At 35.5% G+C, this 144179-nt stretch overlaps 2 protein-coding genes across 2 annotated transcripts; both read left to right on the forward strand.

Annotated features, from left to right (window-relative positions):
* The first annotated feature begins 15912 nt into the window (after window positions 1-15912).
* On the forward strand, window positions 15913-19169 carry LOC141679276 (uncharacterized). The gene is made up of 3 exons (XM_074485779.1): window positions 15913-16042; window positions 18162-18390; window positions 18767-19169. Exons 1-3 carry the CDS (start codon window positions 15913-15915, stop codon window positions 19167-19169), a joined length of 762 nt encoding a protein of 253 aa, XP_074341880.1.
* Window positions 19170-22806: 3637 nt separating this feature from the next.
* LOC141679277 (uncharacterized) lies at window positions 22807-110039 on the forward strand. The gene is made up of 5 exons (XM_074485780.1): window positions 22807-23025; window positions 57045-57188; window positions 108104-108577; window positions 108719-109649; window positions 109705-110039. Exons 1-5 carry the CDS (start codon window positions 22807-22809, stop codon window positions 110037-110039), a joined length of 2103 nt encoding a protein of 700 aa, XP_074341881.1.
* The last annotated feature ends 34140 nt before the right edge of the window (window positions 110040-144179 follow it).

A 144179-nucleotide genomic window follows, 5' to 3' on the forward strand; every position in this document is an offset into this window, starting at 1 on the left:
GCTTAAACCGTTATGTTGTCAAATTCTATAGACATATAGGGTCTAAATATAATTGGTGCCTATTCAGCTTCTATCTCTATTGTGGATGTCTGGTAGAATGGTACTCGCATAAAAGTTGGCGTTTATCAGTTTCGTGTTATCTAATTAGTGTCATCACCATCACATGCTAAGGTTAAGAACAATAAGGCTATTGAATGAAGTAGTAATGAAGTTAGAATCCCATGTTTGTCATATATATTAATTCAACCTCATTTCTCTTAGTTAATGTTATTTAGTATAATCTCTTAGTTTAATAAAAACCCAATTTGTTATTTGTCTTAGCATTGAACGATAACCATATATTGTTGCATAGGGGCATAAATTGAACTTAACCGAAACCAGTCTCTGTGGGAACGAATCTGATTTATATCTTATACTACTTGCGAACGTGTATACTTGCGTGAATTTTAGCGCGTATTTTCGCCCTAACAAATACGTGTAACCAGGCGCTGAGACCAAGACCGCAGTACAAATTGTACTGATTTGGATAATTATCCCGAAAACCGGTACCGTTTGGATTCGTTTGTATAAATAAACGTACTATTTTATATCCGGAATGATCCAACGGGATACTAATTTTCCGTAAGTATAAATAGCCTTTACCATATTTTATTTCGTACCGAAAATCATTTACAAACGGTAATTATATAATTTTACAAAGAAAATATTTATATTCATATAAACCTTTCAAGAATCAAACTGCAAAATCTAGGTGTTATTGATAACCGTTTGGAAAGCTCTGGTAATCAAAATGAAGGGTTTGAGGAGTACTATCAGATTATCCAAGTTTCAAAACTGCAGAATCAAAGGTTGATTTTATATATTTTTATTTAATTTCAAATTATTTTGATTAAAATTATGAATTTTTGTTCGGATGATTGTTTGAATGATTTGATACTTGCATGTTGTAGAGCTTGTCTTCCTAATGATTTTGATATGTCATATGACTGATTTGGAGTTCAATAACATGTTCAAAATTGAGTTTGATTTTCGGAATTAGAAATTAGGGTTTATAATTCGTTTGAATGTTCTTGATTGAATTTGGGGGTTTCTTATTTAGGGATTATCAGATGTTGAGATATAGTGGGTTTTGTTCCCCTTGAAATTAGCAATCGATTCATGTATAGTATGTTATCAGACGATTCCTGGTTTAAACGAAGTTGTCTTTTGAAAGTTCACCGATATTCTTCATTTCCCGGCCAATCCTGTAATGGGTTATGTATTTTGATTGTATGTACATGTTCCTGGTGATCTGTACTTCGATTCTAGAGAGTTTGATGGCCTGAGGTGGCCGGAATCGTGTTCTCCGGCCACACTCCGACGGGTCGACGGCGGGGGTTTGCAAAATTGCAAACAGGCCCCTGGACTTTTGGGGACGAAATAGTTTAGTCCCCCAGGTTTCCAGAGTTTGCACATTTTGGATTCCCGTTTTAAAAATGTTTAAAAATCATATTTTCTATTTATTTTAATTATAAAAATTCATTTTTAATTAATAAAATTGAAAAAATTATTATTTTAATTACAAAAAATTTATTTTTAATTCAAAAATAAATCTGAATTAATTAGTTAATTAATTTTAGTTAATAATTAATTAGTTAATTGGTCAATTCATTCGAAAATTAATTGATTAATTGATTAAATTAATTATTGATTTAAAAAAATCCGAAAAATAGTTTCGAGCTATAAAATATTATTTTAAATTGTTCTCAAGGCTCGATAATTATTATAAAATTATTTTGAAGCCAGATTTGGCCAACCGAACCCTGTTTATTGCTTTAAAATTTATACAACGACCCGTTTTATGTAATAGTGGATTAAATAAACACTGATGTACACATAGAATATTTTGAGTATAAGTGGGAGATTGTTAGTGTATACTGAAAATATTTATTTGAAGTATGTACATTTATTTCTGGGCAGTTTATTTGAGAATCATTTGAATATTTACATGTTGTCTAATATTATATATTGTGAACAATCTAGTATCAAATGGGATATAGAATATTAGATTGTTAAATACGGGTATATAATATAATAAGGTTCACATCACAGGTGGTGTTGGACAATCCACTGGTATGGCTATAGTATTATTTAGATTAGTTTATATTGACTAATAAATAATACTAGTATACTTTGTGTATATTGAACAGGATCAAATTTAGAATTATTCCCTTAATACTGATTAAGAAAGAGAACTAAGATTCTATGTTATTATTAATGCTTATGTTCTTAATCCGGAAATAGTAATTGACACGTGTATATTATTTACATGCTTTGATTTATATATGAAATAATTCTTTTGAATTATATCATTATATTTTGGGTGATGGAATTATATACATGGTGGATATTATTTATTGAAGGAATCCATGTCCTGATAATATTCGGGTTAATGATGTCCCCTTGAAAGCTCAAAAAGATTTAATTATGTGAAACCCTACAGGTGGAATTTATTCTGGCATAATTAAATAAAGGTTGAGTGGATGATCAAGGATAAAAGATATTAATTAAATAAATTATCAGTAATTTATTTAATTAATGGACATATGATATTTTAAACATGGGGAATTTAATAAGCAAATAATATTGGAACCGAATTAATTAAATTAAGGTATTAGGAAATGTAGTGCAAATATTAATTCTTTAGTGGATTGAATTAATATTTAATTACATTGGGCTAGGCTCAAGATGTAATTAGAAGGCCCAACCTAATTATCCATGGTCCCTATTGTAGCCTATATATATTCTTATTCTCTTCTTGCTTGGGATAATGTGAAAACATATTGTAGCCACCAAGGAGCAAGAAGAGAGGATAACTTGAGAAGACGGAGGCCACACTTCGCTCAAGGGAATTTGGGAATACAATAGAAGAGCGTGGAATCAACCATTAACAAGGTAATCCTCTTTTCGTAATCTTTATCATAAAACATAGTAACACCCTAAGTCCGTGGTTCCCAACAATTGGTATCAGAGCCTGGTAATGGGTTCTACGTTTTATGATATAATGTCCATGTTATAATTATATATGCGTGTATATAGTGTTTTGCTTGTATTGTTTTTGATGCAGGTTGTTAATCCACTATTATGGCCATGTATATTTTAATTATGTGTTTGGATCCCACGTGGTTTAATCGTGGTTAATTTTTGTTTTGGTTTCCATGTGGTTTAATCGTGGTTGTAATGTACACGAGGGTTGATCGTGTTAGAATAGATTTTACAAAATTAGTTTTGTATTAGATCTATTTTTTTTGTAATTGTTCCGGGTATTTTGTAATAGTTATGTGCGATCAAAAATCAATTCCGGTTGTTTTTTGTTCCGCTGTGCGATTACAAGGGGCTGCTATTGATGTTTAGATCAAATAAAATCAAAACAAAACTCACAGAAAAGCAACAGGCGCGGCGGCAGCTGGGGCTGCTGGGGCTGCTGGGGGCGTCGGGGCGCGCTTGGGGCAGATTTTTTTTTGAGAGCTGAATTTTTTTTCAAGGGCCATAATAGTGGAAAATTTATTTTAATTTTTTCCATTAAATTTTAATTATTGGTTTAATTTATTGATTATGTGTGTCATTAATTATGTGTGTAATTCTTTAAAATTGCATGTTTAACTTAATTAGGACGACATGGACATAAATTTTATTTATTGTTTTAATTAAATGTTATATGTTGCTAAAATTATGTGTGTATTTTGAATGCATGATTAGACATAATTATAACAACATAGGGCCCCATTTAATTTTAAAATTCCTCAATTTTAATAAATAAAAAAAAATTCCAAGTGGGAGAGGGAATTAATATGAAATTAAATCCCATGGTCTCCATTATTGGTTGTAGGTAATTTAACATAAAGACGAATATAAATTATATATACGTCACCCATCGTGGCATGTAATTTATGGTGTCTAGAATGTTATAGAAATTACTAGAATTAACTTCTTAAATTAATAAATTTTGAAAGGAATAAATACGGATTTTCTTTATTTCTGATTTGGGGCAATTTTGTCAAAAACGGGTTCATCGAACTTATAAGGCTGTGGATTTTAAGCGAGACCGATGTGACTCCTCCACTACCTGGAAATCAAACCATTGATGAATATTGAATTGAAGTATTCTATTGAAGGCAAAATTACGAATATTGGAAGGTATACACGCCACCCATCGTGGCGTACCAAGTTCCATAGATTTCAAATAATTTAAGATTTGATGATGGTATACACTTAGCTATGAAAAATAATATAGTCCACCCCAACGTGGCATATTGTTTAGTAATAGGACCGAAGTAACATTTAAACAAAATTAGGTGGTATACATGTCACACATCGTGGCGTACCAGAAGCTTATGGTGTTTAGATGTTAGTGCATTAAATTTTAATAATTGTTAGAGGAATCAATAGATCTTAATAATTAATGCACCCTTATTTATGTGATGTTTTTATGCATGATTCTCAGGATAAAATAGGCTTTAATCCACTATTCACCATACTTAAGGATAACAAACTTACCGGACCTAACTATATTGAATGGAAACGAAATTTGGACATTGTGTTGATTGCTGAGGAGTCAAGTTTTGCACTTATGAACCCAAGCCTGAACAGCCTGCTGTTGATGCTCCTGAAGATGAGAAAGAGTATTATAAACGGTGGATTAAGGCTGATGAGATGTCGCGATGTTACATTCTGGCAGCAATGTCGGGTGTTTTGCAGCATCAGCATCAGTCTATGGCCACTGCTTCGGATATGCTCTTTAATCTCAAGGAACTTTTTGGAGATCAGAATAGGGCTGCTAGGCAAGTAGCCATGAAGGCTTTAATGAACACTCAGATGGCTGAAGGCACACCTATAAGGGATCATGTTCTCAAGATGATGTCGCATCTGAATGAGATAGAGATCCTTGGTGCTGAACTTGACGGGGAAACCCAGATTAACATTATCCTTATGAGCTTGTCCAAGAGTTTTGAGCAGTTCCGCTTGAATTACAACAAGAACAAGAGGCAGTATAGTCTCGCGGAACTGCTGACAGAACTTCAGGCAGCTGAAGGATTATTTCGGCAGAGTGTTCAAGTGAATGTGGCTGAGAAAGGTTCTTCCTCTAAGCCGAAAGGTATTAAGAAGAAGAAAAAGGCTCAGACACAGAAAGCTGTGAAGGCAGTGGGAGTTCAGGGTGGTGTGAAAAAGCCTAAGGGAAAGTGCTTCAGATGCAAACAGTCAGGTCACTGGAAACAGGATTGTCCTCTTCCTAAGAAGACAAACAATAATGGTATGTCTCTTTCTCTAGTTACAGAAACATTTATAGCGGCTATATCTACGAGCACTTGGTGTGTAAATACAGGAGCCACTGATCATGTTTGTAATTCTATGCAGGGGTTCCAACTATCCAGAATGCTTAGAGATGGTGAGATATACGTGTTCATGGGAGATGCTACGAAAGTAGCAGTAGTTGCAGTAGGAGTTATTCATTTATCTTTTGGTTCTGATAGGATTTTGGTTTTGAAAAATTGTCTTTATGTACCTTCTTTTAGAAGGAATTTAATTTCGGTTTCTAAACTTGCTTTGGATGGTTATAATGTTTGTTTGGATCGTAATGTTTCTATTATGATGAATAAACGAATTATATGTTCTGGTACATTGCAAGACAATTTGTATATAATTAATCCTAGTCAACCTGCACTGCAACTGCAATTTAGGGAATTGAACAACACATCTTCTAACTCTACTAAAAGAAAGGAACCTTCTAGTTTGAACCAAACATATCTTTGGCACTTGAGATTAGGTCATATTAACTTGAGGAGGATTCAAAGACTGGTAGTAGACGGGCCTTTAAGCTCATTGGCAGTGGGGCCATTTCCAGTTTGTGAATCCTGCTTGGAAGGTAAAATGACTAATAGGCCTTTCAAAGCAAAGGGGAATAGAGCCAAACATGTATTAGAATTGGTTCACTCTGATTTATGTGGACCCATGAATATCCAAGCAAGAGGTGGTTATGAATATTTCGTCACTTTCATTGATGATTATTCTAGATATGGGTACGTTTATTTGTTGCGCCGTAAGTCTGAGTGCTTTGATAAGTTCAAAGAGTACAAAGCTAAAACGGAGAAGTGACTTAATAAAAGTATTAAGTCACTACGATCAGATCGTGGTGGCGAATACTTGCTTGGAGAATTTAGGGAATATTTATCAGAAAATGGGATAGAATCCCAGTTAACTGCACCAGGCATACCCCAGCAGAACGGTGTAGCAGACAGAAGGAACCGGACTCTTTTAGAGAGTGTTAGATCGATGATGAGTTATTCGGATTTACCCAAGTCGTTTTGGGGACATGCCTTAGAGACAGCAGCTTATCTTCTGAACTTAGTACCTTCTAAGTTGGTTCCTAAAACCCCCTTAGAATTGTGGACCGGGGATAAACCGAGTCTAAGACATATTCGAATATGGGGTTGTCCGGCACATGTGCTGAACAAGAACGCGACTAAGTTCTAATCTCATACAGAAGTAAAGTTGTTTGTAGGCTACCCCATGGGAACGAAAGGATATTTATTTTATAGTCCAAAGAATCGGGATGTCATTGTTAGCACCAATGCAAGATTCTTGGAGGAGGACTATATAATGAATCACAAACCCATGAGTAGTGTCGTTTTAGAGGAACTAGTGGGAGGGACAAATAATACCCATGAAGCTGTAGTACAAGTAGAACAACCACAACATAATGTACAACCTGTCACTAATACCGCACCAGTGCCTCATCATAGTGGGAGGGTTGTTCAACAGCCTGATAGATTCATGTTTTTGGGAGAGTCTTCAGACTTGGTCCCTGGTGAACATGATGATGATCCCCGTACATACGAAGAGGCAGTACAAGACAAAGATGCAGATCTTTGGCAAAAGGCGATGGAATCTGAGATAGAATCAATGTATTCTAATCAGGTCTGGGAGCTCGTGGAACCACCCAAAGGTATAAAACCTATTGGATGTAAGTGGATCTACAAGAAAAAGAGGGGATTAGATAAAAAGGTGAAAGCCTGGAAAGCAAGACTTGTTGCGAAAGGGTATACTCAGAAAGAAGGTATCGATTATGAGGAAACCTTTTCACCGGTAGTCATGCTTAAGTCAATCCATATTCTTTTATCTATAGCAGCTCATCTCGATTATGAGATTTGGCAAATGGATGTCAAGACAGCTTTTCTTAATGGAAGTCTTGAAGAAACCATCTATATGCAGCAACCAAAAGGATTCATTAAGGAAGGCCAAGAGCATCTGGTATGTAAGCTTAAGAGGTTTATTTATGGACTCAAACAAGCTTCTAGAGACTGGAATATTCGTTTTGATCAGGCACTCCAGTCATATGGATTTGATCAAAGTCCAAGTGAATCGTGCGTGTATAAGAGAAGTGAAGGTAATGCAGTGGTTTTTCTAGTACTATATGTAGATGATATTTTACTCATTGGAAACAATGTTGAGATGTTGTCATCAGTAAAGGCATGGTTGTTCAAACAATTTGACATGAAGGACTTAGGTGAAGCGGCATACATTCTTGGGATCAAAGTTATAAGGGATCGCAAGAAAAGGATGTTGGCTTTATCTCAAGAGCCCTACATTGATGAAGTATTAGCTCGTTTTAACATGCAGAACTCCAAGAAAGGTTTTTTACCTTTTAAGCATGGAGTTGCTCTATTTAAGAAGCAGTGTCCTTCGACACCTAAGGATATAGAGAGCATGAAAGCAGTTCCTTATGCTTCAGCATGTGGAAGCATAATGTATGCTATGTTATGTACGAGGCCTGACATCTGCTTTGCTATAGGCATGGTTAGTAGATATCAGTCGAACCCAGTTCAGGAACATTGGAGTGCAGTAAAAACTATACTCAAGTACCTAAGAAGGACTAAGGAGTATATGTTAATTTACAAGGCCTCAGATCTATTTTCTTTGGGATATACCGATTCAGATTTCCAATCAGATAGGGATAAGAGGAAATCAACCTCGGGATATGTTTTTACTTTGGGAGGTGGAGCCGTTATATGGAGGAGTGTAAAGCAGAAATGCATTGCAGACTCCACCATGGAGGCCGAGTACGTGGCGGCCTTTGAGGCTGCCAAGGAGGCTGTATGGTTCAGGAACTTCCTTTTGGACTTAGATGTGGTACCTAATTTGCCTAGGAGCTTGATGGTGTATTGTGATAACACTGGTGTTGTGGCAAATTCAAAGGAACCGCGAGACCACAAAGCAGCTAAACATATTGAACGTAAGTATCATCTCATACGAGGAATCGTAAAGCGAGTGGATTTAGTTCTGGCTCACATATCATCAGAAGACAACCGAGCAGATCCTTTCACAAAGAGCTTGCCAACCAAGGTTTCTGACAAGCATGTGGAAGCGATAGGAGTCAGATGGATGGACATATAGATTTTTATGTAATAGTGGATTAAATAAACACTGATGTACACATAGAATATTTTGAGTATAAGTGGGAGATTGTTAGTGTATACTGAAAATATTTATTTGAAGTATGTACATTTATTTCTGGCCAGTTTATTTGAGAATCATTTGAATGTTTACATGTTGTCTAATATTATATATTGTGAACAATCTAGTATCAAATGGGATACAGAATATTAGATTGTTAAATACGGTTATATAATATAATAAGGTTCACAACACAGGTGGTGTTGGACAATCCACTGGTATGACTGTAGTATTATTTAGATTAGTTTATATTGACTAATAAATAATACTAGTATAGTTTGTGTATATTGAACAGGATCAAATTTAGAATTGTTCCCTTAATACTGATTAAGAAGGAGAACTAAGATTCTATGTTATTATTAATGTTTAGGTTCTTAATCCGGAAATAGTAATTGACACGTGTATATTATTTACATGCTTTGATTTATATATGAAATAATTCTTTTGAATTATATCATTATATTTTGGGTGATGGAATTATATACATGGTGGATATTATTTATTGAAGGAATCCATGTCCTGATAATATTCAGGTTAATGATGTCCCCTTGAAAGCTCAAAAAGATTTAATTATATGAAACCCTGCATGTGGAATTTATTCTGGCATAATTAAATAAAGGTTGAGTGGATGATCAAGGATAAAAGATATTAATTAAATAAATTATCAGTAATTTATTTAATTAATGGACATATAATATTTTAAACATGGGGAATTTAATAAGCAAATAATATTGGAACCGAATTAATTAAATTACGGTATTAGGAAAGGTAGTGCAAATATTAATTCTTTAGTGGATTGAATTAATATTTAATTATATTGGGCTAGGCTCAAGATGTAATTAGAAGGTCCAACCTAATTATCCATAGTCCCTATTGTAGCCTATATATATTCTTATTCTCTTCTTGCTTGGGATAATGTGAAAACATATTGTAGCCACCAAGGAGCAAGAAGAGAGAATAACTTGAGAAGACGGAGGCCACTCTTCGCTCAAGGGAATTTGGGAATACAATAGAAGAGCGTGGAATCAACCATTAACAAGGTAATCCTCTTTTCGTAATCTTTATCGTAAAACATAGTAACACCCTAAGTCCGTGGTTCCCAACACGATGTTGTTTATGTTCTTTTCCAGTTAAGAAGGAACCTGTTGGTAGCGAGGATCCCCAATCCAGTGCGAGAGCTAGGGGTCTAGGTTGATCGAGTTAAGCTAGCTGACAGCTTTTGGGATAGTTTAAGTTTGAAAAATTTGTAATGATGTTTAATATTCAGTTGTAAGTTTGAATAGTTGGGATTTGGGCGTTTGTAATATGAGTGTGCATGTGTGTGGCTTGTGTGCATACTTTAACCTGTTGCGATCTGTGGTAGTTGGTAAGTAGGGTCACTGCGTATTATTATATCTTTATCATTGTTATAAGCAGGTTATAAATAAGGTGTGTGTGTGTGGACCCCAAACTTCTGACCCGGGTTTGGAGGGCGCCACAGTCTGTATGCGAAGAAAGATTGGGCAAGATAGTGTTACCCATGCACTACAAGAAAAATGTTAATAGATATCGGTTTTTGGACGATGTCTATGCTTTTTAGCAACCGATGTTGATGTCGGTGATGTCTATTCTAAATATCGGCCATAACCCGATGTCTTTATTGGCTTAGACATCGTTTTAGGAAAAAAACTGATGTCCATGCATTGTTTTTTACAAAAACTGATAGAAATAAATAATTTAATAAATAAATTACACCTATTACAACGGATTAAATATATAATGAGTTATGTTTTTTCCACACAAACATCAAATATTTTTATTTGGGTGATGTAAAATCAGATATTAAAAATCAATTTTTTTATTGAAAGGTGATGTCTATATGCCAATATAGACATCAGTTTTATCCCAAACAAAGTGATGTCTATGTTCAATATAGACTTGAACATGTCAGTCTTTGACATTAGTTATTTATCTAAAAACGATGTACATTAAATATTTTGACATCAATTTTTCTTCTTTAAAAGTGATGTCTATATTTTCACATAGATATCAGTTTTTCTCACAAAAACTGATTTGCATTTTATTGGTTGACACCAATTTTTACACAATAAAAGTGATGTATATTTTATTATTACACTACTTGCACAATACACAAATCAAATTATTTTTAGACCAAAATAGCAACCAAAAATGAATTCAATATTAACAAAAAATATTCTAATATTATTATTCTCACATTAGTGAGTAAAACAAATATGACTTGCATATTTCTATTCTATTAAAACCAAGTTATTAATACATTGATTTGTAAAAATATTTCGAGTTTGAATTATAGCTTCTAAATGTTGCTAGAGGCAGGACATGACCCGACTTTCTTCTCTAATTGCACGAATCTACCTCGCGATCACCAACTGTACAAACATATGAAACATTCAGTTTATCATATCAAATGGCAAAAAAATTGTAAATTTTGAACACTAGTTGAAGATTTCAAAGTGGAAAAGGTAGAACGTACTTCCTCGGGAAGTTTTGAGCGGTCTAAGGTCGACAAATACACTTCATCAGCTAAATCATATGCCCTCTAACATTCTGCTTCCTCTACACTCTACAGAACTTAAATAGTTCAAACACAGATTTTAGACAACATTAAAATATTCTACAATGTGAAGTCATAGATATAGATAAACCTACAAAGTTCTGCAAGAAAAAAGTATTAAAATGTCAGGCACTTTCTATCAAGCACCGGTAGCTCACTTTAAAAGCACAGGCATTATCATAAGGCAAAATTAATTAGTTGCTCTAGTGTTGGCGCATGTCAAAATATTGAAAATATTTAAATTAGGGCCGCACCGAGTTTCTAGTAATCACTATTGTAACACTTTTGACTTTGAAGTTCAATTAATATGTAGAGTTTCATGCACTTGAATGAGTTGTATTGCAGGTTCAAACTATTTTTAATTTGTGTGCATATGTTTGTCCAAATGGTAAGCTTTTGCAAGAGTAACTATGGTACCCCGACAATTCTGCTAATCTACAAGCAGACTGTTACATGCACGAATCCACACCACACCTACAAGCTATATAGATTTTCTGTACTTGAGAGTTGTTGAGAATGTGGTCATTGGATTGGATGCTAAAACTATTGGGTACGACCGTGATACGATCATCAATGAAACAATTATTAACTATTTCTACTACTTTATATTTAAATTATTATTATGTTAACTGTTTGTCTGTAAGTGATCATGTATACAAACCAAACTCTAAATTTTATATATTTAATTATATTTATATATTTGATTATATTTTATTTCCTCTTAATTTTTAATAATGATGACATTGCTCATATATAAAATTTTCACCAATCAAAACTAATTTTATAATTTTTATAATTAGCATATGCACATTTTGAACCTCAGGTGCACCCGATGTATCCCTGTGAAAAATAACTAGCCAAGTTATATTGCCTGATATGTTAATTACCACAAGTCTCTACTGTTTTGTTAGATTTTAAAGTGTCCCAAGAATTAAGAAACTTACAAATCATTAGAATTAAGTTAAACCTCAGCATCAGTCAGGCAATTAGCTAGCCATCCCTCAGATAATTGATTCAGGCCCTCATAGCCTGACGATGATGTATCTTCTGATGATAATAACAATTGTAAAATTAGATTCCAAAACATTATTTAAATGATAAATAATACAAAATCTCAAGAGACATACCTCCAGAAACCCATTGTGATATATTCGAGAAAGCCTCATCAAGCGTATCTTCCCCGACCTATACGTAGAATGTAACAATAACATTTAGCACTAAGCATGTACCAAAAACATAATGAATTGAACACTAACCAATGTAAATGTATTACAGTTTAGCTCACAGCCAAAGACGTCACAATTTCACTAAGAACTAATATAATCAATCATAAACAGATCAAATTAGCTCTATAAGGCATCATACATCTAGTAAACTCATTCAGTTAATTTATATAATAAATTATGGATATAACTATGATAACAACAAATCACATAGTCGCAACATAAAAAACAGAAAGAGCAGAACAAGAAAATGAAATGCAAAACTTATATAGTTCTTTTCAATTCAGAATGTAAAATAAAAAAGTGTTTAACAAAATGAGGTTTAGTGGCTAGGAAAAAACAGATATACTGAAATATAACTTGTAGTCTGCAGTTCATGGCTTCCTGAGGTTCATAGCAGACACACATTTGACACACCGTCTAAAGACAAATGTTAATGATGCATATGTTCGTCTTCAATGACATGCAAATAAACAGCATGATGACTAATTATGTTCTTGAAAAGAGACGCCTCATATTAGTTGTATCAAAAAACATGTCACATAAAAATTAGGCGGATATAGTTAAATTACCTTCACATTCAAGTGGCCTGTATATGATTGAAGAGGACAATCAAGGACCGGGGATATGCTCATTGATAAATCCAAAAACTTCAACGTGTTATCCGTGGACGCATATATTGACTTTGGTTTTGATGGTACCAACACTTGCTCCCTGTAATAACAACACATGTAAGAAATACAACTTATTATACATCCAAATTATTCCATTGAATAGGTAATTAGATTGCTTCAGTACATTTAGTTTTAAAGATGACATTCACCAAGAGAAAAAGTACAATTTCCTGATTGATATTCCAGAGCTTCACTGAACCATCATCACTCCCGCTGGCCAACATTGTTGAGTCTGCTAGCGAAAAGTCGACAGACCACACACACTTCTCATTCTCTTTCATTTCCAAGAACACTTGACTTCTTATAACATCCCATATCTGATAAATAAGCAAATAAATTATATCTTAAACAAAAGCAATTTAACTATATAAGCTTATAAGCATATAAGATTTAAGGACTACCTGCACTACACCTTCAAAGTTACTTAAAGCAATCTGGCTTTTGATATAGCCATCCAACATATACTGCTTAACTTTGAAAACCGTTAACATAATATGGCATTAAGCTCTAGGTTGAACAAATTATCGCTATTACCTAAAGAACAGAACAGAAAGCCTGTTGACTGTTGAATAAAGGCCAGGCAAGAGAAGCAGAATTCATGTTTACCTCTACATACCTAAAAACATATTTTACTATAGTCCTTCATGTTTCTGTAAGTATATATACTTCAAGTTGAAAATATTGGTTCTCTGTAGTGAGTTGGATTAATTACTACGTCCTTTATCAATGTCAAAAAATGTGAACTATATAGTTTGATCAATCATGATAAATAAAAGTACAAAAACGTAGTTGGTTCATTAAAAGGCCTCGCAAGATCTAATTTATACTTAACTAGTAGCTCTGAATAAGTTACCTGATAAAGAATTTCGAAACACAGCAAAAGTTTGCTACTTCCAAATTAATCGTAGACTACAATTTCCCCTCTCACTATCAGACCATATGTTCACAAAGTAATATTTGAAGAAGTGTCTTGCATAACGTTGTTTCGAATCTTTTAAATAAATTGGAGGCTCAAACTAGACAATTTAACCATGAATTTAACAATTCTTCTGGAAAATTGAACAAAAATCACCATCTTAAACAAGTAATTCAATTAGGGCTATATATCAGAGACCTCATCCAATAACCAAAAAATAATAACACACTAAAACACTGACATAATCAAACCTCAATGAATTAAATGAAAGTTAGCAACACGATACTAAACCATTAAAAGACCTTCTATGACAATTCAACATAGTCTGAAGCTTCAACAGTTAAATTAGCTTCCAATTTACAAGATATGCCCAAATTTTAAACTCATTATACCTAATTAGGATTCAAATTTACTAGTAAAGTTAACACAATATCAAACAAACAAAGAACAACATAGCATAGCGAAAATGAGAGAGCGAAAGAGAGAGAGAGATGGAGGAGGGGGGAGGGAGAGTAAATACCAGCTTTGCAAGAGGTGGGATGATCTTTCTAGAGATCATTGAGCTCCTTCAAGATCCTTTTAGAGGACATCGATATGTATCTCCTACAACACAAAACCCTAGATCAACTAATTCGCAACATCCAAAATAATCGGTTGAACAAATCCTCCAAATCAAACAAATCCCCGACTAAAAGTAAGAAAAAAGAAATTGAAAAAATTAGGGTTTTGAGTTTGAAAATCCCCAATTTAAAACTTAATCAAACTAATATTTCGAGTTAATAGATGAAGTTTTATAGCTTACCCACCTACCACTTCAAGGTTTACAGCTTCGAACAAATCGAATTAATAAGTCGAACAAATCAAATACAAATCAGACAGGGGAGTGAGAAAATGTTGAGAGAAGAGTGAGAAGAGTTTTATTCCGGTTTTTTTATGTGTAAGCGAATTTGAGAGTGAAGAGATTAGGGTTCCTGGGGAGAGGGAGAGAGAGAGAGAGAGAGAGAGAGAGAGAGAGAGAGAGAGAGAGAGAGAGAGAGAGAAAATTTAGTCTAGAGAGAGTGGAAAGAAAGTGAGATTAGTTTTTAGTTTATTATTTTTGTTTGACTTGGTTGAAAGAGGGGGGAGCAAATAATGGACCGTGGAGGGAGAATATTTTGTTGTAAGTGGGAAAAATTTTGACTAAGGGGGAAATATTGGAGCCACACGAATTTAATTTTTTTTAAGTGAACTTTAGACATCGGTTTTAACAAAATTGATGTCTTAAAAACAAAAAGACATCATATTTACGCAGGATGATGTTAATAAAACTTTTAACATCGGTGGCATGACTGATCGATGTCTAATGTGTGATGTCTATTAATATGTTTCTTGTAGTGACGATTTATCATGATATCTCAGAGGAGATGCTTCTTTCAATTGCTGACAAGAAGAAGGAAAAGAATGCATGGCAAGCTATAAGAATACTTTGTCAAGGAGCTGACAAAGTACGAAAGACAAAAGTGCAAACTCTTAAGATGGAGTATGAATCACTCGTAATGAGGGACAATTAGCAGATCGATGGGTTCTGCATGAAGCTTATTGGGCTAGTTACCAACATAAGAGCATTGAGAGACCGTGTGGACGAGTCTTATGTTGTAAAAAAAATTCTGCGTGTAGTACCTAACAATTCTTACAAATCGTATCCATGATGGAACAGTTTAGCAATATGGAGACACTAACTGTGGAGGAAGTGGTAGGCTCACTCAAGGCCCATGAGGAGCGAATGAAGGGGCCATCTGAGAGCATTGATGGTCAATTACCGATGACAGAGGAAGAATGGGCTAAATGGGAGAAAAATGAAGGCATGCTCTTGCTAACAAGGGAAGAATGACTGAAACGAACATAAAGAAATGGAGGTGATTCATCATCTAACTGGAAGGGACGTGGTGATCATGCAAAACCAAAGTGAGATGCTTGAATTGTCAAAGCTATGGTCACTATGCAGCCGAATGTATGAGACCAAAACGAATGAAAGATGTGAGATAGGAGGCCAATATGGAATATATAGAAGATGAGAAACCAGCCTTGTTGATGGCAAATCATGTCGAAGAAAACAAAAGAATGATGCTATTAAATGAGAAGGCTATAGCACCAAAGTTGAACAAAGAACTTGGGAGAAACTGTGGTAACTCGAACGTATGGTACTAGGGCAATGGAGAAAGTAATCATATGACGGGGGATAGATCGAATTTTAAGAAATTAAATGAACAGATTACGGGACAAGTTCTGTTTGGGGATGGCTCTACAGTAAATATCGAGGGAAAGGGCTCAATTATTCTCAAATGCAAGAATGGAGAAGACAAGCAGCTAAATGAGGTATATTATATTCCTACACTTTGCAGTAATATAATTAGCATTGGCCAATTATCTGAGGAGGGTGATCGAGTCATAGTAAAAGGAAATTTTCTGTGGATATATGATAATCAAGAAAGGATACTTATTAAATTACTTGTTGAAACTGGAAAATCCATGTATTTGATGTCCAAATTAAGTGATGTGTCATGGTTATGCCATACCCGTATGGGACATGAAAATTTTCAATCAGATGCATAAAGAAAGAATGGTGAACAGATTACCAAAAGTACCACATCCTGATAGTGTATGTGATAGATCTCTAATGTCAAACCAAACGAGAAAACCGTTCCCGGCTAAAGCTACATATAGTGCAAAGAAGGTACTACAGCTCGTACATGGAGATCTCTGTGGTCCCATTCAACCTGCAACAGCAGCTATAAATAAATATTTTTTGTGTTGGTGGATGATTATATCAGGGCCATGTGGGTATACATGCTCAGAAACAAACATGAGGCACTTGATGCATTCAGGAAATTTCGATCTCAGGTGGAATATGGTTGTGACAAGAAAATCAAGGTTCTAAGAACAGATAGGGGGGGTGAATTCTCATCCAAAGAGTTTGTAGTATATTGTGAAGAGGCCGGAATAACATGGCATTACACAACCCCTACACGCCTCAACAAAACGGTGTTTTTGAGAGGAGGAACATGACTGTAGTAGAGATGGCCAGAAGTCTGTTGAAGGAAACAAACATGTCAGCTGAATTTTGAGGGGAGGCTGTATGACTGCCAACGAGAGCACTCTCAGGACTGGCGCCTTATGAAGCATAGACTAAGGTCAAGCCTAATATCGGACATATTAGAGTCTTTGGCTGCATAGCTCATATGAAAATTCCAAGCATACATGTCAAGAAATTGGACGATAGAAGCAAGAAGGTGGTGAATCTTGGTAAGGAACCAGGAAAAAAAGCCTTCATACTTTACTATCCTGTCAACAAAAGAATACATGTGAGTCGTGACGTCGTTTTTGAAAAAACTAAATCGCGACCCTGGGAGAAATAAGATGAAACAAATAAGCTTGAATCAATCTCTTTCTCAGTAGTAGACATAAATGAGCCTGAATGTGACATGCCAAACTCAGAAGTGACAAATAGTTAAGAGAGTACTGAAGGAGGGTCAAAAAGTGAAGATACAGGCACAATATCACCATTGTTACGAAGACCTGGTTCATCTCAGAGTTCTCTACCATCATAGACACTATCTCAGAGTTCATTGCAATCTCAGACATCGTCTCAAAGTTTAGAGAATCATGATGACTATAACCCAATGAGAAAATACAGATCATTGGCTGATGTATATAATTAGACTCAGGAGGTTGAACTTGAGGATGAATTATATTTGATGGGAACTGTGGAACCAAACACATATAAGCAGGCTTCAAATGATAAGGAATGGAGATCAGCAATACAATAGGAGATGAATTATATTGAAGAAAATGGTACATGAGAGTTGACTGAGTTGCCAAGAGATCAAAAGGTAATTGGACTCAAGTGGATTTATAAGTTAAAAAAGGATGCTGAAGGAAATATAGTAAAGCATAAGGCACGTCTAGTAGCTAAGGGATACTCATGGGAGCAGGGCATAGATTTTAAAGAAAATTTCGCTCCAGTGGCACGCATAGAGACCGTGGGTCTACTGTTGGCATTAGAAGCTCAAAGCAGCTGGGAGGTGCATCATCTAGATGTTAAAATAGCATTTTGAATGGAGAAATTAAGGAGAAGGTATATGTTTCCCAACCGGAGGGATATGTTCAAAAGGGAAAAGAAAACATGGTGTATATATTTTTGAAGGAACTATATGGACTACGTCAAGCTCCTTGTGTATGGTACTCCAAACTAAATCAGTGGCTTGAAAGTATGAGATTTATTCGGTGCCCTTACGAACACGCAGTCTACATGAAGCAAGAAGATGGAGAATTGTTGGTTATGAGTGTCTATATCGACGATCTGTTGGTTACGGGCACAAGTGTAACTCATATTGAAAGGTTCAAAGAACAAATGAGTAGCATTTTTGAAATGAGTAATTTGGGGATTGAAGTAGATTATGGGAAAAGGGTATATCGAGCTCAAATAGTCGAGATATGCAAAGAAGATACTGGAGCGGGCTGGAATGTCACAGTGTAAGGCTACTAAATATCCCATGGATCCTAAGAATCAACTTAATAAGGATGAACATGGAACTCCAGTAGACAACGCACGATATAAATTAATGGTTGGACGTTTGAGATATCTGGTTCATACCAGGACGGATATTGCATATAATGTGGGTGTGGTAAGTCATTTTGTGGAACGTCCAACTGAGATGCATCAAGATGTGATAAAGCGGATACTACGCTACATCAAAGGGACGTTGGAATATGGGCTTATATATACTAAAGATGTTAACAATGAACTAACATGTTTCTCAAACATCGACTTGGGAGGTTATTTGGATGATAGGAAAAGTACATGAGGGGTTGTGTTCTATCTGAACGAGAGTATTATTACATGGGTTAGTCAGAAGCAACGATGTGTGGCACTCTCACCATATGAAGCTGAGTTCATGGCTGCAAATGCTACTGCTTGTCAAGGAATTTGGTTGAGGAATGTATTTGGTCAGATACTCAGGGTTAAAATGAGTCCAGTGGTGTTATATGTTGACAATAAGTCTACAATCGACTTATCCAAAAATCTAATTTTTTATGGGCACAGTAAGCATATGGACATTCGTTATCATTTTATACGAGATTGTGTTGAAAAGGGAGAAATTGTTATTAAGTATGTCACAAGTGATATTCAGCGTGCAGACATTCTTACTAAAGCACTGACCACAGTGAAGTGTGAGCAAATGAGACAACTAATGGGAGTCAAGAATTCAATGTATTTGTTTAAGATTAAGGGGGAGATTGTTGGTTATTAATCTTAAACAAGTTTTATTTATTTGATTATATTTTTTTGTTAAAGCTGATATGTAAATCAGTCATGATTTAGTGAAGAGTTTTTAGGACCCAGTTGAATAAGTGTGGAGTATTTGTAGGATTTTTATTTGCTTCCAGTTTCCTAGTTTGTAGCCATCTATGTTCTGGCAAGCTACTATATATTTGTTTCTGCAGAATTAATAAAGTAAGTCGTTGGTGCCTTAGTTGTTTTGAAAATACAGTTAAATCACAAACACCTATATCTATACATCTATCATATATATATATATATATATATTAGGTTGTTTGTTTGTAGCTTTAAGAAATATTACTATAATTTAAATTAAACTAATTACCTAAAAATTGTATTATTTATAAATTATATAATGTACAAGTTATTCAAGAAAAACTATTATTCTCCTTGTATTTTATAATCAAAACTATTAGTATATAGGATTATCACAAAAATTAATATTCTTGTTCGCCTAGTAATTTTATCCTAATTTTTTTAAACTAATTTAATACTTAGAATTAAAATATTATTTTATAATTTTGATCAAGATAATAATTTATAATTATTTAATACTTACTATTTTCTAACCTTTCTTTCATTTATTCATTTTTTATTATAAAAGAAAGTTATACATTATTTTTACTTTTTCAAACAAAAAATATACATATAAACACTTGCATCTAAAAAATGTGCCCCTGAAAATTTTAGGACCCTGTTCCGTCGAACACTTGGAACACCCGGCTCTGGGCCTACAAAGGTGAAGAAAAACTAAAAATGGTGAGACTTCAAGCTGTAAGAGGTGAGTTTGATTTACTAAAGATGAAAGAAAGTAAAACGGTGGAGGAATTTTATAATCGAACAATTTTAGTTGTTAATCAACTTCGTGTTAATGGAGAAGATATTTCCGATAAAAGAGTCTTGAAAAAAATCTTCTTAGTATGACTCGAATATATAAGCATGTTGTTGCGGCCATAGAAGAATCAAAAGATTTGAATAATTTCTCTCTTGAAGAATTTTTGGGCTCACTACAATCTTACGAACTCAGCATCAAGCAATTTGACTCCTCTTCCTCCGAGCAAGTTTTTCAAGTTCAAGACACTAGTCGTGGTGGTTTTAGAGGAAGATGTGGAAGATGATCATTTTGTGGTCGAGGACAAGGTCGAGGAAAGGTGCAAAGTGAAAGTTTTAACTCACATCGAAGAGCAAGAGGAAGAGTTCGTGGATGTTTCAATGGAAGAGAAAGATGTAATTCTTTCAATTTTCAATGCCATTATTATCATAAAATTGGACATATGAAAAAAATATTGTTATAAAAGAATTAATGATAAAAAAGATTCCAATTTTCTACATGAGTATGTTGAGGAGAAAGATGAAAATATGCTTCTTGTTTAATGTTCAAGAAGAGCCACTTGATGATGTTTGGTATATCGAATAGTGGTTGTAGCAACCACATGACTGGAACTAAAAATTGTTTTGTGAATTTTGATGAAAGTGTCCAATGAGAAGTCAAGACAGGTAACAATAATAGGCACTTCGTCAAAGGGTGTAAAGATGTTCCAATCCAAACAAAGCAAGGTATAAACTATATCTCTAGTGTTTATTATGTTCCAGATCTTAAGCATAATCTTTTAAGTGTTGGGCAACTTTAAGAAAGTGACATCATGTGATTCTTAAAGTTGATTTTTGTGAGATAAGAGACAAAAATGGCCTTCTTGTTATAAGAGTCAAGATGACATCAACTAAAATGTTTCCTTTGAAAATCCAGAATGAGTCTCTTCCATTCTTTTTTAATATTGTGAATGACAAGTCTTGACTTCCACATCTTAGATATAATCACTTGAGTTTTAGCACTTTATCCGTGATTTGTAAAGGTCATATGGTGAGAGGAATCCCAAATATTTATAACCAAGATCAATTTTGTGAAAATTGTGTTTTTGGCAAGCATCATCGAGATCCATTTCCAAAAGACAAGGCATGGCGAGCTAAAAAGCCATTGGAATTAGCACATTCATATTTTTGTTGACCCATGCGCACAAACTCTATTGGAGGTAGCTGTTATTTCTTCACTTTGATTGATGATTATAGTCGCAAGATGTGTATTTATATTATAAAAGAAAAATCTCAAGTATTTGAATTTTTTAAAGAATTTAAAGCATACGTGTAGAAAGAAATTGGTCGTTATTTAAAGACACTACGACCATATCATGCTGGTGAATATATGTCCAAAGAATTTGGAAGGTTTTTGAAGAAGCTTGGAATTCACCATCAACTAACGGTTTTTTCAACCCCTTAACAAAACGGGGTAGCCGAGAGGAAGAACCGAATAATGATAAAGCTTGTTCTTAATCGTGCACCTACTAAAAGTGTACAGGGGAAGACTCCTCAAGGAGCTTGGAGCCATAAGAAGCCATGTGTCTCTCACTCCTGAATTTTTGGAAGCATTTGTTACTCTCATGTGTCCGATGAAAAGAGAGGCAAACTTGATGATAAATCTGAAAAATGCATCTTTATTGGTTATAGTGAAGCTTTCAGGGCATATAAATTATACAATCCTATCACAAGGAAGGTTGTAATTAGCCGTGATGTGATCTTCAATGAGGTAGCTTCATGGGAATGGAAAAAAGAGAAAGAAAGTTTATGTTTTTTTCTTGATAATTATGCATTTGATCCAGTTGAAGAAGAAGGATCCACTCCACCTACTCCACCATCTAATTCTCCGCCAAACTCATCATCATCATCCTCAAGTTCCGAATCATTACCTAAAAAGACAAGAACTATGGTGAATCTCTATGGAGAAACAAGAAGAATTTTGGAAGTTGAGCTTGTTGATTTTACCTTATATGCAAAGGCGGATCCGGTCTCTTTTGAAGATGCTGCTAAAGAAAATAAATGGAGGCATTCCATGGATCAAGAAATTGATGCAATTGAAAGAAATCAAACATAGGAGATAGTTGAAGCTCCTAAAGAAAAGAAACCTATTGGAGTCAAGTGGGTTTACAAGAAAAATGACAAATGCACAAGGTGAATTTGAGAAACATAAGGCACGATTGGTGGTTAAAGGTTACAAATAAAAGTATGGTGTTGATTACAAAGAAGTTTTTGCTCCCGTGCAAGAGTTGAAATAATTCATTTGATACTTTCTTTGGCCGCGCAAAATATGTGGCAAGTTCACCAAATGGATGTCAAATTTTCTTTTTTAAATGGAAAATTGCAAGAAGAGGTGTATATTGATCAACCATCGGGCTATGTGAAGAAGAATGAAACATATAAAGTCTATCAGTTGAAGAAGGCTTTGTGGCTTAAAACAAGCCCCACGTGCATTGTATAGTCGCATAGATGAGTATTTTATAAAGATGGGATTCAAGAGGTGTCCATTTGAGCATACGCTTAACATCAAGGAGAATAAAGATAAAATTCTAATCATGGGCAATTATGTAGATGATTTTATTTTCACGGGAAATAATCATGATGGTATTGAAGAATTCAAGAAGAATATAATGCAAGAATTTTAGATGACCGATTTGGGTTTACTTCACTACTTTCGTGGTATTTAGGTAAAGAAAGATGAAAAAGGAATTTTTATCTCTCAATAAAAGTATAAAAAGGATTTGATGAAGTAATTTTGAATGGAAGAGGCGAAACCATGTAGTACTCCCGTTGAAGTTGGCTTGAAATTAAGTAAGGATGATGATTCTAAATTTGTTGATCCTACATTATATAGAAGTATTGTTGGGAGTTTGATGTACTTGACCGTCACTCGGCCGAATATCACATATGGTGTTAGTTTGATTAGTAGATTAATGGAGAAACAAAAAAAACACATTGGGAGGCCGGAGAACCTTGAGGTATGTCGGGGAACACTTGGAGATGAACTTTATTATCAAAAGGTAAATGACTCTAAGGTGCTTGGATATTATGAGAGTGATTGGGCCGGAAGTGTTGATGATAGTAAAAGTACTTCGGAAAATATTTTCTTTGTTAGTTCTTGTACAATCACAGGGATGTTAAAGAAATAACAAGTTGTGGCTCTCTCAACGGAGGAGGTAGAATACATTTCTTTATCATTAGCTAGTTGTTAAGAATTATGTATCACATAGGTGTTGGAGGACCTCAAGCATGCCGCTAAGGAAACTCCAAATATTTATTGTGATAGTAAGTCAACTATAGCACTCACGAAAAATCCGGTATTTCATGGGAAAAGCAAGCATATAAGAATCAAATATCATTTTATCCGAGACTTGGTGAAGAATGGAAAAGTTGTGATTCAACATTGCAAGTCACAAGACCAAATTGGTGATATCTTTACGAAACCTTTGAGGCCCGACATTTTTAAGGAGTTAAAAAATAAACTCGGCATGAGAAAAAGTATAGCTTAAGGGGAGATGTTAAATAATTATAAGATAAACTTGATTATCATTTTAATAATATATAATGTTCTTGGAAGCACCTAAAATAGATCTTTGAGTTTCAAGTCTTTTGAGTTCATGGTCTTTTGAGTTCATGACCTTTAGCTTTTCATGTATCTCGGGAGTTGCATATTAAATAATATTCCAGTAGGTTCTCTGGAGGCCTATAAATAGGACACTCTTTCAAGTTTTGTAATCATCAAGTTATATATAACCATTTTGAGTGAAATACCAGTGTGAGTTTATATCTCTTTTGTTCGAGTTAGTTGTGTGAATTATTGAAAATAAGTTTATTCTCTTTAATCTCCAACTCTTTTAGACTTAAGTTCTTACATTTTTGTAACTAAGTTGCACAAGTCACATTCCGCGTAACTTGGCCACACACAAGTCACATTAACTGAGAACTACATTCACGAGGTTTTAAGGATTCTTCTTTTACAAAGATGCCCCAAAATTTGAGATGATCGATATAAAGAAGAATGCTTATCATTTATGTGCATTAAGATAATAACATTTATGGATCTTTTCACTTTCTTTACAGTGGTCCTTTAATTTAAAGAGTCTCAACCAAATGGTCCTAAAATATTAAAACATCTGTTCTAGACTTTTGGTGGGTGAAAACTATTATCATTCGCTTGTTTTGTTTCTCTTAAACAAGGACTTACGAATTACAATGACTTATATGATGAGTGCACAACTTAAATCATATATTTGAGTAATTTCATATTATATGCGACTTATAGATTATTACAAATTTAATAGGTTAGTTATTTGAGTGATGAAATTAATTTTTATCAAAAAATACTTATTAAAAAAATAAATTTTTTCGAAAATGTATATTTTATCAACTTCTAACTTAAAATTGACTTATTTTACAAGCATTTTTCAGTTTAAAATTGAAAATGACTTAAATCCGGGAACAGTAAGCCCCGTCAACATGCTTTGTGGTACGCACCTTACTTGTATCGGAGGCAAAAAAATCACTAAATAATTTACTTGATTGAAATAAATCTATAGGAATAATATAACAAGTGTGTGGCTTATTGTGCCAGTCTTCTTCTTTGATGATATTATGCGTTATACACAAGGACGGTACACAAACTGGTGGGGGCTAAAGATAACCAGATGAACAAATGGTAGTTGCATATCACTAGAAAGTTGGGTATGTTATGAAAGTGTCAAATCACACAGGGATGTTAATCCACGCTGAAAGTTTGGCCGAGCCAAATTTTTTTAGCCATTTTTTATTCTAAAAATCAAATTTCTTTTTTGATTTTGGCTCAATCTTGAATGATCAATAATTCTAGATTTTAGCGCCCCTCATTGCAGTTCCAGGTTCAGCATGAAACATCAAGTTCTAATTTGTTTAGATTCTTGAGATTGTGTGATGTTATTGAAATTTTGATGTGTATTCAACTAAATAGTAATATAATTATTTCATTCATAGATTCTTTGAAGAGACATAAAGATATAGTGGACATTGATTAGTACAACCTTATACTGTTCTTTAGTTGTCATCGTGTGGCCTTATAGTGTTCTTCAGTTATCATTATGCTGCAGTATGGTTCAGTTTATTTTGTTCATCATCAATGGCGGATCCATGTCCAGAAGTAAGGGGGTCGTAAATAATATTTTATAACAGCGATCAATTGGTTTACATTAACTTGTTGAATTATTTATGTTAAAATCAACTCTAAAATCGTTTTTTATATATTAACTTTTTTCATTTTTTTTAGTTAAATTAGTCCAATTTTCAAAGTTCGATCTTCATTTATTCGACTTTTTTGTATACAATCATCGGACTAATTCCATTAAATGTAATGTCTAGTTTATCTTTATTGAACATCTAAATCCTTCACTAATAAACAAGTTATGTCCACCTTATTTAAAAGTTCAATACCAAAATGATAACACACAAATAAAAATTTACTATTTATACTATGTAAATCTTTACCGTTTCATAATATTTTTTAACCGTTTCACAACATTTCTTTATCGTTTCACTACATTATCTATAATACCAGTAGTTATTTTTCCTCATTTAGTTATCATATACTATTTTTTCACTTAGAAAACTAGTGCAACAGTAGTTATTTTTGCACTACTTAATATATTTTTGCCCATAGTTAAAAATTTATTTGTGTAAAAATAAAATTTTAAAGAGATCAATTTAAATATATGCATCATATGAGTAAATGTAATATTCCATATATTTTCAAATATTATTATTATTATTCGGAATTGTTTATGTGATTTTATGTGAATTTTGGTGAATTATCTGAAAAGTGGAATTGATGTCTGAATGTTTATATGTGACATTATTTGAATATTTGAATTTTTATATGTCCAGAATAAAATATAGATAATTATGGTATTTTTCTGGTAATTTTTGGAGTGTTATATGATTTTATAATGATTTATGAATTATTAATTATTTTCAGAATAACTATAAAATTATTTTATAAAGCCGGGAATTTTCCAACTTCAACCGTTTTTGCGTTTTTGCAACCCGAAACTCTTCCGAAAACTCCTTCCTAACCTAATCTGGTAATTCCGGACAATTTCCGTGTTTTGACTTTTTCGATCCGGATTACGGTTTGACCCGTGCGCGGCCCGACGCAATATTTTTCGATACAATAATCATTTCGGTAATCAACAAAACCCGTATTCTTAAAAGACGGGATATTTTTACATTATTTTCGTATATGGTGTTTTATAAAAAGCCCGGTTTTGATAATTATCCAATTCTGGTATTGAATTGTATCGTTTTTACAGTTACTTAGCGGCTAAGCAACTAATTTAACGATCCAAAACGATCCAGAACGATCCAATATTCCATAAATATAAATAGCCTATTTATTATTTCGTTTATTCCGTTTATTCATTTGCAACTAGTTAAAATACCGTAAATACAGGGAAAAACCCGAGAAACCGATACGTTCACGAGAATCAAACACACGAAAAAAGGCGTTATCGAACTCCGATTCGGGCGTGCAGCATATCAAAACGAAGCTCTCAAAATCTTCTTTCTGAATCAATCATCAGTTTATGCCAAGAAATCATGGTAATTTTCTTATTTATTTATTTATATTCGAATTATTTGCTAATTAAAATATGAAAATTTGTTCTTGATGTCGTTGATGTGATTTGATGTTATAATCGTGTAGATAATGTTTTTCTGGTCAATTTTGTATATAATATGTCAGATTTTGAGCTCTGCATCATGTAGAAAAGTGGCTTTGATTCTCGGATATGAAAATTAGGGTTTTGAAGCTTTGAATGTTCTTAATTGGATTTAGGCGTTTTTGCTGTGGGGATTATTTGTTTAAATTGATTGCATGGTTAAGTAGATCGTTGTGCAACGAATCGAATGGTACCACTGATTTTAACAGACGATGTCGGGAAGGTGGTGATCGGAAAACGGTTCGAAACGGCGGCGGAATTTTCAGGCAATGATTTCGGCTGTTTCGTTGATGTATTGAAAATTCTGGCTGTGTAAATGAGTTCCTGGCAACGTAGTGAACAATCCCTGTCGATTTGGTGTATTTCTGGGTCGGTTTTGGCTCGCCGGAAAAGCTCGGGATCGCCGTTAATGGCGATCGCCGGCGACCGGTGACGGGGACGAGGACAAAGTGCAAGTAGGTCCCCTGAGTTTTGCAATATTTTCATTCCAGTCCCTGTACTTTCGGAATTGTATAAAAACAGGATTTATGTTTTGTTTATTTTCAAAAATTATATTTTCTTTTTATAAAATTTTCAGAAACTGATTTTAATTATTTTAAAATTCAAAAATTTATTATTTTTTTTTAAAATTTATTTTTAATTACAAAATAAATCTTAATTATTTAATTAATTAATTTTAGTTGATAATTAATTATTTAATTAGTCAATTAATTTAAATATTAATTGATTAATTAATTTAATTAGTTATTAATTAATTTTAATTGATTATTTAATTAAATTTAATTATTTATTTTTGATTTAAAAAATTCCGAAAAATAAATTTGAGCTTTAAAATATTATTTTAAATTATTTTCCAAGCTCGATAATTTTTATAAAATTATTTTCGAGTGTTCGAGCCTTATTATTTATTTTTAAATGATTCGGAGACCCGTTTTATTCCGAAAAATGTTCAAAAATTCATAATAAATCAACCGTTTGTCCGTTTAATACGAAGCGAACGCGTACAGACTCAGAAAAATGTTGCGTTTCCAATAAAAATACTTTTGAGAGCTAATTTCTGTTGTATTGCAATGTCATTTGATTTGTGTATCAGTTTGAGTCGGTATTTGATCGATAAATGTTAATAGTGAATTGATTTTAATTCTGAACGCCTTAGAACATATCTTTTAATGATCTGACTTATGTGTTACATGAAATATGTGATTATGTGTTATATGAATGCCATGACTAGGTGTTGCATGATATGCATGCTATCTGTTTACAGTTTTAAAATGCCATGCTAGTTATAAACGATCGGGTAGATGTCCAGACGTATAGTTACGTCGATTGAGTTTGATTCTGTCAATTAAGATAGTTCTTTTATTTATAGAAGCAAGTAGCAAGGAGTGCAGTCAAGTGTTAGACGGAGATAGGAGCCAGCAGTTATAAGCAGAGTTATAGTAAAAGGTTGTTGAGCATACCAGGCAAGTACCCCTAACTTCACTTATTGTTCAAGTAACGTTTATTTCGAATCATATAATGCAAGTACCCCTAACTTCACTTATTGTTCAAGTGACGGTTATTTTGAATCATATTATGCAAGTATCTCTATCTTCATTTATCATTCCATTGGTATTGACTCTGAACTTTATTCTTTCAATTTCCAAACTATTCTAAGTTCAGAATAGTTAAATGTTTTATATTTCGCTATAAATTACTCTATACAGTAGAACATTGAATTGAGATTAGCGAATAACTAATTGTTCTAGTTATTTCGCCATCGATTGTTGAGATAACTCTGGACCATGAGAAATGGGGAGTTATATGGTTAAGGATGTCCTTTGATTCGGCTCCTTTGATCAAAATGTTTTATGGGTTGGATGAATGCGTAAGTGACCGGGACGGACGGTCCAGCGGAGGGCTATTTCTATGTGTTGTATGAAATATTATGACACCATTTTTGCCACAGGCAGGTATATTGCCTTTTTATTTGAGTACTCGTATTTTGGGGACATGTTTCTATGAATCATGACCTTGTGCTATCACACCGGCTGATCAGCATGTGATAGTATGTCCGTCGGAGTTAGATTCCAATCTAAAAATTATCATTTATTGTTGATAGCTTGTGAAGCTTTATTATTGATCAAATATTACTGCTTTCATCCCTTTTGTTCAGTTATTATCAGAATGTGGTTTATCATTTCAAGTACATTTTATATTGCCTGCTGAGCATTTTTTTCGCTCATACTTGTTTATCAATCTAATCTTTCAGCCAAGCCAGAGCAGGCTTGAGATCCAGGTTTGGTCAGAAGTCGAGTGCTTGTAAATAGTGGTGTGTATTCCAGGTAGACTGTTTTGGGACGCTTGGATAGTCTAGAGGTTTGTAATAAAATTTAAATAATCTGTAAGACCAACTAGACTATGGTTTGTAATAACAGTTGGTTTGTATTAGTGCCTGTTCCATACTATAACCTGTGATCGATCCAGTGCAGGTAAAGGGGTCGTATTTATTATATTATTCCGCTGTGATTATTTTATTACAGTTTAGTGGCAAGTGACCCCAAATCTAGACCCCGGGTTTGGAGGGCATCACAGGTTGGTATCAGAGCTACAGGTTATGGTCACTGAAACAGGCTTAGGATTGTCATAAATGAGTCATAGGAAGATTACATAAGATAGGTGCGTGTAGTTTAGCTTTTATAGGATTAAATTTAGGTTATTGGGTTAGGTTATAGTTAAGTTATTTAAGTTCCCTGTTGTGCGTTTAGCTTTAGGCCTTGTGTTATTGCCCTGCTGTTTTGTTGGTTTAGTTAAGATTTTAAGCAAGGATTTAAAAGGTTTGGATAATTCGGAGTAAATTTTCTTTGTGTTATTATTCTCGAGATAATAAGCAGGATTATGTGATAATTATGTCGCTTGTGTTAATATGGTAGCAAGTTTATAATATTTTGAAAGGAGATAATTTTTGAGAATTTTGATATGCTAAGGAATTGCTACCTATTTGACACAATGCTTGACAGATTATTATATATGTTGCTTGTTCTCTTACCAGAATAATGGCACCAAAGAGAAGGAATAATTCAGGAGAGGATAGTACCGAGAGCCGTACATATCCAGCGATTATCCAGATGTTGGGACTAATGCAGCAGCAGATGTTACATCTTACGCAGCAACAACAACAGCAGCAGCAAGCCGCAGCACCACCTGCAGTGACTTTTAAGCAGTTTCAAGCAGTGAAGCCACCTGAGTTCAAGGGAAGTGCTGATCCTGTGGAAGCCAATGCATGGCTCAAGGAAATGGAAAAGGCTTTTGAATTAGTCGGAGTAGGAGCTAAGCAGAAGACCAAGTTTGCAAGTTACTTTCTGAAGGGTGAGGCGAACTATTGGTGAGAATCAACACGAGCATTGGAAGGAGGTGAGTTTATAACTTGGGAGCGATTCACAGAGCTGTTTCTGGAAAAATATTTCCCGAGGTATATGAAGAACTAAATGGAGATCATATTTTTGAATCTGACCCAGGGTGATCTTACTGTGGCTGAGTACGAGGCTAAGTTTACTGAATTGGCAAGGTTTGTGCCAGACCAGGTTGATACAGATGAAAAGAAAGCAAGAAGGTTTGAGCAGGGATTGAAATTTTGGATTCAGAACAGAGTGGCCATGTTTGAGTTGACTTCATATGTGGCAGTGGTTCAGAAAGCAATGGTGATCGAAAGTAAGAGTGACATGTCTCAGAAAGGAAAAGATGGGAAGAAAAGAAAGATAGAAACCTCAGAAGGAGGTCAGCAGCTAAGTAATTTCCAGAGCCATTTTAACAGAAGGCCAAAATTTCAGGGTAATAGGAATATGGGTTTCAGAAGACCACAATCAGGAAATGGAGGACAAGGCAACCGTTTTCAGAATTCAAATCAGCAGAGGCCCAATCGTCCACCAATACCAGATTGCCAGTTTTGTGGTAGGAAGCACTTTGGCAATTATAATGCTAATATGACGTGTTTCAAGTGCGGCAGGAAATGACACTTTGCTAATGTGTGTCAGAATCAGACTCAAGGTCAGAATATGGGAACTGGATGTTATAAGTGTGGAAAGCCAGGACATATCGCCAGGAATTGCCCAACACAAGGTACGACGAGCAACACCCCAAGGCTTACAGGTGCTCTATCTCAGAATATGCCAAGGATTGAAAGACCTCTAGCAAAGGACCAGCCAAAGGCCAGAACATTCAACATGAATATGAAAGATGTTGTTCAGAGTTCAGACGTGGTTACAGGTACGCTTCCAGTCAACTCCGTAGATGCTAAAGTTTTATTTGATTCTGGAGCTACAAGGTCATTTATTTCTCAAGATTTTGTCGATAAACTGCATTGTGAAGTTAAATTGTTAGAACAAGCATTAATGATAGAGTTAGCTAATAAGGACCAAGTTTTGGTCGACCGAGTATGCCCGAGGTGTGATGTTGAGATAGGAGGACATCATTTCTATGCCAACTTGATACCTTTTAAGTTGGGAGAATTTGATGTTATTTTAGGAATGGATTGGTTATCAGAAAATAACGCCTAGATTGATTGTAAGAATAGGAAAGTAAGACTTCAGACCTTGGGTAGTAAGAAGAAGGTGATATTTCGAGGAAATACGTAAGAGAAGAAGTTCTTAACGATCGCTCAAGTGAAGAGGTTATTACGTCAGAATTGTGAAGCATATTTGGCCCATGTGGTAGACACCAGCAAAGAAGTTCCAGCACTAGAAGTGATTCCAGTTGTTAACAAATTTTCAGATGTCTTTCCAGACGATCTACCAGGATTACCTCCCGATAGAGAAATTGAATTTGCAATTGACCTAGCACCCGGAACAGAACCAGTCTCTAAAGCTCCGTACCGGATGGCATCAGTGGAAATGAAGGAATTGGCAACTCAGCTGCAAGATCTTTTACAGAAAGGAGTGATAAGACCCAGTGTATCCCCATGGGGCGCACCAGTACTGTTTGTCAAGAAAAAGGACGGAAGTATGCGACTGTGTATTGACTATCGAGAATTAAATAAGCTGACCATTAAGAACAAATACCCATTGCCGAGGATCGATGATTTGTTTGACCAATTGCGAGGCGCTGTATGGTTTTCTAAAATAGATTTAAGATCCGGATATCATCAACTGAAGATCAAGCCTGAAGACATTCCGAAGACCGCATTTAGAACCAGATATGGGCATTATGAGTTTCTAGTGATGGCATTTGGATTAACCAATGCACCAGCAGCTTTCATGGATCTGATGAATCGAGTATTTAAGAAGTATTTGGATAAATTCATGATCATGTTTATAGACGATATTCTGATCTATTCCAAAACAGAAGAGTAGCATGCAGAGCATTTGAAGATAGTTTTGGAGATACTACGACAGGAGAAATTGTACGCAAAGTTTTCTAAGTGTGAATTTTGGTTAAAAGAAGTACGATTTCTTGGGCACGCGATTAGCAATAAAGGAGTGGAAGTGGATCCAGCAAAGATTGAAGCCATAATCAACTGGGAGAGGCCAAAAACACCAACGGAAGTAAGAAGTTTCATGGGATTGGCAGGTTACTACAGAAGATTTGTGCAAGATTTTGCAAAGATAGCTACGCCATTGACAAAGCTTACCAGGAAGAACCAGAAATTTGAATGGGATGAGAAATGCGAAGAGAGTTTCCAGGAATTAAAGAATAGATTAGTATCTTCTCCAGTGCTAGTCTTGCCAGATGATCAAGGAAATTTTGTGATTTATAGTGACGCGTCATACAAAGGATTGGGATGTGTTTTGATGCAGCATGACAAAGTGATAGCCTACGCTTCAAGACAGTTGAAACCACATGAAGAGAAGTATCCAACTCATGATCTTGAATTGGCAGCTATAGTGTTTGCATTGAAGATTTGGAGGCATTATCTTTATGGGGAAAAGTGCGAGATCTACACGGACCACAAGAGTTTGAAATATATTTTTACCCAGAAGGAATTAAACATGAGACAACGAAGATGGTTAGAACTAATCAAGGATTACGACTGTACTATTAACTATCATCCAGGTAAAGCAAATGTGGTGGTCGACGCTCTGAGCAGAAAAGAAAGGTTAAATATGATAACTTCATCAGAGGAGTTTATCAAGGAATTTGAGAAGCTGGAAATAGAGGTTAGTATCCCAAGTTTGTCTACAGAGTTATTGTGTGCAATGTCTTTTCAACCAGAATTATTAGAGAAGATTAGAAGATGTCAGGAGGAAGTTATGAGCCATGAATGAAACAGTTTGACAGGAGAAGAAATAGGGAGTCAAAAGGATGATAAAGGAATATTAAGATTTTCTTCCAGAATATGGATACCTAACATAGTCGAGCTAAAAGATGAACTTCTTCGAGACGCTCACAACTCCAGATATTCAATTCATCCCGAAAGTACGAAGATGTATAAAGACTTAAGAGAAATTTTTTGGTGGCCAAGCATGAAGAAGGAAATTACAGAATGGGTAAGTAAATGTTATACTTGCCAGCGAGTTAAAGCAGAACATCAAAGGCCCAGTGGATTGATACAGCCATTGGACATTCCAGAATGGAAGTGGGAGCATATAGCGATGGATTTCGTAGTTGGATTACCGAGGACCAGGGCAAATCATGATGTTATTTGGGTTATTATCGACAGATTGACGAAGTCAGCGCATTTTCTTCCTATCAACGAAAGATTCTCAATGGATAAATTGGTTCGATTATATCTTAAGGAAATTGTGACACGACATGGAGTTCCAGTATCCATAGTTTCAGATAGAGATCCTCGATTTAATTCAAGATTTTGAAGAAGTTTTCAAGATTGTCTCGGAACGAAGCTGAACATGAGTACCGCGTATCATCCGCAGAAGGATGGTCAAAGTGAAAGGACAATTCAGACTATTGAGGATATGCTAAGGGTATGTGCGCTAGATTTTGAAGGAAGTTGGGATGAACATTTACCATTAGTTGAATTTTCCTACAACAACAGTTATCATGCCAGTATTGGAATGCCGCCTTATGAAGCTTTGTACGGGAGAAGATGCAGATCTCCAATATGTTGGAAAGAAATTGGTGAAAGAAAAATTTTGGGTCCAGAATTAATCCAGCAGACAAAGGAAAAGATAGAACTGATTCGGAAAAGATTAACAGCAGCTCAAGACCGTCAACGTACATATGCAGATCCTAACAGAAAAGATATGGAATTTGAAATTGGAGAAGCAGTGTTATTGAAGGTTTCACCTTGGAAGGGTTTATCAAGATTTGGAAAGAAAGGAAAGCTAAGTCCGCGTTATGTTGGCCCTTTTGAGATTTTGAGGCGTGTGGGAAAAGTTGCGTACGAGTTAGCGTTACCACCTCACATGCAGCATATTCATAATATGTTCCACGTGTTAATGTTGAAGCGTTATTTGCCTGATTCGAACCATGTGATAGAATACGAGCCAATCGAGATCCAGCCAGATTTATCTTTTGTAGAGCAACCAGTGCAGATTTTAGATAAGAAAGAAAGAGTACTTAGGAATAAGTCTGTATCCTTAGTGCGAGTCTTGTGGAGGAATCCCAAGGTTGAAGAGTCGACTTGGGAGTTGGAAAGCGAAATGCGATCCAAGTATCCTCATTTATTTTCCTAGGCTGATTCTGAGGACACAATCATGTTAGGGGGGTAGATTGTAATATTCCATATATTTTCAAATATTATTATTATTATTCGGAATTGTTTATGTGATTTTATGTGAATTTTGGTGAATTATCTGAAAAGTGGAATTGATGTCTGAATGTTTATATGTGACATTATTTGAATATTTGAATTTTTATATGTCCAGAATAAAATATAGATAATTGTGGTATTTTTCTGAAAATTTTTGGAGTGTTATATGATTTTATAATGATTTATGAATTATTAATTATTTTCAGTAATTACTATAAAATTATTTTATAAAGCCGGGAATCTTCCAGCTTCAACCGTTTTTGCATTTTTGCAACCCGAAACTCTTCCGAAAACTCATTCCTAACCTAATCTGGTAATTCCGGAAAATTTCCGTGTTTTGACTTTTTCGATCCGGATTACGGTTTGACCCGTGCGCGGCCCGGCGCAATATTTTTCGATACGATAATCATTTCGATAATCAACAAAACCCGTATTCTTAAAAGACGGGATATTTTTACGTTATTTTCGTATATGGTGTTTTATAAAAAGCCCGGTTTTGATAATTATCCAATTCTTGTATTGAATTGTATCGTTTTTACAGTTACTTAGCGGCTAAGCAACTAATTTAACGATCCAAAACGATCCAGAACGATCCAATATTCCATAAATATAAATAGCCTATTTATTATTTCGTTTATTCTGTTTATTCATTTACAACCAGTTAAAATACCGTAAATACAGGGAAAAACCCGAGAAACCGATACGTTCACGAGAATCAAACACACGAACAAAGGCATTATCGAACTCCGATTCGGGCGTGCAGCATATCAAAATGAAGCTCTCGAAATCTTCTTTCTGAATAAATCATCAGTTTATGCCCAGAAATCATGGTAATTTTCTTATTTATTTATTTATATTCGAATTATTTGATAATTAAAATATGAAAATTTGTTCTTGATGTCGTTGATGTGATTTGATGTTATAATCGTGTAGATATGTTTTTCTGGTCAATTTGGTATATAATATGTCAGATTTTGAGCTCTGCATCATGTAGAAAAGTGGCTTTGATTCTCGGATATGAAAATTAGGGTTTTGAAGCTTTGAATGTTCTTAATTGGATTTAGTCGTTTTTGCTGTGGGGGTTATTTATTTAAATTGATTGCATGGTTAAGTAGATCGTTGTGCAACAAATCGAATGGTACCACTGGTTTTAACAGACGATGTCGGGAAGGTGGTGATCGGAAAACGGGTCGAAACGGCGGCGGAATTTTCAGGCAATGATTCCGGCTGTTTCGTTGATGTATTGAAAATTCTGGTTGTGTAAATGAGTTCCTGGCAACGTAGTGAACAATCCCTGTCGATTTGGTGTATTTCTGGGTCAGTTTTGGCTCGCCGGAAAAGCTCGGGATCGCCGTTAATGGCGATCGCCGGCGACCGGTGACGGGGACGAGGACAAAGTGCAAGTAGGTCCCCTGAGTTTTGCAATATTTTCATTCCAGTCCCTGTACTTTCGGAATTGTATAAAAACAGGATTTCTGTTTTGTTTATTTTCAAAAATTATATTTTCTTTTTATAAAATTTTCAGAAACTGATTTTAATTATTTTAAAATTCAAAAATTTATTATTTATTTTTTTAAATTTATTTTTAATTACAAAATAAATCTTAATTATTTAATTAATTAATTTTAGTTGATAATTAATTATTTAATTGGTCAATTAATTTAAATATTAATTGATTAATTAATTTAATTAGTTATTAATTAATTTTAATTGATTATTTAATTATATTTAATTATTTATTTTTGATTTAAAAAATTCCGAAAAATAAATTTGAGCTTTAAAATATTATTTTAAATTATTTTCCAAGCTCGATAATTTTTATAAAATTATTTTCAAGTGTTCGAGCCTTATTATTTAATTATTAAATAATTCGGAGACCCGTTTTATTCCGAAAAATGTTCAAAAATTCATAATAAATCAACCGTTTGTCCGTTTAATACGAAGCGAACGCGTACAGACTCTGAAAAATGTTGCATTTCCAATAAAAATACTTTTGAGAGCTAATTTCTGTTGTATTGAAATGTCATTTGATTTGTGTATCAGTTTGAGTCGGTATTTGATCGATAAATGTTAATATTGAATTGATTTTAATTATGAACGCCTTAGAACGTATCTTTTAATGATCTGACTTATGTGTTACATGAAATATGTGATTATGTGTTATATGAATGCCATGACTAGGTGTTGCATGATATGCATGCTATCTGTTTACAGTTTTAAAATGCCATGCTAGTTATAAACAATCGGGTAGATGTTCAGACGTATAGTTACGTCGATTGAGTTTGGTTCTGTCAATTAAGATAGTTCTTTTGTTTATAGAAGCAAGTAGCAAGGAGTGCAGTCAAGTGTTAGACGGAGATAGTAACCAGCAGTTATAAGCAGAGTTATAGTAAGAGGTTATTGAGCATACCAGGCAAGTACCCCTAACTTCACTTATTGTTCATGTGATGTTTATTTCGAATCATATTATGCAAGTACCCCTAACTTCACTTATTGTTCAAGTGACGGTTATTTTGAATCATATTATGCAAGTATCTCTATCTTCATTTATCATTCCATTGGTATTGACTCTGAACTTTATTCTTTCAATTTCCATACTATTCTAAGTTCAGAATAGTTAAACGTTTTATATTTCGCTATAAATTACTCTATACAGTAGAAAATTGAATTGAGATTAGCTAGGGTTGAGCAAAACCGAACCGAAACCGAAAAACCGAACCGAACCGTGCTAATTCGGTTCGGTCCGGTCCTATTTTTCAGAAAATTCGGTCTATTCGGTCCGGACCGAATAGACCGATATAAAATTCGTTTCGGTCCGGTTCTTGTAAAAAATATTTCGGTCCGGACCGAATAGACCGAATAGTCCAAATCATAAATATCATAATTTTATATTATATCTTTCACATATATCTTAAAAATTTTAATCATAAATTTTAATTTATAATTGTATTTAAACACTCTTAGAACTCTACATATCACCTTACTTTAATTATATTTAAATTTTGTATAATTTTTGGTTTAAAATTTTAATATAATTTTATTTTTTTCAAAAAATTCGGTCCGTTCGGTCCAAAACTGGACCGAACCGAATTATTTCGGTTCGGTCCGGTCCATAATAAAATTTCGGTCCGGTAGGGTCCAAGAAAATATGATAATTCGGTTTTTCGGTCTATTCGGTTCGGTCCGGTTTTGGACCGAACCGACCGAATGCTCAGCCCTAAGATTGGCGAATAACTAATTGTTCTAGTTATTTCACCATCGATTGTTGAGATAACTCTGGACCATGAGAAATGGGGAGTTATATGGTTAAGGATGTCCTTTGATTCGGCTCCTTTGATCAAAATGTTTTATGGGTTGGATGAATGCGTAAGTGACCGGGACGGACGGTCCAGCGGAGGGCTATTTCTATATGTTGTATGAAATATTATGACACCATTTTTGCCACAGGCAGGTATATTGCCTTTTTATTTGAGTACTCGTATTTTGGGGACATGTTTCTATGAATCATGACCTTGTGCTATCACACAGGCTGATCAGCATGTGATAGTACATCCGTCGGAGTTAGATTCCAATCTAAAAATTATCAATTATTGTTGATAGCTTGTGAAGCTTTATTATTGATCAAATATTACTGCTTTCATCCCTTTTGTTCAGTTATTATCAGAATGTGGTTTATCATTTCAAGTACATTTTATATTGCTTGCTGAGAATTTCTTTCGCTCATACTTGTTTATCAATCTAATCTTTCAGCTAAGCCAGAGCAGGCTTGAGATCCAGGTTTGGTCAGAAGTCGAGTGCTTGTAAATAGTGGTGTGTATTCCAGGTAGACTGTTTTGGGACGCTGGGATAGTCTAGACGTTTGTAATAAAATTTGAATAATCTGTAAGACCAATTAGACTATGGTTTGTAATAACAGTTGGTTTGTATTAGTGCCTGTTCCATACTATAACCTGTGATCGATCCAGTGCAGGTAAAGGGGTCGTATTTATTATATTATTCCGCTGTGATTATTTTATTACAGTTTAGTGGCAAGTGACCCCAAATCTAGACCCCGGGTTTGGAGGGCGTCACAGTAAATATAGATTAGGGACAAAATTTAAGGGGATCGGTTGACCCCTCTTGCTCCTATTAAGTCCCGCCTATGTTTGTCATGCATTCTGTACATGAAAAATGTAATAGCTTGTCTTTACTTTGTTAACACACGTATATTCGCAATACAAAAGCATATTCTTCAAGATTTATACTTTTTGTACCACCATCTATATTTTTCTTTTACACCTGCAGTGTTTTTTGCTACCTCAGTAATTATTTATCGGATGATTACGATCACATTGTTACCAAAATTCATGTATGAATGTCCTATCAAACATTATACTCGAGCACTTTCTCTTAGAATTTAATAAAAATATTCAGCTTTAAATTAGAGGATGTTGATACATATTGTTTGTTTTAGTATAAGTCCTCTAAAGTTACTAAGATAGTGATTAAATTTGTTTTCTACAACATAACACTACTAGAAAAAACACCATCGACATCGGTCAAAACCCGATGTCTATGTAAAAAATGTATGATATCTTCACGACTGATGTTAAATGTAATTTTCATAGACAGCAGTTTTTACTCGATGTCTAAGACAGACTTTCACAACGGTTCTGGAAAACTTCTGATGTCAAATATCTGATTAGACATCGGTTATATATATGTACCCGTTATTAAAAACCTATTTTAACATCATTTTTTTTAATATAACAAATTTTAATTTCAAAAATAGATATTGGTTGTTTATTCTAGAATTGATGGTATTTGCCTTTTTACATGTGTTGATATCCATATATTAACATAGAATATTAGACAATGCATTAACCACGTTACTGAAAAAACTTAATTCTCAAAACTCAGCCAATACATATATATTATTACCCAATTGAATTCATGTTAGGTCACACAACACTTTAGAAGGGGGTTGAATACAGTGTAGAATACAATCAAATCGATTTCGAACACAAGTAACAGTAAACGGATATATTCGATATAATAAACTCTATTACAATGGAACTGTTCTCTCTCAGTGATGAACAAATATCACGAGAGCTGCTAGGTTACAATGTATAATCTTCTCGATAATGATAACACATATAGTGTAAACCTATGTCTGTGTTTATATAGTACACAGTTACAAGATAACTTCTAATTGATATGGAATATAATTATGTCTCCTAAAAAATATCAACAATTCTTTCAGTCCTCTAACTCTTTCCATGCATATCTTCTTTTTGTATTAGTCTCGATCTTCTTTCCTGTAAATTAGCTTCCTTCCTTAACTGGTAGTCCTCCAGTACTTAAGTTCTAATATCCATCTTCTGATATTATCTTCTGATAATCTAAGTCCTGATATCCTTAAGTTCTGACTTCCAGTAAGTACTGATTCCAGCAAGTACTGATATTTCCTTTTTGTTAAGATCTGAAAACTAAACATGAAACATATTAGACATGACATCACAAATATATCTAACAATCTCCCCCAACTTGTAAATTGTGCAAAATATACAAGTTAATAGATTTGATGATGTCAAAAACATTTAAGTTCAAATGAAATAAGAGTTTAATAAGACTATTAACTACAACTTACAGTCCTTTTAGCTTTACCAACTGCACTGGATCAATCTGAATCCATAATGATTCTTAACAAAATCTCTTACCAGCTTGTCTTCAGCTTTCGTCAGAATTTCAACTAAATATGCTTTGACCTGCATCAGTTCTTCATCTTTACAATCACCAATCTGATAAATGGCAGTTCTGAGAGCTTGAATTGATGTTCTTTCAAGTTCATCACCAAGTCTGATAACTATAGGATGTAAAGCGTTTTCATTATAACATAAGCATTTTTCTTTCAGAATAACTTCCACCTTAGCAGAATTCTTCAGCATAGGAATTTCTCTTCCATCATCTTCAGTAATCATTGGTATATACTGAGAAGTCTTTGTACCAGAGATTCTGAATAGATCTCTTATAGCCTTCAAAATGTATTCTGACAATCTCCTTATAACATCAGATTTTACTTCCAGAAGATAGTGAATATGTTGAAGTTCTCTGAAAGACTTCTTTAGCACATCAGTATCAACTAGTCTGTAAGTTAATCCATCATAGAGAAATAAAATAAATTTCTCCTTTAGATTTTCCTTATCATGAGCATCTATCACGATTTGAGCAGACAACACCTTGTCAAGGTGCTTTTGTTTGATTTGTTCATATGGTTTATCTGTCAACATGAAAGGATCTCTTAGAGTAACTTCTACTCCTGTTTGTATCTTCTCTTCATCAGAACCTAATCCAGCTTTATCTCTAGGTTGCTTGGATTTTGGTTTAACTGGAGTAGCTTTCTTCCATAACAGGTTCTTCTTATCAGCAATTGTCATTTTTTCCAAATTAACTTGATCAGAATTTGTTGTTTCTTCTTTAGCTTGTTGTTCTTCATTCTGAACAACTTGAGCAGTGTCAGAGGTTGTTTTAGATTCTTCAATTACTGTAATAACCTCAAAATTTTGAACTTCTTGTAACCCTTATGAATAGTGTTTTTGCTGATTTGCTGAATAAGAAAACTTTTCATGCCACACTATCTAGGGTTTCTTTTATGGATATTCTGAGATTTTATTAGTACTCTATATGGTATATAAGTGTATGTAAAGATCGTCGGAATCCAATTCCGAACACTTTGATTTTTCCCGGAAATCCACTAGATACGGAAAGAATTGAGTATAAGGTAACAGGATAAAAAGGATTTAAATTAAAGGATTATAAGAGAGGATCATAAAAGGAATATAATATATTGAGAAAGGTTAAGGAAACCCAAGTAATAAGATCCCGGGTATGATCCCTCAAATGAGAAACGAGAACGAAAGTTAAGCGAACCGTATAACAGATCAGCGGTCATTAGGCAAACAATTAGGGAGTTAATCAAGGAGGTTAGGGATGATGAGGTCATCCAACCAATAAGAAGAGAGCAAGTAAGGGATGATGATATCATAAGCATGACATAAGCATGACATAAGGGGAAGGAGATGTGGTTGATTTAAAACCACACAAAGTTCAAGGTTAGAAAGGTAATTAACCAAAAACAAAACAAAAACAACCAAGCTAATCTAAGCAAATCAAAAACACAAAATCATTTCATTTCTCCCACATTGCTCTCGGCTTTTTCCCATTTCAAAGAGAAGAATTTTCAAAATTCAAGTTCCAAGCTTCCTAAATTGGTAAGATAATCCTCTAGTACTCCTTATGCATAGTTATGGCTATCCTATGAGTTTAAGCCTCCAAATCATTCACAATCTTCTCCAAGAAATCAATGAAGAAGATAATGAATAGTGATTTCAAGATTTTTAACTTCATTTTTCTTGTTTTTCCTTTAAGATCCAAGCATCCCTAAGACATCCCAAGGCTTCTTAAGGCTTTCTAGCTGCTCACATCACTTCAAGGAAGGTATATCATCTCCAAACCCTAGCTTTACTTTGTATATTAGGATGATTTTGGTTGTTATGGTAATAGAGTAGCTTAATGCTTGTTGGTTTAGAGTTTGGGTTGGAATGGTGGTAAATTGAATGTTGAAATCTTATGGTTTGGTTAAAGGACTTAAGTATAGTTTAAATTCAAGTTTAAGAATAAGTATAATTGTTAATATTGAGTTGATTGGGGCTGTTATGATGTATTGTGGATGGATGTTGGTTGTATGGTTGTATTGGTATTGATTGGTGATTGAATTGGAATGGTATAAAATTGGGAAATCGCGTAAACATAGCCGTCGTAATGTCCGATTTACTTTAGACTGCTTTTGTTCATAACATTAGGACCCGAGAACTCCCTGCTAGGTTTTTACCATTTCCATGTTTAGATAGTTCATGTTACGAGCTTCATTTTGATATGTGGTTCGTTTGATTCTGATGTACGATTTAGGAGAAACGACCGTTTTAAGTAACGACGTTTCGCGAACGAACCATTACCCCTCACCTTACTTTGAAACATATGTTGATGACCTAAAAGGGCTAATTGGAGTATGAAACATTTATGTAGAGTGTGTTAGGCAGTTGGTAAGACACTCGCGAAAGAATCGCCTTAAAACTCGTAATGGTTAAATTATTAAAAATGGTGGAGCCGAGGGTACTCGAGTGACTTAAGAGAATCAGTAAGCGCAAAGCGAGCGTTAGAGTCTAATTTGGTTAAAGTATAGATTTACAAGTGACTTTGGTTTAATTCCAACTCACATGTTGTTTATAGGTTACCAGACTCGTCCCGAGCCATTTGTAACCCCCCAGTCGCTCAGGCAAGTTTTCTACCCGTTATACTGTTGTTGTGATGTATATATGTATATGCATTATCTTGTGATAAGTGCATGATTGTTATTAGCAAATTCTTGCGATATATTGGAGCATGTTGATATGATATATGCATGCCTTTTTCGTATTCTTGATTTATATATCTGTTGGTTCAAATGCTTATAGTTGCATAATACCTATGCTAGAGATAAGCAGTAGTTGCGTATACCCTTAGTATAGGGGACCCAAAGGTGAACATTTTTCTAAACCGGGAGTCGATGTTCCCGAGTATAATATATATATATATATATATATATGTATATATTTGTATATATATTGATATAGTTTTCAAAACTATTAATCGAATAAGGTTTATTCGATAACTTTATTTTATTTATTTAATGAATATTATTTTGAATATTCATTCGAGGATTTATGACTCCGTTATTTTATTTAATAAATATTATTTTTGAATATTCATTCGAGGATTTATGACTCCGTTATTTTATTTAATGAATATTATTTTTGAATATTCATTTGAGGACTTATGACTCCGCTTATTTACTAAATATTATTCTTTATTTTATTAAAGAATAATGTTTCGATAATCAAACTTATTTTCGATTATTCAAATAAAGATAGTACTTTCGTATAAGTATATCTTTAGTTATTTAATATTCATTTCAAGTATGAGTTTTAAAACTTCTACTTCAAATTGTTTATATAGAGATTATCCTTTTGGGAATATTATTTAAATAATAATATTAAGATATTTTCTAATATATCGGGGCTGATTTATTTCATTAAATCAGCATTACTCCAAACATTCTTAAAAATATTTTCGAGTCTTCAAAATGATTTTAAAAGTTAGAGCGGATCCCAAAACTCATTTTTATATTTAAGATCTTTCTTTCGAAGGGGATTTAAATACTCGCTCAAAACCTGAGGGATCCGGCTCAGTGGTGTATTTTACATTCGCAACGAGGTTGCTGTTTTGAGAAACATCTTGATTACTTACCCAAGGTTCGGGAATTAAGTCCATCTATTGAGTCGGCATAAGCAACATGGGCTCTATGGGCGTCCATGAAAGTGTAAGTGGCTCAGTGGGAGTCCAATAAATGCGTAAGTGGCTGAGTGGCAGTCCAACATAAGGTCCTATTGCGGCCAGGGTGATGACCAGTGGGGAATTCGTCCATCTACTAGTAGAAAAGGTTACTTATTGGTATCTTTGCCTGATCAGCAAGATATCAGGTTTATGCCAAGGTTTTCTCCTTTCCAAATTTATTGGATATTGCAACTCTGTTTATAATTTACATAACAGAGGTTTTCAAGGAGTGTATGAAATATATATATATAGGTGTATATATATATCGGGACTTAATGAAGTATCTCGTAACTTCATTATTTATAATGATATTTCAAAGATTGAATCTATTCAAATCTTGTCTTGTAGTCTCATCTATGTGATGAATTTTTGAAACTAATTATAACTTGAACGGTGGTAGTTCAAGTAGTATTCGGAAAGGATATAAGTATATTGGAGTATCTTGTAACTTCATCTTTTAAACTTATATCTAGTAAATGATTATCTTATGCATGACAAAGATTTTCAGAAAAACGTTGAGACAAGGTTAGATATATGAGATCACCTTGCAACGATATTTTGATATAGTTATACACTGGAACTCTGTGTGTATTATGCATGGAAGAGGACTTCCAATATTTTGAAAAGTATATATGTATATATACTGAATATTTTGCGACTTCATCACATTAAGATATCAAACTTGGTCCATTTCTTTTGACCAAGACTTTCATGAGTACTATGAGAAGGCTCATATATTGCTAATCATTATACATATTATTTTGGTGGGCTTGCTACTCACCCTTGCTTTCTTCTTTCATCACACAACATCAGATAGACAAGATGAACAGGACCAAGCTTCCAAATTCGCGAGCGGATAGGAAACATTCTGCAGTTTCCTATAGGCGTTGATGTCGCTGTAGCTGAGGTAGGAACTACCAATAGGCTAGGCTTTCAACTTTTGATGTACCAGATTTATGTATATTTATCAATTTTAATAATGGAAAAGAAATGTAAATTTATTCAGAATCCCTTTTAAGGTGTATTGGCATATAATTATGGAATAAAATGACTTGTGATTATTTTTTTTGGATATTCATCTCTGAGACTATACCTTGTGGTGTGTGTGTTTATGGTGGGGTCACAGTACAGAATAGTTGATTATTTATTAAGATTGGGTGTTATTAAGGGAAATGGAACTCGTGATAACCCGGATCCCCGACCCCGGATTTGGGGGTGTTACAGAAATGGTATCAGAGCTAAGCGTTATAAACCTCAGAGATGATGTGACGTTAAGATAATAACTAAGATAATAAGAACTCTTGCCAAGTTCATAGTCGGGCTACCTAACGTAGTACTGACAGTTAAAACCCTTATGGGAACCCTTATAAATATCGTGATAGAAGCATAGTTCGTTATCGTATATGGTAGCGGGACTCCGAACCCTGAGGTTGAGGAGTAACAGCGCGATGATGGTTTATTACTAATTGGAGATCGGATTGTGGATCCGATAGAGCGTCCTAACGCAGGGCCGGATGATGTTGATATTGAGGATGTAGCGGCTGAGGATGTTGTCCTAGAAGGGATTGTTGCTGAGGAGGATCCCGTGAAGGATCCTGACAAGAATGAATAAAGGACCACTGAGGAATTGATGACCATGGTTAGGGCAACTCCCAGAGGTAGGATTGGCCGGTCACTACCAGAGGTTCATTCAAGTTTGTAAAGATAGTAGCCCCTTTAACGCGGCTTACTCGTAAGACTGAGAAGTTCGAATGGACAGAGAAATACGAGAACAACTTTTAAGAACCAAAGCAAAGGTTGGTGACATTCCCTATATTGGCGTTGCCGGATGGAAAATGAGATTTTTTGAAGTGTAGTGACGCTTCGCATAAGGAATTAGGGTGCTTCTTATACAGCACAGCAAGGTAATCGCGTATGCGTCAAGAAAGTTAAGGGAATATAAAATTCGATATCCCCACCCATGAGCTTGGGCTCGTGGGAATAGTTTTGCCCTAAAGATTGGAGGCACTACTTGTATAGAGAGAAGTGCGAGATTTACCTAAGCCATAAGTACTCTAGTACATTTTCCCGAAGAAAGAGCTCAACATACGCCAGAGGAGGCGGTTAGAGCTAATCAAGAATTATGAGTGGGAGATTCTTTATCATTCGGGGAAACCAAAATGGTGGCTAACGCCCTTAGTATAAAAGAGAGATTCAAAATGAAAATGTCTTTGGGAGAGTTAATAAGAGATTTTGAGAAAATGGAAATAGACGTGAAGGTAACCGGAGCCGGTACCGAAAAGCTGTTTGAGATTGCAATACAGACCGAATTATTGGAAAAGATCATATTGTGCCAAGAAAAAGTGATGAATGAAGGCAGAGACCCAACAATTAGATAAAAGATTAATACCGAGAAAAATGATAAGGGAATAATGAGGTATTCCTACAGAATTTGGGTTCCAAATGTTCAAGAGCCTAAAGATGAAATCTTAGATGAAAGCTAGTTTGAGGAATAAGATTTAGAGCAAACCCTGAACGTGATAGTCAGGGAGGTCGCCATCAAGATAGAAGGAGCCCATAACATAATGGCGTGGAAAATGAAGATTTTAACGTATAAGATAACCCCAAGTATGGGAGAAGGATGAAACATTTCATACTGAGGAAACAGAAGTCGAGCAAGACAGGGAGAACCAGGACGGTACTCCTATACGGTAATTTATGGACCTGTCTAGATAGAACTTAGACTATTATCCCCAACCACCACCTTGAGGAAACAATGCGGTAGGAAATTCTTTCATGACCTTTAAATCGCTAAGCTCTCAGAGTTCCAAGGAACAGGTTGACCCAGTCGAGGCAAGAGCCTGGCTAAAGGAAATATAGGAATCATTTGAAATTCTAAATGATTGACGAAGCATAAAAGACTGTTTTTGTCACTTACCCTCCTAAGAGAGAGGCCACCCGCTGGTGAAAGGCCGAGGAAGGCATGGAGCAAGAGATTATAATAAACTGATTTAAGTTCAGTCAATTATTTCAGGAAAGTACTTCCCAAGGTTATGGAGATAGTGGAAAAGCTTTAGAGCTAGAACAAAGGCAGACGAGTATGATGAATTATGAATCTAAGTTGTAAAAGTTATCAAGATTTGTTCTGAGGACACAACTCCAGAATGACGGGATGTTTGAAATCAATGCTTATGTTGTGTTGGTTCATGAAATAATGATAAGAGAAAGGAAAATAAAAAGGAATTGAAGTGGAAAGGAATATAAAGGCAATAGAGTTTGAGGAATGATAAGGGAGTTGGGTATGAGGAAACCCTAAAGACTCGTAGCAATAGAAATAAAAAAAAGTATGTAATCGTCAGGATGAGGGTGATTCACCATGAGTTAAAAATTGATGGTTGAGGGCATAAGAGATACATATATTTTATCCCCTGTAAGTTGGGAGGATTCGAGGGAACCTTGAGATAGTTCGAAGGATAAATAATGAGACGCGGGTAGACTGAGGAGACAAGGAAGTAAGAAATTAGGAAAATTGAATGAAGGAAGTGACCTTCAAGAATATGAAGTGTAAGACCGGTGGCTCGATACCCAGAAAGGGAGACGCCTGGTATGAAAGATATCCAAACATTGAGGTGACTGTTGAGATAAACAACAAAAGTAAATAAGGAATTATTAAGAAGAGGTTCACGTTGAACACGACCAATATCTACCAGAACATCCTTATTATCGTTACCAAATTAGGCAAGAAAAGCGGATAACCGTTGTTATCTTTTGGAGGCCATATTGATTGACCTCGTTTTGAATACAGATGTTAATGTGAAATTAGGCATATACCATCGAGGTGGAAATGATTGAATAAGACACCCTTATCAGGAATATATGACTTGATTTATCCATGAGAGGATGCATGTACCTTTTTAAAGGTGGAATTAAGGATAGAACATCGGTAACTTAAAATGAATCCTAGGGGAATGCATAAAGGTTGGCATTTCACCCTTAATAGGGATAGTATGAGTTTTGACTGTATGAATTGGGAAGGATTAAGGTAACAACAACCTTTAAAGAATCAGTGGAGAAATTTTTCAAAAGTATATAGACAATGATTCTAGTATTAGTATATGGTATTTTGATATGCCCTGTATCTAGGGAATACAGGAGGAACGATTCAAGGATAACTTTAGAGGTTTTACAAGGAGAAAGGTAATATTCAAAATTCTCAAGAATAGAAATGTTGATAAAGGAAATATGACGTAATTATAATGATGCCAAGTGGGGCACGTGTTAAACCACGAGAAAGTATGGATCGAACCAGTAAAGGTCGAAATTGTTTAGGGCAATTAGGACCTAAGATAAAAGATGTTCTAAGTATGATTGAGAGTCAGTCGTGTTAGTGATTAACCTCTAAAGACTGAGGCAATAACTTATGGAAAAATGGTGATATTTTTTTTTACTCATCAGATTTTAAGGAAAACATCTTCACAAAAGCAGTGATTGAAATAAGGTAGAAAATTTATTTGGAGGTGGTTAAAATGACATTGACTGTAAGGAAATTTTACCATCAGGAAAGGCCAAAGAGGTGGCCGACACTTTAAATGTAAGAGGATAATTATAGGCGCTTGTGCGAGAGGAATAAAGTGATGATGGTTGAAGCCGGGAAGGTTGTATTACGGTTCGGAAGATTGACATTCCTTCTGATGACTGTGCAATACTCAACCGTAATAGTAGTTGGGTAAAGGTTTAATTCGTGTAATCGCCATTAGCGGGCTATTTATCTTAGAAGGTCCTATCTTGAGAATAAGCCAGGACCATATTTCAAAAAGGACCAAACAAACCTTTGAGTTAAGTCTTCTATTGAAGGCATATGATTAAGAATGGTATTAACCTGCTATCGTTGCTTTGATTGAAACTCTTCTGCAATTTTATCTACTTCATGTCATGTATGTATGACAGGATCAGGAGTGTTCTTCATAAATCATGAATGGTGATTATGTTACCTCCTTAGAAGGATTTGATACGTCATGTATGGACTCCGTATGGTTAGATATTAAGATTTCATGGAACGTGAATGACGACAGTAGGTCAGTAGTGGACCATAGTAATGCAGCAATGATTCTGCGAGTAATGAGCTGATTACAACCGTGAGAGTTGTATTGGAATGGAGGTTGAGATTAAGTACCACTAATCGGGTCGTGGTAGTGTATAAGTTATCATGGATAGACTAATTAAGTAGAGTATCTACCTATTGAATATTGATTCCCTCTTATGAAAAGAGAGTCATATTACTATATGAGGAAGGTTGCGGTGCAAGCATAGAATTCTAGTAACGATGATGTCTAGAATGAGATCCCAGATTCGATTTTCGATATCGAGGGAATTTCAAAGGTGATTGTGTATAAGCTCGAGGAAGAGCATGGGTCCATAGAATGATGGACGGAATAGCAAAGAATATTTAAGCATGTGAAATACGATGCTATAATACTTGATGTTGATATAAATACATATATGTTTTGTTCTTCTATGACAAACCTCTATAGTTCAGAGGTAGGTTCCAAGCCAGATATTTGGTAGCAGTATATTTTTTTTATATATACAATTCTCTTCAATTCGTTATTTTCTCTCATTTTCATTTCATGTAAGTTGAGAAGAACAACCCTTCCAGAAGGGGAGGTATTGCCGAATGACTATCTATCTGTGTGATAGAAGCCTAGTAGGATACCACATGTTGTTTAATTGCTTGTCAAGTACTAAAGGCTGGCCACCTTCTGTACTAACTACTCGATATAACAAGTGTTCATGATCATAGTGATCTCTCAATAAATTCTTTTACTTCTATATGAAGGACTAAGCTTTCGAAGATAGAAGCAGCTGAAAAAGGAGCAGTAAACTTGTGGTGGTATTCGGAATGGAAACACATTCATGATACTAAGGTTGACGTGGTTATTAAAAGGTTATAGAACGCTAACGAGCAAAAGTATAACCAGTATAATATTAGGAACAGAAGGTAGTAGCGATTACGAACTGGAAAAGAATGGGTATTGAGAAGCAAAAGCTCTAATGCTAAAAGCTATAATGAGAGTCTGTGCAATAGACTTGAAAGAAATTGGAATGATCACTTAACACGGATTGAGTTTTCTTATGACAATAGATCATATGTCATTATCGAGATGTCTCCTTATGAGATCCTTGAGGGAAGACAATATCGATCTCCCTTATGTTAGGATGAAGATTATAGAGCGCAAGATGCTCGGACCAGCAGTGGTCCAAAGGACCAAGGATATAATAGATCTAATCAGAGGGCGGCTGGTAGTAGCCCGAGATGGACATAAGAAGTATGTTGATTCGACACGAAAGGACAAAGAATAGGAAGTAGGGGACCTAGTGTTGTTATAGGTATTCCCTGGGAAATGATGGATGAGGTTTCAAAAGAAAGGAAAGCTAAGCCCTCGAACTGTTGGACCCTTTGAGGTATTAAGACGTATTGGGAAGTTAGCATATGAGCTAGCCCTACCCCCGAACCTGTAGCAAAATCATAACATGTCCCACGTACCAATGTTAAGGAAGTATAATTCGGATGCCAGACAAATAAGGGGCATATGAGCGCATAGACATGCAACCAGACGTAACCTATATGGAGCAACCGGGAAAGGTTATAGATTGAAAAGGAACAAGTGCTTGGGAGAAGGGTTATCAAACTAGTCAGAGTTTGATGGTAGAACCACAATGTGGGAAAATTGACTTGAGAGTTAGAAAGTGTAATGCTAAGAAAGTATCCCTATTCATTTTATCTGATTCCGGGACGGAATCCTTTTAAGGAGGGGAGACTGTAATAACCTCAAAATTTTGAACTTTTTGTAACCCTTATGAATAGTGTTTTTGCTGATTTGTTGAATAAGAAAACTGTTCATGCCACACTATGTAGGGTTTCTTTTATGGATATTCTGAGATTTTATTAGTACTCTATATGGTATATAAGTGTAAGTAAAGATCGTCATAATCCAATTCCGAACACTTTGATTTTTCCCGGAAATCCACTAGATACGGAAAGAATTGAGTATAAGGTAACAGGATAAAAATGATTTAAATTAAAGGATTATAAGAGAGGATCATAAAAGGAATATAATGTATTGAGAAAGATTAAGGAAACCCAAGTAATAAGATCCCGGGTATGATCCCTCAAACGAGAAATGAGAACGAAAGTTAAGCGAACCGTATAACAGATCAGCGGTCATTAGGCAAACAATTACGGAGTTAATCAAGGAGGTTAGGGATGATGAGGTCATCCAACCAATAAGAAGAGGGCAAGTAAGGGATGATGACATCATAAGCATGACATAAGCATGACATAAGGGGAAGGAGATGTGGTTGATTTAAAACCACACAAAGTTCAAGGTTAAGAAGGTAATTAACCAAAAACAAAACAAAAACAACCAAGCTAAGCTAAGCAAATCAAAAACACAAAATCATTTCATTTCTCCCACATTGCTCTCGGCTTTTTCCCATTTCAAAGAGAAGAATTTTCAAAATTCAAGTTCCAAGCTTCCTAAATTGGTAAGATAATTCTCTAGTACTCCTTATGCATAGTTATGGTTATCCTATGAGTTTAAGCCTCCAAATCATTCACAATATTCTCTAAGAAATCAATGAAGAAGATAATGAATAGTGATTTCAAGATTTTTAACTTGATTTTTCTTGTTTTTCCTTTAAGATCCAAGCATCCCTAAGACATCCCAAGGCTTCTTAAGGCTTCCTAGCTACTCACATCACTTCAAGGAAGGTATATCATCTCCAAACCCTAGATTTACTTTGTATATTAGGATGATTTTGTTGGTTATGGTAATAGAGTAGCTTAATGCTTGTTGGTTTAGAGTTTGGGTTGGAATGGTGGTGAATTGAATGTTGAAATCTTATGGTTTGGTTAAAGGACTTAAGTATAGTTTAAATTCAAGTTTAAGAATAAGTATAATTGTTAATATTGAGTTGATTGGGGCTGTTATGATGTATTGTGGATGGATGTTGGTTGTATGGTTGTATTGGGATTGATTGGTGATTGAATTGGAATGGTATAAAATTGGGAAATCGCGTAAACATAGCCGTCGTAATGTCCGATTTACTTTAGACTGCTTTTGTTCATAAAATTAGGACCCGAGAACTCCCTGCTAGGTTTTGACCATTGCCATGTTTAGATAGTTCATGTTACCATCTTCGTTTTGATATGTGGTTCGTTTGATTCTGATGTACGGTTTAGGAGAAACGGCCGTTTTAAGTAACGACGTTTCGCGAATGAACCATTACCCCTCGCCTTACTTTGAAACATATGTTGATGACCTAAAAGGGCTAATTGGAGTATGAAACATTTATTTAGAGTGTTTTAGGCAGTTGGTAAGACAATCGCCTTAAAACTCGTAATGGTTAAATTATTAAAAATGGTGGAGCCGAGGGTACTCGAGTGACTTAAGAGAATCAGTAAGTGCAAAGCGAGCGTTAGAGTCTAATTTGGTTAAAGTATAGATTTACAAGTGACTTTGGTTTAATTCCAACTCACATGTTGTTTATAGGTTACCAGACTCGTCCCGAGCCATTTGTAACCCCCCAGTCGCTCAGGCAAGTTTTTTACCCGTTATACTGTTGTTGTGATGTATATATGTATATGCATTATCTTGTGATAAGTACATGATTGTTATTAGCAAATTCTTGCGATATATTGGAGCATGTTGATATGATATATATGCATGCCTGTTTCGTATTCTTGATTTATATATTTGTTGGTTCAAATGCTTATAGTTGCATAATACATATGCTAGAGATAAGCAGTAATTGCGTATACCCTTAGTATAGGGGACCCAAAGGTGAATATTTTTCTAAACCGGAAGTCGATGTTCCCGAGTATAATATATATATATATATATATATATATATTTATATATATATATTTATATATATATATATATTGATATAGTTTTCAAAACTATTAATCGAATAAGGTTTATTCGATAACTTTATTTTATTTATTTAATGAATATTATTTTGAATATTCATTCGAGGATTTATGACTCCGTTATTTTATTTAATGAATATTATTTTTGAATATTCATTCGAGGATTTATGACTCCGTTATTTTATTTAATGAATATTATTTTTGAATATTCATTTGAGGACTTATGACTCCGCTTATTTACTAAATATTATTCTTTATTTTATTAAAGAATAATGTTTCGATAATATAACTTATTTTCGATTATTCAAATAAAGATAGTACTTTCGTATAAGTATATTTTTGGTTATTTAATATTCATTTCAAGTATGAGTTTTAAAACTTCTACTTCAAATTGTTTATATAGAGATTATCCTTTTGGGAATATTATTTAAATAATAATATTCAGATATTTTCTAATATATCGGAGCTGATTTATTTCATTAAATCAGCATTACTCCAAACATTCTTAAAAATGTTTTCGAGTCTTCAAAATGATTTTAAAAGTTAGAGCGGATCCCAAAACTCATTTTTATATTTAAGATCTTTCTTTCGAAGGGGATTTAAATACTCGCTCAAAACCTGAGGGATCCGGCTCAGTGGTGTATTTTACATTCGCAACGAGGTTGCTGTTTTGAGAAACATCTTGATTACTTACCTAAGGTTCGGGAAGTAAGTCCATCTATTGAGTCGGCATAAGCAACATGGGCTCAGTGGGGGTCCATGAAAGTGTAAGTGGCTCAGTGGGAGTCCATCAAATGCGTAAGTGGCACAGTGGCAGTCCAGCATAAGGTCCTATTGCGGCCAGGGTGATGACCAGTGGGGAATTCGTCCATCTACTAGTAGAAAAGGTTAATTATTGGTATCTTTGCCTGATCAGCAAGATATCAGGTTTATGCCAAGGTTTTCTCCTTTCCAAATTTATTGGATATTGCAACTCTGTTTATAATTTACATAACAGAGGTTTTCAAGGAGTGTATGAAATGTATATATATAGGTGTATATATATATCGGGACTTAATGATGTATCTCGTAACTTCATTATTTATAATGATATTTCAAAGATTGAATCTATTCAAATCTTGTCTTGTAGTCTCATCTATGTGATGAATTTTTGAAACTAATTATAACTTGAACGGTGGTAGTTCAAGTAGTATTCGGAAAAGATATAAGTATATTGGAGTATCTTGTAACTTCATCTTTTAAACTTATATCTAGTAAATGATTATCTTATGCATGACAAAGATTTTCAGAAAAACGTTGAGACAAGGTTAGATATATGAGATCACCTTACACCGATATTTTAATATAGTTATACACTGGAACTCTGTGTGTATTATGCATGGAAGAGGACTTCCAATATTTTGAAAAGTATATATGTATATATACTGAATATTTTGTGACTTCATCGCATTAAGATATCAAACTTGGTCCATTTCTTTTGACTAAGACTTTCATGAGTACTATGAGAAGGCTCATATATTGTTAATCATTATACATATTATTTTGGTGGGCTTGTTGCTCACCCTTGCTTTCTTCTTTCATCACATAACATCAGATAGACAAGATGAACAGGACCAAGCTTCCAAATTCGCGAGCGGATAGGAAACGTTCCGGAGTTTCCTATAGGCGTTGATGTCGCTGTAGCTGAGGTAGGAACTACCAATAGGCTAAGCTTTCAACTGTTGATATACCAGATTTATGTATATTTATCAATTGTAATAATGGCAAAGAAATGTAAATTTATTCAGAAACCCTTTTAAGGTGTATTGGCATATAATTGTGGAATAAAACGACTTGTGATTATTTTTTTTGGATATTCATCTCTAAGACTATAACTTGTGGTGTGTGTGTTTATGGTGGGGTCACAGTACAGAATAGTTGATTATTTATTAGGATTGGGTATTATTAAGGGAAATGGAACTCGTGACAACCCGGATCCCCGACCCCGGATTTGGGGGTGTTACAATTACCTTTCTTTTCTTCAGAATTTGAACGGTTTCATTTTCTATTAAATCATCATCATGCATTGTAGTTTGATAAACTGGAATGGAAGATTTTATCTTTTTTCTCAATTTTTAAAGGTTCACCAACCTTTTCTTTCCCTTTTGACTTAGGATCAACCTCAGTTTGTGATCTAGTCTTGGACTTTGAAATCTCAGATTTTGACTTTTCCCTGATCAAAATGCCTTTTACCTTAGGCATTGGAGGTTTCTTTGCATCAGAAGCTTTAGACTTAAGATTTGTCTTCTTAGCAGCAAATCTAGCTTCTTTCTCCTTGAGAGTTTCAAATCCACTCCTGGATTTTGTTTCAGAAATAATCTTCTTGCTATCTCCTCATCAAGTGTCACTACTAGAAAAAGTAGAATAGACATCACCTCTTAGACATCAGTTGTTTTTTTGACCGATGTAAAAGGTGTTTTCTACATCGGTCTTTGGCAACCGATGTCTTTTGTTGTTATAAACATCAGTTTTTAGCCCAACCGATGTTATATGTCTATTTTAAAAAAATTAATCAACGTGCCTTCCCCGTTTCCCCCCTTAACCAAATTATTCATTCCCTCCAAGTGTTTCCCCCTTGTTTTTTGACTTAGTAAAATTTTCCCCCTTTTTTAACCCACATCTTCCCCCTCTTTTTTATTAAAAAAATAAAAATTAAAATCAAAAACTAAAAACAAAAATAAAAACAAAAAAGTATTCATCATTTCATCACTCTCTCATCTCTCATTTTATCACTCTCTCATCTCTCATTTTATCCCTCTCTCAGCTCTCATTTCATCTTCATGTGTAGATTTCACCTTGCTGCTCTCATCAAGGTTGCTCTCATTTCCCTCATTGCTCTCGTAGATTTGGGGGTTTCATTGCATTAAGTCGAAGTCGGAGTTGAAGTTCAACTCAGAGTTTAAGGTTAGAGTTCAAGTCGGAGATTGAAGCTAAGTTGAAGGTTAAAGCTTGAATTAGGTAAGTTTTAAACCCTAATTTCAGAATTGGGGGTTTCAATTTGAAACCCTAATTTTTTAATTTTTAATTAGTTTAAGCTTAAACTATCTGCATCTGCTTGTTTGAGTTGCTTGTTACATATTCTATAGTATGGAAATTAGTTGTTTGTCATATAGCAAACCCTAATTTGCTTATGCCTGTGTCTTTATTTTATTTTATTTTATTTAAATGATAGGTTTTTTGTTGCTCTTTTCTCTATTTTCTCTAGGAAATGCATGTTATTTTTAGTTAAATAATGTAAACATTATTTTATAGTAAGGGGATGATAGACGAAATTCGCTTTTTGTTCTGTATATGTTGTTACATCATATATTTTATATATAAAATGACAGGAAGATGGTTCTGTGTAGAATTTATAGTATAATGTAAACATCTTTCATCTATTGATAGTATAATGTAAACATTAAAATGCATGCCCTGTCTTGTACTACCAAATCGATACAAGCAGATTACTGAAAAGGATAATGACATTACCTTTTCAGTAATAAAAATCACCGTTGATTTTTGATTTCATACTTGGAATAAAAAAATTTATAAAAAAACACGTCACTAACACATACATATGGTGCTTATAAAGAAAATAATTACCTGGTAAAGAAGAATGGTCACCTGGGAGGATTAAAAAAGCAGAAGTGGTTGGTTTGGGAATGTAATCATTGAGCAAGTACTTAATAAACCCACTAAAAGTTCTGATTCTTGTTTGAGAAATGATAGTTAGCATGTGAATAGAGTTTTCTTGGCCTATGGAAGCTAATTCTTTATGAGCATCGGCGTCGGGTGGTGGTTGATTCTGCTCATTACAAATTATATTAATTTGCTATGTTTATTTTCTAGTGTCGTGCTCAGCTTTGTTCTATGTTTCGTTTCATCATTTTAATCAATCAGTGTCGTGTTCTGCTTTGCCGGTAATTATACATAGTAATACATATATATTACTAATTGTACGTTGCTTTTTTTGAAATATTTGATATGAAAATTAGGTAGGAAATAGGTTATCCTACGAATATGGAGAAAAATTGGATTTCAAAAGAGAGGGATTCATTGGAATATGAAGTCGGGGTTGAAAAGTTTTTGATTTACGCCGAAGAAAATTGTAAAAATCCTAAAAAAATACCTTGCCCCTGTTGTAAATGTGTTAATTTCAAGAAATTTCTAGTCAAAGTAATAAGGGGTCATCTCTATGAGAATGGTTTTAGTCTTGGGTATATTGATTGGATTTGGCACATATCCAAGACTGGTAGGTCGTCTGTTGGTAGCACAGTGCCTCCTCATGAAGAGGAGCAGAATGCAGATGCATTTAAATCAGCCTTTGAAGTTGTATCAGAAGCGGCTGTTGCATCGGAAGCGGCGGCTGCTGGTGCTTCACAAGCTGCTCTGGTTTGTGAAGCAGCATATTATAACGCCCTCCAGACCTGGGGTATAAGTCTGGGGGCTACTAGCTAATCACCAAACATGTACAATCTGATTAATAAATAATAAAGAAATGAATTTAAACCCCTTTAACACTAACCAGGATCTTTTTGGGTTGAAGTATGAAAACAAGAACCACTAACTACTTTTATTACAACCAAAATTCAAAATCTTACAAACTCTCTTTATTAAAAACCATTATCTAATTAGTTTTAAACTAAGTTCATCTCTTATTCAAACACACACACACTAACTATCTACACTCCACCTGTTCGGGCAACTCAAAGCTTTCATCCTGGATTGGGATCAACACCTTGGGTATGAGAGGATCCCGAGGCTTGACTGGCTTCTTTACCACTCGAGTCCTGATGGGTTTCATATTCCTTCTTAACTGAAAACAATAAGGTGAATACCAACAAAGAGGGTGAGCCAAAAATTGTTCAACAAGTCCGTAAAATATAAACAGTGTTAAAGCAATTTAAATAAAACCGTAACCCGGGTATATCTACAAAGATATAACCCCGCGAGGATAGAAAGAAGGCCATTACTAGAGAATACAAACGAACTAAACTGGACACAAGTTCGCATCTATACCCTGCTGATCAGCCAGGATACAGTGCAGATCTATATCTCACTATATAGATCATGTCGGGCACCCAGGCACTACGGCCCATCTCAAGGATTCGGTTATGTCCCGGTCCTTAGGATTAAGTAAACTTAATCCCAAAGTATCATTATCCAGTCCCTGGAATAGAAAATGGAACAATCGGTATGCTTTGACATATTCTAATCACCAGAATATATCAATAATTGTGAGTAACAATTGGAATATGAACAATAAAGTCAAATGAAAAGGATAAGCAAGAATCGAAATGAATTATGAACAAGAGAATCAAAAGAGTGCAAGCGTGATAAGAATCTGAAGAAATATCACTATTCTGAAAATAGAATAGGGGAGAAACTTGCCTTCTGCATGACTCACTGCAATTAAATCACCTTCGTCTATCACCTACTCAACCTGCCATGCAGGCTTAGCTTCTGTTAGCACAAATAGACTGGTTAAGCTAGTTCGTACTCCAATTGCATCTGGAATTGACTTCACATCATTCCTATTATCTACCCATGCGCTTATGATTGACTCGTATATTATATATTAGCAAGTAAGATATCACATAATCATTTTTATAGTTAAAATAATTTTTAGAATCAAAATCGACTCGCTGATCGCTCCACTGATCACCATCTAACTCGTTTCTCATTTTTTCGGAATTTTTCGGACTCTTCTCGGGACGCACTTTGACTGATAATCAAACAAATAACAAAGTAAACTAATTTCTAGAAAAATTTAGGTCTTAATGTCATTTTTAATGAAAAGAATTCATTTTTCTCAGTCAAAGGGCTTTCGTTTCACCCAAACCGGACTAACGGTCTAATTAATATCAATTAAACACTGATAATTCAATTTATTATTCAATATAAATAATTATTATTAATTTTTAAACCCTAAAATAATTTTCAACTAATTATTTAAGAAAAATCAGAGTCAAAATGATTTTTCTATAATATTTGGAATTAAAATGAATATGTTATGATTTATTGAAAATTATATGATTGATAATCGAAGTAATTAATCATTTTTAAATAATTAATAAATTATAATTAACTAATAAATAATTAATAAGTAATTATTCAATAATTTAAAATAATTAATCCCTAATTATTAGGATCAATTACAATTTATTACAAATATTTACAACTTACTATTACCTACTCGATTAGATCGATTATTTACAAATAAATATTCGATACAATTAACTGTAACGTTATTTATCGAATAATCAGTTATTATTCGGATCATAATCCAATTCACTGATCAACTACTCGTATTAATACGACTTACTCACCCTTCTCGTATAATTATTGAAATATTACGGTTATTTTTAAAATTTATACGATTTAAATCAATTATCTGGATTTAATTATTTCTTACGAATAATTATTACGATATTCTTCGAGTAATTAACTATTGCTTGAATAATAATCTATTTATCGTTCAATTACTCGTATGAATACGAGTTACTCGTTTTATTTAACTAATTATCGAATCTTTAAATAATACTATTCGATTAATTTTAATCCTTAATTATTAATTAATTACTTAATTACTAAATAATAAACAAATAAATAGATAAATAATTAGATAAACAATTAAATAAATAATTAATTAAATAACTAAATTTGAATTCCTAAATTAAGAAAATAATTTAGAAATTATTATTAATAATTTTCAGAATTTTAATTATTTTTTTAGAATTTACAAAACTAATTTCCGATTTTATAAAATAGAAATAATTAATAAAAATATCAGAAACAGTTTTTAGGAAATGGAATTGGGTTTTAATGGATTGAAACCGGGTCAACCAACCGGGTTGACACCGGGTCTTCAAGAACGCGAACCGGGTCGGTTCGCTGGTGACGAAATCTGGGGAAACGACCGGAACCGGTCGTCGCCCGTCGTAAAACTCCGATAGCCTCGCCGGCGTGCCATTTCGAAGCTGTGACCCTCGATTTCGGATGGAATCGATCCGTGATGCTCCCAGGAACTCACCTACACCGTCAACCACCCCTCTCCATCCCTCCTTCGATTTCTCCGATCACAACCCGAAGCTTCTCCGGTGGCTTCACCGGAAAACAACATCTCCCCCAAAATACAACCAAACTTATCGATTAATACATGAAATCGAAGCTACAGAGCTCCCTAATCGATCCCAATAGGCCACAACAATCAAAAACATCTAGAAATTAACAAAAACGAATTCAAAATTTACTAAAACACAAGAACTCGGGAACTACTTCCAGGGGTTATACGAACCAAATAAATACATAAAATCATTCCTAAACTCAAGACAAGGCTATACAGACCCTCAAAATAATCAAACAATTCCTGAATTAAAAACGCCTAAATCAAACATAAACCCTAAAAACACGAATTGAAAATCGAAGATATAAAACATGAAATTGATAATATAATCAGATAGTAAACTCAAGAGCTTTCGATTGACTACTTACATGTCTGATTTGGAGGTCGGAATCACAATCAAATCACTGGTTGAACTCAAGAACACCAAACCCTAATTTTTGAGTATTAAAATTTAATTTATAATTATTTTATATATACAATATATATGCCAAAATTTCCCAAAAATTGTGAATAATGCAAAAATACAAAGAAATGGTATAAATAAAAGTCCTATAATTTTATAAAAATAAAAATGTGATTTTTGTGGGGTTTTAACATCCAATAGGGCACGGAAAAGTCATTTTTCGTAAAACGAGAAAATTTATAAAATGTCTAGATGTTCAGAATAATGTGATGATAAAAGCCGTTTGATGAAAAAAAGGCCCATTACTTTATTTGAAATACTGGCTTTAAAATCATGGTTTGGGTCGTAAAACGTTTGAAATGAAACTTATGAATGCAAAATAAAATATCTGAAAAATATCTTAAAAATACCGGAATGACACAGAATACACGTAACACGTAGCAATTAGGTTTTGACAGATAATTACACATAATAACACATAATAACACATTAATACACATAATTTATTATAAATATGATATAATACAGACGTAAATTTCCCAGACGTTACATCCTTCCCCCCTTCATAGGATTCTGTCCTCAGAATCTCATTATGAAAACAAATGAGGATATTTCTCTAACATTTCATTCTCAAGTTCCCAGGTTGATTCTTCAACCATAGAGTTTCTCCACAAAACTCGCACTAAAGATACAGACTTATTTCTCAACACTTTCTCTCACCGATCTAAAATTCTTATCGCCTGTTCTACAAAAGACAAATCAGGTTAGATATCTACCGGTTCATATTCTATTACATGCCTAGAATCAGGATTATATCGCTTAAGCATCGACACGTCAAACACATTGTGAATATGTTGCATATGAGGCGGTAAAGCTAATTTGTACGCAACTTTTCCCACTTTCTTCAAACTTTCAAACGGTCTGACGTATCGTGGTTTCAATTTACCCTTGTTACCAAATCTGGTTAATCCTTTCCATGGCGATATTTTGAGTAATACGTGTTCTCCTTCCTGATAGTCCATATTCTTCCTTGCTTGGTCCGCATATTTGCGTTGCCTATTTTGTGCTGCATCTAATGGCTTTCGAATAAGTTCTATCTTTTCTTTAGTCTGTTGGATTAATTCTGGACCCAAAATCTTGCATTCTCCCACTTCATCCCAATGTACTGGTGATCTGCATTTTCTTTCGTATAATGCTTCGTACGGTGGCATTCCAATGCTTGCGTGATAACTGTTGTTGTAAGAAAATTCAACCAAAGGTAAGTGCTCATCCCAACTGCCTTCGAAATCAATCGCACAAACTCGTAGCATGTCTTCAATCATTTGGATAGTTCTTTTACTTTTCCCATCGGTTTGCGGATGATACGCGGTACTCATGTTTAATTTAGTTCCAAGAAATTCCTGAAATTGTCTCCAAAATCTTGAATTAAAATGGGGATCTCGATCAGACACGATAGATATTGGAACTCCATATCGCATCATAATTTCCTTGAGATACAAGTGCACTAGCTTGTTGAATGAAAATATTTTGTTAATCGGTAGAAAATGTGCCGACTTCGTTAGTCTGTCAATGATTACCCATATCGCATCATGATTAGCCTTAGTCCTTGGTAGTCCTACCACAAAATCCATCGCTAAATGTTCCCATTTCCATTCTCGAATATCTAACGGTTGTAATAATCCGCTCGGACGTTGATGTTCCGCTTTAACTCTCTGGCATGTGTAGCATTTACTTACCCATTCTGCTATTTCCTTCTTCATATTCGGCCACCAAAAGTTTTCCTTCAGATCGCGATACATTTTTGTACTTCCTGGATGAATGGAATACTTCGAACTGTGCGCATCTCGCAATATTTCTTCTTTCAATTCTGCCACGTTAGGGATCCAGATTCTCGATGCAAAGCGTAAAATTCCTTCATTATCCTTTTGAGTTGTGATTTCTTCTCCGGTTAAGTCGTCATCTTAACTCATCACTTTTTCTTGACAGCGGCGAATCTTCTCTAGCAACTCTGGTTGAAAAGTCATAGCGTAGATAGCTTCTGTAGATTCATTGGGAACACGAATTTTGATTTCCAACTTGTCGAATTCCTTGGCTAATTCCTCGCATGAAGTTAACCAATTCAATCTTTCTTTCCTGCTTAGCGCATCAGCTACAACATTTGCTTTTCCTGGATGATAACTGATCATAACATCGTAATCTTTAATCAATTCCAGCCATCAACATTGCCTCATGTTCAGTTCCTTTTGCATAAAGATGTACTTCAGACTTTTATGATCTGTGTAGATTTCGCATTTCTCACCATAGAGATAGTGTCTCCAAAGTTTCAACGCAAATACTATTGCTTCTAATTCCAGGTCATGCGTAGGATATTTCTGTTTATGAGGTTTTAGCTGTCTCGAAGCATATGCAATGACGTTACCGTACTGCATCAATACACATCCTAATCCGCGATACGAAGTATCGCGGAAAATGACGAAATTCCCATACTCGTCTAGTAATACGAGTACCCGTGCGGTTACCAACCGATTCTTCAATTCTTGGAAACTTTCTTCATATTTGTCGTCCCATACGAACTTTTCACTTTTTCGAGTTAACTTGGTCAACGGCGTTGCTATTTTCACAAAATCTTTAACAAATCTTCTATAATATCCTGCCAATCCAAAGAAACTTTGAACTTCTGTCGGTGTCTTTGGTCTTTCCCAATTTAACACAACTTCAATCTTCGCTGGATCGACTTGGATGCCTTCCCTACTGATGATGTGCCCTAAAAATTGTACTTCCTTTAACCAGAATTCACATTTCGAGAATTTCGCGTACAGTTGCTCTTTCCTCAAAATTTCTAAAGCTATCCTTAAGTGTTCAGCATGCTCTTCTTCTGTCTTTGAGTAAATCAAGATGTCATCAATAAATACGATCACAAATTTATCCAAATATTTCTTGAATACCCTGTTCATCAGATCCATGAATGCTGCTGGCACGTTGGTCAAACCGAATGTCATTACTAGAAACTCATAATGTCCATTTCTCGTACGAAACGCAGTCTTGGGAATATCTTCAGATTTAATTTTCAATTGATGATAGCCTGATCACAAATCTATCTTCGAAAACCATGCGGCTCCTTTTAGCTGATCGAAAAAATCGTCGATTCTCGGGGAATGATACTTATTCTTAATAGTGAGCTTATTCAATTCCCGATAGTCAATGCATAGTCGCATACTTCCATCTTTCTTCTTCACGAACAATACCGGTGCACCCCATGGGGATACACTAGGTCGTATGATGCCTCGGTCAAGAAGATCTTGCAGTTGCGTTGATAATTCCTTCATCTCAACTGGAGTCATTCGATATGGAGCTTTCGAAACTGGTTCTGTACCTGGTGCTAGATCAATCGTGAATTCAATTTCTCGATCAGGCGGTAACCCTAGAAGCTCATTTGGAAAGTCGTCCGGAAACTCACATACAACTGGAATGTCTTCTAGTTTAGGATTTCCTTTTTCAGTATCTAACACGTAAGCTATGTAAATCTCACATCCTTGTCGAAGCAATCGTTTGGTCTGTATCACTGTCAGAAATTTCTTCCGCTATTTTTCGCCCTTGAACATTACCGTTGCATTTTCCGCAGTTCGTAATTTGACTTTTTTATTCGCGAAATCAATCTGAGCATTATGACAAACTAACCAATCCATTCCCAAAATGACCTCAAACTCTCCTAACTTAAAAGAAATCAAATCTATAGAAAAATGAGGTCCAAGTATTTCTATATCGCACGCATGACATACTCGATCTACTGGAACTTAGTCGTCATTCGTTAATTTTATAATTAACCTCTCGCCCAACCATTCGATTTCGCAATGTAACTTATCAAGAAATTCTTCAGAAATAAATGAACGGGTAGCTCCAGAATCAATTAATACTTTTGAATCTACGAAATTCACCAAAAGCGTACCTGCAATTACACTCGAACTCTGCACTGCTTCTTTCATTGTCATGTTGAAAGTTCTTGCTTTGGGTTGATTAGGCGGCGGTGGCGGAGGTAATGCCAATACTTTAGAAATACTAGTTGTCATTGCTGGTCCTTTACAATTCCTAGCAATATGCCATTTCTTTCCACATTGGTAGCAAGTAATTTCTGCTGTCTTTCCCGTTGGACATTCGTTAGAATAGTGCCCTTTCTGCTTGCAATTGAAACATGTCACATCTGCTTTGATACATACGCCGGTGTGCTTGCGTCCACAAGTTCTGCAGTAAGACTTTGGAACTCTGACAATTCCCTGATGTTTGGGAGCTTGGAAATGATTACCTATTTTCTGGGTACCTTGTCCTATTCTTTTGAAATTCAAATATGTCCGGGCTTGAAATCCCGGCTTCCTGCTAGAGCGGTCTTGGAAACTTCCCTGTCCTCTATCCCTTTGAGATCTTTCACTTTCTCTTTCGATAATCAAGGCTTTTTGGACTACGGCGGTATACGTTGTTAATTCAAAAACTGCAACTTGTCCACGGATCCAAGATCGTAATCCTTCTTGAAACCTTTGAACTCGTTTCTCTTCAGTATCCACTTGTTCTGGGACGAACCTAGCCAATTCAGTAAATTTGGCTTCATACTCTGTCACAGACATACTTCCTTGCTTCAGTTCCAAAAACTTAATCTGCATTTGATTTCTCACATAGCGAGGAAAATGTTTCTCTAAAAACAATTCTTTAAACCTATCCCATGCAATAACATCTTCACCCTCTAAAGCCTTTTTAGATTCCCACCAATAATTTGCTTCTCCTTTCAACAAATAACTAGCAAAGTCAGTCTTCTGGTCTTCACCTATCTTCACTAGTGCAAACGCTTTCTCTATTTCTTTCAACCAGGTGGTAGCTTTATTAGGATTGGATGACCCATCAAATTCTGGAGGTTTAACCGACTGAAACTGGTTAAAAGTAACAACAGGTAATGCTGGTGGTATCTGGGGCTCAGGACGAGGTGGCTGTTGTAACATTTGTTGTTGAATCTGCTATTGTTGTTGCTGCATCTGTTGCTGCATCATTACCATCTGTTGTTGCATCAGATGGAACATTTGGTTCATGGTCTCATTAGTCTGTCCTTCGAAATTGCTGTTAGAAGTCTCAGTCGTAGTCTTTCTTTTTGGTGCCATCTTCTGATAATAAAACAAGTGATATTTCTTTAACAGTTTAATAAACAATTAACAGTAGGTAAGAAAACAATTTATCCTGTATTACCAACATGATTTAAATAAAGAAAATAGTTGTTGAATATAAAAACAGGAAATGTAAGCAATTAAACAAAATGTTTATCTTTTCTCTTCTTTTTTTTCGACAGAGTTTAAAATAGGAAAAGCTGTAAAATAATAAAGTGAAGGTAAATGCTATAAAACTGTAAAGACTGAAATTTAAATAAAAGAAATTTGAAAAAGTTCATTTTATATATATGACACCAGCCTTATGTGTAAATGCTTGATACAAAAAGTCTCGCTCTGCTGGTTATTACAGCGGCTACAAGTCACACTAACTACTATCAGTTAAACTACTATTATAGGTTAAACTACTAATACACACATACACACTACTCACTATGTTATACTATGCTGCATCTATATACATCTGTACTCTGAAGTCACTGTCTCAAAACCCAGGCGGAATACGCCTCAGCTCATCCCTAAGTGCCTGGACCAAAGTCTGTGCCAAGCGGAATATCCTGTAGAACTCTGCGAAAGAAGGCGGTCCCTCATGGGTCAAATCATCTAGCTCCTAAGTGGCACTCATCAAAACCGACTGCAACCTCTGTCTCATATAGTAATCTGGCTGTAGGGCCGCTAACGGTCCTCTGTCCCTCTGGTCAAACAGATGCATAATCTCTCGGCACTGTGATCTCCAATACTCCACATCATCCCTCATAACTCTGTACTCATGGTATGGTACCATATGCGGCTGGGCAACCTGACCTACTGACTCCTGTGAAGGAACCCTCGGTATACCTGCACCCTGTTGTGGTAATCCTAACTGTAGATCCACATCATGCTCTCCCATCCCCTCGACTGGAATAATCTGAAATACATCCGGCTCTGGGGCATGCACTGGTATAGGAGGTAACACTGGTGGTGGTGGTAACTCCGGCTCAATCCCCGGTATAAACTGATGCTCAACTGGTAAAGAAACCATCGGCTCAAAGAACTCAAATGGATTGAACATCTCTATAGGGTCCTGGGCTATCCCCTATACTAGTGGTACCGGCTCCTGTGGCAATGGTGGTGGAGGTGGTAGAGGAGGAAACATGTACTCAGATACTGGGGGTATAACTGGTGTTGCTGGCCCGGTGACTGTCCTCTCAGAAGACGCAGAATAACCTGAAGATGCCATCTGATAATATACCAAAGAAAAGAAAGGTCATTAAACAGTCCTAAGATTTATACTTTCCTATTCTAATCTGACCTTCATCCTAACACTACTCTTCCTATTTGACTATTCCTATCTTATGTGATCTTCCTATATTATCTTAACCCTAATGTTCTTGTTTTCAGGGACCAACCTACAGCTCTGATGCCAAACCTGTAACGCCCTCCAGACCCGGGGTATAAGTCTGGGGGTTACTAGCTAATCACCAAACCTGTACAATCTGATTAACAAATAATAAAGAAATAAATCTAAACCCCTTTAACACTAACCAGGATCTTTTTAGGTTGAAGTATGAAAACAAGAACCACTAACTACTTTTATTACAACCCAAATTCAAAATCTCACAAACTCTCTTTATTACAAACCATTTTCTAATTAGTTTTAAACTAAGTTCATCTCTTATTCAAACACACACACTAACTATCTACACTCCACCTGTTCGGGCAAGTCAAAGCTTTCTTCCTGGATTAGGATCAACACCTTGGGTATGAGAGGATCCCGAGGTTTGACCCGCTTCTTTACCACTCGAGTCCTAATGGATTTCATATTCATTCTTAACTGAAAACAATAAGGTGAATAACAACAAAGAGGGTGAGCCAAAAATTGCTCAACAAGTCCGCAAAATATAAACAGTGTTAAAGCAATTTAAATAAAACCATAAACCGGGTATATCTGCAAAGATATAACCCCGCGAGGATAGAAAGAAGGCCATTACTGGCGAATACAAACGAACTAAACTGGACACAAGTTCGCATCTATACCCTGCTGATCAGCCAGGATACAGTGGAGATCTATATCTCACTATATAGATCATGTCGGGCACCCAGGCACTACAGCCCATCTCAAGGATTCGGTTATGTCCCGGTCCCTTAGGATTAAGTAAACTTAATCCCAAAGTATCATTATCCAGTCCCTGGAATAGCAAATGGAACAATCGGTATGCTTTGACATATTCTAATCACCATAATATATCAGTAATTGTGAGTAACAATTGGAATATGAACAATAAAGTCAAATGAAAAGGATAATCAAGAATCGAAATGAACTTGGAACAAGAGAATCAAAAGAGTGCAAGCGTGTTAAGAATCTGAAGAAATTTCACTATTCTGAAAATAGAATAGGGGAGAAATTTGCCTTATACGTGACTCACTGCAATTAAATCACCTTCGTCTATCACCTACTCAACCTGCCTTTCTGGCTTAGCTTCTGTTAGCACAAATAGACTGGTTAAGTTAGTTCGTACTTCAATTGCATCTGAAATCGACTTCACATCGTTCCTATTGTCTACCCATGCGCTTATGACTGACTCGTATATTATATATTAGAGTGTAAGACTCGATTATCAAAATTTCAAATGGTCCGACGTATCGTGGTTTCAATTTACCCTTGTTGCCAAATATGGTTAATCCTTTCCATGGCGATATTTTGAGTAATACGTGTTCTCCTTCCTGATAGTCCATATTCTTCATTGCTTGGTCCGCATATTTGTGTTGCCTGTTTTGTGCTGCATCTAATCGCTTTCGAATAAGTTCTATCTTTTCTTTAGTCTGTTGGATTAATTCTGGACCCAAAATATTGCATTCTCCCACTTCATCCCAATGTACTGTGATCTGCATTTTCTTCCGTATAATGCTTCGTACGGTGGCATTCCAATGCTTGCGTGATAACTGTTGTTATAAGAAAATTCAACCAAAGGTAAGTGCTCATCCCAACTGCCTTCGAAATCAATCGCACAAACTCATAGCATGTCTTCAATCGTTTGGATAGTTCTTTCACTTTGCACATCGGTTTGCGGATGATACGCGGTACTCATGTTTAATTTAGTTCCAAGAAATTCCTGAAATTGTCTCCAAAATCTTGAATTAAAACGGGGATCTCGCTCAGACACGATAGATATTGGAACTCCATATCGCATCATAATTTTCTTGAGATACAAGTGCACTAGCTTGTCGAATGATAATATTTTGTTAATCAGTAGAAAATGTGCCGACTTCGTTAGTCTGTCAATGATTAACCATATCGCATCATGATTAGCCTTAGTCCTTGCTAGTCCTACCATGAAATCCATCGCTAAATGTTCCCATTTCCATTCTCGAATATCTAACGGTTGTAATAATCCGCTCGAACGTTGATATTCCGCTTTAACTCTCTGGCATGTGTAGCATTTACTTACCCATTCTGCTATTTCCTACTTCATATTCGGCCACCAAAAGTTTTCCTTCAGATCGCGATACATTTTTGTACTTCCTGGATGAATGGAATACTTCGAACTGTGCGCATCTCCCAATATTTCTTCTTTCAATTCTGCCACGTTAGGGATCCAGATTCTCGATGCAAAGCGTAAAATTCCTTCATTATCCTTTTGAGTTGTGATTTCTTCTCCGGTTAAGTCGTCATCTTAACTCATCACTTTTTCTTGACAGCGGCGAATCTTCTCTAGCAACTCTGGTTGAAAATTCATAGCGTAGATAGCTTCTGTAGATTCATTGGGAACACGAATTTGGATTTCCAACTTATCGAATTCCTTGGCTAATTCCTCGCATGAAGTTAAGCAATTCAATCTTTCTTTCCTGCTTAGCGCATCAGCTACAACATTTGTTTTTCCTGGATGATAACTGATCATAACATCGTAATCTTTAATCAATTCCAGCCATCGATGTTGTCTCATGTTCAGTTCCTTTTGCATAAAGATGTACTTCAGACTTTTATGATCTGTGTAGATTTCGCATTTCTCACCATAGAGATAGTGTCTCCAAAGTTTCAACGCAAATACTATTGCTCCTAATTCCAGGTCATGCGTAGGATATTTCTGTTCATGAGGTTTTAGCTGTCTCGAAGCATATGCAATGACGTTACCGTGCTGCATCAATACACATTTGTCGTCCCATACGAACTTTTCACTTTTTCGAGTTAACTTGGTCAACGGCGTTGCTATTTTCACAAAATCTTTAACAAATCTTCTATAATATCCTGCCAATCCCAAGAAACTTTGAACTTCTGTCGGTGTCTTTGGTCTTTCCCAATTTAACACAACTTCAATCTTCGCTGGATCGACTTGGATGCCTTCCCTACTGATAATGTGCCCTAAAAATTGTACTTCCTTTAACCAGAATTCACATTTCGAGAATTTCGCGTACAGTTGCTCTTTCCTCAAAATTTCTAAAGCTATCCTCAAGTGCTCAGCATGCTCTTCTTCTATCTTTGAGTAAATCAAGATGTCATCAATAAATACGATCACGAATTTATCCAAATATTTCTTGAATACCATGTTCATCAGATCCATAAATGTTGCTGGCACGTTGGTCAAGCCGAATGCCATTACTAGAAACTCGTAATATCCATATCTCGTACGAAACGCAGTCTTGGGAATATCTTCAGATTTAATTTTTAATTGATGATAGCCTGATCGCAAATCTATCTTCGAAAACCATGCGGCTCCTTTTAGCTGATCGAACAAATCATTAATTCTCAATAAAGGATACTTATTCTTAATAGTGAGCTTATTCAATTCCCGATAGTAAATGCATAATCGCATACTTCCATCTTTTTTCTTCACGAACAATACCGGTGCACCCCATTGGGATACACTAAGTCGTATGATGCCTCGGTCTAGAAGATCTTGCAGTTGCATTGATAATTCCTTCATCTCAACTGGAGTCATTCGATATGGAGCTTTCGAAACTGGTTCTGTACCTGGTGCTAGATCAATCGTGAATTCAATTTCTCGATCTGGCGGTAACCCTAGAAGCTCGTCTGGAAAGACGTTCGGAAACTCACATACAACTGAAATGTCTTCTAGTTTAGAACTTCCTTTTTCAGTATCTAACACGTAAGCTATGTAAATCTCACAACTTTGTCGAAGCAATCGTTTGGTCTGCATCACTGTCTGAAATTTCTTTCGCTATTTTTCGCGCTTGAACATTACCGTTGCATTTTCCGCAGTTCGTAATTTGACTTTCTTATTTGCGCAATCGATCTGAGCATTATGACAAAGTAACCAATCCATTCCCAAAATGACCTCAAACTCTCCTAACTTAAAAGGAATCAAATCTATAGAAAAATGATGTCCAACTATTTCTATATCGCACGCAGGACATACTCGATCTACTAGAACTTGGTCGTCATTCGCTAAATTTATAATTAACGTCTCGCCCAACCATTCGATTTCGCAATGTAACTTATCAAGAAATTCTTCAGAAATAAATGAACGGGTAGCTCCAGAATCAATTAATACTTTTGAATCCACGAAATTCACCAAAAGCGTACCTGCAATTACACTCGAACTCTGCACTGCTTCTTTCATTGTCATAATGAAAGTTCTTGCTTTAAGTTGATTAGGCGGCGGTGGCGGAGGTAATGCCAATACTTTAGAAATACTAGCTGTCATTGCTGGTCCTTTACAATTCCTAGCGATATGCCCTTTCTTTCCACATTGGTAGCAAGTAATTTCTGTTGTCTTTCCCGTTGGATATTCGTTAGAATAGTGTCATTCTGCTTGCAATTGAAACATGTCACATCTGCTTTGATACATACGCCAGTGTGCTTGCGTCCACAAGTTTTGCAGTACGACTTTGGAACTCTGACAATTCCCTGCTGTTTGGGAGCTTGGAAATGATTACCTATTTTCTGGGTACCTTGTCCTATTCTTTTGAAATTCAAATTTGTCCGGGCTTGAAATTCTGGCTTCCTGCTAGAGCGGTCTTGGAAACTTCCCTGTACTCTATGTAACACACCCAAATCCGGGGTCGGGGATCCGGGTTGTCACGAGTTCCATTTCCCTTAATAACACACAATCTTTATACACAATCAACTACTCTGTACTGTGACCCCACAATAAACACACACACCACAAGTTATAGTCTCAGAGATGAATATCCAAAAATAATCAAGGGTGAGCAGCAAGCCCACCAAAATAATATGTATAATGATTAACAATATATGAGCCTTCTCATAGTACTCATGAAAGTCTTGGTCAAAAGAAATGAACCAAGTTGATATCTTAATGCGATGAAGTCACAAAATATTCAGTATATATACATATATACTTTTCAAAATCTTGGAAGTCCTCTTCCATGTATAATATACACAAAGTTCCAGTTTATAACTGTATAAAAATATCATTGCAAGGTGATCTCATATATCTAACCTTGTCTCAATGTTTTTCTGAAAATCTTTGTCATTCATAAGACAATTATTAACTAGATATAAGTTTAAAAGATGAAGTTACAAGATACTCCAATATACTTATATCTTTTCCAAATACTACTTGAACTACCACCGTTCAAGATATAATAGTTTCAAAAGTTCATTACATAGATGAGACTACAAGACAAGATTTGAATAGATTCAATCTTTGAAATATTATTAAAGGAAATGAAGTTATGATATACTTCATTAAGTTCTGATATATATATATATATCCACATATACATCTTCTTTATACATTTCCTGAAAACCTCTGTCATGTAAAGTATGAACAGAGTTTGAAACATCCAATAAATTTTGGAAAGGAAAAGAATTTTGGCATAAACCAGATATCTTGCTGATCAGGCAAAGATACCAATAAGTAACCTTTTCTACTAATAGATGGACGAATTCCCCACTGGTCATCACCCTGGTCGCAATAGGACCTTATGTTGGACTGCCACTCAGCCACTTATGCATTTGATGGACTCCCACTGAGCCACTCACACTATCATGGATGCCCACTGAGCCCATGTTGCTTATGCCGACTCAATAGATGGACTTACTTCCCGAACGCTGGGTAAGTAATCAATTCATTTACCAAAACTGCAACCTTGTTGCGAATATAAAATACACCATAGAGCCGGATCCCTCAGGTTTTGAGCGAGTATTTAAATCCCCTTTTTAAAAGGAAGATCTTAAATATAAAAATGAGTTTTGGGATCCGCTCTAACTTTTAAAAATCATTTTGAAGACTCAAAAACACTTTAAAGAGTGTTTGGAGTAATGCTGATTTAATGAAGTAAATCAGTCCCAATATATTTAGAAAATGTCTGAATATTATTATTTAAATAATATTCTCATAAAGATAATCCTTATAAAAATAATCGAAGTAGAAGTATTAAAACTTATACTTGAAATGGATATTAAATAACCAAAGATATACTTATATGAAAGTACTATCTTTATTTGAATAATCGAAAATAAGTTTGATTATTGACACCTTATTCTTTAATAAAATAAAGAATATATTTCAGCAAATAATCGGAGTCATAGATCCTCAAATGAATATTCAAATAATATTCAATAAATATAATAAGCTGAGTCATAAGCCCTCGAATGAATATTCGAAATAATATTCAATAATAAAATAAAGGAGTCATAAGTCCTCGGATGAATATTCGAAATAATATTCAATAATAAAATAAAGGAGTCATAAGTCCTCAGATGAATATTCGAAATAATATTCAATAATAAAATAAAGGAGTCATAAGTCCTCGGATGAATATTCGAAATAATATTCAATAATAAAATAAAGGAGTCATAAGTCCTCGGATGAATATTCGAAATAATATTCAATAATAAAATAAAGTTATCGAATAAACCTTATTCGATTAAAAGTTTTGAAAACTATAACCATATATATATATAAATATATATATATACATATATACAAAATCCACTCGGGATCCTCGACTCCCGATTTTAGAAAATGTTTTCACCTTTCGGTCCCTATACTAAGGGTATATGCAAATTACCGCTATTCTCTAGCATAGGTATTATCAACTGAATCAACAGATATATATGGAAAGAATACGAAACAGGCATGCATATATATATACCATAGCAGCATGCTTCAATATATTGCAACATTTGCTAATTAACCAACATGCATCTATCGCAAGATAATGCATATACATATATACATCACAACAACAGTTATAACGGGTAGAAAACTTGCCTGAGCAGCTTGGGGTGATAAAAGGCTCGGGACGAGTCTGGTAACCTATAAACAACAAGTAAGTTGGAATTAAACCAAAGTCACTTGTAAATCTATACTTTAACTAACTTAGACTCTAACGCTTGTTTTGCGCTTATTGATTCTCTTAAGTCACTCGGGTACCCTCGGCTCCACCATTTTTAATAATTTAACCTTTACGAGTTTTAAGGCGATTCATTCGCGAGTGTCTTACCAACTGCTTAACACACTTACCATAAATGTTTCATACATTAATTAACACTTTTTGGTCTTTAACCTATGTTTCAAAGTAAGGCGAGGGGAAATGTTTCGTTCGCGAAACGCCGTTATTTGAAACGGTCGTTTCTCCTAAACTGTGCATCGGAATCGAACGAACTACATATCAAAACGAAGCTCGTAACATGAGCTATCTAAACATGGCAATGGTCAACATCTAGCAGGGGGTTCTCGGGTCCTAATGTTATGCACAAAAACAGTCTAAAGAAAATCGGACGTTACGACGACTATGTTTACGCGATTTCCCAAATTTAAATCATTCAAAACCAACCACAATTCAACTCCAATTCACAACCCAATCAAACCTCCATCTAAACTACATTACAACAGCCCCAAATCAACTCAATATTACCAATTTATTCATCTAAACCAAGTCAAAAATGTGACCAAGAACTTCAAATCTAACAAGCATCACTCCTAACTCCAAATTCAACAAAACCACTTACTAAACAAAGCTCTATCATGAGTACACACTCATTACACTAACCCATCATCTAAACATTATGAAATCCAAACCAACAAAACTTAAGACTAAGGGTTTGAGAAGTTATACCTTCCTTGGAGGGTGAAAAGTTACTAGGGAGCCTCAAAGAACCTTGATCTATCCTTATATAACTTTGATCTTGCAAATGAAATCAAGAACACAAAGTTAAAAATTTGAAAACACTATTCAACCTAATCTTTGGTGAATTAATTAGCTATGAAAATCATGGAATCTTGAGCTTAAACTTATGGCTCATCTAAGCTATGAATTATGGAAGCTAAAGAAACAAACCTCTTGATTTTTGAAGGTGTGTAGCTAGGGTTTTGAAATTCCCATCCTTGCATTTCTTCAAAAAGCCGAGAGCAAGATGTAGAAGAAAGAGAGATTTTTATGTTTTGCTTTTGTTTTGCTTTTGGTTGGTTGTAGTTTTGTTTTGTTTTTGGTTAATTACCAATTTAACCTTGATTTTTTTGTGTGGTTATAATTCATCCACACCTCCTCCCCTCCTATGTCATGCCTATGTCATGCTGTGATGTCATCTTTCCCTCCTTGTCCCCTTCTCATTGGTTGGGTGACATCACCCTCTCTAATCCCTTTGATTAACTTCCTAATTGTTTGCCTAATGACCGCTGATCTGTTATACGGTTCGCTTAACTTTCGTTTTCATTTATCGTTTGAAGGATCATACCCAGGATCTTATTACTTAGGTTCCCTTAACCTTTCTCAATATATTATATTCCTTTTATGATCCTCTCCTATAATCCTTTAATTTAAATCCTTTTTATCCTGTTACCTTTTTCTCAATTCTTTCCGTATCTAGTGTATTTCCGGGAAAAATCAAAGTGTTCGGATTTGGATTCTGACGATCTTTACATACACTTATATCTCATATAAAGTACTAATAAAATCTCAGAATATCCATATCAGAACCCCTACATAGTGTGGCATGAAAAGTTTTCTCATTCAGCAAAAACACTGTTCATAAGGGTTTCAAAAATTTCCCAAAAATTGGGGTTATTACAGTCTCCCCTCCTTAAAAGGATTCCGTCCCGGAATCAGATAGAAAATGAATAGGGATACTCTCTTAGCATTGCACTTTCTAACTCTCAAGTAAATTTTCCCACGTTGTGGTCCTACCACCAAACTCTGCCTAGTTTGATAATCCTTCTCTTAAGCACTTGTTCCTTTTCACTCTAAAACCTTTCTGGTTGCTCCATATAGGTTACGTCTGGTTGAATGTCTATGCGCTCATATTCCCCTATTTGTCTGGCATCCGAATTACACTTCCTTAACATTGATACGTGGAACACGTTATGAACTTGCTATAGGTTCGGGGGTAGGGCTAGCTCATATGCTAACTTCCCAAACGTCTTAATATATCCAAGGGTCCAACAAATTATAGACTTAGCTTTCCTTTCTTTCCGAACCTCATCAATCCTTTCCAAGGGTTTCCAAGGGGATACCTATAACATTACTAGGCCCTCTATTTCATACTTTTTGCCCTTTTTGAGTCAAATCAGCATACCTCTTATGTCCATCTTGGGTTACTACCAGCCATCCTCTGATTAGATCTATTATATCCCTGGTCCTTTGGACTATTGCGGGTCCGAGCATCTTGCGCTCTACAACTTCATCCTAACATAAGGGAGATCGACATTGTCTTCCCTCAAGGATCTCATAAGGTGACATCTCGATAATGACATATGATCTATTGTCGTAAGATAACTTAATCTGCGTTAAGTGATCATTCCAAATTCTTTCAAGTCTATTGCACAGACTCTCATCATAGCTTCTAACATTATAGCTTTTGCTTCTCAATACCCATTCTTTTCCAGTTCGTAATCGCTATCACCTTCCGTTCCTAATATTATACGGGTTATACTTTTGCTCGTTAGCGTTCTATAACCTTTTAATAACCACGTCAACCTTAGTATCACGAATGTGTTCCCATCCCGAATACTATCACAATTTTATTATCCTTTTTCAGCTGTTTCTATTTCCCAATGTTTGATCAATCAGATAGAAGTAAAGGAATTTATTGAGAGATCACTATGATCATGAACACTTGTTATATTGCATATTTAGTACAGCAGGTGGCCAGCCTTTAGTACTTGACAAGCAATTAAACAATAGATGGTATCCTACTAGGCTTCTATCACACAGATAGATAGTCATTCGGAAATACCTCCCCTTCTGGAAGGGTTGTTCTTCTCAGCTTATATGAAATAAAAAGAAGAGAAAAGAACGAATTGAAGAGAATTGTATATACGTACCAAAAATTTTATTGCCATAAAATATCTGGCTTGGAATCTACCTCTGAACTATAGAGGTCTGTCATAGGAGAACAAAATATATATGTATTTATATCAACATCAAGTATTATAGCATCGTATTTCATATGCCTAAATATTTTTGCTATTCCGTCCATCATTCTATGGACCCAGGCTCTTCCTTGAGCTTACACACAATCACCTTTGAAACTCCCTCTTTCCGATCACTGCTTGAGTGAAGATGTTTTCCTTAAAATCAGATGAGTAAAAAAAAATATCACCATTTTTCCATAAGTTATTGCCTCAGTCTTTAGAGGCTAATCACTGTCAAGACTGACTCTCAATCATACTTAGAACATCTTTTATCCTGGGCCCTAATTGCCCTGAACAATTTCGACCTTTACTGGTTTGATTCATACTTTCTCGTGGTTTAACACGTGCCCCACTTGGTATCATTATAATTACGTCATATTTCCTTTATCCACATTTCTATTCTTGAGAATTTTGAATATTACCTTTTTCCTTGTAAAACCTCTAAGGTTATCCTTCAATCGTTCCTCCTGTATTCCCTAGATACAGGGCATATCAAAATACCATTTACTAATACTAGAACCATTATCTATATACTTCTGAAAAATTTCTCCACTGATTCTTAAAGGTTGTTGTTACCTTAACCCTTTCCCAATCATACTTTCAAAACTCATACTGTCCCTATTAAGGGTGAAATGCCAACCTTTATGCATTCCCCTAGGATTCATTTTAAGTTACCGATGTTCTATCCTTAATTCCACCTTTAAAAGGTACCTGCATCCTTCCATGGATAAATCAAGTCATATATCCCTGATAAGGGTGTCTTATTCAATCATTCCCACCTCGATAGTACATGTCTAATTTCATAATAACATCTGTATTCAAAATGGGGTCAATCAATATGGCCTCCAAAAGATAACAACGGTTATCCGCTTGTCTTGCCTAATTTGGTAACGATAACAGGGATGTTCTGAAAGATATTGGTCATGTTCAACGTGAACTTCTTCTTAATAATTCCTTATTTACTTTTGTTGTTTATCTCAACAGTCATCTGAATGTTCGGATATCTCTCATACCTGGCATCTCCCTTTCTGGGTATCAAGCCACCGGTCTTACACTTTACATTCTTGAAGGTCACTTCCTTCATCCGATTTTCCTAATTTCTTACTTCCTTGTCTCCTTAGTCTATCCGCGTCTCATTATTTATCCTTCGAACTATCTCAAGGTTTCCTCGAATCCTCCCAACTCACAGGGGATAAAATATATGTATCTCTTATGCCCTCAACCATCAATTTTAACTCATGGTGAATCACCCTCATCCTGACGAATGCATACTTTTCTATTTCTATTGTTATGAGTCTTTAGGGTTTCCTCATACCCAACTCCCTTATCATACCTCAAACTCTATTGCCTTTATATTCCTTTCCACTTCAGTTTCTTTTTATTTTCCTTTCTCTTATCATTATTTCATGAACCAACACAACATAAGCATTGATTTCAAACATCCCGTCATTCTGGATTCGTGTCCTCAGAACGAATCTTGATAACTTTTACAACTTAGATTCATAATTCATTATACTCGTCTACCTTTGTTCTGGCTCTAAAGCTTTTACACTATCTCCATAACCTTGGGAAGTACTTTCCCGAAAACAATTGACTGAACTTAAATCAGTTTATTATAATCTCTTGCTCCGTGCCTTCCTTGGCCTTTCACCAGCGGGTGGCCTCTCTCTTAGGAAGATAAGTGATAAAAATAGTCTTTTGTACTCCGCCAATCATTTAGAATCTCAAATGATTCCTCTATTTCCTTTAGCCAGGCTCTTGCCTCGGCTGAGTCAGCTTGTTCCTTGGAACTCTGAGAGCTTAGCGACTTAAAGGTCATGAAAGAATTTCCTACCGTATTGTTTCCTCAAGGTGGTGGTTGGGGATAATAGTCTAAGTTCTTTTTAGACAGGTCCATGAATTGCCGTATAGGAGTACCGTCTCGGGTCTCCTTTCCTTACTCGACTTTCTGTTTCCTTAGTATGAAATATTTCATCCTACTCCCCATAATTGGGGTCATCTTTTAATTTAAAATCCTCATTTTCCACTCCATTATGTCATGGGTTCCTTCTATCTTGATGGCGACCTCCCTGACTATCACGTTCAGGGTTTGCTCTAAATCTTATTCCTCAAACTAGCTTTCATCTAAGATTTCATCTTTAGGCTCTTGAACATTTGGAACCCAAATTCTGTAGGAATACCTCATTATTCCTTTATCATCTTTCTCGGTATTAATCTTTTATCTAATTGTTGGCTCTCTGCCTTCATTCATCACTTTTTCTGGCACAATATGTTCTCTTCCGATAATTCGGACTGTATTGCAATCTCAAACAGCTTTTCGGTACCAGCTCCGGTTACCTTCACTTCTATTTCCATTTTCTCAAAATCTCTTATAAACTCTCCCAAAGACATTATTATCTTGAGTCTCTCATTTTTACTAAGGGCATCAGCCACCACATTGGCTTTCCCCGAATGATAAAGAATCTCCCAATCATAATTCTTGATTAGCTCTAACCGCCTCCTCCGGCGTATGTTGAGCTCTCTCTACGGGAAAATGTACTAGAGTACTTATGGCTTAGGTAAATCTCGCACTTCTCTCCATACAAGTAGTGCCTCCAATCTTTAGGGCAAAACTATTGCCACGAGCCCAAGCTCATGGGTGGGGATATCGAATTTCATATTACCTTAATTGTCTTGACATGTACGCGATTACCTTACCGTGCTGCATAAGCACGCACCCTAAGCCCTTGTGCGAAGCGTCACTACACTTCACAAAATCTCCTTTTCCATCCGGCAACGCCAGCATAGGGGCCGTCACCAACCTTTGCTTCAGTTCTTGAAAGCTGTTCTCGCATTTCTCTGTCCATTCGAACTTCTCAGTCTTACGAGTAAGCCGTGTTAAAGAGGCTACTATCTTTACAAACTTGAACGAACCTCCGGTAGTGACCGGCCAATCCTACCTCTGGTAGTCGACATAACCATGGTCATCAATTCATCAGTGGTCCTTTATCCAATCTTGTCAGGATCCTCCATGGGATCCTCCTCAACAACTATCCCTTCTAGGACAACATCCTCAACCGCTACATCCTCAATATCAACATCATCCGGTCCTGCATTAGGACACTCTATCGGATCCACAATCCGATCTCCAATTAGTAATAAAACATCATCGCGCTGTTGCTCCTCAACCTCAGGGTTCGGAGTCCCGCTACCATATACGATAATGAACTACGCTCCTATCACGATATTTATAAGGGTTCCCATAAGGGTTTTAACTGTCAGTACTACGTTAGGTAGCCCGACTATGAACTTGGCAAGAGTTCTTATTATCTTAATGAACTTATTATCTTAACGTCACATCATCTCTGAGGTTTATAATGCTTAGCTCTGATACCACTTCTGTAACACCCCCAAATCCGGGGTCGGGGATCCGGGTTGTCATGAGTTCCATTTCACTTAATAACACCCAATCTTAATACACAATCAACTACTCTGTACTGTGACCCCACAATAAACACACACACCACAAGTTATAGTCTCAGAGATGAATATCCAAAAATAATCACAAGTCGCTTTATTGCACAATTATATGCCAATACACCTTAAACAGGTTTCTGAATACATTTACATTTCTTTGCCATTATTACAATTCATAATTATACATAAGTCTGGTACATCATAAGTTGAAAGCCTAGCCTATTGGTAGTTCCTACCTCAGCTACAGCGACATCAACGCCTATAGGAAACTGCGGAACGTTTCCTAATCGCTTGCGAATCGGGAGCTTGGTCCTGTTCATCTTTTCTATCTGTTGTTGTGTGATGAAAGAAGAAAGCTAGGGTGAGCAGCAAGCCCACCAAAATAATATGTATAATGATTAACAATATATGAGCCTTCTCATAGTACTCATGAAAGTCTTGGTCAAAAGAAATGAACCACGTTGATATCTTAATGCGATGAAGTCGCAAAATATTCAGTATATATACATATATAATTTTCAAAATCTTGGAAGTCCTCTTCCATGTATAATATACACAAAGTTCCAGTTTATAACTGTATAAAAATATCGTTGCAAGGTGATCTCATATATCTAACCTTGTCTCAACATTTTTCTGAAAATTTTTGTCATTCATAAGACAATTATTAACTAGATATAAGTTTAAAAGATGAAGTTACAAGATACTCCAATATACTTATATCTTTTCCAAATACTACTTGAACTACCACCGTTCAAGATATAATAGTTTCAAAAGTTCATCACATAGATGAGACTACAAGACAAGATTTGAATAGATTCAATCTTTGAAATATTATTAAAGGAAATGAAGTTATGATATACTTCATTAAGTTCTGATATATATATATCCACATATACATCTTCTTTATACATTTCCTGAAAACCTCTGTCATGTAAAGTATGAACAGAGTTTGAAACATCCAATGAATTTTGGAAAGGAAAAGAATTTTGGCATAAACCAGATATCTTGCTGATCAGGCAAAGATACCAATAAGTAACATTTTCTACTAGTAGATGGACGAATTCCCCACTGGTCATCACCCTGGTCGCAATAGGACCTTATGTTGGACTGCCACTCAGCCACTTATGCATTTGATGGACTCCCACTGAGCCACTCACACTATCATGGACGCCCACTGAGCCCATGTTGCTTATGCCGACTCAATAGATGGACTTACTTCCCGAACGTTGGGTAAGTAATCAATTCATTTACCAAAACTGCAACCTTGTTGCGAATATAAAATACACCATAGAGCCGGATCCCTCAGGTTTTGAGCGAGTATTTAAATCCCCTTTTTAAAAGGAAGATCTTAAATATAAAAATGAGTTTTGGGATCCGCTCTAACTTTTAAAAATCATTTTGAAGACTCGAAAACACTTTAAAGAGTGTTTGGAGTAATGCTGATTTAATGAAGTAAATCAGTCCCAATATATTTAGAAAATGTCTGAATATTATTATTTAAATAATATTCTCATAAAGATAATCCTTATAAAAATAATCGAAGTAGAAGTATTAAAACTTATACTTGAAATGGATATTAAATAACCAAAGATATAATTATATGAAAGTACTATCTTTATTTGAATAATCGAAAATAAGTTTGATTATTGACACCTTATTCTTTAATAAAATAAAGAATATATTTCAGCAAATAATCAGAGTCATAGATCCTCAAATGAATATTCAAATAATATTCAATAAATATAATAAGCTGAGTCATAAGCCCTCGAATGAATATTCGAAATAATATTCAATAATAAAATAAAGGAGTCATAAGTCCTCAGATGAATATTCGAAATAATATTCAATAATAAAATAAAGGAGTCATAAGTCCTCGGATGAATATTCGAAATAAAATTCAATAATAAAATAAAGGAGTCATAAGTCCTCGGATGAATATTCGAAATAATATTCAATAATAAAATAAAGTTATCGAATAAACCTTATTCGATTAATAGTTTTGAAAACTATAACTATATATATATATAAATATATATATATATACATATATACAAAATCTACTCGGGATCCTCGACTCCCGGTTTTAGAAAATGTTTTCACCTTTGGGTCCCTATACTAAGGGTATATGCAAATTACCGCTATTCTCTAGCATAGGTATTATCAACTGAATCAAAAGATATATATGGAAAGAATATGAAACAGGCATGCATATATATATATACCATAGCAGCATGCTTCAATATATTGCAACATTTGCTAATTAACCAACATGCATCTATCGCAAGATAATGCATATACATATATACATCACAACAACAGTTATAACGGGTAGAAAACTTGCCTGAGCAGCTTGGGGTGATAAAAGGCTCGGGACGAGTCTGGTAACCTATAAACAACAAGTAAGTTGGAATTAAACCAAAGTCACTTGTAAATCTATACTTTAACTAACTTAGACTCTAACGCTTGTTTTGCGCTTATTGATTCTCTTAGTCACTCGGGTACCCTCGGCTCCACCATTTTTAATAATTTAACCTTTACGAGTTTTAAAGCGATTCCTTCGCGAGTGTCTTACCAACTGCCTAACAGACTTACCATAAATGTTTCATACATTAATTAACCCTTTTTGATCTTTAACCTATGTTTCAAAGTAAGGCGAGGGGAAATATTTCGTTCACGAAACGCCGTTATTTGAAACGGTCGTTTCTCCTAAACCGTGCATCGGAATCGAACGAACTACATATCAAAACGAAGCTCGTAACATGAGCTATCTAAACATGGCAATGGTTAACATCTAGAAGGGGGTTCTCGGGTCCTAATGTTATGCACAAAAACAGTCTAAAGAAAATCGGACGTTACGACGGCTATGTTTACGCGATTTCCCAAATTTAAACCATTCAAAACCAACCACAATTCAACTCCAATTCACAACCCAATCAAACCTCCATCTAAACTACATTACAACAGCCCCAAATCAACTCAATATTACCAATTTATTCATCTAAACCAAGTCAAAAATGTGACCAAGAACTTCAAATCTAACAAGCATCACTCCTAACTCCAAATTCAACAAAACCACTTACTAAACAAAGCTCTATCATGAGTACACACTCATTACACTAACCCATCATCTAAACATTATGAAATCCAAACCAACAAAACTTAAGACTAAGGGTTTGAGAAGTTATACCTTCCTTGGAGGGTGAAAAGTTACTAGGGACCCTCAAAGAACCTTGATTTATCCTTATATAACCTTGATCTTGCAAATGAAATCAAGAACACAAAGTTAAAAATTTGAAAACACTATTCACCCTAATCTTTGGTGAATTAATTAGCTATGAAAATCATGGAATCTTGAGCTTAAACTTATGGCTCATCTAAGCTATGAATTATGGAAGCTAAAGAAACAAACCTCTTGATTTTTGAAGGTGTGTAGATAGGGTTTTGAAATTCCCATCCTTGCATTTCTTCAAAAAGCCGAGAACAAGATGTAGAAGAAAGAGAGATTTTTGTGTTTTGCTTTTGTTTTGCTTTTGGTTGGTTGTAGTTTTGTTTTGTTTTTGGTTAATTACCAATTTAACCTTGATTTTGTTTATGTGGTTATAATTCATCCACACCTCCTCCCCTCCTATGGCATGCCTATGTCATGCTGTGATGTCATCTTTCCCTCCTTGTCCCCTTCTTATTGGTTGGGTGACATCACCCTCTCTAATCCCTTTGATTAACTTCCTAATTGTTTGCCTAATGACCGCTGATCTGTTATACGGTTCGCTTAACTTTCATTTTTGTTTATCGTTTGAAGGATCATACCCGGGATCTTATTACTTAGGTTCCCTTAACCTTTCTCAATATATTATATTCCTTTTATGATCCTCTCCTATAATCCTTTAATTTAAATCCTTTTTATCCTGTTACCTTTTTCTCAATTCTTTCCGTATCTAGTGTATTTCCGGGAAAAATCAAAGTGTTCGGATTTGGATTCTGACGATCTTTACATACACTTATATCTCATATAAAGTACTAATAAAATCTCAGAATATCCATATCAGAACCCCTACATAGTGTGGCATGAAAAGTTTTCTCATTCAGCAAAAACACTATTCATAAGGGTTTCAAAAATTTCCCAAAAATTAGGGTTATTACACTCTATCCCTTTGAGATCTTTCACTTTCTCCTTCGATAATCAAGGCTTTCTGGACTACAGCGGTATACGTTGTTAATTCAAAAACTGCAACTTATCCACGGATCCACGATCGTAATCCTTCTTGAAACCTTTGAACTCATTTCTCTTCAGTATCCACTTGTTCTGGGACGAACCTAGCCAATTCAGTAAATTTGGCTTCATACTCTGTCACAGACATACTTCCTTGCTTCAGTTCCAAAAACTTAATCTGCATTTGATTTCTCACATAGCGAGGAAAATGTTTCTCTAAAAACAATTCTTTAAACCTATCCCATGCAATAACATCTTCACCCTCTAAAGCCTTTTTAGATTCCCACCAATAATTTGCTTCTCCTTTCAACAAATAACTAGCAAGGTCAGTCTTCTGGTCTTCACCTATCTTCACTAGTGCAAACGCTTTCTCTATTTCTTTCAACCAGGTGGTAGCTTTAATAGGATTGGCTGATCGATCAAATTCTGGAGGTTTAACCGACTGAAACTGGTTAAAAGTAACAACAGGTAATGCTGGTGGTATCTGGGGCTCAGGACGAGGTGGTTGTTGTAATATTTGTTGTTGAATCTGCTATTATTGATGATGCATCTGTTGCTGCATCATTACCATCTGTTGTTGCATCAGATGGAACATTTGGTTCATGGTCTCATTAGTCTGTCCTTCGAAATTGCTGTTAGAAGTCTCAGTCCTAGTCTTTCTTTTTGGTGCCATCTTCTGATAATAAAACAAGTGATATTTCTTTAACAGTTTAATAAACAATTAACAGTAGGTAAGAAAACAATTTATCCTGTATTACCAACATGATTTAAATAAAGAAAACAGGTGCTGAATATAAAAACAGGAAATGTAAGCAGTTAAACAAAATGTTTGTTCTTTTCTCTTTTTTTTCGACAGAGTTTAAAATATGAAAAGCTGTAAAACAATAAAGTGAAGGTAAATGCTATAAAACTGCAAAGACTGAAATTTAAATAAAAGAAATTTGAAAAAGTTCATTTTATATATATGACACCAGCCTTATGTGTAAATGCTTGATACAAAAAGTCTCGCTCTGCTGGTTATCACCGCGGCTACAAGTCACACTAACTACTATCAGTTAAACTACCACTATAGGTTAAACTGCTAATACACACATACACACTACTCACTATGTTATACTATGCTGCATCTATATACATCTGTACTCTGAAGTCACTGTCTTAAAACCCAAGCGGAATACGCCTCAGCTCATCCCTAAGTGCCTGGACCAAAGTCTGTGCCAAGCGGAATATCCTGTAGAACTCTGCGAAAGAAGGCGGTCCCTCATGGGTCAAATCATCTAGCTCCCAAGTGGCACTCATCAAAACCGACTGCAACCTCTATCTCATATAGTAATCTGGCTGTAGGGCCGCTAACGATCCTCTATCCCTCTGGTCAAATAGATGCATAATCTCTCGGCACTGTGATCTCCAATACTCCACATCATCCCTCATAACTCTGTACTCATGGTATGGTACCATATGCGGCTGGGCAGCCTGACCTACTGACTCCTGTGAAGGAACCCTCGGTATACCTGCACCCTGTTGTGGTAATCCTAACTGTATATCCACATCATTCTCTCCCATCCCCTCGACTGGAATCATCTAAAATACATCCGGCTCTTGGGCATGCACTGGTATAGGAGGTAACACTGGTGGTGGTGGTAACTCTGGCTCAATCTCCGGTATAAACTGATGCTCAACTGGTAAAGAAACCATCGGCTCAAAGAACTCAAATGGATTGAACATCTCTATAGGGTCCTGGGCTATCCCCTGTACTAGTGGTACCGGCTCCTGTGGCAATGGTGGTGGAGGTGGTAGAGGAGGAAATATGTACTCCGATACTGGGGGTATAACTGGTGTTGCTGGACCGGTGACTGTCCTCTCAGAAGACGCAGAATAACCTGAAGATGCCATCTGATAATATACCAAAGAAAAGAAAGGTCACTAAATAGTCCTAAGATTTATACTTTCCTATTCTAATCTGACCTACATCATAACATTACTCTTCCTATTTGACTATTCCTATCTTATGTGATCTTCCTATCTTATCTTAACCCTAATGTTCTTGTTTTCGGGGACAAACCTACAGCTCTGATGCCAAACCTGTAACGCCCTCCAGACCCAGGGTATAAGTCTGGGGGTTACTAGCTAATCACCAAACCTATACAATCTGATTAACAAATAATAAAGAAATAAATCTAAACCCCTTTAACACTAACCAGGATCTTTTTAGGTTGAAGTTTGAAAACAAGAACCACTAACTACTTTTATTACAACCCAAATTCAAAATCTCACAAACTCTCTATATTACAAACCATTTTCTAATCAGTTTTAAACTAAGTTCATCTCTTATTCAAACACACACACTAACTATCTACACTCTACCTGTTCGGGCAACTCAAAGCTTTCTTCCTGGATTGGGATCAACACCTTGGGTATGAGAGGATCCCGAGGCTTGACCCGCTTCTTTACTACTCTAGTCCTGATGGGTTTCATATTCCTTCTTAACTGAAAACAATAAGGTGAATAACAACAAAGAGGGTGAGCCAAAAATTGCTCAACAAGTCCGTAAAATATAAACAGTGTTAAAGCAATTTAAATAAAACCATAACCCGTGTATATCTGTAAAGATATAACCCCGCGAGGATAGAAAGAAGGCCATTACTGGCGAATACAAATGAACTAAACTGGACACAAGTTCGCATCTATACCCTGCTGATCAGCCAGGATACAGTGCAGATCTATATCTCACTATATAGATCATGTCGGGCACCCAGGCACTACGGCCCATCTCAAGGATTCGGTTATGTCCCGGTCCTTAGGATTTAGTAAACTTAATCCCAAAGTATCATTATCCAGTCCCTGGAATAATAAATGGAACAATCGGTATGCTTTGACATATTCTAATCACCAGAATATATCAATAATTGTGAGTAACAATTGGAATATGAACAATAAAGTCAAATGAAAAGGATAAGCAAGAATCGAAATGAACTATGAACAAGAGAATCAAAAGAGTGCAAGCGTGATAAGAATCTGAAGAAATATCACTATTCTGAAAATAGAATAGGGGAGAAATTTGCCTTCTACGTGACTCACTGCAATTAAATCACCTTCGTCTATCACCTACTCAACCTGCCTTGTTGGCTTAGCTTCTGTTAGCACAAATAGACTGGTTAAGTTAGTTCGTACTTCAATTGCATCTGAAATCGACTTCACATCATTCCTATTGTCTACCCATGCGCTTATGACTGACTCGTATATTATATATTAGCAAGTAAGACTCGATTATTAAAATTTCAAACGGTCCGACGTATCGTGGTTTCAATTTACCCTTGTTGCCAAATCTGGTTAATCCTTTCCATGGCGATATTTTGAGTAATACGTGTTCTCCTTCCTGATAGTCCATATTCTTCCTTGCTTGGTCCGCATATTTGTGTTGCCTGTTTTGTGCTGCATCTAATCGCTTTCGAATAAGTTCTATCTTTTCTTTAGTCTGTTGGATTAATTCTGGACCCAAAATCTTGCATTCTCCCACTTCATCCCAATGTACTGGTGATCTGCATTTTCTTCCGTATAATGCTTCGTACGGTGGCATTCCAATGCTTGCGTGATAACTGTTGTTGTAAGAAAATTCAACCAAAGGTAAGTGCTTATCCCAACTGCCTTCGAAATCAATCGCACAAACTCGTAGCATGTCTTCAATCATTTGGATAGTTCTTTCACTTTGCCCATCGGTTTGCGGATGATACGCGGTACTCATATTTAATTTAGTTCCAAGAAATTCCTGAAATTGTCTCCAAAATCTTGAATTAAAACGGGGATCTCGATCAGACACGATAGATATTGGAACTCCATATCGCATCATAATTTCCTTGAGATACAAGTGCACTAGCTTGTCGAATGAAAATATTTTGTTAATCGGTAGAAAATGTGCTGACTTCGTTAGTCTGTCAATGATTACCCATATCGCATCATGATTAGCCTTAGTCCTTGGTAGTCCTACCACGAAATCCATCGCTAAATGTTCCCATTTCCATTCTCGAATATCTAACGGTTGTAATAATCTGCTCGAACGTTGATGTTCTGCTTTAACTCTCTGGCATGTGTAGCATTTACTTACCCATTCTGCTATTTCCTTCTTCATATTCGGCCACCAAAATTTTTCCTTCAGATCGCGATACATTTTTGTACTTCCTGGATGAATGGAATACTTCGAACTGTGCGCATCTCGCAATATTTCTTCTTTCAATTCTGCCACGTTAGGGATCCATAATCTTGATGCAAAGCGTAAAATTCCTTCATTATCCTTTTGAGTTATGATTTCTTCTCCGGTTAAGTCGTCATCTTAACTCATCACTTTTTCTTGACAGCGGCGAATCTTCTCTCGCAACTCTGGTTGAAAAGTCATAGCATAGATAGCTTATGTAGATTCATTGGGAACACGAATTTCGATTTCCAACTTGTCGAATTCCTTGGCTAATTCCTCGCATGAAGTTAACCAATTCAATTTATCTTTCCTGCTTAGCGCATCAGCTACAACATTTGCTTTTCCTGGATGATAACTGATCATAAGATCGTAATCTTTAATCAATTCCAGCCATCGACGTTGTCTCATGTTCAGTTCCTTTTGCATAAAGATGTACTTCAAACTTTTATGATCTGTGTAGATTTCGCATTTCTCACCATAGAGATAGTGTCTCCAAAGTTTCAACGCAAATACTATTGCTCCTAATTCGAGGTCATGCGTAGGATATTTCTGTTCATGAGGTTTTAGCTGTCTCAAAGCATATACAATGACGTTACCGTGCTGCATCAATACACATTTGTCGTCCCATATGAACTTTTCACTTTTTGGAGTTAACTTGGTCAACGGCGTTGCTATTTTCACAAAATCATTAACAAATCTTCTATAATATCCTGTCAATCCCAAGAAACTTTGAACTTCTGTCGGTGTCTTTGGTCTTTCCCAATTTAACACAACTTCAATCTTCGCTGGATCGACTTGGATGCCTTCCCTACTGATGATGTGCCCTAAAAATTGTACTTCCTTTAACCAGAATTGCATTTCGAGAATTTCGCGTACAGTTGCTCTTTCCTCAAAATTTCTAAAGCTATCCTCAAGTGCTCAGCATGCTCTTCTTCTATCTTTGAGTAAATCAAGATGTCATCAATAAATATGATCACGAATTTATCCAAATATTTCTTGAATACCCTGTTCATCAGATCCATGAATGCTGCTGGCACGTTGGTCAAACCGAATGCAATTACTAGAAACTCGTAATGTCCATATCTCGTACGAAACGCAGTCTTGGGAATATCTTCAGATTTAATTTTTAATTGATGATAGCCTGATCGCAAATCTATCTTCGAAAACCATGCGGCAGCTCCTTTTAGCTGATCAAACAAATCGTCAATTCTCGGTAAAGGATACTTATTCTTAATAGTGAGCTTATTCAATTCCCGATAGTCAATGCATAGTCGCATACTTCCATCTTTCTTCTTCACGAACAATACCGGTGCACCCCATGAGGATACACTAGGTCGTATGATGCCTCGGTCTAGAAGATCTTGCAGTTGTGTTGATAATTCCTTCATCTCAACTGGAGTCATTCGATATGGAGCTTTCGAAACTGGTTCTGTACCTGGTGCTAGATCAATCGTGAATTCAATTTCTTGATCTGGCGGTAACCCTAGAAGCTCGTCTGGAAAGACGTCCGAAAACTCACATACAACTGGAATGTCTTCTAGTTTAGGACTTCCTTTTTCAGTATCTAACACGTAAGCTATGTAAATCTCACATCCCTGTCGAAGCAATCGTTTGGTCTGCATCACTGTCAGAAATTTCTTCCGCTATTTTTCGCCCTTGAACATTACCGTTGCATTATCCGCAGTTCACAATTTGACTTTCTTATTCGCGCAATCGATCTGAGCATTATGACAAACTAACCAATCCATTCTCAAAATGACCTCAAACTCTCCTAACTTAAAAGGAATCAAATCTATAGAAAAATGATGTCCAACTATTTCTATATCGCACGCAGGACATACTCGATCTAGTGGAACTTGGTCGTTATTCGCTAATTTTATAATTAACGTCTCGCCCAACCATTCGATTTCGCAATGTAACTTATCAAGAAATTCTTCAGAAATAAATGAATGGGTAGCTCCAGAATCAATTAATACTTTTGAATCTATGAAATTCACCAAAAGCGTACCTGCAATTACACTCGAACTCTGCACTGCTTCTTTCATTGTTATATTGAAAGTTCTTGCTTTGGGTTGATTAGGCGGAGGTGGCGGAGGTAATGCCAATACTTTAGAAATACTAGCTGTCATTGCTGGTCCTTTACAATTCCTAGCGATATGCCCTTTCTTTCCACATTGGTAGCAAGTAATTTCTGTTGTCTTTCCCGTTGGATATTCATTAGAATAGTGTCATTTCTGCTTGCAATTAAAACATGTCACATCTGCTTTGATACATACGCCGGTGTGCTTGCGTCCACAAGTTCTGTAGTACGACTTTGGAACTCTGACAATTCCCTGCTGTTTGGGAGCTTAGAAATGATTACCTATTTTCTGGGTACCTTGTCCTATTCTTTTGAAATTCAAATTTGTCCGGGCTTGAAATCCCGGCTTCCTGCTAGAGCGATCTTGGAAACTTCCCTGTCCTCTATCCCTTTGATATCTTTCACTTTCTTCTTCGATAATTGTTAGGAATATATGTGCATTAGTTTGATGATATGTTTAACAAAACACTTAAGTAGAAAACTAGTGTTTGTAGCCTCAACGGATAAGACCATTTTGGCTATCCGTTGATGGTGTAGCTTTACTTAGAAATAAGCCTAGTGTTGTAGCACATTTCAGTCTCTGAATTTGAGATATAATTCTTAAATGTTGAGGGAAATTATAAGTCATGTTGACTACTAGAGGATATGCAGATAGGAAGGCCAATTGTAAATATTTCATGCCTTGTAATTTTGTATAAATGAAATGGTGTCAACGGATAACTTAAAGACCTTCAACGGATGAGAAACAAAGCTTCAACGGATGTCTCTAAAGCTTCAACGGATAACATCCTTCAACGGATGAGTGCATCAATGGATAGAGCTTCAACTGCTAACACATCAACGGATAAAGCCATCAACGGATGAAGGCTTCAACGTATGTTCTTTTAAATAGCAGTTGACAAGTGGTAGTTGTACCTACAAACAGAGGCACATGGGTTGACAGAGACAACTGAGATGTGGTAGCCTATTTCAGGAACATCAGAAAAAGCAGCCGTTCTACTCTAGTATAAAGAGGCAATAGTCAACAATACACTGGAGTAAAATGGAGAAGAAACAAGTGGAGAACTTATTTTATTATTGTACTTTTTATCTTTGTCTTCACTTGTAAACTTGGTAATATATAAACCAAGTAGCAGCTAGTAATTAGATAAGAATTTTTCCAGAGCTGTTTAGAAAAATCTTGAGAGAAAAATTATCTAGTTTGTACTAGGATGCAGCTGTGATCAACTTCTTGAATCACAGATTTTCTGAAATACCATCTCTGGTGGAACAACAATCCACCAGAAAAGTTTTTAAGGTCTGTTGTGTTCTTTACATTAGTGTTTGAATATATATCTGTCTATATTAGCTTAAAGCAATTCATACACTTGTTTATCTTAAACACATAGCCTTTGAAACTGCTCAAAACTTGAAAAAGTTTTGAGATTTACATTCAACCCCCCTTCTGTAAATCTCATTGTTAGTCCACTAGGAATAACAAAGGGGAAGGAGAGCCATCTACAAAAATCCAAATATCTAAAGTGCTAGTTCGTGCCATCACTACTTCTCCAATCATTCAAATCAAAGGAAAGCCTGATGGAATTGATTTAATCCAGCTAGCAGCAGCTGAAATTCAAGTGAAAGAGCAAAGGAGGAGAATTGATGAAAGGATGCAACAGTTGTTTGGCTCTACACAAGATAAATCAATATCTGTGAAACATAGCACAAAGGTTGAACCAATCAATATGGAGCACAAGCCAGAAAGGAGAAATAAGGTTGGAGAGACTTCTTTCAAGAATCTAAAACCTATGGTTCTCAAGCCCAACACTAGATTCAGCAAGGACTCCACAAAGAACCCTCTAGACTTTGCTCAGATGAAAGAAGTGGACTTTCCTCTTCCAAAGCCTGATGAAGACAAAGTTTTGGGTGCTAGCATCATAAAACACAAGGAGACCATGGATGAGGCAGTAAGGAGAAACATGGCTATTATCTTTAGAGAGGGAAAGAGCATATGTGTGATGCAAGGACATCCCAAATTCTCAATTGCCAAGAGGGAAGAAACCAAAAGGTTAAAGAAAGAAGCTGAAAAACTCAAGGCTGACAAAAGAGCACAAGCAAAGCTTGAACAAAAGCTAAAGTCAAGTCTAGTTGAAAATGAGAAAGGAATCGAAGTCAGGGGTGAAGACAAGATTGCAAACTTAAATGAGGTTTTTGGGAGTATATTTGGTGAAAGTATGGAGGAAAAAGAGGAATGGCAGAAGGGAAACAGAAGAAAGGCCAAGGCACATAGAAGGAGTGAAGACAACACTGAAGAAACTAAATCTCTACCTTCCATACCTGAACCCTTTGTTGCTGATCCCACTATAAACATCCATGGTGAACCAATCATCCCAAAAGAGGAACCTATTGATTGGGACACCATCAATTTGCCTACCTTTTTAACCACTCTTCCACTACCAAAGAAACAGAAAAGAAAATCCAAATCTACACCTCCCCTAAACTCTAAGAAATTCACTCAAAAACATAAACCTAACCCTAAGCCACCCATTTCTAAAGATGATTATGTTCACATCTGTGACATAAAAGAAATTTCAGACATTGAACTCTATCTTGATGAGCTGGAGGATGTAAGGGGAATTGCTGCCTACAGACAGCTACCAGAGAGATTGGTGTTCAGATACAAAGGAGCTGGGGAAAGAACATGGCCTCTCTACAGGATTCTGAATGAAGGCTACTCTACCTTGATCAGAGTCTTTTCAGCCATACAAAAGGATTCTGGCTTTACCAGGACTGCCAAGACTGAAATTCTCAACAAGATTGCCAACATAAGGAAAACTTGGAGGGAGCCCAATGATTTGCCCAGAACCTTACTCATTCAAGAAAGGGGAACTACAATTCACAAATCACCTTATTGGTTGATGGAATTCAGAGATGATAAAGGAGTCAGAAGATTTTTCAGACTTGAAGACCAACTCAAGATTTCCAGCAATGAAACTCTCAAAGAAATACAATCTAAATTGGATATCAGTGATGAAGATGAAGCTGAATTCTTCAGACAACTCCAACTCCAAATTGAGGAAAATGACAAAGGGCTAGGAAAGAAAACCAGGGAACAAATAAGAAAAAGATGATTTGCTCAGGCTAGAGGAGCACCCTTGGAAATACTGTAAATCTTCAATTACCTTCTAGTACATACACTTTTGCAGCACTTTTAAATTTCTACTTAGTTTCAGTTCATATATTTGTTAAGTGTTTTGTTATCATCAAGTTAACCTTGAATTTATGTCTACAATTCTTATAGACATAAATAGGGGGAGATTGTTAGGAATATATGTGCATTAGTTTGATGATATGTTTAACAAAACACTTAAGTAGAAAACTAGTGCTTGTAGCCTCAACGGATAAGACCATTTTGGCTATCCGTTGATGGTATAGCTTTACTTAGAAATAAGTCTAGTGTTGTAGCACATTTCAGTCTCTGAATTTGAGATATAATTCTTAAATGTTGAGGGAAATTATAAGTCATGTTGACTACTAGAGGATATGCAGATAGGAAGGCCAATTGTAAATATTTCATGCCTTGTAATTTTGTATAAATGAAATGGTGTCAACGGATAACTTAAAGACCTTCAACGGATAGAAACAAAGCTTCAACGGATGTCTCTAAAGCTTCAACGAATAGCATCCTTCAACGGATGAGTGCATCAACGGATAGAGCTTCAACTGCTAACACATCAATGGATAAAGCCATCAACGGATGAAGGCTTCAACGGATGTTCTGTTAAATAGCAGTTGACAAGTGGTAGTTGTACCTACAAACAGAGGCACATGGGTTGACAGAGACAACTGAGATGTGGTAGCCTATTTCAGGAACATCAGAAAAAGCAGCCGTTCTACTCTAGTATAAAGAGGCAATAGTCAACAATACACTGGAGTAAAATGGAGAAGAAACAAGTGGAGAACTTATTTTATTATTGTACTTTTTATCTTTGTCTTCACTTGTAAACTTGGTAATATATAAACCAAGTAGCAGCTAGTAATTAGATAAGAATTTTTCCAGAGCTGTTTAGAAAAATCTTGAGAGAAAAATTATCTAGTTTGTACTAGGATGCAGCTGTGATCAACTTCTTGAATCACAGATTTTCTGAAATACCATCTCTGGTGGAACAACAATCCACCAGAAAAGTTTTTAAGGTCTGTTGTGTTCTTTACATTAGTGTTTGAATATATATCTGTCTGTATTAGCTTAAAGCAATTCATACACTTGTTTATCTTAAACACATAGCCTTTGAAACTGCTCAAAACTTGAAAAAGTTTTAAGATTTACATTCAACCCCCCTTCTGTAAATCTCATTATTAGTCCACTAGGAATAACAATAATCAAGACTTTCTGGACTACGGCGGTATACGTTATTAATTCAAAAACTGCAACTTGTCCACGGATCCACGATTGTAATCCTTCTTGAAACCTTTGAACTCGTTTCTCTTCAGTATTCACTTGTTCTGGGACGAACCTAGCCAATTCAGTAAATTTGGCTTCATACTCTGTCACAAACATACTTCCTTGCTTCAGTTCCAAAAACTTAATCTGCATTTGATTTCTCACATAGCGAGGAAAATGTTTCTCTAAAAACAATTCTTTAAACATATCCCATGCAATAACATTTTCACCCTCTAAAGCCTTTTTAGATTCCCACCAATAATTTGCTTCTCCTTTCAATAAATAACTAGCAAAGTCAGTCTTCTGGTCTTCACCTATCTTCAACGCTTTCTCTATTTCTTTCAACCAGGTGGTAGCTTTAATAGGATTGGCTGACCCATCAAATTCTGGAGGTTTAACCAACTAAAACTGGTTAAAAGTAACAACAGGTAATGCTGGTGGTATCTGGGGCTCAGGACGAGGTGGCTGTTGTAACATTTGTTGTTGAATCTGTTGTTGTTGATGTTGCATCTGTTGCTGCATCATTACCATCTATTGTTGCATCAGATGGAACATTTGGTTCATGGTCTCATTAGTCTGTCCTTCGAAATTGCTGTTAGAAGTCTCAGTCCTAGTCTTTCTTTTTGGTGCCATCTTCTGATAATAAAACAAGTGATATTTCTTTAACAGTTTAATAAACAATTAACAGTAGGTAAGAAAACAATTTATCCTGTATTACGAACATGATTTAAATAAAAAAAACAGTTGCTGAATATAAAAACAGGAAATGTAAGCAGTTAAACAAAATGTTTGTTCTTTTCTCTTCTTTTTTTTCAACAGAGTTTAAAATATGAAAAGCTGTAAAACAATAAAGTGAAGGTAAATGCTATAAAACTGTAAAGACTGAAATTTAAATAAAAGAAATTTGAAAAAGTTCGTTTTATATATATGACACCAACCTTATGTGTAAATGCTTGATACAAAAAGTCTCGCTCTGCTGGTTATCACCGCGGCTACAAGTCACACTAACTACTATCAGTTAAACTACTACTATAGGATAAACTGCTAATACACACATACACACTACTCACTATGTTATACTATGCTGCATCTATATACATCTGTACTCTGAAGTCACTGTCTCAAAACCCAGGCAGAATACGCCTCAGCTCATCCCTAAGTGTTGGACCAAAGTTTGTGCCAAGCGGAATATCCTGTAGAACTCTGTGAAAGAAGGCGGTCCCTCATGGGTCAAATCATCTAGCTCCCAAGTGGCACTCATCAAAACCGACTGCAACCTCTGTCTCATATAGTAATCTGGTTGTAGGGCCGCTAACGGTCCTCTGTCCCTCTGGTCAAACAGATGCATAATCTCTTGGCACTGTGATCTCCAATACTCCACATCATCCCTCATAACTCTATACTCATGGTATGGTACCATATGCGGCTGGGCAACCTGACCTACTGACTCCTATGAAGGAACCCTCGGTATACCTGCACCCTGTTGTGGTAATCCTAACTGTAGATCCACATCATGCTCTCCCATCCCCTCGATTGGAATCATCTGAAATACATCCGGCTCTGGGGCATGCACTGGTATAGGAGGTAACACTAGTGGTGGTGGTAACTCCGGCTCAATCCCCGGTATAAACTGATGCTCAACCGGTAAAGAAACCATCGGCTCAAAAAATTCAAATGGATCGAACATCTCTATAGGGTCCTGGGCTATCCCCTGTACTAGTGGTACCGGCTCCTGTGGCAATGGTGGTGGAGGTGTTAGAGGAGGAAACATGTACTAAGATACTGGGGGTATAACTGGTGTTGCTGGCCCGGTGACTTTCCTCTCAGAAGACGCAGAATAACCTGAAGATGCCATCTGATAATATACCGAAGAAAAGAAAGGTCACTAAATAGTCCTAAGATTTATACTTTCCTATTCTAATCTGACCTACATCCTAACACTACTCTTCCTATTTAACTATTCCTATCTTATGCGATCTTCCTATCTTATCTTAACCCTAATGTTCTTGTTTTCAGGGACCAACCTACAGCTCTGATGCCAAACCTGTAACACCCTCCAGACCCGGGGTATAAGTCTGGGGGTTACTAGCTAATCACCAAACCTGTACAATCTGATTAACAAATAATAAAGAAATAAATCTAAACCCCTTTAACATTAACCAGGATCTTTTTAGGTTGAAGTATGAAAACAAGAACCACTAACTACTTTTATTACAACCCAAATTCAAAATCTCACAAACTCTCTATATTACAAACCATTTTCTAATCAGTTTTAAACTAAGTTCATCTCTTATTCAAACACACACACTAACTATCTACACTCCACCTGTTCGGGCAACTCAAAGCTTTCTTCCTGGATTGGGATCAACACCTTGGGTATGAGAAGATCCCGAGGCTTGACCCGCTTCTTTACCACTCGAGTCCTGATGGGTTTCATATTCCTTCTTAACTGAAAATAATAAGGTGAATAACAACAAAGAGGGTGAGCCAAAAATTGCTCAACAAGTCCGTAAAATATAAATAGTGTTAAAGAAATTTAAATAAAACCATAACCCGGGTATATCTGTAAAGATATAACCCCGCGAGGATAGAAAGAAGGCCATTACTGGCGAATACAAATGAACTAAACTGGACACAAGTTCGCATCTATACCCTGCTGATCAGCCAGGATACAGTGCAGATCTATATCTCACTATATAGATCATGTCGGGCACCCAGGCACTACGGCCCATCTCAAGGATTCGGTTATGTCCCGTTCCTCAGGATTAAGTAAACTTAATCCCAAAGTATCGTTATCCAGTCCCTGGAATAGCAAATGGAACAATCGGTATGCTTTGACATATTCTAATCACCAGAATATATCAATAATTGTGAGTAACAATTGGAATATGAACAATAAAGTCAAATGAAAAGGATAAGCAAGAATCGAAATGAAATATGAACAAGAGAATTAAAAGAGTGCAAGCGTGATAAGAATCTGAAGAAATATCACTATTCTGAAAATATAATAGGGGAGAAATTTGCCTTCTACGCGACTCACTGCAATTAAATCACCTTCGTCTATCACCTACTCAACCTGCCTTGTTGGCTTAGCTTCTGTTAGCACAAATAGACTGGTTAAGTTAGTTCGTACTTCAATTGCATCTGAAATTGACTTCACATCGTTCCTATTGTCTACCCATGCGCTTATGACTGACTCGTATATTATATATTAGCAAGTAAGACTCGATTATCAAAATTTCAAACGGTTCGACGCATCGTGGTTTTAATTTACCCTTATTGCAAAATATGGTTAATCCTTTCCATGGCGATATTTTGAGTAATACGTGTTCTCCTTCCTGATAGTCTATATTCTTCATTGCTTGGTCCGCATATTTGTGTTGCCTGTTTTGTGCTGCATCTAATCACTTTCGAATAAGTTCTATATTTTCTTTAGTCTGTTGGATTAATTCTGGACCCAAAATCTTGCATTCTCCCACTTCATCCCAATGTACTGGTGATCTGCATTTTCTTCCGTATAATGCTTCGTACGGTGGCATTCCAATACTTGCATGATAACTATTGTTGTAAGAAAATTCAACCAAAGGTAAGTGCTCATCCCAACTGCCTTCGAAATCAATCGCACAAACTCGTAGCATTTCTTCAATCGTTTGGATAGTTCTTTCACTTTACCCATCGGTTTGCGGATGATACGCGGTACTCATGTTTAATTTAGTTCCAAGAAATTCCTGAAATTGTCTCCAAAATCTTGAATTAAAATGGGGATCTCGATCAGACACGATAGATATTGGAACTCCATATCGCATCATAATTTCCTTGAGATACAAGTACACTAGCTTGTCGAATGAAAATATTTTGTTAATCGGTAGAAAATGTTCCGACTTCGTTAGTCTGTCAATGATTACCCATATCGCATCATGATTAGCCTTAGTCCTTGGTAGTCCTACCACGAAATCCATCGCTAAATATTCCCATTTCCATTCTCGAATATCTAACGGTTGTAATAATCCGCTCAGACGTTGATGTTCCGCTTAAACTCTCTGGCATGTGTTGCATTTACTTACCTATTCTGCTATTTCCTTCTTCATATTCGGCCACCAAAAGTTTTCCTTCAGATCGCGATACATTTTTGTACTTCATGGATGAATGGAATACTTCGAACTGTGCACATCTCGCAATATTTCTTCTTTCAATTCTGCCACGTTAGGGATCCAGATTCTCGATGGAAAGCGTAAAATTCCTTCATTATCCTTTTGAGTTGTGATTTCTTCTCCGATTAAGTCGTCATCTTAACTCATCACTTTTTCTTGACAGCGGCGAATCTTCTCTAGCAACTCTGGTTGAAAAGTCATAGCGTAGATAGCTTCTGTAGATTCATTGGGAACACGAATTTCGATTTCCAACTTGTCGAATTCCTTGGCTAATTCCTCGCATGAAGTTAACTAATTCAATCTTTCTTTCCTGCTTAGCGCATTAGCTACAACATTTGCTTTTCCTGGATGATAACTGATCATAACATCGTAATCTTTAATCAATTCCATCCATCGACGTTGTCTCATGTTCAGTTCCTTTTGCATAAAGATGTACTTCAGACTTTTATGATCTGTGTAGATTTCGCATTTCTCACCATAGAGATAGTGTCTCCAAAGTTTCAACGCAAATACTATTGCTGCTAATTCCAGGTCATGCGTAGGATATTTCTGTTCATTAGGTTTTAGCTGTCTCGAAGCATATGCAATGACGTTACCGTGCTGCATCAATACACATCATAATCCGTGATACGAAGCATCGCAGAAAATGACAAAATTCCCATACTCGTCTAGTAATACGAGTACTGGTGCGGTTACCAACCGATTCTTCAGTTCTTGGAAACTTTCTTCACATTTGTCGTCCCATACGAACTTTTCACTTTTTTAAGTTAACTTGGTCAACGGCGTTGCTATTTTCACAAACTCTTTAACAAATCTTCTATAATATCCTGCCAATCCCAAGAAACTTTGAACTTCTGTCGGTGTCTTTGGTCTTTCCCAATTTAACACAACTTCAATCTTCGCTGGATCGACTTGGATGCCTTCCCTACTGATGATGTGCCCTAAAAATTGTACTTCCTTTAACCAGAATTCACATTTTGAAAATTTCGCGTACAGTTGCTCTTTCCTCAAAATTTATAAAGCTATCCTCAAGTGCTCAGCATACTCTTCTTCTGTCTTTGAGTAAATTAAGATGTCATCAATAAATACGATCATGAATTTATCCAAATATTTCTTGAATTCCCTGTTCATCAGATCCATGAATGTTGCTGGCACGTTGGTCAAACCGAATGTCATTACTAAAAACTCGTAATGTCCATATCTCGTACGAAACACAGTCTTGGGAATATCTTCAGTTTTAATTTTCAATTGATGATAGCCTGATCGCAAATCTATCTTCGAAAACCATACGGCTCCTTTTAGCTAATCGAACAAATTGTCGATTCTCGGTAAAGAATATTTATTCTTAATAGTGAGCTTATTCAATTCCTGATAGTCAATGTATAGTCGCATACTTCCATCTTTCTTCTTCACGAACAATACCGGTGCACCCCATGGGGATACACTAGGTCGTATGATGCCTCGGTCTAGAAGATATTGCAGTTGCATTGATAATTCCTTCATCTCAACTGGAGTCATTCGATATGGAGCTTTCGAAACTGGTTCTGTACCTGGTGCTAGATCAATTGTGAATTCAATTTCTCGATCTGGCGGTAACCCTAGAAGCTCGTCTGGAAAGACGTCCGGAAACTCACATACAACTGCAATGTCTTCTAGTTTAGGACTTCCTTTTTCAGTATCTAACACGTAACCTATGTAAATCTCACATCCTTGTCGAAGCAATCGTTTGGTCTACATCACTGTCAGAAATTTCTTCCGCTATTTTTCGCCCTTGAACATTACCGTTGCATTATCCGCAGTTCGCAATTTGACTTTCTTATTCGCGCAATCGATCTGAGCATTATTATAAACTAACCAATCCATTCCCAAAATGACCTCAAACTCTCCTAACTTAAAAAGAATGAAATCTATAGAAAAATGATGTCCAACTATTTCTATATCGCACGCAGGACATACTCGATCTACTGGAACTTGGTCGTCATTCGCTAATTTTATAATTAACGTCTCGCCCAACCATTCGATTTCGCAATGTAACTTATCAAGAAATTCTTCAGAAATAAATGAATGGGTAGCTCCAGAATTAATTAATACTGTTGAATCTACGAAATTCACCAAAAGCGTACCTGCAATTACACTCGAACTCTGTACTGCTTCTTTCATTGTCATATTGAAAACTCTTGCTTTGGGTTGATTAGGCGGCGGTGGCGGAGGTAATGCCAATACTTTAGAAATACTAGCTGTCATTGCTGGTCCTTTACAATTCCTAGCGATATGCCCTTTCTTTCCACATTGGTAGCAAGTAATTTCTGTTGTCTTTCCCGTTGGATATTCGATAGAATAGTGTCATTTCTGCTTGCAATTGAAACATGTCACATATGCTTTGATACATACGCCGGTGTGCTTGCGTCCACAAGTTCTGCAGTACGACTTTGGAACTCTGACAATTCCCTGCTGTTTGGGAGCTTGGAAATGATTACCTATTTTCTGGGTACCTTGTCCTATTCTTTTGAAATTCAAATTTGTCCGGGCTTGAAATCCCGGCTTCCTGCTAGAGCGGTCTTGGAAACTTCCTTGTCCTCTATCCCTTTGAGATCTTTCACTTTCTCCTTCGATAATGAAGGCTTTTTGGACTACGGCGGTATACGTTGTTAATTCAAAAACTGCAACTTATCCACGGATCCACGATCGTAATCCTTCTTGAAACCTTTGAACTCGTTTCTCTTCAGTATCCACTTGTTCTGAGACGAACCTAGCCAATTCAGTAAATTTGGCTTCATACTCTGTCACAGACATACTTCCTTTCTTCAGTTCCAAAAACTTAATTTGCATTTGATTTCTCACATAGCGAGGAAAATGTTTCTCTAAAAACAATTCTTTAAACCTATCCCATGCAATAACATCTTCACCCTCTAAAGCCTTTTTAGATTCCCACCAATAATTTGCTTCTCCTTTCAACAAATAACTAGCAAAGTCAGTCCTCTGGTCTTCACCTATCTTCACTAGTACAAACATTTTCTCTATTTCTTTCAACCAGGTGGTAGCTTTAATAGGATTGGCTGACCCATCAATTCTGGAGGTTTAACTGACTAAAACTGGTTAAAAGTAACAACAGGTAATGTTGGTGGTATCTGGGGCTCAGGACGAGGTGGTTGTTGTAATATTTGTTGTTGAATCTGCTGTTGTTGATGTTGCATCTGTTGCTGCATCATTACCATCTGTTGTTGCATCAGATGGAACATTTGGTTTATGGTCTCATTAGTCTGTCCTTCAAAATTGTTGTTAGAAGTCTTAGTCCTAGTCTTTCTTTTTGGTGCCATCTTCTGATAATAAAACAAGTGATATTTCTTTAACAGTTTAATAAACAATTAACAGTAGGTAAGAAAACAATTTATCCTGTATTACCAACATGATTTAAATAAAGAAAATAGTTGCTGAATATAAAAACAGGAAATGTAAGCGGTTAAACAAAATGTTTGTTCTTTTCTCTTCTTTTTTTTTTGGACAGAGTTTAAAATATGAAAAGCTGTAAAACAATAAAGTGAAGGTAAAAGCTGTAAAACTGCAAAGACCGAAATTTAAATAAAAGAAATTTGAAAAAGTTCGTTTTATATATATGACACTAGCCTTATGTGTAAATGCTTGATACAAAAAGTGTCGCTCTTCTGGTTATCACCGCGTCTACAAGTCACACTAACTACTATCAGTTAAACTACTACTATAGGTTAAACTGCTAATACACACATACACACTACTCACTATGTTATACTATGCTGCATCTATATACATCTGTACTCTGAAGTCACTGTCTCAAAACCCTGGCGGAATACGCCTCAGCTCATCCCTAAGTGCCTGGACCAAAGTTTGTGCCAAGCGGAATATCCTGTAGAACTTTGTGAAAGAAGGCGGTCCCTCATGGGTCAAATCATCTAGCTCCCAAGTGGCACTCATCAAAACCGACTACAACCTCTGTCTCATATAGTAATCTGGCTGTAGGGCCGCTAACGGTCCTCTGTCCCTCTGGTCAAACAGATGCATAATCTCTCGGCACTGTGATCTCCAATACTCTACATCATCCCTCATAACTCTGTACTCATGGTATGGTACCATATGTGGCTGGGCAACCTGACCTACTGACTCCTATGAAGGAACCTTCGGTATACCTGCACCCTGTTTTGGTAATCCTAACTGTAGATCCACATCATGCTCTCCCATCCCCTCGACTGGAATCATCTGAAATATATCCGGCTCTGGGGCATGCACTGGTATAGGAGGTAACACTGGTGGTGGTGGTAACTCCGGATCAATCCCCGGTATAAACTGATGCTCAACCGGTAAAAAAACCATCGGCTCAAAGAACTCAAATGGATCGAACATCTCTATAGGGTCCTAGGCTATCCCCTGTACTAGTGGTACCGGCTCCTGTGGCAATGGTGGTGGAGGTGGTAGAGGAGGAAACATGTACTCAAATACTGGGGGTATAACTGGTGTTGCTGGCCCGGTGACTGTCCTCTCAGAAGACGCAGAATAACCTGAAGATGCCATCTGATAATATACCAAAGAAAAGAAAGGTCACTAAACAGTCCTAAGATTTATACTTTCCTATTCTAATCTGACCTACATCCTAATATTACTCTTCCTATTTGACTATTCCTATCTTATGTGATCTTCCTATCTTATCTTAACCCTAATGTTCTTGTTTTCAAAAACCAACCTACAGCTCTGATGCCAAACCTATAACGCCCTCCAGACCCGGGGTATAAGTCTGGGGGTTACTAGCTAATCACCAAACCTGTACAATCTGATTAACAAATAATAAAGAAATAAAATTAAACCCATTTAACACTAACCAGGATCTTTTTAGGTTGAAGTATGAAAATAAGAACCACTAACTACTTTTATTACAACCCAAATTCAAAATGTCACAAACTCTCTTTATTACAAACCATTTTCTAATCAGTTTTAAACTAAGTTCATCTCTTATTCAAACACACACACTAACTATCTACACTCCACCTGTTCGGGCAACTCAAAGCTTTCTTCCTGGATTGGGATCAACACCTTGGGTATGAGAGGATCCCGAGGCTTGACCCGCTTCTTTACCACTCGAGTCCTGATGGGTTTCATATTCCTTCTTAACTGAAAACAATAAGGTGAATAACAACAAAGTGGGTGAGCAAAAAATTGTTCAACAAGTCCGCAAAATATAAACAGTGTTAAAGCAATTTAAATAAAACTATAACCCGGGTATATCTGCAAAGATATAACCCCGCGAGGATAGAAAGAAGGTCATTACTGGCGAATACAAACGAACTAAACCGGACACAAGTTCGCATCTATACCCTGTTGATCAGCCAGGATACAGTGCAGATCTATATCTCACTATATAGATCCTTTCGGGCACCCAAGCACTACGGCCCATCTCAAGGATTTGGTTATGTCCCGGTCCTTAGGATTAAGTAAACTTAATCCCAAAGTATCATTATCCTGTCCCTGGAATAGCAAATGGAACAGTCGGTATGCTTTGACATATTCTAATCACCAGAATATATCAATAATTATGAGTAACAATTGGAATATGAATAATAAAGTCAAATGAAAAGGATAAGCAAGAATCGAAATGAACTATGAACAAGAGAATCAAAAGAGTGCAAGCGTGATAAGAATCTGAAGAAATATCACTATTCTGAAAATAAAATAGGGGAGAAATTTGCCTTCTACGCGACTCACTGCAATTAAATCACCTTCGTCTATCACCTACTCAACCTGCCTTGCTGGCTTAGCTTCTGTTAGCACAAATAGACTGGTTAAGTTAGTTCGTACTTCAATTGCATCTGAAATCGACTTCACATCGTTCCTACTGTCTACCCATGCGCTTATGACTGACTCGTATATTATATATTAGCAAGTAAGACTCGATTAATCACATAATACACATAAGCACATAAGCACATAAGTACATAATCATTTTTATAGTTAAAATAATTTTTAGAATCAAAATCGACTCGCTGATCGCTCCACTGATCACCATCTAACTCGTTTCCCTTTTTTCCGGAATTTTTCAAACTCTTCTCGGCACGCACTTCGACTGATAATCAAACAAATAACAAAGTCAACTAATTTCTAGAAAAATTTAGGTCTTAATGTCATTTTTAATGAAAAGAATTCATTTTTCTGTGTCAAAGGGCTTTCGTTTCACCCAAATCGGACTAACAGTCTAATTAATATTAATTAAACACTGATAATTCAATTTATTATTCAATATAAATAATTATTACTAATTTTTAAACCCTAAAATAATTTTTAAATAATTATTTAAGAAAAATCAGAGTCAAAAATGATTTTTCTATAATTTTTGGAATTAAAATGAATATGTTATGATTTATTGAAAATTATTTGATTGATTATCGAAGTAATTAATCATTTTTAAATAATTAATAAATAATAATTAACTATAAATAATTAATAAGTAATTATTCAATAATTTAAAATAATTAATCCCTAATTATTAGGATCAATTACAATTTATTACAAACATTTACAATTTACTATTACTTACTCGATTAGATCGATTATTTACAAATAAATAATAGATACAATTAACTGTTACGTTATTTACCGAATAATCAGTTATTATTCGGATCATGATCCAATTCACCGATCAACTACTCGTATTAATACGAGTTACTCACCCTTCTCGTATAATTATTGAAATATTACCGTTATTTTTATAATTTATACGATTTAAATCAATTATCTGGATTTAATTATTCGTTACGAATAATTATTACGATATTCTTCGAGTAATTAACTATTGCTCGAATAATAATCTATTTATCGTTCAATTACTCGTATGAATACGAGTTACTCGTTTTATGTAACTAATTATCGAATCTTTAAATAATAATATTCGATTAATTTTAATCTTTAATTATTAATTAATTACTTAATTACTAAATAATAAACAAATAAATAGATAAATAATTAGATAAACAATTCAATAAATAATTATTAAATAACTAAATTCAAATTTCTAAATTAAGAAAATAATTTAGAAATTATTATTAATAATTTTCAGAATTTTAATTATATTTTTAGAATTTACAAAACTAATTTCTGATTTTATAAAATAGAAATAATTAATATAAATATCAGAAACAGTTTTTAGGAAATGGAATTGGGTTTTAATGGATTGAAACAGGGTCAACCAACCGGGTTGACACCGGCTCTTCAAGAACACGAACCAGGTCGGTTCGCCCGTAACGGAATCTGGGGAAACGACCGTAACCGGCCGTCGCCCGTCGTAAAACTCCGGTAGCCTCGCCGGCGTTCCATTTCGAAGTTGTGACCCTCGATTTCGGCTGGAATCGATCCGTGATGCTCCCAGGAACTCACCTACACCGTCAACCACCCCTCTCCATCCCTCCTTCGATTTCTCCGATCACAACCCGAAGCTTCTCCGGTGGCTTCACCGGAAAACAACATCTCCCCCAAAATACAACCAAACTTATCGATTAATACATGAAATCGAAGCTATAGAGCTCCCTAATCGATTCCAATAGGCCACAACAATCAAAAACATCCAGAAATTAACAAAAATGAATTCAAAATTAACTAAAACACAAGAACTCGGAAACTACTTCCAGGGGTTATACGAACCAAATAAATACAGAAAATCATTCCTAAACTCAAGACAAAGCTATACAGACCCTCAAAACAATCAAACAATCCCTAAATCAAAAACGCCTAAATCAAACATAAACCCTAAAAACATGAATTGAAAATCGAAGATATAAAATATGAAATTGATAGTATAATCAGATAGTAGAGCTCAATAGCTTTCGATTGACTACTTACATGTCTGATTTGGAGGTCGGAATCACAATCCAATCGCTGGTTGAACTCAAGAACACCAAACCCTAATTTCTGGAAAATTGGGGAAATTGCAGAATTTCTGATTTTTAATTAATTAATTAATAATAATTAGGGTATTTATAGCTGAAAAATTAATACTCCTAAATAAAATTAAGGGGCTAATTATACATCTAATAAAAATATTTGGCCCTAATTTTTATAATTTTTGAGTATTAAAATTTAATTTATAATTATTTTATATATACAATATATATGCCAAAATTTTCCAAAAATTGTGAATAATGTAAAAATACAAAGAAATGGTATAAATAAAAGTCATATAATTTTATAAAAATAAAAAAAGTGATTTTTTTGGGGTTTTTAATACCCAATGGGGCCCAGAAAAGTCATTTTTCGTAAAACGATAAAATTTATAAAATGTCTAGATGTTCAGAATAATGCGATGGTAAAAGCCGTTTGATGAAAAATAAGGCCAATTATTTTATTTGAAATACTGGCTTTAAAATCATGGTTTGGGTCGTAAAACGTTTGAAATGAAACTTATGAATGCAAAATAAAATATCCGAAAAATATCTTAAAAATACTAGAATGACACAGAATACACGTAACACGTGGCAATTAGGGTTTGACAGATAATTACACATAATAACACATTAATACACATAATTTATTATAAATATGATATAATACAGACGTAAATTTCCCAGACGTTACACATATCGTAATCCGGGGGTAAATCAGGGGGCGATGACTACGATAAATACTCGCATGATTTTAAGAGGTTTGTGGCCGATGCTCAATAACCTTTATTTGAGGGCAGCGACTACCCAAAATTAGATTCGGTGTTAAAATTACATAACTGGAAAGCGAGATTCGGCGTGAGTGATAGCGCATTTAGCGATCTTCTCTCTACAGTTGGCTAATTCCTACCTCAGGATAATGCAATACCTGTTAACGCATATGAAGCAAAGAAGACTCTTTCGAATTTAGGCCTCGAGTATACAAAATTCCACGCGTGTCCCAATGAATGTGTTCTATACAGGGGTGTAAATGAGACTGCTTCGGAGTGTCCAAAGTGCAAGCTATCTCGCTGGAAGGTGGGTAAGGATGGTAGAGAAAGGTATAAAATCCCGGCAAAAGTTATGTGGTACTTTCCGATCATCCCGAGATTTAAACGAATGTTTAAATCTTCTTCGACAGCTGAGTTGTTGACATGGCATTCCAACCAAAGAATTCATGATGGCCAGATACGCCACCCTGCTGACTCTCCTTCTTGGCGGAATATCGATTACAGGTGGTCTGCCTTTGGAAGTGAGCAAAGAAATCTTCGACTAGTTTTTTCAGATCATGGTATTAACCCACATAACAATGGGCTGACCAATCGGTATTCTTGTTGGCCGGTAGTATTGGTAACATATAATCTTCCTCCTTGGTTATGTATGAAGAGGAAATTTATGATGTTAACTATATTGGTCTCCGGTCCACATGAACCAGGTAACAACCTTGTTGTGTTCTTATAACCGTTAGTTGATGATTTGAAAATGCTTTAGGAAGAAGGTGAACCGAATGTATACGATGCCTTCACAAAAACTTTTTTCACTTTTAGGGCGACTTTGTTATGGACGATTAACGATTTCCCGGCATATGGTAATTTGTGGGGCTATGTCAACAAGGGTTATTTGGGTTGTCCAGTGTGTGGTGATGATACCGTTGCTAACTATTTACCTTATAGTAGGAAAATATGTTACCAAGGTCATCGTCGGTATTTGCCTAGGCATCATCCATACAGGAAGAAGAAGGCAGCCTTTAATGGTCAACAAGAGTTTGGACAGCCAAGGCAACCCCTTTCCGGACAAGAGGTGTTGGCACAACAAGAAAACATTAAATTTTCTTATGGAAAGGAAGTAAAGAAGTCGAAGAAGGTGGACTGTGCTTGGAAGAAGAAGTCGGTATTTTTTGAGTTGGAATACTGGAAATTCCATCACGTTCGTCACTGCCTGGATATTATGCATATTGAGAAAAATGTGTGCGATAGTCTAGTTGGGACGATACTGAATTTAAAACACAAGTCCAAAGATAGTGAGGCATCTCGGCTAAATATGATGGAAATGGGGGTTAGAACTGATTTAGCTCCAGAAGTAGGAGAAAAAAGAACTTATCTGCCTCCTTCCAGTTTTACTCTAACAAAAGCAGAAAATAGAAAAGTGCTGAAATCACTCTCATCAATGAAGTTTCCATATGAGCATTCCTCAAACATCAGAAATTGTGTATCCATGGCGGATTTAAAGATATTTGGGATGAAGTCTCACGACTGCCATGTACTGCTTCAACAATTACTCCCGGTCGCAATTCGTTCTGTACTTCCGAAGAATGTTAGATTTAGCATAATAAGACTCTGCTTCTTTTTCAACACTTTGTGCAACAAAATTGTTGACGTATCAAAACTTGATAAATTGCAAGCCGATGTGGTATTAACCTTATGTGAGCTCGAAAAAATATTTCCGCCTTTTTTTTGATATAATGATACATCTAATAGTACACCTGGTCAGGGAATTGCGTTTATGTGGACCAGTTTTCTATAGATGGATGTATCCATTTGAGCGTTTTAATAAAGTGTTGAAAAGTTTCGTGCGAAACCGTTATTTTCCAGAAGGCTGTATAGCCGAAGCATACTTGAAAGAAGAATCTGTAGAATTTTGCGCTGAGTTTTCTAGAAATAGTTTCACAACTGCCGGTCTTCCGAAGGACCAAGGCAAACTTTCTGGTCCATTATCGGCTGCAACAGTTAAATCTGTTGAAGAGAAAGAACGAGATGAGGCGCATATACACGTCCTCTTAAACAACAGTGAAGTGTTTCCATATATTAAGTAAGTCACTTTTCTTTTTCTTTTTTTGATTAATTTTGTATAAGCATTATTTTAGTTTGTAACCGAAAAATTTATGTATTTTCAAAGGATGCATAAGGAGTTGCTTGAAAAAATTTATGAAGGAAAAAAATAGACTATTCGGTGGATGATTGGGGAGCATAATAGGCTATTTGCTGATTGGTTTGAGAACAAAGTTATGACTGAATTGAATGAGAAAGTCGAAGGTGTTTCTGAAACGATAAGGTGGCTAGTAGGAAAACCATCGTTTACTGTTTTGACTTTTGATGGCTATCTAGTTGACGGAATCCGATACTTCACAAATGAGCGAGACGATGCTAGGGTTGTTCAAAATAGTGGAGTCTCGTTAGTTGCTAAGACTGTCCAAGTTTCTAGTGTTAAGGATTTAAATCCCGTAGAGAGTGATATGACATTTTACGGGAGGATTGAAGAAATATGGGAATTGGATTACCACTCATTTAAAGCACCGTTGTTCTTGTGCAAATGGGAAGACTGTGACAGAGGCGTCAAGGCTGATGAACTTGGCTTCACACTTGTGGACCTTAGTTGACAAGGCCACAAGAATGACAAATATGTGTCCGTTGATCAAGTGAAACAAGTTTTCTATGTCGAAGATCCCGTTGATTCCAACTGGTCATTCGTATTGACCTCAACGACCACAGACTATCACGAGATATACAATGATGATGATCTTGGAGACACAATTCTAGAAAACCCTCCATTCTGCTCTAACATCCCTATAGTTGATTCTGGTGTTGATGACGACGAAGAGTCTAATGTTGGTAATAAAAGAAAGGATGGCGAAGGAATCTGGCTGAAGAAGCGATTCAAGGATTAAAAATCATATTCACTTGATTTACAGTTTTGTTCAAAAATAGGGGTCTCAGATTTATTTAAAATTAAGTGTTGTATTGTAGAATTATGGATGGTATCGAAAAAACATGGAGTTTATTTATCAACTTTTTATTGTAGAAATGTATGATATAATTACTTGGAGTTTTATTATGAGTGTAAGTATTAGAATTTGTAGAAGCAACTGATAAAAATATGTAAATGCTTTATGTGTTCTGCTGTATGTTGTTATACGTTGAAAAGGCGATTGTGTAGTTAATTATATATGTTGCATTAGATATGTGTTGTGCTAGAATGATTATGATAATCCTAGTATGATGATGATCTTATCTCTTATTCCTACTCCTTTTGGTTAATATAGGAAAGATGGTAAAGAAAGGAAAAAAATCTAAAAAACAATCTAAAGAATCATTGGATGAGAATCACATTGTTCCAGCGGACACCATTGTTCCAGCGGTACCAGATCCTGACCCGGTTGCTCCAGCGGACACCATTGTTCTCCAGTAGACAGCCCCACAACCCACTGAAAGTACTATACAATCTACCAAAAGCAGGACATCTGGAGCAGCACGAGGCATTTGTGTTATGCACAAAGTGGTGATGAAGAAAGCGTGAGGAGAGAAATTGAATTTGCGGTTCAATCGAGTTGTAGTTCCAGTTGGAGACGAACGACACAAACTGTAGTCCTACATAGGTATGCTGGCAAGGACAATGGTGCCAATTGACATTCCGACTTTGCCAAAGGTTGACCCTGAACTGAAATAAAAAATATGGAATGATCTTGAGGTATGTCATTTACAATTGCAATTGACATTAATCTCATGGTTTTTATTTAAAAAAATTTGCACTATCTGAACTTGTTAAATTTGTGCTTTAGGATACGTTCAAGCTGATTCCTGAAAGTCAGAAGAGGATTCTACAGTCGGCAGGCGCAAAATGGAGAAATTTTAAGGCTAAATTGACAGCGGAACATGTGATGCCTTTTGTTGGGCAGAAGAAGAAGCTACAGAAGCCACCAAAGCAATATGCTTTTGTCGGGAAGAAAGCGTGGAGACGATTTGTTGCAGCTTGAGTCACAAAAGAGTGGGAGGTATGCATTACTTTTATATATAAAAATATATATATATAAATTTAGGACCATTTTTTTTTGGTTTTTTAGGAGTAGATTTAATTGTAAAAATACAGTAATCAACAAGATTTATTTTGTATACAGGAAGAGAATAAAAAACAGAGTGAAAGAGTGGGACAACGGAAATATCCACACCGAGTGTCAAGAAAAGGAAACATCGGATTGGAAGAAGAAGAAGTAAGAGTCTTATCATTTTTCTTGTAGTATTCACATTTTCAATTTTATGAATGTATCTTAATTTTTTTGTAGAAACGCTCGGGGAGGTTGGAGCCTGAAGAAAGGCCAGATAGGGCAATTATGTAATATCCGGGATATACCGTGTAATTATTTTTGCTATTAAATAATTATTATGTGTGTTCAGTATCTATTCTGTGAGTTAATTGTTAAGTGTTATCTGTACTTGGATATTCAAAAATAATATTAATTGAGTTTTTCAATTTTTATATGTCCAAAATAAAATATAGATAATTGTCATATCTTCCTAATTATTTTTAGAGTTATTTGCAAAATGCATCCCCGTGGTTTGGCCAAAATGCATTTTTTTTACCTATACTTTAGATAACTGCACTTTGCATCCCCTTACTATTTCGGCGCGATAAATTGCACCCTTTTCGTTAAATTTGTTAAAATTCTCAGGGGCATTTTAGGAAATTAAAATATTTAATTATAATTAGATCATTTTTAAGGTTTTTGACCCTCTAAATGATACTTTTCGAAAAAATTTAAAGAACGGAAGTTGTAGAGAATAAAAAGATCTTCTCGAAATAAAAAGGTTCAAAATTGAAATATTTTTTTATAATTGTTTTTAATAAATTCAATAAGTATATATTTTATTTAATTTTGGCTTCGTAAATTTTTTGATAATTTTGAATGTTATTGTTCTGAAAAGATTTTTTCGTTCTCTATAATTTTCGTTCTTTATATTTTTTCGAAAAATATCATTTAGAGGGTCAAAAAACTTAAATAATGATCTAATTATAATTAAATATTTTAATTTCCTAAAATGCCCCTGAGAATTTTAACAAATTTAATGAAAAGGGTGCAATTTGTCGCGCCGAAATAGTAAGGGGATGCAAAGTGCAGTTATCTAAAGTATAGGTAAAAAAATGCATTTTGGCCAAACCACGGGGATGCATTTTGCAAATAACTCTTGATTTTATGATGATTTATGAATTTATAAGAATCATATAAAATTTATAAAATCTTTTTCCGGGTATTTAAAATCTATTTTATAAAAACGGGAACCAACCGACGTCATCCATTGTTATGTTTTTGGAACCCGAAACTCTTCCGAAAACTCCTTCCTAACCTAATTGTAATATTCCGAGCATATTCCATGTTTCGACTTTTTCGATCCGGCGTACGGTTTGTTCTGTGCGGGTCCCGGCGCAACATTTTCGATACAATATTCGTTTCGGTAAATCAATAAAACCCGTATTTTCGATAAACGGGAGCTTTTTATTAAACTATCCCAATTATCACTTCGTAGTACGTGTAACCAGGCGCTGAGACCAAGACCGCAGTACAAATTGTACTGGTTTGGATAATTATCCCGAAAACCGATACCGTTTGGATCAGTTTTTAGAAATAAACGTACCGTTTTATATCCGAAATGATCCAACGGGATAGTAATTTTCTGTAATTATAAATAGCCTTTTTCCGTATTTTATTTCGTATCAAAATCATTTGTAGATAGTTAATTTCGTAATTTTCAGAGAAAACCCCTCATTACATAAACTGTTCCAAGAATCAAACCAACTTTTGAAGGTGTTATTGATCTTTGTTTGAAAATTTGGAGTAACCAAATTGAAGGTCTCAATGAGTACTATCAGATTCCAGAACCTGTTTTACTGCAGAATCAAAGGTTGATTTTATAAAAATTTATTTATTTTCGAATTATTTTGATTTAAAATATGAATTTTTGTTCGGATGATTGTTTGCATGATTTGATGCTTTTATGTTGTAGAGCTTATTTTCCTGATGATTTTCATATGTCATACGTCTGATTTGGAGTTCAATAACATGCTCAAAAGTGGGTTTAATTTTCGAATTTCAAAATTAGGATTTATAACCCGTATGAATGTTTTTAATTGAAATTTGGGGGGTTTTGATTCAGGGGTTATTAGCTGTTAATTTATAGTGGGTTGTGTTCCTTATTAAATTTGCAATCGATTGGTATATAGCTCGTTAACAGAGGATTAGTGAATTGAAGGGAGTTGTGTTTTTAAGTTTTACGATGTTCGCCGGAAACCGGCGATGTTCTTGATCATTTTCCGGCCAGAACAAGGATGATTGATGTGTTTTGATTGCATGAACAAGTTCCTGGTGTTGTGTAGTTTTGATCTGGAGGTGTTGGTGGGGTGAGGACGTCGGGAACGTGTTCTCCGGCCACCCCTTATTTTCCGGCGACGGGGATGTAAAAATTACAGTTTGGTACCTGGACTTTTGGGAACAATACAATTAGGTCCCTGAAGTTTCCAGAGTTTGCAAATTTAGGATTCCTGTTTTAAAAATGTTTAAAAATCATATTTCCTATTTATTTTTATTATAAAAATTCATTTTTAATTTCTAAAAATTCTAAAAATTAGTATTTTAATTCCGAAAATTATTTTTAATTCCAAAATAAATCTAAATTAATTAGCTAATTAATTTCAGTTAATTTCTAATTGATTAATTGGTCAATTAATTCGAAAATTAATTGATTAATTGATTTAATTAATTATTAATTGATTTTAATTAATTATTTAGTTAGATTTAATTATTTAAAAATGATTTAAAAATTCCGAAAAATAGTTTCGAGTTTTAAAATATTATTCTAAATTATTTCCAAGGCTCGATAATTATTATAAAATTGTTTCGGAGCCAGAATTGGCCAACCGAACCCTTTTTATTAACCCGAAATTGATCCAATGACCCGTTTTAATTCCGAAAAATGTTTAAAAATCGTTTTAAATACCAGAAAGCCTATTTATTACCCGAAATGTCTTTATAAATGATATGTCATTGATTATGTGACGTATTATGTGTTATATGTGATATGTTGGTTAACTGTCGGTCTATACATTCAGTGTTTACTTGATTATTGCATAACTTTCAATCCGTGAATCGGATTTGGGTGAAACGAAGGGTAGATAAAAGTATGTGTCAAATAGAATTCTATGAATCAATTATTGATAGATATTTATGATATGTGAGCAGAAGAGGCAAGACGTAGGAAAGGAAAACAGGTAGTTGAGGAGTAAGACGATTGTGATTGGAAGCGAGTACAGTGTAGTAAGCTAATACCAGGCAAGTGTTCTGAACTTTCTCGAGATATTGTAGTACTTGATAGTCTTGTTGATATTGCAAGTGCTTTGAAGCACTGAAACCCAAAATCTGATTCCAGTTATTGTTCTTGAGCCATGAACCTTATTCTTTCTAGACCATTGATTATTGTATACCCAAACACAAACCTCAAGTATACGATACTACTCCACAAATACATACAAACAAAATCCCAAACACTGAACTGAATTACTTGTATATTCAACCATTGTATCCTATGCTTTGAAAGCCCAAATCTTTGAAACCCTGAAATGTTGATTCCTTTGTTATCCAATTCTTTCATTACCCAGCATCCAAGCTTTTAAATTACCTTATTGATCCTTACAAGGATTGAAACCCTTTCATTGTTAAACACTCATTGTTGTTAATGATTCTGGTTATTGTTTATTATTGTGTATTCTGTTATTATGTTAGAATTGGATTGTTTTTATAAAATTGTGGACCAGATTCGTGGTCAGACCATATAATGGTCAAGTTAGGCCAATGTGTGCCTTGGATCCAGTAGTTAGAGCAATGTTGTGTGCCTTGCTCGGGGTTAGTGCGTGACTGATCAGCAGCCTAACCTTGGTTTTTAAAATAAAAGTATAATATCCAATTCTAAATCATAATCCATTGTGCACTTAATATCATAACCATGTTGACCTGATGATCATTATTCTCAGTTTTGTCATTATGACTTGTTGAGCTAGTTAGCTCATTTGTGCAATGTTGTTTATATTCTTTCCAGTTAAAAAGGAACCAGTTGGTAACGAGGATCCCCAGTCCAGCGCGAGAGCTAGGGGTTCAGGTTGATCGAGCTAAGCTAGTAGGCTTCATTTGGGATAATTTAAGTTTGTAAAAGTTTGTAATAATGTTTAATACTCAGTTTTGAGTTTGGAATAGTTGGGATTTGAACGTTTATAATATAATAATGTGTTTGGCTTGTGTGCATACTTTAACCTGTTGCGGTCCGTGGTGGTTGGTAAGTAGGGTCATTGTATATTATTATTATCTTTATTATTGTTATAAGCAGGTTATAAATAAGGTGTGTGTGGACCCCAAACTTCTGACCCGGGTTTGGTGGGCGCCACAGGTTTGGTATCAGAGCCACAGGTTATAAGTCACTGACACAAGCCTAGGTTGACGGGAATGGGTAGAGGGTTAGGATTAGAAGTAAGGAATAGAAAGATAGAACGTCGAGAGGTTGAGTGCTTCGGTATATTAGGTATTAGTGTAATTCGCGTTATGGTTCGAGATTCTGATATTGCGATATGATTTCAGATAGGAGTGATGGCCGACTCTTTTATTCCCGTATCAGCTGATCACTCAGAGCCTTCAGTTGGAGTGCCGTCTTCGGATCCACGTCCTGTTGTTCCACCAGTGTTGGCTATACTACCTCCACCTATGTTGCATCCCGTACCACTGCAGGCTATTCCACCTCCAGGCATGAGGCCACCTATCAGAGGACCCCCACCTGCTGATTCAGGCTTTACCGGTCATTCAGTCACAGGAGTACCTTTCTAGTTCTTTTCCTACCCTGTCCCATATCATCAGTTTGAGGCTTGCCTTATGGAGCAGCGATTCCTTCAGGGTCAGATTCAGGAGTTACTACATATTATGCGTACCAGAGAGGTTGGGAGTGGTGAGAGGCGACTCAGAGAGAGGCTACAAGTGTTTCGTAGGATAGCTGCAGTGAGGATTACTGAGGCTAAACATGAGGACATCACCCCTGATTTCTTAGTAGAGTGGGCTAAATGGGTTCTAGAAGAGCTTGAGGAGATTGGAGGTCCAGACTTGCCATGAGCCAGAGATTCAGAGATGGAGATATTGAGCAGTGTTATTATGATTGTGTAGTATGTGTAGTAGTGTGTAGTGTGTATCAGTAGACTTCTGAGTTGTATTTATAGACTAGCTATGCTAACTAGTGAGTAGGTTGTTGTACCCTTTTTGCTTTTACTTCTGAAGCATCTTTACGCTTGTAGTACCTAAAACTTTTAATCTATACATATCAGTACCTTTTTCCTTTCCAGCACTGTCATTTACTTTATTGCACATGTTTTACCTTACCTTATTTATTGCACTAGTTATACCCCTGTGATACCATGTACCTTGTTTTCCATAACTGTCTATATTTAGTAAAGAAGCATGCAATTTACTTAGTTACAACTGTTTTCAAAAAGAGATATTTCTGTTTTGCAAAACTGTTCTTTTATGCAAAAGATTGATTCAAAAGCTAAATAAGTTGATTGATTCTTTACAGAAAATGCCTCCCAGAAGAAATACCCGCACCAACACCCAGAATGAAGAAACCAACAACAACAACAACCAAGATGATACAAATTCAAATGTGAACCCAGGACCTATGGACCCAGCAATAGCCCAGATTCTTCAAATCTTGGCCCAACAAACAGTTCACCTGGCACAACAACAACAAAGACAGACCAACCCCCAAGTAACTTTTAAAACTTTTCAGAAAGTAAACCCAGTAGAATTTAAGGGTTCCTTAGAGCCAATTGAAGCAAATGTTTGGTTAAAGGAAATAGAGAAGGCATTTGCCTTAGTGAAAGTAAAGGAAGAACAGAAGGTTGAGTTTGCAAGTTACTATATGAAGAATGAAGCCACCTATTGGTGGGAGATGGTGAAGACATTGGAAGGTATAGATGTTATTACTTGGGAAAGGTTTAAGGAATTGTTTTTAGAAAAGTATTTTCCTCAGTTTGTTCAGGATCAAATGGAGCTGAAGTTTTTAGAATTAAAGCAAGGGAACATGTCGGTAACAGATTATGAGGGTAAGTTTGAGGAATTGTCAAGGTATGTACCGTTGTATGTGGATACTGACAGGAAGAAGGCTAAAAGATTTCAGCAAGGTTTGAAACCATGGATCAGAGGGAAGGTAGCCATTTTTGAATTCGATACCTATGCAGGAGTAGTACAAAAGGCTATGATCGCAGAGACAGAGAGTGAGATGTTCCAGAAGGAGAAAGAAAGCAAGAAAAGGAAAGTTGAGGGAAGTGAGGGTCAGTCACAACCAGGGAAGTTTCCAAATTTTAAGAAGGGCAAGTTTCAGTCAGGGAGGAATCTTAATTTCAGGAGACAGAATGCAGGAGACGGAAGCCAGAGCAACCGTCCAGTTAATACAAATCAGCCAAATCAGTTGAGACTAACTTTTCCAGATTGTCAAGTATGTGGAAAGAAGCATGGAGGAGTTTGTAACAAGTTGAATGTGGTATGTTTTAAATGCAACCAGAAAGGGCACTATTCGAGGGAGTCCGAAATCAGCCAGCAAGAGAGCCAGCAAGTAAGGATCAGCCTATCCGGAATCCAGCAGTAAAGGTTCCAGCCATTGGATTTACGTGCTTTAAATGTGGAAAGCCAGGACATATGGCCAGGGATTGCAAGACACCGACCTCAGTCAGTAATGCATTGAGGATTATGGGATCTACCCCAACAGTGAATGAGACTCCAAGGGCTAGAGTTTTTGATATATCTGTGAGGGATGCTATTCAGGATACGGATGTCGTGGCAGGTACACTTAATGTGAATTCTTTATATGCCAAAGTGTTAATAGATTCGGGAGCAACCCGATCGTTTGTTTCACAAGATTTTGTTAGTAAGTTAAATTGTTCAGTTGAGTATTTAAATGAAATAATGACTGTGGAATTAGCAAATCAAGAACGTGTAACTGTTAACCAAGTTTGTGGGAATTGTGAGATTGAGATCTCTGGTAGTAAATTTTGTGTAGATTTGATACCATTTAAGTTAGGAGAATTTGACGTTATATTAGGGATGGATTGGTTATCTAAGTATGATGCCCAAATAGATTGTCGAAATAAGAAGGTAATGGTGAAAACGCCAGATGAAAGAATAGTAACGTTCAAGGGTCAGAAACAAGTAAAGAAGTTTTTAACGATGATTCAAGCCAAGAAGTTACTATGACAAGGATGTGAGGATTTCGTGGCATATGTGATTGACAGAAGTCAAGAACCAACAAAACTTGAAAATATTCCAGTCGTGAATGAATTTCTAGACGTGTTTCCCGACGAGTTACCAGGACTTCCTCCAGATAGAGAAATTGAATTTGCGATCGACTTAGCACCGGGAACAAAACCAGTATCCAAGGCCCCGTACAGAATGGCGCCTGTTGAGATGAAAGAGCTAGCGAAGCAATTGCAGGAGTTGTTAGAGAAAGGAGTAATCAGACCCAGTGTATCCCCGTGGGGAGCCCCGGTATTATTTGTCAAGAAGAAAGATGGAACATGAGACTGTGCATCGACTATAAGGAGCTCAACAAGATGACAATCAAGAACAAGAATCCGTTACCCAGAATTGACGATCTGTTCGACCAGTTGAAGGGAGCCAAGTATTTCTCCAAAATTGATTTAAGATCAGGATATCATCAACTAAAGATCAAGCCAGAAGATATATCAAAGACAGCTTTCAGAACAAGGTATGGACATCACGAGTTTTTAGTGATGTCTTTTGGATTGACTAATGCCCCGGCAACGTTTATGGACCTGATGAACAGAATTTTCAAGGAGTATTTGGATAAGTTTGTTATTGTGTTTATAGACGATATTTTAATTTATTCAAAGACGGGAGAGGATCATGCGGAACATGTGAGAACGGCTTTGAAGATTTTAAGGAAAAAGAAGTTATATGCTAAATTCTCGAAGTGTGAGTTTTGGCTACAGGAAGTTCAGTTCTTAGGACACATAGTCAGTAACGAAGGGATCAAAGTGGACCCGGCAAAGATCGAGGCAAATACGAATTGGGAGAGTCCAAGGACACCCACTGAGGTAAGAAGTTTCTTGGGATTGGAGGGATATTATCGACGATTCGTTCCGAATTTCTCAAGGATTGCAACACCATTGATAAAGCTTACACGAAAGAATGAAAAGTTTATATAGAACGACAAGTGCGAAGAAAGTTTTCAGGAGTTGAAGCGGAGATTAATCACGGCACCTGTTTTGTCACTTCCAGACGATCAAGGGAATTTCGTAATTTATAGTGATGCTTCTCACAAAGGACTAGAATGTGTTTTAATGCAGCACGAAAAGGTGATTGCGTATGCGTCAAGGCAATTGAAACCACACGAACAAAAGTATCCTACTCATGATTTGGAGCTAGCAGCCATAGTTTTCGCTTTGAAGATTTGGAGACATTATTTGTATGGAGAAAAGTACGAGATTTTCACGGATCATAAAAGCTTAAAGTATATATTCACACAGAAGGAACTTAATATGAGGCAAAGGAGATGGTTAGAGTTGATCACAAACTATGATTGCTCGATTAATTATCATCCCGGTAAGGCGAACGTTGTGGCAGACGCATTGAGTCGAAAGGAAAGGTTGAATGTTTTATCAGTACCTGAAGATATATACAAGGAATTTTAGAAATTGGAATTGGAGATTAGAGTTTACAAGTCTGAGGAAGCGAAAGTGTATAGTATGACTTTCCAGCCGGAGTTGTTGGAGAAAATAAAGAAAGGACAAGAAGATGTAATGGATCAGGATATAAATCGTTTGGTAGGTGAAGAGTTATGCACGCAAAAGGATGATCAAGGTATTCTGAGATTTTCATCTAGAATTTGGATTCCACCAGTGATGGAGCTGAAAAATGAAATTTTACAAGAGGCACATAGTTCAAGATATTCCATCCAGGGAGTACCAAAATGTACAGAGATTTAAAGAAGAATTATTGGTGGCCAGACATGAAGAGGGAAATTGCGGAATGGATTAGCAAATATTATACCTGTTAGAGAGTTAAAGCAGAGCATCAGAGACCAAGTGGATTATTACAGCCATTGGAGATTCCAGAGTGGAAGTGGGAACATATTGCCATGGATTTCATAGTTGGATTACCAAGGACAAGGCCTAATCATGATGCTATTTGGGTTATAGTGGATAGACTTACCAAGTCAGCTCATTTTCTGCCTATAAATGAAAGATTTTCGCTCGACAAGTTAGTCCATATGTACCTGAAAGAAATTGTAGTTCGTCATGGAGTTCCTGTGTCTATTGTATCTGATCGAGACCCAAGGTTTAATTCTAGATTTTGGAAGAGTTTTCAAGAATGTTTGGGAACAAGACTAAATATGAGTACGGCCTATCACCCCTAGACGGATGGCCAAAGTGAAAGAATGATCCAGACAATCGAGGATATGTTACGTGTTTGTGCTATTAATTTCAAAGGAAGTTGGGACAAACATTTACCTCTGGTATAGTTTGCTTACAACAACAGTTATCATGCCAGCATTGGGATGCCACCCTATGAAGCCCTTTATGGACGCAAATGTAGATCTCCAGTATATTGGGACGAAGTTGGAGAACACAAGATACTTGGACCTGAACTGGTACAGCAGACAAAGGAAATTGTTGAAATTATCCAGAAGAGATTGATAGCCGCACAAGATCGTCAGAGGAAATACGCAGACCAGTCAAGGAAAGACATGGAATTTGAAGAAGGAAGCTTGGTATTATTGAAAGTATCACTGTGGAAAGGACTAACGAGGTTTGGGAAGAAAGGGAAGCTAAGCCCAAGATATGTCGGACCTTTTGAGATCCTAAAGCGCGTTGGCAAAGTAGCTTACGAGTTGACGTTACCACCTCACATGGAGCACATTCACAATGTTTTTCACGTATCGATGCTCAAGAAATATAATCCAGACTCCAGGCATGTAATAGAATATGAGCCAATAGAGCTTCAGGTAGATTTGTCATATGTAGAGAGTCCGATAGAGATTCTAGAGGAGAGAGAGAGAAAGTATTGAGAGATAAAGTGGTAAAGTTAGTAAGAGTATTGTGGAGAAACCCAAAGGTTGAAGAGTCAACCTGGGAGTTAGAAAGTGATATAAGAGAAAAGTACCCTCATTTGTTTTCTTAGGAGATTCTGAGGACAGAATCCTTTTAAGGGGGGAATGATGTAATATCCGGGATATACCGTGTAATTATATTTGCTATTAAATAATTATTATGTGTGTTCAGTATCTATTCTGTGAGTTAATTGTTAAGTGTTATCTGTACTTGGATATTCAAAAATAATATTAATTGAGTATTTTAATTTTTGTATGTCCAAAATAAAATATAGATAATTGTCATATCTTCCTAATTATTTTTATGATGATTTATGAATTTATAAGAATCATATGAAATTTATAAAATCTTTTTCCGGGTATTTAAAATCTATTTTATAAAAACGGGAACCAACCGACGTCATCCGTTGTTACGTTTTTGGAACCCGAAACTCTTCCGAGAACTCCTTCCTAACCTAATTGTAATATTCTGAGCATATTCCATGTTTCGACTTTTTCGATCCGGCGTACGGTTTGTTCTGCGCGGGTCCTGGCGCAACATTTTTGATACAATATTCGTTTCGGTAAATCAATAAAACCCGTATTTTCGATAAACGGGAGCTTTTTATTAAACTATCCCAATTATCACTTCGTAGTACGTGTAACCAGGCGTTGAGACCAAGACCACAGTACAAATTGTACTGGTTTGGATAATTATCCCGAAAACCGATACCGTTTGGATCAGTTTTTATAAATAAACGTACCGTTTTATATCCGAAATGATCCAACGGGATACTAATTTTCCATAATTATAAATAGCCTTTTTCCGTATTTTATTTCGTATCAAAATCATTTGCAGATAGTTAATTTTATAATTTTCAGAGAAAACCCCTAATTACATAAACTGTTCCAAGAATCAAACCAACTTTTGAAGGTGTTATTGATCTTTGTTTGAAAAGTTGGAGTAAACAAATTGAAGGTCTCAAGGAGTATTATCAGATTCTTGAACCTGTTTTACTGCAGAATCAAAGGTTGATTTTATAAAAAATTATTTATTATTGAATTATTTTGATTAAAAATATGAATTTTTGTTCGGATGATTGTTTGTATTTTGATTAAAAATATGAATTAATTCGAAAATTAATTGATTAATTAATTTAATTAATTATTAATTGATTTTAATTAATTATTTAATTAGATTTAATAATTTAAAAATGATTTAAAAATTCCGAAAAATAGTTTCGAGCTTTAAAATGTTATTCTAAATTATTTCCAAGGCTCGATAATTATTATAAAATTGTTTCGGAGCCAGAATTGGCCAACCGAACCCTGTTTATTAACCTGAAATTGATCCAATGACCCGTTTTAATTCCGAAAAATGTTTAAAAATCGTTTTAAATACCAGAAAGCCTATTTATTACCCGAAATGTCTTTATAAATGATATGTCATTGATTATGTGACGTATTATGTGTTATATGTGACGTATTATGTGTTATATGTGATATGTTGGTTAATTGTCGGTCTATATATTCGGTGTTTACTTGATTATTGCATAACTTTCAATTCGTTAATCGGATTTGGGTGAAACGAAGGGTAGATAAAAGTATGTGTCAAATAGAATTCTATGAATCAATTATTAATAGATATTTATGATATGTGAGCAGAAGAGGCAAGACGTAGGAAAGGAAAACAGGTAGTTGAGGAGTAAGACGATTGTGATTGGAAGCGAGTACAGTGTAGTAAGCTAATACCAGGCAAGTGTTCTGAACTTTCTCGAGATATTGTAGTAGTTGATAGTCTTGTTGATATTGCAAGTGCTTTGAAGCACTGAAACCCAAACTCTGATTCCAGTTATTGTTCTTGAGCCATAAACCTTATTCTTTCTAGACCATTGATTGTTGTATACCCAAACACGAACCTCAAGTATACGATACTACTCCACAAATACATACAAACAAAATCCCAAACACTGAACTGAATTACTTGTATACTCAACCATTGTATCCTATGCTTTGAAAGCCCAAATCTTTGAAACCCTGAAATGTTGATTCTTTTTATCCAATTCTTTCATTACCCAGCATCCAAGCTTTTAAATTACCTTATTGATCCTTACAAGGATTGAAACCCTTTCATTGTTAAACACTCATTGTTGTTAATGATTCTGGTTATTGTTTATTATTGTTTATTCTGTTATTATGTTAGAATTGGATTGTTTTTATAAAATTGTGGACCAGATTCGTGGTCAGACCATATAATGGTCAAGTTAGGCCAATGTGTGCCTTGGATCCAGTAGTTAGAGCAATGATGTGTGCCTTGCTCGGGGTTAGTGCATGACTGATCAGCAGCCTAACCTTGGTTTTTAAAATAAAAGTATAATATCCAATTCTAAATCATAATCCATTGTTCACTTAATATCATAACCATGTTCACCTGATGATCATTATTCTCAGTTTTGTCATTGTGACTTGCTGAGCTAGTTAGCTCATTTGTGCAATATTATTTATATTCTTTCCAGTTAAAAAGGAACCAGTTGGTAACGAGGATCCCCAGTCCAGCGCGAGAGCTAGGGGTTCAGGTTGATCGAGCTAAGCTAGTAGGCTTCTTTTGGGATAATTTCAGTTTGTAAAAGTTTGTAATAATGTTTAATACTCAGTTTTGAGTTTGGAATAGTTGGGATTTGAACGTTTGTAATATAATAGTGTGTTTGGCTTGTGTGCATACTTTAACCTGTTGCGGTCCATGGTGGTTGGTAAGTAGGGTCACTGCATATTATTATTATCTTGATTATTGTTATAAGCAGGTTATAAATAAGGTGTGTGTGGACCCCAAACTTCTGACCCGGGTTTGGAGGGCGCCACAAATTATGTGGAAAAAAGCCCGTATGACAGAAGATGGGACTCTTGACCCTGAACTGGCAGAAAAAATTCCACAAATTGTAATACTTATTATAATTTTTTGCTTCTTTAATTTTCCAATCATACCTAATTACTCTCATGGTTTTAACAGGATTCCTTACTCGAAAAGCAAAGAAATTGTGAATTCAAATCGTATGGAACTAATGATGTACTCACCATTTTATTGGAAACTCCCGAGCATGCGGGAAGGGTTCGTGGGGTTGGAAACTTCATACCTCCAACATTGTACTTCGATTTATCGAAAAAGACAAGATATCACATTACCAAATAGCAGTTTCATAATCTTGAGTTGCAAATTGCTCAGTTGAAAACTTTGGTTGATGGGGGCAATCTATATTCACCAATGTCTGAAAAAGCAAGTTGTCCGGGGGTAAAAGAACAAGAACAAGAACAAAAGAACAGAAGGAAAGTTGCAAAAGATTTGATGGAAGATGAATTGATGACCGATGAGGATAAAGATGGTGTAGATTTTGTTGTTATTATTCCTCTTCCTGGTCCACCGGGACAAAAGGTATACAATTACAGTGTATACTTGATTGATTTATATGATAATGTTGCATGTTATTAAATTGTTTAAGCCGATATTGTTTATTTTGATTTATAATTATAAACTATAGGGTCCTCGCAAATGTGAAATGGCAGTGGAGAGCATTGATAACAAGGTAGCTTTTGGTGTTGTTTTTGATGACGGAGATGGAATGAGTAGATCGGTTCATGGAGTGCCTCTAGAACCAGTATTTGTTCGTGTTGGGGTGGACGGAAGCATCCAGGATGATGCTTTGGTGCCTGTTCCTGTGGTTGGTGAGATAGAAACCGTCCAGCAAGCCATCGGTTCTCCTTTGGCATGGCCCAAAGACATGATCATATACACCTCCACTACTGGTTCCGAGGTATATAATTTAATTACAAACCAAGTGTCATTATTTTTAGGAGGTTGTACAAATTTGCACTAAAGTGAATAATACCGGTTATATGCTTAAATATTTATTTACAGAAAAAGAAAAATGCGCGGAATGTGAGTGAGGTGCAAAGAATGCACAATGCATTTAATTCTGTGAAGCCAAAGGACAATGTGCCTCCTCGCTTTAGGCTGTTATACAAATTTGCATCGATAGTGATGAAGGAAAGTGGAAACTCGATACCAGTTCCATGTGATTTTCAAATCTTTGGAATTGAAAGAACTATATATTTACTTCATGAGAACATACTTGAATTGCTAGAGTTTAAAATGATTTGACAGTCTGCTATATCAACATACATGGCGTAAGCTTCTTTTTATACTTTTTTAGAATCTGGTCTCATTTTATATAGTAATGATCTATTTACAGAAAATGTAATTTTTAAATTTTTTATTTTTTAGGTATTTGTATTGAGTGTTTCGGGATACGCCGAGTAGAGATTTGTCAGCGATGTTTGCTTTTCTTCATTCGTCCACATACAAGCTGAATGATGAATTTAATGAATATGTTGTGCAAAGGCTGAAATATGGAGTTCTTCGGATGAACTTTATGCCTTATAACTACAAGTATGTCTCTTTTTGTGCGTCCTATTTTAAAATATTGTATGGCCTTGATTAGTCATATAGTTGTCGGTAAATTAATTATAATATATGTAAAATTATCGGATATGTAATTTTTTAAATTGTCGGATATGTATTTTTTTAAATTGCATTTTGCTCACTTTAATTTGTTTATAATAAAAACAATTTACATTGGATTTTGATTGTGTTTTGGGAATCATCCTCATCCCTAGGACCTTGAAAAGGCTTTAATGCCATTATTTACTTCAATTTACAATTATATATTGAATGTAATCAGTAATTGACGGATTTGACACTGTATTTTATAATTATAACATTTACAGGGCAGTGAGATCTTATAATGCTCAGGAAGGACGGGTAAACAAGAATCCCAAAGTTAAAAACCTTGTTGTGAGTATTTAGTCGATTTATTAATTTTTTATTTTTGTAAAATATGGAATTATGATTAATCTTCGATGTTACTAATTTTCAACAATTTATTGGAATGTATAGGGATGCCCTAAACAACCAGGTGGCACGGAATGTGGATATGTGGTCATTCGATATATGAAAGATTTAATTGAGGACTAGGAGATGAAGTTGCTAGACAAGGTACATTTTTTACTTTTCTTAATTCTATGAATATTACTTTTCAGTTGGTTGAGAAATGACATAGGTTTATTTGTGTTCCAGTGGGCCTCCAAGAGTCGCAAGTCTTATACAAAGGAGGACCTTGACGTCGTTCGCTATGAGACGCTTGATTATATCAAATCCATCATGTAGTTGTTGGCGACTCTAGCTTGGCGACTTGTACCTATATTACAATCTGAAAAACACCTTTATTTTTATTGCATGTATTAGGATTGTAACTAATAATTAGAAAAGATTATGGATGAATGTCTAGTAGTTCATATTTGGTGGTTTAGATTTGAAACTATGTAGCTAGTATGTTGGGATGATAATTTGGATGTTTGGAGATTGGGATGTTAATTTGGATGGTTGGAGATTGAAATGATAGTTTGGTAAATATTGGAGCTGAATTTGGTTGTTAAATGGCAATTGCTTGGTTTTTTGGCAATTTTTTGGCATCTGTGTTTCTGATTTTTGCATGGATAAAACAGGTGATCAGACATCATTTTATACAAACCAACTGATTTTAAAACAAAGCCATTTATCATCATTTTTTTGACATAAAACTGATGTTAATGTAATACTATAAACATCTGCTACAAAATAAAAAAATGATGTTTATCAAAGCTTGATACATCAGTTCTACTTGACCATTGACATCAGTAAAAACTGATGTTAAAGACTACAGCAAAAAAATCTTGAAACAAAAAAACTGATGTTATTAAGCATTATAGACATCAGTTTGTCACAAATAGACATCAGTTACCAATGAAGAACCGATGTCAAAGGTTCTATTAACATCGGTTGTTTGATGAAAACTGTTGTTACTGGTACTACTAACATCAGTTTATTGGTTAAATTGAAAGATTTTGCTTAGCTCACATATATTTAAATTGATAAAAATATCATATTATAATGATATATGAAGATTAGATATGCATGAGAATTTTAATATCAAGATACAGAAATCGGTTTTAAATAAAGAACTGATGTTATATGTTGTTTTTAACATCAATTTAAAACTGATGTTAAATGAGGGGGTCTTTAACATCACCCACGAAGACTTCAGATTTTTACATTCATAGACATCGGGTTTTAGCCGATGTCTATTGACATTTTTCTAGTAATGTGTCTGGATTTTAGGATTTTTGTAATAAACAGTAGTCTGCTTCCCCATTAGCTTCAGAGTTTGTAAAAAATTCTGAGAGACTTTAGAACCTGACTGAATCAGAATATCAGAACTTGACATCAGACTTTGCTTATCAGAACTTGACTTCAGTCTTTTAGCATTCACAACATCATAACTTGACTTGTTCTGTGTAGAAGATTTTCCTTGAACTTTTCCTTGACCTCTACTCTTATCAGAGTTTCCCTGGTCATCACTTTTATCATCCTTTTTCTTCAGTATTTTAGTAGGTGAGCATTTGGACTTAACTACCTTCTCCCCCTTTTTGGCATCATCAGGAAGTAAGAGAGAAAGAAGAAGTTCAACTGAAGATTGGATTTCTTACAATTGAGCTTTCTGAGAAACTTGGTTAGCAAGGACCTCATCAATTTGGGCCTGTTATTTCTCTTGAATCTTCTCAATGGCTTCAATTTTCTCAAGAGTAGGTATGATATATCTGTTCTTGTCAAGCTTAAGCAGTAGATCTAGCTTATCAGCATGTTCCTTTAGTGTATCAAATTTTCTCAAGAGTAGAAGAATGTAGACCTTGAAGATGTTTGGTAGATAGAGCAGTGATCTTGAGTTGTGTCTTTAAATCAGCATTTGTGAGCAACTCATCAGCTTTAGCAATATACTCTGTCAGAATGTTAGAACTTGGAATGAAATCAGTGTCTTTCCACTTCTTGGTCCACTCCACACCTTTGTGAGTATCCTCCCAAGAAATAGGTGCTTCCTTTTCAAAAAAATTCTTCACCAATTCTTCCTTTCCTAGTATAGGAACTGGAGTCTCAGCAGAATCACTGTCTTCAGAATGAGGAAGACTCATTATGTTCTGACAACACAACAGTGTGTGAAGCAACTGGAGATTCAGGAACAACTTCATTTAAATTCTGAACATCAGAATTTATCTCCAGAGCTGGTGTGGTTGATGTAGATGGTATCTCAGCATTTAAATTTGGAAATTGAGTTTAAAATTGCTGAGCTTCTATAGATGGAGCTTCCAGATAAAGAACATTTGGTATACTCAAATTATGAATATCTATTTCAGAATTGTCAGTGTGTTCTTCAGCATCATCTGTAGCTTTAATAGGTGAGACAGGAGGGGTTACAACTGTATCGGTAGCAGTTTCTTTGGCTTGAGCTGGAAGGGCTTCAATAACAATTGGTTCTTGTGAGATCAGAGATTCCTGATCCCCTTCCTTAGCTTCTTCAGTATCTTCTGATGGAGACTTAGCCAAATACCTCCTAGCCTTCATTTTCTTCAATCTCCTTGCCAATGAAGGAGTTGCTTTAGCTGCTTCAAAACTTACAGATTTCTTTTTTAAAGTATCAGAACTTTGGGATGCAGTTTCTTTCTGAGAAGTAACATTCTCAGCTTCAATTATCACAGGTTTTGATGCATGAACCCGTGCTTCAATTGTTTCCTCAAATCAACAAAATTTATTATTGACCATAATTGTAATCAAAACATTCATCACAGGATAAAGTTAAAAATAGATGAAGTAAAGATTAACAAATTGCAATTAAACATGCACAGTCACATAATTGGAGAAACAAAGACTAAATCTTGCAATTAAAGAAAATTTCATTAATATATCAAACGAGTACATTTCATGAAATTTAATGATTACATGCAAAAATTACAAGATAGTCATATTCTAAGATTCTTAACATCAACAGCCTTAGTCCTAGTCTAAGAAGACCTAACGTCTAGTTCCTCCTACTGTTGACAAAGAGTACTGCAAGCTGGATGATCCGTTCTTACTGACGGAGAGCCTCTCTCCTTTCTTCTTCCAATCGATCAAGATGGAGGTGGTAGTCCATCGAAAAGAACAAGAGGTCTGTGTGAACCTCTTGTGGAACAGAGTTTCAAAGTTCTTCAGGAATGGCGGTGACATGCCACTCTTGTTGCCAGTCATCACAACTCAACTCTATATTGAAAGTTTCATAGTTCATGAACAAGTTGAAACGAACCATTTTTGTTTATGAATAAGAAAAATGATGAGAATTAAAAGAGAGAGTGAGTTTATGAGAAAATGGAAGATGATTTGGTTGGGATGAATAGTCGGTTTAAATAGCCAATGGAATACCAAGGGACGCGAGGACTGTTTAACGATTAAGAATAGAAATAATGATGCCTCGACTCCCTAGATCGATGTGTAATAATAACAGTTAGTAAAAAGTTAAAGCAAGAGTTAATGAGCACGTAAAATAAATAATAATTACCGTACACATGCAGTTTTTCAAGACCAACACGTTTATCACTAACCCATAATGATTATGACTGTTTTTATCTTACCCAAATATATTCTGATTTAAATATGACTATTTCATATTTTACCACAAATAAGTCAAGTAAAGAATAATGACACGTAAGCATTAAGGATTCCTTCAGGATTTAATATCAGAACTTAACTTATATCAGATTTTACCAGTCATCAGAATATGGCTTCTGAACTCAAAAAGTGAATATCTTTTTATGTGATTCTTCATACAAATACTGACTTGTTTTCTTCAGAGTTTAATCAGCAGAACTTCCATCAGAACTTGTTCTCAGAATTTATGCAAATGACACTAAACTATTTGTCAAAAACAACTTAATCACCACAGTAATTTTCATCATTCATATGGAGTGAAAGGTGTGCATTTAGCAAAATATCAGATAAAGATTAAAGTCTGATAAACTTCAGTACATCTTAGAAATAAGGCATAACTAAGAAAAGTGCTTAAAATCTGTCATCAATCATGAAGTCGACTATAGAACAAATTTATCCAAGAGTCCACCTCAACTGTTTGTGCTTATTTTATGCATCTTTTGAAATTCCTTTTTACAGTGGCTTCTCAGTGTAAGTGAGTCACGACTGCTTATCAGAATTTATGCTGTTGTCAGAGTATTTCTCCAGTAATCAGAGAATGTGAAAAGTCACCAAGAAAATTTATTTGCTTTTCTAATGCATATTACTTAATACCAGCAATGCACTTGGGTCTTCCCTTCCACATATTTACTCTAGATCTTAAAGGAGTACCTGACTTTTCTCTTTTCTTTTCTTTTCTTTACTTTTAATAAGTGAGGCTTATCAGCATTTAATTCATCCTTAAGATTTACTGACATCAGAATCTAACAGATAAGAAGCAATAATCTAGTTTGTGACTTAGTAATAAGATACACAAAGTAAACTTGACTAAGCTCAAAATCAGAATTTGCTTATGTTAATGAGTTTCCATATAAACAACTAATTTAAACATGGGATTTCTAGTATGTTAAAGACTACTAGGTCAGCATCTAGCACAATTATCCTTATTGGATTGAATAGTCACGGAACATTCGAAACACTATCAGAGTTTAAAGATCCACATCAGAGAACAATCAGCATTTAATGAATTTTAATTTTAAGCACAGATTATATGAAAGTAAAATAATCTGTAAACACTGATCATAAAGTCTGATGCATGAGAACAAAAACTAAGCATATTTAGAGAAAGAACCTGCAACCATTCCAAGTTCATTTACCAGTCTTGTAAAAGTAGCTTCACATGGTGGTTTTGTGAAGATATTTGCTAGTTGTTAATCTGTTGGAACAAAGTGCAATTCCACTGTACCTTCCATCACATGTTCCCTTATGAAATGGTACCTAATGCTGATGTGCTTTGTCATTGAGTGTTGAACTGGATTACCTGTCATAGCAATATCACTTTGATTATCACAGTAAATAGGGATTTTAGAAAATTCTAACCCATAATCCAGTAACTAATTCTTCATCCAAAGAATCTGTGCACAACAACTTCCTGCAGCAATATATTATGCTTCTGCAGTTGATGTGGAAATTGACTTATGTTTCTTGCTAAACCAAGAAACCAATCTGCCTCCAAGAAATTGGCAGCTTCCACTAGTGCTTTTCCTGTCTATTTTGCATCCTGCAAAATCTGCATCTGAGTAACCTATTAGCTTAAAATCTGATTCTCTAGGATACCACAATCCCAGATCAGCTGTACCCTTAAGGTACTTGAAAAGTCTTTTCACAGCTATTAAGTGAGGTTTTCTTGGATCAGCCTGAAATCTTGCACAAAGACAGGTAGCATACATGATATCAGGTCTACTTGCAGTTAAATAGAGTAATGAGCCAATCATACCTCTGTAGTTAGTAATATCTACTTGTGAACCAGTATCTTTATCTAACTTGGTTGCAGTGGCCATGGGAGTGGATGTTGTTGAACTATCTTGCATTCCAAACTTCTTCAGTAAGTTTCTAGTGTACTTGGATTGACAGATAAAAGTACCTTCTTCATTTTGCTTGACTTGAAGGCCCAGAAAATAACTAAGTTCTCTCATCATACTCATTTGATATCTTGATTGCATTATCTTTGTAAACCTCTCACAGAGTTTGGCATTGGTAGAACCAAATATGATATCATCAACATATATCTGTAACAAAAGTAAGTCCCTTCCATGGTTGAGGTAGAACAATGTTTTATCAATTGTACCTCTGTGAAATCAACTTTCCAGAAGGAATTGAGCTAAAGTCTCATACCATGCTCTAGGAGCTTGCTTAAGGCCATAAAGTGCTTTATCTAGCCTGTAGACATGATTTGGAAATTTTGAATCTACAGAGCCTGGAGGTTGTTCAACATAGACCTCTTCTTCCAATTCTCCATTAAGAAAAGCACTTTTCACATACATTTGAAAGACTTTAAACTTTTTGTGAGCAGCATAAGCCAAAAAGATCCTTATGGCTTCTAATCTAGTAACTGGTGCAAATGTTTCATCATAATCAATACCCTCATGTTGAGAGTAGTCTTTAGCAACCAGCCTTGCTTTATTCCTTGTAATTATGCCATCACTATCAGTTTTGTTTCTGAACACCCATTTTGTGCCGACAACTGATCTGTTCTTTGGTCTTGGCACTAGGGTCTATACTTTATTTCTTTCAAATTCATTTAACTCTTCCTGCATTGCTTGCACACAATCAGCATCTTGAAGAGCTTCTTCCACTTTCTTTGGTTCAGTCTGAGATAGAAAAGAAAGATAGAGACATTCATTTGATGTTGCAGTTCTAGTTCTGACACCTGCTTCAGGATCTCCAATAATTAAGTCAGGTGTATGTGAATTAAGTCAGGTGTATGTGATTTGGTCCACTTCCTTGCAGATTGAAGTTGACTTCTAGAACTGGATCCTCCCCCATGATCCATGCTGTCTCTATCAGCATTTTCTGATGCTCCCCCTATAGTTATGCTCTCTGAGACTTCATAATTTGACTTGGATCCTTCAGGATTTAAAGTATCAGAGCTTCCAGAATTATCAGAATTTAACTCATCAGAACTAGATGAATCAGAGTTTGAAGAGCTAGTATCAGGTTCTTATACTTCTTTAGAGTCTTGAGATGTCGTAGGATCTTCAGCTTGGTCCCCCTGGACAGGTGCATTTTCCTTTGGAGTTGTTACCACTGATTCAATGACATCAGTACTTACAGGTTCAGAGTTTAAGTCATCAGAATTTACAGAATCAGAATTTAAGCCTTTATTTTCAAATCTCAGCTGATCGTGATCATTGAAATCTTCAAGTCCAGTAATCTTCTTGTCATCAAAAGATACATTGATAGATTCCATGACAACTCTTGTTCTTAAAATGTATACTCTGAAGGCTTTTCTGGAAAGTGGATATCCAACAAAAATTCCTTCATCAGCTATTAGATCAAATTTTGACAACTGTTCAGGATGAGTCTTAAGAATAAAACACTTGCAACCAAATTCATGAAAGTATTTCAGATTTGGCTCCTTTTTCTTCACCATCTCATATGGTGTTTTTCCATGCTTGTTTATGAGTGTTGCATTCTGTGTAAAACAAGCAGTCTGCACAGCTTCAACCCAAAAGTAGGTTGGCAGCTTTGCTTCATCAAGCATAGTTCATGCAGCTTCAATGAGAGTCCTGTTCTTTCTTTCTACAACTCCATTTTGTTGTGGAGTTCCAGGTGCAGAAAATTCTTGTTTGATTCCATGCTCTTTACAGAACTCTTCCATGATCGAATTCTTGAACTCAGTGCCATTATCACTTCTTATAATTTTAACAAGAATCTTTGACCAACGTATCCAGCTGTATGACATGATCAATTAGAGTAAATGCAGTTTCATTCTTCTTGTGAAAGAAGTACACCCAAGGGTACCTTGTGAACTCATCCACTATAACCATAACATATTTCTTCTTTGCAATAGACATGACATTGACTGGACCAAATAGATCAACATGCAGTAGGTGATAAGGCTCAAGAAATGATGACTCAGTTTTGCTCTTGAAAGAAGATTTTCTTTGTTTTGCCTTTTGACATGAATCACAAAGGCCATCAGGAGCAAATACTGATTTTGGCAATCCTCTCACAAGATCTTTCTTTACAAGTTCATTTATGTTGTTGAAGTTTAAATGAGAGAGTCTTTTGTGCCAAGTCCAGCTTTCTTCAATTGATGCTCTACTCAACAGACAGATTGCAGAACCATCAGTTGTAACGTCTGGGAAATCTACGTCTGTATTATATCATATTTATAATAAAGTATGTGTGTTGATGCGTCATTTATGTGTAAGTATCTGTCAAACCCTAGTTGTTACGTGATACGTGCATTCTAAGTCATTCCGGTATTTTTAAGATACTTTTCAGATATTTTATTTTGCATTTATCGCTTTCATTTCAAATGTTTTACGACCCGAACCATGATTTTAAAGCAAGTATTTCAAATAAAATAATGGGCCTTATTTTTCATCAAACGGCTTTTCTCATCGCATTATTCTGAATATCTAGGCATTTTATAAACTTTCTCGTTTTGTGAAAAATGACTTTTCCGGGCCCCATTGGGTGTTAAAAACCCCACAAAAATCACATTTTTATTTTTTTTTAAATTATAAGGGCTTCATTTATATTATTTCTTTGCATTTTTGCATTGTTCACAATTTTTGGGAAATTTTGGCATATATATTGTATATATAAAATACTTATAAATTAAAATTTAATACTCAAAAATTATAAAATTAGGGGCCTATTAAATTTAAAAAGTGTAGAATTAGGGCCTTAATTTTATTTAGGAGTATTAATTTTACTACTATAAATAGCCTAATTTTTATTTAATTATTATTAATTATTAACTAAAAATAAAAAATTAATTGATTTTCTCTTCAAACCAGGTCGGGAAGAACCAAGTCGGGTCGAGGAATTAAACTGTGATTTTGATCTGATTTCTTCACCAAATCAAGCAGTTCAAGTACTCAAATCAAAGGTTTTGATCTGTTCTTTCTATTTTTGATATTAATTTCATGTTTTAATGCATCATTTTTGATTTTCGATTTCTAGGGTTTATGTTCGAATTAGGCCTTTTTAATTTTAGGGTTATTTTGATGTTTTGATGATTGATATAGCTTTGCCAGATGATTTACAGTTGATTCATGGTGTTTAATTGATTAAACGATGTTTGTATCGTGATTCACGATTATTAGGGTTTATACTGAATTTTCAAATTACAACTCGATGTTTTATGTGAATCTTTGGTTCCTGAAAGGTTAGGGCTTTGATTGTAAATGTTCTTAGCATTGATTTGCACTATAGAACGTTAAGTTTCATTTACAGAATCAAAAGATAGGATTTTAGCCGGAGTTCAGGTCGGTGTTTGATCGATTTTGGCCGGAGAAGTTGTTACAGGGATGATTTTGTTGAACAAATGGTTGCACTGAGTTGTTGATGTGATTTGCAATGAAAATCACCCAAAAACTGTACCAAACGGTGCTGATTTGGGCCTGTAATTGATTCACCGGAATCCGGTGAGGTCGTCGGATTCTGGAAAAATCCGGTCATGTTCTTCATGACCCGGATTGTGACCCGGTTGACCTGCTTGGTTAACCCGGGTTTGATCTGTTTCTGTCAAGATTTGATTTCTGATAGATGTTTCTGGGAATTAATTTTATTTTTATTTTATTTTAATTATAAAATCAGTTTTATTTATTTTATAAATAAATAAATTATTTAATTAATTAATTGATTTATATTATAAATAATTCTGAATTAATTTCTAAAAATTAGATTGAATTATTTTCTCAATTATTTATTATTTAATTATTAGTTATTTACTATTTATTAATTATTTAAAAAAATGATTAATTATTTTGATAATTAATCAAATAATTTTTAATAAATCATAATAAATTCATTTTAATTCCAAAAATTATAGAAAAATCATTTTTAATTCTGATTTTTCTTAAATAATTACTTAAAAATTATTTTAGGATTTTAAAAAATTAGTAATAATTAATTATATTGAATAATAAATTGAATTATCAGTGTTTAATTGATAATAATTAGATCGTTAGTCCGATTCGAGCGAAACGAAAGCCCTTTGACTCAGAAAAATGAATTCTTTCCATTAAAAATAATATAAAAGTCTAATTTCTTCTAGAAATTAGTTGACCTTGTTACTTGTTTGATTGTCAGTCGAAATGCGTGCCGAGACGAGTCCGAAAAATTCCGGAAAAATGAGAAACGAGTCAGATAACGATCAGTTGAGCGATCAGCGAGTCGATGTTGATTCTAAAAATTACAGTAACTATAAAAATGACTATGTGCTTATGTGTATTATGTGGTTAATCGAGTCTTACTTGTTAATAAATAATACATGAGTCAGTCATAAGCGCATGGGTCGACGTTAGGAATGTTGTGAAGTCGATTCAAGATGCAACTGAAGTAGGAAATGACTAAATTAGTCTATTTCTCTAACAGAAGCTAAGCCAGCAAGGCAGGTTGAGTCGGTAATAGACGAAGGTGACGCATTTGTAGTAAGTCGCGCAGAAGGCAAGTTTTTCCCCTATTCTACTTTCAAAATAGTGACATTTCTTCAGATGCTTATCACGTTTGCACTCTTTTGATTTTTGTGCATAATCACTGATATACACTTACTATTCCTTTATTCATATTTCATTTCGATTCTTGATTTCTCAGTTTCCTTGAATTCTTGATTCATAACTCATTGGTTACACATTGATATTGATATATTCTGGTGATTAGAATATATCAAAGTATACCAATTGTTCCGGTTGCTAAGCGATGGATTGGATAATGATATTTTGGGGATTGAGTGTGTCTTAATCCTGAGGACCGGGATATGACTGGTGCCTCGATATGGGCCGTAGTGCCTGGGTACCCGACTGGATCTATATATGGAGATATAGATCTGAATTATATTCTGACTGATCAGCAGAATATAGATGCAAACTTGTGTCCAGTTTAGTTCATTTGTATTCGCCAGTAGTGGCCTTCTTTCTATTCTCGTGGGGTTATATCTTTGCAGATATACCCGGGATTGCGGTTTCGTTTAAATTGATTTAACACTGTTTATATTTTATGGACTTGTTGAGCAATTTTTGGCTCACCCTTTTTATTGTTATTCACCTTATTGTTTTCAGTTAAGAAGGAATATGAAACCCATCAGGACTCGAGTGGTAAAGAAGCGTGTCAAGCCTCGGGATCCTCTCATACCCAAGGTGTTGATCCCAATCCAGGAAGAAAGCTTTGAGTTGCCCGAGCAGGTGGAGTGTAGATAATTAGTGTGTATGTTTGAATAAAATATGAACTTAGTTTTAAAATTGAATAGACAATGGTTTGTAATAAAAAGAGTTTGTGAGATTCTGAACTTTTGGTTTGTAATAAAGTAGTTAGAGGTTCTTATTTTCATACTTCAACCTAAAAAGATCCTGGTTAGTGTTAAAGAGGTTTAGTGTCATTTCTTTATTAATTATTAATCAGATTGTACAGGTTTGGTGATTAGCTAGTAACCCCCAGACTTATACCCCGGGTCTGGAGGGCGTTACAGGTTTGGAATCAGAGTTGTAGGTTTGGTCCCTGAAAACAAGAACATAGGGTTAAGACAAGATAGGGAGATCACATAGGATAGGAATAGTCAAATGGGAAGAGTGATGTTAGGATTTAGGTCAGATTAGAATAGGAAAATATAAATCTTAGGACTGATCAGTGACCTTTCTTCTTTCTTTGGTATATTATTAGATGGCATCTTTAGGATATTCGGCTTCTTCGGAGAGGACAGTCACCGGGCCAGCAGCAACAGTTATACCTCCAGTATTTGAGTTCATGTTTCCTCCTCTACCACCTCCACCACCATTGCCACAGGAGCCAGTGACGTACTGCAAGACATGTAATCGAAAACATACAAACCGATGTATCAAAAAGGATGTGATATGTTACCGATGTAATCAGAAAGGGCATTATTCTAACGAATGTCCGGTGGGAAAAATAGCCGAAATTACTTGCTTCCAGTGTGGAAAGAAAGGGCATATTGCTAGAAATTGGAAAGGACCAGCCATGGCAGCCAGTATTCCAAGAGTGTTGGCATTACCTCCGCCGCCGCCGCCTAATCAACCCAGAGTAAGAACTTTCAACATGACAATGAAAGAAGCAGTGCAGAGTCCAAGTATAATTGCAGGTACGCTTTTGGTGAATTTCGTAAGTTCTAAAGTATTAATTGATTTTGGAGCTACTCGCTCATTTATTTCTGAAAAAATTCCTTGATAAGTGACATTGCGAAATCGAGTGGTTGGGCGAGGCGTTAATTATAAAATTAGCGAATGGCGACCAAGTTCCAGTAGATCGAGTATGTCCAGCATTTGATATAGAAATAGTCGGACATCATTTTTCGGTAGACTTGATTCCTTTAAGCTAGGAGAGTTTGATGTTATTTTGGGATTGGATTGGTTAGCGTGTCATAATGCTCAGATCGATCGCGCAAATAAGAAAGTCAAATTGCGAACTGCGGAAAATACAACGGTAATGTTCAAAGGCAAAAAACAGCGGAAGAAATTTTTAAGAGTGATGCAGACCAAACGATTGCTTCGACTAGGATGTGAGATGTACATAGCTTACGTGTTAGATACTGAAAAAGGAAGTCCTAAACTAGAAGACATTCCAGTTGTATGTGAGTTCCCGGACGTCTTTCCAGACGAGCTTCCAGGGTTACCGCCAGATCGAGGAATTGAATTCACGATTGATCTAGCACCAGGTACAGAACCAGTTTCGAAAGCTCCATATCGAATGGCTCCAGTCGAGATGAAGGAATTGTCAACACAATTGTAAGATCTGCTAGACCGAGGCATCATACGACCCAGTGTATCCCCATGGAGTGCACCGGTATTTTTCATGAAGAAGAAAGATGGCAGTATGTGATTATGCATTGACTATCGGGAATTGAATAAGCTAACTATCAAGAACAAGTATCTTTTACCGAGAATCGATGATTTGTTCGATCAACTAAAAGGAGCCGCATGGTTTTTGAAGATAGATTTGCGATCAGGCTATCATCAATTGAAGATTAAAGCCGAAGATATTTCCAAGACTGCGTTTCGTACAAGATACAGATATTACGAGTTTCTTGTAATGGCATTCGGTTTGACTAATGCGCCAGCAACATTCATGGATCTGATGAATAAGGTATTCAAGAAATACTTGGACAAATTTGTGATCGTATTTATTGATGACATCTTGATTTACTCAAGGACAGAAGAAGAGCATGCTGAGCACTTGAGGATAACTTTGGAAATTCTGAGGAAAGAACAACTATATGCGAAATTCTTGAAATGTGAATTTTGGTTGAGAGAAATACAATTTATAGGGCACATCATCAGTAGAGAAGGCATCCAAGTCGATCCAGCGAAGATTGAAACTGTGTTGAATTGGGAAAGACCAAAGACACCGACAGAAGTTCGAAGTTTCTTGGGATTGGCAGGATATTATAGAAGATTTGTCAAAGATTTTGCGAAAATAGCAACGCCGTTGACCAAGTTAACTCGAAAAAGTGAAAAGTTCGTATGGAATGACAAATGTGAAAAAGGTTTTCAAGAGCTGAAGAATCGGTTAGTGACCGCACCGGTACTCGTATTGCCAGATGAGCATGGAAATTTCGTCATTTACAGCGATGCTTCGTATCGCGGATTAGGATGTGTATTGATGCAGCATGGTAACGTCATTGCATATGCTTCGAGACAGCTCAAACCTCATGAACAGAAATATCCTACTCATGACCTGGAATTAGCAGCGATCGTATTTGCATTGAAACTTTAGAGACACTATCTCTATGGTGAGAAATGCAAAATCTACACAGATCATAAAAGTCTGAAGTACATCTTTACGCAAAAAGAACTGAACATGAGACAACGTCGATGGCTGGAATTAATTAAGGATTACGATGTTACGATCAGTTATCATCCATGGAAAGCAAATGTTGTGGCAGATGCGCTGAGCAGGAAAGAAAGATTGAATTTGTTAACTTCATGCGAAGAATTAGCCAAGGAATTTGATAGGTTGGAAATCGAAATTCGTGTTCTCAATGAATCTACAGAAGCTATCTATGCTATGATTTTTCAACCAGAGTGGCTAGAGAAGATTTTCCGCTGTCAAGAAGAAGTGATAAGTCAGGATGACGACTTAACGGGAGAAGAAATCATAACACAGAAGGATAATGAAGGAATTCTACGCTTTGCATCGAGAATCTGGATCCCTAACGTGGCAGAACTAAAAGAAGAAATATTGTGAGATGCGCACAACTCGAGGTATTCCATTCATCCAGGGAGTATAAAAATGTATCGCGATCTGAAGGATAACTTTTGGTGGCCGAATATGAAGAAGGAAATAGCAGAATGGGTAAGTAAATGCTACACATGCCAGCGGGTCAAAGCGAAACATCAACGTCCGAGCAGATTATTACAACCGTTAGATATTCCAGAATGGAAATGGGAACATTTAGCGATGGATTTTGTGGTAGGACTACCACGGACTAAAGCAAATCATGATGCGATATGGGTGATTGTTGATAGACTCACGAAGTCGGCACATTTTCTACCGATTAACGAAAGATTTTCACTCGACAAGCTAGTGCACTTATATCTCAAAGAAATTATGATGCGACATGGAGTTCCAATATCTATAGTGTCTAATCGAGATCCCCGTTTCAACTCAAGATTTTGGAGACAATTTCAAGAATGTCTTGGAACAAAATTAAACATGAGTATCGCGTATCATCCGCAAACCGATGGGCAAAGTGAAAGAACTATCCAAACGATTGAAGATATGCTACGAGTTTGTGTGATTGATTTCGAAGGCAGTTGGGATGAGCATTTACCTTTAGTGGAATTTTCTTACAACAACAGTTACCACGCAAGCATTGGAATGCCACCGTACGAAGCATTATACGGAAGAAAATGCATATCACCTGTACATTGGGATGAAGTTGGAGAACGCAAGATTTTGGGTCCAGAATTAATCCAACAAACTAAAGAAAAGATCGAACTTATTCGAAAACGATTAGATGCAGCATAAAACAGGCAACGCAAATATGCAGATCAAGCACGGAAAGATATTGATTATCAGGAAGGAGAACACGTAATACTCAAAATATCGCCATGGAAAGGATTGACCAGATTTGGCAATAAGGGTAAATTGAAACCACGATACGTCGGACCGTTTGAAATTTTGAAGAAAGTGGGAAAAGTTGCGTATGAATTAGCTTTCCCGCCTCATATGCAACATATTCACAATGTGTTTCACGTGTTGATGCTTAAGTGATATAATCCTGATTCTAGGCATGTAATCGAGTATGAACCGGTAGATATCTAACCTGATTTGTCTTTTGTAGAACAGCCGATAAGAATTTTAGATCGGTGAGAAAAAGTGTTGAGAAATAAGTCAGTGTCTTTAGTGCGGGTTTTGTGGAGAAATCCTATGGTTGAAGAATCAACCTGGGAATTTAAGAGTGAAATGTTAGAGAAATATCCTCAATTATTCTCATAGTAAGATTCTGAGGATAGAATCCTATTAAGGGGGGAAAGATGTAACGTCTGGGAAATCTACGTATGTATTATATCATATTTATAATAAAGTATGTGTGTTGATGCATCATTTATGTGTAAGTATCTGTCAAACCCTAGTTGTTACGTGTTACGTGCATTCTGAGTCATTCCGGTATTTTTAAGATACTTTTCAGATATATTATTTTACATTTATCGCTTTCATTTCAAACGTTTTACGACCCGAACCACGATTTTAAAGCAAGTATTTCAAATAAAATAATGGGCCTTATTTTTCATCAAACGGCTTTTCTCATCGCATTATTCTGAACATCTAGGCATTTTATAAACTTTCTCGTTTTGTGAAAAATGACTTTTCCGGGCCCCATTGGGTGTTAAAAACCCCACAAAAATCACATTTTTATTTTTATAAAATTATAGGACTTTCATTTATATTATTTCTTTGCATTTTTGCATTATTCACAATTTTTGGGAAATTTTGGCATATATATTGTATATATAAAATACTTATAAATTAAAATTTAATACTCAAAAATTATAAAATTAGGGGCCTATTAATTTTAAAAAGTGTAGAATTAGGGCCTTAATTTTATTTAGGAGTATTAATTTTACTACTATAAATAGCCAAATTTTTATTTAATTATTATTAATTATTAACTAAAAATCAAAAATTAATTGATTTTCTCTGCAACCCGAGTCGGGAAGAACCAAGTCGGGTCGAGGAATTAAACTGTGATTTTGATCTGATTTCTTCACCAAATCAAGCAGTTTAAGTACTCAAATCAAAGGTTTTGATATGTTCTTTCTATTTTTGATATTAATTTCATGTTTTAATGCATCATTTTTGATTTTCGATTTTTAGGGTTTATGTTCGAATTAGGCCTTTTAATTTCAGGGTTATTTTGATGTTTTGATGATTGATATAGCTTTGTCAAATGATTTACAGTTGATTCATGGTGTTTAATTGATTAAACGATGTTTGTATCTTGATTCACAATTATTAGGTTTTATACTGAATTTTCAAATTACAACTCGATGTTTTCTGTGAATCTTTGGTTCCTGAAAGGTTAGGGCTTTGATTGTATATGTTCTTAGCTTTGATTTGCACTATAGAACGTTAAGTTTCGTTTACAGAATCAAAAGATAGGATTTTGGCCGGAGTTCAGGTCGGTGTTTGATCGATTTTGGCCGGAGAAGTTGTTACAGGGATGATTTTGTTGAACAAATGGTTGGACTGAGTTGTTGATGTGATTTGCAATGAAAAGCACCCAAAAACCGTACCAAACGGTGCTGATTTGGGCCTGTAATTGATTCACCGGAATCCGGTGAGGCCGCCGGATCTGGAAAAATCCAGTCATGTTCTTCATGACCCGGATTGTGACCCGGTTGACCCATTTGGATAACCCGGGTTTGATCTGTTTCTGTCAGGATTTGATTTCTGACATATGTTTCTGGGAATTAATTTTTTTTTATTTTATTTTAATTATAAAATCAGTTTTATTTATTTTATAAATAAAATAATTAATTATATATTTAATTGATTTATATTATAAATAATTCTGAATTAATTTCTAACAATTAGATTGAATTATTTTCTCAATTATTTATTATTTAATTATTAGTTATTTACTATTTATTAATTATTTAAAAAAATGATTAAATATTTTGATAATTAATCAAATAATTTTCAATAAATCATAATAAATTTATTTTAATTCCAAAAATTATAGAAAAATCATTTTTAATTCTGATTTTTCTTAAATAATTACTTAAAAATTATTTTAGGATTTTAAAAAATTAGAATTAATTTATTATATTGAATAATAAATTGAATTATCAGTGTTTAATTGATAATAATTAGACCGTTAGTCCGATTCGAGCGAAACGAAAGCCCTTTGACTCAGAAAAATGAATTATTTCCATTAAAAATAATATTAAAGTCTAATTTCTTCTAGAATTTAGTTGACCTTGTTACTTGTTTGATT

Source organism: Apium graveolens, chromosome 8 (genome assembly GCF_009905375.1).
Source record: "Apium graveolens cultivar Ventura chromosome 8, ASM990537v1, whole genome shotgun sequence".
Lineage (NCBI taxonomy): Eukaryota > Viridiplantae > Streptophyta > Magnoliopsida > Apiales > Apiaceae > Apium > Apium graveolens.

Bases quoted from the DNA above. Each gene is read 5' to 3' on its own strand.
- LOC141679276 (XM_074485779.1), top strand. From the start codon at position 15,913: ATGGAATATATAGAAGATGAGAAACCAGCCTTGTTGATGGCAAATCAT. The intron at 16,043-18,161 runs GTAACTCGAACG...ACGAACACGCAG, and splicing joins AGAACTTGGGAGAAACTGTG to TCTACATGAAGCAAGAAGAT. The intron at 18,391-18,766 runs GTAAGGCTACTA...TACATGGGTTAG, and splicing joins GCGGGCTGGAATGTCACAGT to TCAGAAGCAACGATGTGTGG.
- LOC141679277 (XM_074485780.1), top strand. From the start codon at position 22,807: ATGGAAGAGGCGAAACCATGTAGTACTCCCGTTGAAGTTGGCTTGAAA. The intron at 108,578-108,718 runs GTAACATATAAT...AAAATGCTTTAG, and splicing joins CTTGTTGGCCGGTAGTATTG to GAAGAAGGTGAACCGAATGT. The intron at 109,650-109,704 runs GTGAGCTCGAAA...TACATCTAATAG, and splicing joins CGATGTGGTATTAACCTTAT to TACACCTGGTCAGGGAATTG.